Here is a 144,179-nt window from a genome sequence, read left to right as displayed (position 1 = left end):
CGCTGGCTCGGTATGTGGTGCGTGTATCCACTGATTGATGGGCTTGAGCTGCGCAGCCCAATAGTACAGTTTTAAATTCGGTAGCGCAATGCCTCCGCTATACCAGTCTCTATGTAACTTGGACTGCGCCACTCGCGCCGGGAGGTTTCCCCAAAGTAGGTTGGATACCAGAGCCGCTACTTTCTGGAAGAACCTGGGTGGCACAGGATAGGGGGAATTGTCAAGGACATACAAAAAGCGTGGTAACGCCATCATCTTGTAAAGCGCTGCCCTGCCGAGGAGCGTTAACGGCAGGCCGGACCAGAACTCCACATCCCGCTTGAGTCTATCTAAGGGCGGCTTCAGATTCTTATCTATGAATTCAGTCGGGTCCTTAGTAACGTGTATGCCTAGATATTTAAAAGAGGATCCCGCCAGTCGCAGCGGGCAAGTATCTCCGAGATCCGGAGCCGGGCCTCGTAAGACATATATCTCAGACTTGGACCAATTTAGCGTGTAGCCGGAGATCCTGCCGTACGTGTCACAAATACGTAACAAGGCCGGTATTCCCTCCTCGGGGTCTGTTAGATACAGCAGCATGTCGTCTGCGTACAAGGACAGACGGTCTTCCCAACCCCCGGTCCCCGGTATACCCTTGAGGAGGGGGGTGGCTCGTAGGAGAGTCGCAAGGGGCTCCAATGAGATGGCAAACAACAGGGGTGACAGAGGGCATCCCTGTCGCGTGCCCCGTCCCAGCGGGAAAGTGCGGGAAATGTGGCCGTTCGCCACCACATGGGCCACAGGGGCTGTGTACAGCAGTTTGACCCATGCTAAAAACCGAGGCCCGAACCCCATACGCGACATCGTTTCGAAAAGGTACTCCCACTCCACCAGGTCAAATGCCATTTTTGCATCAAGTGCCAGGATTACTGCCGGCGTGGTGATGGTGTCAGCTCTGGCCAGGATACCATGCAGTCGCCGCAAATTTAGCGCGGTGTTCCTGTGCGGCATAAACCCGGACTGATCCGGGTGTATAATTGCAGACAGATGGGGTAGGATTCTCTGTGCCAGAAGCTTGGCCAAGATCTTTACTTCTGCGTTTAATAAGGAAATGGGTCGATAGGAGGAGCAATCCTCTGGGGGTTTACCCGGCTTGGGGATCGGTATTATAGTAGCCGCACGCTGGTCCGGGGGAAGGGAACCCCTCTCCAAACAGTCCTTGAACATCCCCAGCAGATGCGTGCTGAGGGTGTCCGGCATCACTTGATACCATTCCACGGGTATCCCATTAGGTCCCAATGCCTTACCCGGGTTTAGTGCCTTAATGGCCAGCTGAATTTCCTCGGCAGTGATGTCAGCCTCCAGCTCGCTCGACGCCTCTGTTGTGAGGGTCCGAACTTCGATTGGTGCCAAGAGCGCCCTGGCACTCTCAGGTGTAATATCACGAGCTGGGGTGTATACTTGTTCAAAATGGGTCGCAAGCAGTTCAGTTATACGCCTCGGATCAGTGTGTTGCACTCCTTGCTCATCCTTTAGACGTTGGACCCCCCTGGAGCCACCCTCACGTTTATCGAGCCATGCTAGCATTTTCCCTGCTTTGTCCCCCACCTCGTAAATCCTGTTCTGCGTGTCGGTTATGAGACCCTTGACTACCAACCGTAGGTGATCATTGTACAGCTGTTGCTGGAGAGTGAGTGCGTGCAGGGCAGTGGGAGAAGGGTGAGACTCATGCGCCGCGGTCCGCTCCCTCAACGTAATCTCTAGATCGGCCAGTTCCTGTGATTGTTGTGTCTTATGTCCGGTTATGGTGTTAATGGCTTGGCCCCGCAGAACTGTTTTATAGGCCTCCCAGAGCATTGCTGGGGAACGCACTGAATGGGTATTTTCAAGAAAGTAGTGTTTCGTGGCAAGTTTGAGTTCTTTGCGAACCTGTGGAATTTTAAAATATGATGCGTGCATGGGGTAAATGCGCTTACGTGCTCTCGTCTGTAGTGAAAGCGTCAATGTGAGCGGTGAGTGGTCCGAAATACCACGAGGGTGAATCACCAGGGTATCCACCTGACAAAGGGCCCCCCCCAGCGACAGGAAATAATCGATGCGAGACAGGCTGCCATGCACCGTGGAGTGAAATGTGTACTGTTGCATGCCCGGGTGCAAGTGTCTCCAGATGTCTGTCATGCCCATGGCCGTGATAAACCGTCGAAAGTATGTTTCCCCCCTGTCTGGGTGGGGGAGGGGTATTTATCTAGTTGCGGGTCTATGACCGCGTTAAAGTCCCCCCCTAGAATGGTTTCACCTTCGGGGAGTGTCAAAAGGAAGTCCCCCAGTCTTGGGAGGTGGACCGAATGCAAAGCCGGTGGAATATACACTGATACCAAATTAAAGAGTTTCCCCTCCCATTGTCCCTGCACGGCCGCGAAGCAGCCCTGATCATCAGTTTTTATAGATAGGGGCATGAAACGTGCGTTCTTCTGTACTAGAACACCGGACCCCCTGGAGCCTGACGTGAAAGCAGAGTGGGCCCACATTTTGTAGCCTCGCCTATCCAAGGCCTTCGTAGCTCCCCCCACCAGGTGTGTCTCTTGCAACAGGGCTACCGTAGGCCGCAGGCGCTTAATAGCAGTTAGTACCAATCCCCGTTTAACCTTATCCCCCAAACCTCTCACATTCCAGGACAGCAAGGTCATAGGTGGGCATTGTGTGTCAGAGTGATTCACCCCCTCCGTCGGTACGGGACTGTTAGCCATCGGGGGGTAGTAGGTACATGATGCATTGCCTCAGTAACGCAACCGGTTCATCGGCCGCATCATCGTGCAGCAAAGCGTTCAGAGGCATCATGGGGGCATAATGTCACTGTCCGTACCCAGCAAGGTATCCTGATGCCCATAAGCACTGAAACATTGTCCTCGACCCTTCATGCACATTCCTAACATAAACAGTTCAAAACAAACCCCCCTCCCTGCACCCCTGCTTAACGGACCTCGAACTGCCCGCCACCCCAACTGAGCAGAGTGCTTTACCCATCCCAAAACCAGAGTACTTGCTTGTAGGGGGGGAGAGTGTGTCTCCAGGCAGGCGGCTTCCCAGAAGGCGTTTGGGGCAGCCATGCCATCATCTACGTGCAGCGGTGAAAACGATAAGTCAGTTCGGCGGTCGGCGAATGCATAGTGTGTAGAGTCCGCGGTCGGAATCACTCTTCCTCGCCTCCCCCGTCAAATCCGTGTGAGGGCGAGTGACCCGCGCCCTCCACCCGACCTGATGTTTGTGAGCCAGTTCTACTGCCTCCTCCACGGTCTCGATCCGGTCTGTGTGTTTTGCGCTGTCTCCCAACGGTTTGCCAACCCTCCAGCCAGTCCCGGGCTGCGCCAGGAGAGTCGAAGATCCACACTTTCTTGTCCGCTACCACCCGCAGTTTAGCCGGGAAGAGCATTGAGTACGGCAGTTCTTTTTCTCGCAAGGTCTTTTTTACTTCCAGGAACGTTCTTCTTCTCCTAGACACCTCCGCCGTATAGTCCGGGAAGAAAGCAATCCTCGAGTTCTGGACTTGGATGGCCGGTGCCACTCTAGCGGCCTGTAGAATGGCGTCCCGATCTCGGAAATTGAACATTCTAGCCAGTATTGGTCGCGGTGTGGCCCCCGACTTGGGTTTACCTCCAGGAACGCGGTGCGCCCTTTCGACGGAGAAGAAGTTTGAGAGTCCCTTGGGCTGGAGCCGCGTTTTGACCAAGTCCTCCACGTAGAGGTCCAACGCCCCCGTGTCTTCTGATTCCGGCACACCCAAAATTCGGATATTATTGCGTCGGGAGCGCCCTTCCTGGTCATCCAGTTTGTCCCTAAGCAGTTTGTTATCGGTTTGCAGACGTTCCACTTCCGTTTGCAATTCGGACACGTCCTCGACCAGTGATTTAGCGACCACCTCGACCTGCTTGACCCTCTCGTTCATTTTTTGGAGATCCGCCCTTATCAAGGTGACTTCCGTTGCCGTGGCGCCCACCGTCGTTTGTACTTGGGCCAGTGCTGCTAGGACATCATCAAGCGTGGCCTTCCTCGCCCCCTTTCCGGTGGCCTTGCGTTGGTCTTGGGGCGGCGAGTGCCTCTCATATGCAAATTTGTCCAACTTGGCCTGGGTTGTGTTGTGTCTGGGGCCCCTTTGGGACATGGTGCCGCCGTGAATTCGATTGCCAAATGGTCAGAACGGTCGTCTGTGGGTTGCGCAGGGCTGCCTCTCTGCGTACGTGGTCACTACAGTAGGGGGCGGCGTCTCCCCTTAGGCATGCAGTGGTGTAACACTCCCCTAGCGATAGCGTGCAGGCCAGGCGCCGAGTCGCCCCCCAGCAAGGGGCTCAAAGGGGAGTCCGGCGGTGCGTTGTAAGTTGCAACCCACACCGGGAGGGGCTGTCGTGGTTGTCCTCTTCAGTGTCCCCCTGCAATAGGCGCTGCCCAGGTGTCTGCCCTTCTGGCGGCTCCCCTTGCGCAAGGCTCCCGGTGCTCCAGGTGGGAAGCCCGCAATGCCTACTACCCGTCGACCGCAGAGGTCGCCGAGTGGCGCCGCCGGCCGCTGTGTGGCTTTGTTGGCCGCTGCTGGGGCCTGGCGTATTCCGTCGGTGTGGTCGGGTAATGGCGGCACGGGGATGCACTTGCTCAGCTCCCGTCGCGCTATTGGTGGATGCGTGCTGGACCGGGGAGCGCTGCCCGGCCGTGTCGTTGTTTGCCCGGGTGCTTGGGTTGAGGCGAGGGGAGTTTCGTGGCTTTTTCGGGGTGATGCTCTCGGAAGACCGACGCTTCCTGCCACTCACCCCCGCCTCTAGGCCACTTCCGGCCGGATTCAGTCGCACCGTCACTCCGCAGCGTCACGGCTGCAGTCGGGCCCAACTCCTCCTCCGTCTCACGACAGTGAGAACATGCCCGTTCCGGCCGCCGCCGCTCCCAGAAACTTCAGCGCTGCTCGCCGCCCGGACAACGGGTCCGGTCCGCCCCTTGCCGCCAGCAAAGAACAGGATTGTGTTGCGGATTATCGCGGAAAGCCGCCTCTGCCCAGGAGCCTCCCTAAGTTGCGGCCGCCATCGTTGGCTGCTAGCCACGCCCCCCTAAATTGTATTATTGATATGGACAGACTGCGCTCATTTCATCTAACTATAAAAATTGTTTAATCCATTATAATTTTTTACATAGAATCTATATTATATGACCCTTGAGAAACTATAGAGAATAAGATAGACAATCTCTGCCCTAGATGCAGGAGACCGCATGCTGGATTAATGTACTTTTGTATGAGAGTGTCCAGGGATTACGGCCTACTGGAAGTCCATGGTATGGAGATTACTAAATATGTTGTATTACAATTTGCCATAGAGCCATTGTCATGCTATTGGGTTATATTGGGGATGTGCCTAAATCCATTTACCAACTGGCAGCTTTGTTGCTATTTGTGCCAAAGAGACAGGTGGCAATTTGATGGTTCAAAGTGCCTCCACTGAAATTGACAAATTAGGTTTGTGATAAAGTTTTTTAAACTATAATGCAGAAGTATACATTACGTATTTACCGAGTGCTAACAGATCTGCAGATATATGGGGACCATTTCATGAATATTGCAGGCTCCACTTGGCTAGCCTAGTTCGTGGAGGCAAGCAAGGTTGAGGGGCGAATTGATTTATAGATTTATTTTGTAAAAGTAATGGAGGGGTCTATATGCTTTGTAGACCTGCAATATGTGTGGATGCAAATTGATATTAAAAATAACTATAACTACTATCTACTTTCTGCCCTGGAAATGGGGGAAATTTTTGTATGTCCGTTAAATTTCCATCCTACTACCCTCTAACTGTTATCTCTGAGCTCTGAGTTCAGGACATCCCCCTTGCCAGACTGGCACTAATGTCTCAATCAATCGTAGCGGGGCTTTGGTGTTTTTAAATGTGGTTTTGGAGTGCACTTGCAATTTTGGCGGCATCGAAGGAAGTCGTTACTTCTTGACTAAACCAAATAAAGAGCAACTTTCCTGGTTATCCGTGTGTGCTTGTACTTCTTCCTATACCAAAGGAGTGTGGTTTTATATATATATATATATCCACAACACCTCCTTCTTGCGAGAGAGAGCAGAGGCCACACGGGGGAAACCTTTGGAAGAACTTTATTGAAGTTGTTCTGGCGAATGTATTTCGCATGGAATATGCCTTCCTCAGCGTCCAAGTATCCAGGAGGTTTGCCGCAAAATGACTGTTAGTCCTGCCTCCTTCTTAACAATGTAAGTCTGCTCCGTCCCCAAGTGTTCGCTCACCTGTTCTAGTTCACAGTTCTCATGTGAACTACAGAACCCACAATCCAATATGGTAAAACCAAGTAGATGGAGAATGGAGGTGTACATTACGCCGAAAAGTTGTGCGGGGGGTGCAGGATGTCACGCATAGCTGTACAAAACCACATTTTCCTGCTTGCTCATACAAAGCGCCGCCTCTGGTCCCCTCACCGCTTCAGCCTTAGACATCAGGATTCCTTACGGCGGGGGCAGCAGTGGCAGTGCACACCCCCCAGTATGGAGGTAATAACCTCACAACCGCCCTGTCTAATCCCAAAGTCCAAGCAGGCCCAGGCCATCCAACAACTTGGAACATGGAAACGCTGCCACGGCAGAGCCAGTGAAGTCCGGGCCTGCTTGTGAAGCGGGGGCCTCTGAATCGCGTCTCTGGCTGATGCAAAAACCATATTAAAAATATATATATATTCACTGAAAAACATATTTAATTTTCAGAAAAACACACATTCACTGGATGATGTCATCAGTGATGTCATCAGTGATGTCATTGGAGATGTCATTGGAGATGTCATGAGTGATTTCACTGACCATGTCATGAGTGATGTAATATGTGAAGTCATCAGCAGTGCATTGCGGGCGCGCGATTTATAGTTAGCTAACTATAACGAGGGAATTTCAATGGATTTGTACGAGTGAAATGTCCAACTAACTATAACGCCCCTGAAACCTATGGTTTTTTCAGTAAATTTCTACGTTTTTTTAACAGCTAACTTCTAACTATAATGTTCCTGAAACCTATGTTTTTTTTTAATGAATTTCAAAGGTTTTTTAAATGCTAATTTGTAACTATAACGTGCCTGAAACCTATGGTTTTTTTCAGTTAATTTCAAAGTTTTTTTTAATGCTTGTTTCTAACTATGCCTACAGAGGTAGGACATGTGAAGAAAGAAGAAAAAACACAAAGAAAGAAGAACAAGAAATGCAGAGAGAAGCAACAGAAGTCCTCAAAGATGAAGAAAAGTGCAGGAAGAAGGAAGACGTGCAGAAAGAACAAAGGGGCATATTACCAACGATTAGCAATATTTATTGCTAACGATGCTTAGCAACAAATTTTTCAACGCTAACCATCGCCGGAAATTATCGCAGAGATAACTTGCTATTAGCAAGGTTTATCTCAGAAGTGATAAAAATCCTCACGCTGAGAGATTATCGCTGGAAAATCAACGATAATCTCTTGAAGTTTGGCGTTAGCTTGATGATAGGGGCTCACAAACTTAGCCATGATATCATGGCTAAGTCAGGAAAATACCAGGTGTAAAAAAAGCAGTGCTAACCGCGGTTTCGCTGCTTTTTTTATCACTAACAGGGTTAGCGAAATCCTTGATAATAGGAGAAATGTCGCTTAACAACATTTTTCCTATTATTTTCCCCTGGAACGCCCCCTTTGCATCTCATTAGAGATGCAAGGGGAAGCGTAGAGAAAAAGGGTGCTAACATGCGAATTTGCGTGTTAGCACCGGGTTGCTGATAGGGAGATAATTTTATCTCCGCTTTCTTGGCTTTTAAAGCCAAAAAAGCGGAGATAAATCCCTTGATAATATGCCCCAAACAGAGGAGCAGAAAGAGGCTTTGTTGCAAAATCACCCTGTACCTTCAACTTTTTCCGATGGGTATTGGTGGTAACTGCCTCTGACTAACCAGTCCTAGAGTTAGCGCTATGCTAAAATACACTTAGAATACAGTTAAAACACCTATATCCACTAAGGAACACTATGCATTGTGGTACCCCTGTGATTATCATGGCCTCCTCTGTAAGACCCTAGTACATAATAGGGCAGGGGGATTAAAACTACCTCTTAAAATGCGCCACAGGGCGTGTTTGCATAGTGGTGAAGGGAGGGGGGCTGAGCTGACGTGTGCAAACATGCCCTGTGGCCGTTTTAATTTTGGGGATAAAGTCCCCTTGAATCCTGAGTGTCCCTTGGGTCCAACTAACCCACCAGGTATCTCCAGTTAGCGCCACAGAGCTGCGTTGCAGAGAGGTGTAAAAAGGGGCAAGGCCTGGACCACCTCTCTGCAACGCAGCACAGTGGTGCTTACTGGAAGCACCTGGTGGACAAGTTGGCCTCCAGCCACCCTTAGGATTGAAGTGGAATTATTTCCCCAACTTAAAACGCGCCACGGGCATGTTTGCACATGTCACCTCAGGCCCCATCCCCTCTCTTCACCACTGTGGAAACGTGCCCTGTGGCCGTTTTAAGTTGTGAGATTAAGTCCCCTTGATTCTGAGGGTCCCTAGGGTGCAACTAGCCCACTAGGTACCTCCTGTAAGCGCCACAGAGCTGCGTTGTAGAGAGGTGTAAAAAGGGGGATGAACTGGACCACCTCTCTGCAATGGGGCGCAGTGGCACTTACTGGAAGCACCTGGTGGGCTAGTTAGCCCCCAGGGGCCCTAAGGTTTGAAGGGGAATTACTTCCCCAACTTAAAACACGCCACAGGGCATGTTTGCACACGTCACCTCAGGCCCTGCCCCCTCCTGTCCCCACTGTGTAAACATGCCCTGTGTCCGTTTTAAGTTGGGAGATTAAGTCCCTTTGTATCCTGAGGGTCCCTATGGTCCAACTAGCCCACTAGGTACCTCCATTAAGCACCACAGAGCTGCGTTGCAGAGAAGTGTAACAAGGGGCACGGTCTGCACCCCCTCTCTGCAACGCAGCGCAGTGGCACTTACTGTAAGCACCTGGTGGGCTAGTTAGCCCCCAGGGGCCCCAGGATTCAAGTGGAATTATTTCCCCAACTGAAAATGCACCACAGGGCGTATCTGCACACGTCACCTCAGGCCCTGTCCCCTCCCTTCACCACTGTGTAAACACGTCCTGTGGCCATATAACGTTGGGAGATTGAGTTCCCTTCAATCCTGAGGGTCCCTGGGGTCCAACTAGCCCACTAGGTACCTCCTGTAAGCGCCACAGAGCTGCGTTGCAGAGAGATGTAAAAAGGGGCATGACCTCTGAACACATCTCTGCAACGCAGCTCCCTGGCACATACTGGAGGTTCCTGGTGGGCTAGTTGACCCCCAGGGACCCTCAGTATTGAAGGGGAATTAATTCCCCAACTTCCAACTCACCAGGGGGTGCGCTTGCAAAAGGGTGAACGAAGGAACAGGGCCTGAGGTGACATGTGTGCAAACATGCCCTGTGGCGCATTTTAAGTTGGAGAATTAATTCCTCCTCAATCCTGAGGGTCCCTTGGGGCCTAATAGCCCACCAGGTACAAACACAACTGCTGAGGTCTTTTAGTGCTACAGAGTAATTTGGCGCACACCTGGGTGACCGCTAAGTAGTTAATGTAAACAAGGTAAACAGTGTAGGCAATGGGGCGAGTGGTAATACCTCACAACCACTCAAATAGACCAGAAAACTGGTCTGTATCGAATTAGAACTGCAGTGCCCCTGCACTAAACACAATATGTAATGATATAATGGTACACATAGAGTAGTTACATGCAATGGTAAAGCTTCGTACAGCAATCTAAACAAATACTGGAAATTCAAAAGTCAGTGATCAAGATCACAAGTGGAAGCTGTAATAAGATCTATAGTCCGTTCTTATAGTGTTCATTTTCTGTTTAATGTTTCAAATCATAAGCCAACACGTGTTTCATCGCAGGGAACAACTGCGAATCTTCAGGGCTAGACAAAAATACAAATAGGATTGTATAAGACCATGTTCCGTTTGTGCCAATATTACAGCGGGTGACTGTATGGTGTACACCGGAGTGACACGAAGCATGCCTATGGGGTGACTTAGTGTATTTGTGTTGGGAAAGAAAAACATTCATCTGGTGACATATGTGAATAAAAAACAATATACATCAAGTGCGAAAAGGATATATTTTCAGGAAATTATAGACACTGGCCGGTTAGAAAGGTGGGTGACGTGAAAAGTGTGTCCAGTAGGAAGGACGATATCCCATGTGACTCATAGGTGATCCATATGGAACTTAGGTAACAGATTATTTCTAAGTTGTACACGCTCGAAAATGCTGATGCCGGTTGATCTCAAGGGAGTTTAGTGTGTCTAGTTAGTGTCGGATACTATTAGTGGATTGTCACGCTATGAGTTTATAGGGCATTCATGAGTTTATAGGGCCTTAATCTAGCATATTCTATAAAACATCTATTTAGTCGTGTACAAGTGGACATATGAAATCGCTATCCTACCTGGAAAGGATGGCTTGGACGATAGGTGTTTCAAATTAAGAAACACCAAAAAAAGAGGCGAAAAAGAGCCGGTCAGTGTGTAGACTCTGGTTCTTGTCTACAGAGGAAATGTGGATAGTACACAATCAAAATACAAATATAACAAAAAACCAAAGAGAAACAAGAAGGAAACTCAATACTTGTAAAAGTATACATATATCCAAGGCTGGGTGTAGGTTGCTCATCCGTAAAGGTAAATGGAAGAAATAGTGACGGAGCAGAATAAAACATTTTTTTTCAGGAAAATATTGTACAAGGGGACGGGATTGAATACTACCAGTATGGTGGTGAACACGTCACACTCTGTAATAGTTGTGCTCACAAAATTTAGATATACTGATATGTATAGACACTCACCGGGAAAAAGACGTTTAGGTTCCTAGTTTGTACAATGGGGTGTAGCCCGGTCTGGGCGAGGTGTGGATTTCCAATTTTCAGAATTCCAAATTAAAGGCAGATTCTCTAGTTGAGATAGATCTGTATATGTAAACAAAAGTGTAACTGGTGATAGAGATCTCCCAGTATTCCATACATGTAATGTACACATTCTTGGTCAAGAGAAGGGGCAGAAGGGCTGCCTAATTATTGAAAAGCACCTACCTCGATTTTTCACATGTAGGGTGAAAACCGGGAGGAGAAAGGTCTTCGTGATTGGGCGGGTGTGCCTCTGTTCACGGAGTGCCTTGTCTTAGATACGAAAAAGGGAAAAATAAGAGGGTTAGCACACACGGACTTGGGAAACTCCAGTACGTGTTAGCAGGGCATTTTTAAGAGCGATAGGTGGTCACGAGTGCCTGACAAAGTCGGCCGCTTACCTTGTGGACGAAAATCTCCCTCTTTAATTTTCCCGGCGCCGTGTTCCTGGTACGGACACGTGACCGGAAGAAAAGTTCCCTTAAATACCGGTGAATGCGCCGGAAAATAAGCTAGAACGTTGCCCAAAATCTTATATGTAATGAGTTGGCAAGAAAAAGAAGAAATACTGGGCAGACATTTGCTCTTTGACAATGGCTTCCCTGGTGAGCATGCGCGTATTAAATTAAAAAAATAGCGAATGGGGCAAAAAACAGTAATTATGTGGAAATACCTCATTCCAAGTGTGTTTCGAGTCCACGAATTACCGTGATGTCAGGATTTCAATGGGGATTAATTCTTGGATTCAGAAGTCTAGTATGACGGTGGATGTGTACAACAAAAACCCAGCCTGGTCGAGCTTCGAAAAAAGACGCGAATGAAATTGTCTCGCTTATTTGGATATCTATGTTAAAGGATAGATGAATACACCTCGAATTAGTCTTAGCGAAACAAAATCTGACGGATAGTATTATAAGTGTTACCGGATATGGTAAACAACAAGGGTTTTTCTCTTGTGTAAGGTGTGACTATACTAGACTATGTTGTATTAATAGTCATAATGCAGGCTTAAGAAACGCCGACGAAAGCAACAGTTTGGTACTAGAAACAAAAGGTTTCTTATTTCTTATGCATGTTAGTAATCATGTTAATACAGGGGAAGGAAAGGAAGACAAAATGAGATAAGCAATTCAGAGGTAGGTGCATTATTAATCGCCCAAAAAGAACTGTAGTTCTGGGTCATAATTCAAACCGCACTCGATGCTTCGAAGACGCATGATCCAAGTTGCTTCTTTCCGTCTCAGAAGTAATTCTCGGTTGCCACCCCTCACATGAATTGGCACAGTCTCTATTTCAAAAAATGAGACTCGAAAGTCCTCTGTGTTCGGTTGGCATTTGGCTATGTGCAAAGCCACTGGGTATTTGGGATCCTGTTTCAGAATAGCTCTCATGTGCTCCGAAATTCTCTCTTTCAAAGATCTTATTGTGCTGCCCACGTATTTTTTACCACACTGGCATTCGATGATGTAGATTACGTATTTGGTGGTGCAGTTGATATTGGCTCTAATGTCATAGGTTTCTTCAGAAGGGCCTTTGAAATGTTTTGTTTTGTGTTTCGCCCACTTGCACATTGTGCAAAAACCACATTTGAAGAAACCATTGCTGCGTTGAGTTAGCCAGTTCGAGTTCATGTCTGAGCGTGGTACTGTGGGACTGAGCCTGTTTCTCAGGGTTCTCCCTTTGCGAAATGTGATCTGAGGGGTTGTAGGGATCATTTCCTTTAGTGTTGAGTCATCTTTTAGTAGACTCCAATGTTTGTTCATGCTGGTCCTGATTGAGTTGTGAAGAGCATTATATTCTGTGATCATTCTCACTGTTTTGTCTTGTGGCTTTGGATTGTCTTTCGTCTTCAGGGTTTCCAGTCTCCCAATTTTGTTTAGTTTGGTTTTCGCTCGGGACAGAATAGCTTGTGGGTAACCTCGTTTCACAAATCTCGTGTTCATGTCCTTTACCGCGTTGTCAAATTCTTTATCATCGCTACAATTTCGCCTTGCACGAAGAAATTCACCGAATGGTATTGACTTGATCTGATGGAACGGATGAAAACTATTCGCTCTCAGAACTGCATTACAGGATGTCGGTTTCCTGTATAGTTTGCTTTGTAGGGTGTTGTTCAGTACATAGAATTCTAGATCCAGAAATTCTATGTGGGTTTTGCTCTGTTTCATGGTGAAGCTCAGTTCCCATTCATTCTTGTTGAGGTAGTCAAAAAACCTTTGTAATAGATCATCTGTCCCAGTCCATAGTAGAATGCAATCGTCTATATAGCGACCCCAAAATAGGATGGAGTCAGTGTATTGGCTGCTATGTATACCCCACAGGTGGTCCGCTTCGAACGCACCCATGAAGAGGTTGGCAAAAGAGGGTGAGAATTTCGAACCCATGGCTACTCCTCGTTTCTGTTGGTACCATTGTCTGTTAAAGATGAAAAAATTGTTGTTTAAAATTATGTTCATCATGGAAATTAGCATTTCTGTGTGTGCCCAAAGAGAGGCCGGCCGTTTAGACAGTACTCGGGTGATTGCCTCAATGCCTAGTCTTGGATTGATGCTAGTGTAGAGAGCAACAACATCCATAGTGACTAGTGTGGTCCCTGGTTGCCATTCTAGATCACCTAGCAAGCTGAGAATGTGTTTTGAGTCCTGGATATATGAGGGTAAGTTTCTGACAAGTGGGCCCAAAAACAAGTCCACATATTCCGCTATTCTCTCCGTTGGGCCTCCGATTCCCGACACAATAGGTCTTCCTGGGGGAAAAGGGAGATCCTTGTGGATCTTTGGGAGGGTGTACAGCCATGGGTATGTTGGTTTCGATACTTTCAGATACATATGTTCATTTTCATTTAGAAGACCATCTTCTTTCCATTTAAGTAAATGGTCATTTATAGTCTTCGTGAGTACACCCATGGGGTTGGATGCAATGGGTTCATAGCAAGAGGGGTCTGCTAGTTGATTGGATATCTCATTGTTGTAGTCGTCTGCGTTCATTACTACAATGTTTCCTCCTTTGTCTGCCTCACGGATAGTGATGGAGGGATTCTGGGTAAGTGTGGTCAATGCAATGCGCTCTCCTTTGGTTAGATTATCTCTAAATACGAATGTTTCATGTGATTTTTTGATATTGATTTTGTTAAGGTCTTCCAATACGTGTCTGTGAAAATTGTCGATACTGTTCCCACCTGGTAACGTTGGTGTCCACGTGGACTTGGACTTGAGACCACTGGCAACCCCAAAGTCCATGTCTATGTTTAATTCATCTAGAAGTTGACCCATTTCCATGGTGCTGTCTTCTCGTTCAGTAATAGACAACAATAGATGTACTGCTTGTATGTCTTTTATTGTGTGAACAACAGTTTCATCCAATACAACAGGAATGTTTTTGACGTTTCTTTTGTCAGAGGGTTTACCTGCAAAGTACTTTTTAATTTTGAGGTTGCGGACAAATTTAAAGAGATCTATTTTTGTTTGACAAATGTCACCAGTAGAGTACGGGTTAAAACTTAAGCCCTTTGCGAGTAAGTTTGTCATGTCTGGGGTAAGGGGAAAAGAGGATAGGTTGATCACCTGAACTTCTTTGTTGGTGTTGTCTAGTTCTTTGTTCTGCCAGATCTTAGTTTTTTGCGATATTCGTCGTTGTCCCCCTCTACTCCCTCTGTGGGTTTTGGAGGACCTCTTCGTGGTTGTGCCCGATTCCCCTTGCGAATTCGTTCCATTTCTAATAAAAAAGGATTGCTGTTTGCATCAAGATTATCCTCTATTTCTGTTTCGGGTTCACTAGTTCCCACAGTGTTAAGAGATGTATTACTTGAGGAAACGGAGCCAGGGGCAGAATTATTTCCTTCTGGTTTTTTAGATTTAGTGGGGGGAATCATGGCATCATATTTACGATCAAAGGTGAATACTCTACCGTTGCGGTAGTCCCCATCGTCTCTCTTAATTTGTCTGGCTTTTCTAGTTTTAATCTCTTCCTGATGTTTAAGTAAGACCTCATCCAGAATAGTATAATTTTTTACAGTGGGTTCCGGCAGATTAAGGTCTTTTATTTCCTGTTCAAGGGTCAAAATTTCTCCCTGTAGTTTTAGGGTTTTTCGGTCTGCACTTTCTATTAAGATGTCCATGAGGACAAAAGAGTTGTTATTGACCGAATCTTCCCATTTCTTCATTAGATCTACATCTAGGTTGTCATAGGTTGGAAAGATTTGAGAGCGCAAGCCTCTGGGTATTTGTTTTAGGCGCATGTATTGCTTTAGAGTGGTGGCATCCCACCAACGTGAGTTCTCTTGCAATTTTAGTTTTTCAAGTTTTTTAAATTTCTCTTTTAAGCCCTCAACACGAGGGGGACCAGAGTTGGCTGCTGCTGTATGGGTTGGCATGCCTTTAGCTAAATTCTCAAATAGGTCCGCGGCTACTTTATCTCTGTTCATGGTTAGGAGAATGCGTTTAGATTGATAAGCTTTTCACAAAGTGGGTCTAATAGAAGAGTACTAGCGGGGGGCAGCCTACTCTGGAAGTCTGTAGTTACAAACACAACTGCTGAGGTCTTTTAGTGCTACAGAGTAATTCGGCGCACACCTGGGTGACCGCTAAGTAGTTAATGTAAACAAGGTAAACAGTGTAGGCAATGGGGCGAGTGGTAATACCTCACAACCACTCAAATAGACCAGAAAACTGGTCTGTATCGAATTAGAACTGCAGTGCCCCTGCACTAAACACAATATGTAATGATATAATGGTACACATAGAGTAGTTACATGCAATGGTAAAGCTTCGTACAGCAATCTAAACAAATAGTGGAAATTCAAAAGTCAGTGATCAAGATCACAAGTGGAAGCTGTAATAAGATCTATAGTCCGTTCTTATAGTGTTCATTTTCTGTTTAATGTTCCAAATCATAAGCCAACACGTGTTTCATCGCAGGGAACAACTGCGAATCTTCAGGGCTAGACAAAAATACAAATAGGATTGTATAAGACCATGTTCCGTTTGTGCCAATATTACAGCGGGTGACTGTATGGTGTACACCGGAGTGACACGAAGCATGCCTATGGGGTGACTTAGTGTATTTGTGTTGGGAAAGAAAAACATTCATTTGGTGACATATGTGAATAAAAAACGATATACATCAAGTGCGAAAAGGATATATTTTCAGGAAATTATAGACACTGGCCGGTTAGAAAGGTGGGTGACGTGAAAAGTGTGTCCAGTAGGAAGGACGATATCCCATGTGACTCATAGGTGATCCATATGGAACTTAGGTAACAGATTATTTCTAAGTTGTACACGCTCGAAAATGCTGATGCCGGTTGATCTCAAGGGAGTTTAATGTGTCTAGTTAGTGTCGGATACTATTAGTGGATTGTCACGCTATGAGTTTATAGGGCATTCATGAGTTTATAGGGCCTTAATCTAGCATATTCTATAAAACATCTATTTAGTCGTGTACAAGTGCACATATGAAATCGCTATCCTACCTGGAAAGGATGGCTTGGACGATAGGTGTTTCAAATTAAGAAACACCAAAAAAAGAGGCGAAAAAGAGCCGGTCAGTGTGTAGACTCTGGTTCTTGTCTACAGAGGAAATGTGGATAGTACACAATCAAAATACAAATATAACAAAAAACCAAAGAGAAACAAGAAGGAAACTCAATACTTGTAAAAGTATACATATATCCAAGGCTGGGTGTAGGTTGCTCATCCGTAAAGGTAAATGGAAGAAATAGTGACGGAGCAGAATAAAAAAAACAAATTCAGGAAAATATTGTACAAGGGGACGGGATTGAATACTACCAGTATGGTGGTGAACACGTCACACTCGGTAATAGTTGTGCTCACAAAATTTAGATATACTGATATGTATAGACACTCACCGGAAAAAAGACGTTTAGGTTCCTAGTTTGTACAATGGGGTGTAGCCCGGTCTGGGCGAGGTGTGTATTTCCAATTTTCAGAATTCCAAATTAAAGGCAGATTCTCTAGTTGAGATAGATCTGTATATGTAAACAAAAGTGTAACTGGTGATAGAGATCTCCCAGTATTCCATACATGTAATGTACACATTCTTGGTCAAGAGAAGGGGCAGAAGGGCTGCCTAATTATTGAAAAGCACCTACCTCGATTTTTCACATGTAGGGTGAAAACCGGGAGGAGAAAGGTCTTCGTGATTGGGCGGGTGTGCCTCTGTTCACGGAGTGCCTTGTCTTAGATACGAAAAAGGGAAAAATAAGAGGGTTAGCACACACGGACTTGGGAAACTCCAGTACGTGTTAGCAGGGCATTTTTAAGAGCGATAGGTGGTCACGAGTGCCAGACAAAGTCGGCCGCTTACCTTGTGGACGAAAATCTCCCTCTTTAATTTTCCCGGCGCCGTGTTCCTGGTACGGACACGTGACCGGAAGAAAAGTTCCCTTAAATACCGGTGAATGCGCCGGAAAATAAGCTAGAACGTTGCCCAAAATCTCATAATAGCCCACCAGGTACCTCCAGTATGCACCAGGGAGCTGTCTTGCAGTGAGGAGTTCAGATGCCATGCCCCTTTTTACAACACTCTGCAACACAGCTCTGTGGCGCTTATTGGAGGTACCTGTGGGCTAGTTGGCCCCCAAGGGACCTCAGGATTGAAGAGAAATTAATTCCCCAACTTAAAACGCTCCAAAGGGCGTGTTTGCACACAAGTCACCTCAGGCCCCGCCACCTCCCTTCACCACAGTGCAAACGCTCCCCGTGGCGGGTTTTAAGTTGGGGGATTAAGTCCCCTTGAATCCTGAGGTTCCCTGGGGTCCAACTAGCCCACCAGGTACCTCCATTAAGCGCCACAGAGCTGCGTTGCAGAGAGGTGTAAAAAGGGGCATGGCCACTGAACACCTCTCTTCAGCTCAGCTCCCTGGCGCATCCTGGGGGTTCCTGGTGGGCTAGTTGACCCCCAGGGACCCCCAGTATTCAAGGGGAATTAGTTTCCCATCTGCAAACGTGCCAGGGGGCGCATTTTCAGAGTGCTGAAGGGATGGGCCGGGGCATCCGGCACGATGCTGGTCTTTTTTTATATTTTTAAGAAGGGGGGCTGTGTAGTCTCCTCCTTTTCCTTTTTTTATCAGCCCTAGGGGCCCCATCCCCCAGGCCTGACCCCTTTTTTTAATACATAATTGGAAGGGGGCCACGTGCCCCCCTCCCTAGGCCGTAATCGGCCCTGGGGACCCCATCCCCGGGGGCCGGCTTTCCGTCTAAAAAAAAATAAAAATTATAATTTGGGAGGGAAGGCAACGTGGCCCCCTCTTGGGCCACTTATGGCCCCGGAGATCCCATCCCCCGGGGCCTGCCCTATCTGTTGGGGACTGTGGGGGGTCCCCAATGCCCCCACGTTCCACCAGCTCCCTGCATCCTGCGGAAGCCGGCACTGATTTTCCACACGGGGAGCTGCTAAGATGCAGCTCCACATGTGGAAAAGCAATCTGCTTTGGTATTTGGAAGAGAGAGCAGGACTCTCTCATCCAAATCCCAAAGCAGAGTTTGCTATGGCAGGGTGGGAGCAGCGAGGCTTCCTCCCTGCCATAGCAAACTGCAGTGTCCCGGGGTGGGCACCCCGGGACACTGCAGGAGCCGGCCCTGGGGAAGTGGCATTCCCCACGGCCATGACAGGGCTCCAGGAGGGGGGCAGCGTGGCCCCCCTCCCAATATTACCAAAGCCCCGGGGAGGTGGTGGTCCCCGGGATGGGGGGGGTCCATCACAGAACCTACAATTTTAATATTTAGAGCACCGGGGAGGTGGCAATCCCTGTGGCAAGTGGGGTGCTCGAGCCCCCCACACAGGTGAGCCCCCGCAAATAATTTCATAAAGCCCCGGGGTGGCGGTCCCTGAGGCTTGGGGGGCCTTTGAGCCCCTCACCCATGTATTTTAGAAACCCCGGGGGTGGCGGTCCCCAGGGCTGGGAGGGCTCTGAGCCCCCGCAAATATTTTCATAAAACCCCAGAGGTGGTGGTCCCCAAGGCTTTGGGGGCCTTTGAGGCCCCACCTATGTATTTTAGAAGCCCCGGGGGTTGGCGGTCCCTGGGGCTGGGGGGCTGTGAGCCCCCACAGATATTTTCATAAAGCCCCTGGGGGTTGCGGTCCCCAGGGCTTGGGGGGCCTTTGAGGCCCCACCCATATATTTTAGAAGCCCCAGGGGTTGGTGGTCCCCGGGTGCGGGGGCTATGAGCCCCCGCACATATTTTTGAAAAGTCCCGGGGGTGGTGGGCCCCTGGGCTGGGGGCCCCTCTGGGCCCCCCCATTACAATTAAAATATTGACCCCAGGACTTGGTCCACCTGGGGGCTAAATAGTAATAAAGCGTGGTAGCCAGAGCTTCATTTTTGTTTTTTTTTGTCCAGATCCGCGGATCCCCTGCGGATTTTGCTGATTTAAAAAAAAAAAAAAAATGGCCCTGGGAGTCCTTGTGGGACCCCCTAAGCAGGCCTAGGGGGTCAGGGTGTTTCTACCCTGCCCCCTTTTCTCTTTTTTTATGTTTGTTTCACTGATTTCTCGTGCCTCAGTTCTACCGAGGCACAAGATGGCTGCCAACACTTCCTGGTTTGTAGTGTTGACAGCTAATTAGCATACAGCTTGTGATCCGGAGGGTGCGCAGATCCTCCGCGGCCATAGATATCGAAACTTTTTTAATTTTGATTTCCTCAGCAACTACTGAACGAATGTACACCGTTTAACAAAAAGGGTTCTTTATGAACCAAGGGCTACCTTTTTGCCAAATTTGGTGTAATTCCGTTCAGCAGTTTGGGCTGTAGCCGTGTCTAAAGTTTCCTAGGGGAAATTGCATGGGGAAAACACGTTTTGGGACCCCCCTTTTTTCTTGACACCCCCATGATGAAGCACCCTGTAACTTTCAAGATAGGAGCGAACCGGAGCGGGCCACAAGTTTTGAAAATTTCGCGAATATTCATCAATTGGTGCCAAAGTTCTTGGGAATAGAATGTTGCAATTTTCCTATGTAAACTAGGTCCTAACTATAACTACCTACTTGCAACCGCCAGTAGGTAATACATATATAAGTGATCAATGTCACTTGGACGGCCAAAACGCGTCAAGGCAGCAAACTGAAAATTAAATAATGCTGGCACACTAGAAGGTCTACGCTTGTCATTCTGCGTGAAAGCAGGGGCAAAGTGTTGCAAGTTTGAGTAATATATATATATATATTCACTGAGTACAGCACGAACTGCCAAGCCATGTCTTCCCTGGACCGTAGTCAATCATCCTTGGACCGGTTTCTGACTATCAGCCGTCATCATCCAGGATAGCTTGACTCCAGTGGCCCGGAGAGCACATTATACATTACATTACAAAATACACTTTCTCAGAATGATAAATACTTTGCAAATAGGCAATAGACTTTTAAGTACAGTAGTTACAGTTGTTGCAATGGGCAACACAATGCAACATTGAGCTGAATGTGAATTTCTAGTTAAATTCAATTAGTTACTTTATGGATTACTTTTCTAACCACAGGACTGGATCCTAGATTCAGTCCTGGGACATCTCCTGTATACAGTTCAGTAAAAGCGTTTTGGTTACAGAAGTGATTTTTAAGGAATATTATTGTATTTTAAAAGTTGACACTTTTAAACTTTTTCCACATAGAATCACGAATGTTATCCTATGGGAGGAAATTCACTTAGCAGGTAAGTAGTGTTATCGTTACTTTTTCTTACTTAGTGGTCGATCCTGGATCAGTTTGAAAGAATGAGTCATACAGGCAACTTTTAAGGAATATTTGTAGTTTGTGAAAATCGACACTTAGAAACTTTTCTTGTGAAAACCAGTCAATGGATTCCTATGGAAGGAAATACAAGTTACTGGTAAGTACAGTTAGAATTACTTTTGAGGGTCAGTGCTGGGCTAAAAGATCCAGCAATGGGTTCTCTCCTGATAAAAGGTGAGTAAATCGGAATTCATTGTTCGGATGATTTTAGGTAAGTTCCAAAACTCCACACTTAGAAAGATTTTCAAGTGAAACCAGTCAATGTTAGCCTATGGAAGGAAATTAAGGTTACTGGTAAGTATGGTTAGAATTACTTTTCAGGCTCAGTACTGTGCTCAAAGATGCAGCACTGAGGTCTCTCCTGATAACAGGTGAGTAAGTCAAGATACGTAGTTCGACTAATTTTAGAGGAATATTTGTAAGATTCAAAAATCGACACAGAAACTTTTTCAGCAAACAGCAGGCAATGATATCCTATGGAAGGAAATTCAAGTTACTGGTAAGTACGGTTTGAATTACTTTTCAGGATCAGCACTGGGCTCAACGATGCAGCATTGAGGTCTCTCCTGATAACAGGTGATTAAATCGGAATTCGTAGTTCGGCTGATTTTACTTCGATCCAGTATATATAGAGCCACCTTCCTACACCATGCCCTCCCTTCACCACTGTGGAAACACGCCCTCTGGCACGTTTTAAGTTGGGGAAATAATTCCCCTTCAATCCCGAGTGTCCCTAGAGTCCAACTAGCCCACTAGGTACATCCAGTAAGCACCACAGATCTGCGTAGCAGAGAGATGTAAAAAGGGGCACGGCCTGCACCACCTCTCTGCAACGCAGCGCAGTGGCGCTTCCTGGAAGCACCTGGTGGGCTACTTGGCCCCCTGGTCCCTCAGGATAGAAGGGGAATTTTTTCCCCAACTTAAAACGCGCCACAGGGCTTGTTTGCACACATCACCTCAGGCCCCGTCCCCTCCCTTCACCACTGTGTAAACGCGCCCTGTGGCAGTTCTAAGTTGAGAGATTAAGCCCCTTTCAATCCTAAGGGTCCCTCGGTCTAACTAGTCCTATAGGTACCTCCAATAAGCGCCACAGAGCTGTGTTGCAAAGAGGTGTAAAAAGGGATGTGGCCTCTGAACACCTGTCTGGAACGCAGCTCCCTGGCTCATACTGGACATACCTGTTGGGCTATTTAGCCCTCAGGGACCCTCAGTATTGAGAGAGAATTAATTCTCCAACTTAAAACGCACCACGGGGCGCGTTTACACAGTGGTGAAGGAAGGAGGCGTGGCCTGAGGTGACATATCAGCAAACACGCCCTGTGGCATGTGTTAAGTTAGCAAATTAATTCCTCCTCAAACCTGTGGGTCCCTGGGGGCCAACTAGCCCACCAGGTACCTCCAGTATGCGCAAGGGGGCTGCGTTGCAGAGAAGTGTTCATAGGCCACGCCCCTTATTACAATGTTCTGCAACGCAACTCCCTGGCGCTTACTGGAGAATTTCTTTTTTTTTAATTTTTTAAGAAGGGGGACTGTGTAGCCCCCTTCTTTTTCTCATTTTTTGGCCCCTTGGAAACCATCCCCCAGGGCCTGCCCCCTAATCTATTTTTTAAAATCTCAAATTCGGTAAGACTGGCCGCGTGGCCCCTTTCCCAAGGCCATAATCGCCCGGATAACCCATCCCCCGGGGCACTGCCACTTTTTTTTTAATTTTCGAAGGGGGGCTTCGTGGCCCTCCTCCTCTGGCCATTTATGGCCCCGGGGACCCCATCCCCCGGGGCCGACCTTTCTCCTCTTTTAAAAAAAATGTTATTTATCATTTGTGAGGGGTCCGCGTGACCCCCCTCCCCAGGCATATTATGGCCCCAGGGACACCATCCCCCAGGGCCGGCCTGCCTCTTTTTTTATTAGTATTTGGGGAGGGGGGCCGCGTGGCACCCCTCCCGAGCCACTTGTAGCCCCAGTGACCCCATCCCCCAGGGCTGGCCCTCTTCGCTAGGGACCATGGGGGGGTCCCCAATTCCCACACGGTCCCAGCTGGCTCCCCACCTCCTGCGGAGCCGGCATTGCTTTTAGACATGGGGAGCAGCTAACTGGCTGCTCCCCATGTGGAAAAGCAATCTGCTTTGCTTCATTGAAGCGAGAGCAGGTTTCCCTGCTCTCGCTTCAATTAAGCAAAGCAGTTTGCCCACGTGGCTCCCCTGCAGCCTTGGGGACCACCACCTCCAAAGTAAAATTAAATGCGGTAGGCTGTGCAGCACCCATCAGCCACCTCCCTGGGGCAAATTACAAGATATGAGGGGGGCTGCGCAATCCCCCCTCCTGGACATATACATGGCCATGGGACATATCTTCTTGCAATCACTTGGCGGGAGCTTTACTGCTCCTGCCAAGCCATAGCAAACTCTGCCCTGCTTTGAGCAAGTGAGAGCATTTTGCTCTTGCTTGCTCAAAGTGGTGAGCAATTGCTTTGACAGAGAGGGAGCTGCATGTTCAGAAGTTTATGTCAAAGCAATGCCGGCTACTGTAGGAGGTGTGTAACTGAAAGGGACCGCAGACCGTGAGGCCCCACCCACACTCCCTAAGTTTGCTGAATGGGTGCCCTGGGTGGGACCAGGGCCCCCAAACTAAAGGCCAGGGAACAGGGTATGGAGTCACTGGGGTTAAAATGAACCAGGGAGGGAGGCAGTGCAGCTCGCTCCCATTATTTTATTTATTTAAAAAAAAAGAAAGGGCCAGGCCCCGGGAATGTGGTCCCTTGGCCCAAAATCAGCCTGGCATGCCCCTCCCCTATTCAAAAAAGACCTGGATCTGGGAAGTGGATCACTATGACTGAAATTTGCCCAAGGAAGAGCAGACCTCTCCCACAAAAAATAAAAAATATTTTATAAAAAGACCTGCAAGTTGCTGGTGGCCCTGCCTCCTTTCTTCTCCACTCAGCAAACGCACCTCCTGGTGCACTGCTGGCTGAAGGAGGAACTCCCCTTAGGTTCAGAGGATCCTTCCGACCAACAAGCCCTCCTGTTACCTCCAGTAAGTCCCTCATAGTGGGATTGTTGAGAGGTATTCGGAGGCCACGCGCCCTTTATCCACCCCTCTGCAAAGATATGTCCTGGTCCTCTGCTGGTTGGGGATAAAGTCCCTTGGTGGCCAAGTACCCCTCCTGTGGTCTCCAGTAAGTCCCACACAGCAGGATTGCTGAGAGGTCACCGGTGGCCATGCCCCCTCTCTCCACCACTCTGCAAACACGCCTCCTGGTGCACTGCTGATTGGAGGATGAAGCTGCCTTGGATCCAGAGGGTCCTTGGGGGGAAACAAGCCCTCCTGTTACGTTCAGTAAGTCCCACACAGCGAGATTGCTGAGAGGTCTTTGGAGGCCTTGTCCCCTTTATTCACCAATCTGCAAACGCACCTCCTGGTGTGGTGCTGGTAGGAGGATGAAGTCCCCTTGGCTACAAAGGGCCCTTGAAGGCTAACTAGCGCTTTTGTAACCCATAATAAGTCCACAGAGCGCTATTGTTGAGAAGACTTCAGACGACATGTCCCCTTTCTCCACCACTCTGCAAATATGCCTTCTGGCACACTGCTGGTTGGGAGATGAGGTCCACTTTGCTTTAGAGTGTCCTTGGGGGCAAACAAGCCCTCCTGTTACCTCCAGTAAGCGCCACACAGTGGAACTGCTGAGAGGTCTTCTGAGGCCATACCCCATTTCTCCACCACTCACACCTCTTGGTGCACTGCTGATTGGGGGTGCAGTACTCTTGGATGCTGAGGATTCTTGGGGGCCCAGAGGCCCTCCTGCTACATCCAGTCACATCGTCCAGAAAGATCTTTGGGGCATTGGTCACCGATATCCTGTCAGCAGCATTACTGCTAGCTGATCTCAACATTTCAAAAACAATATTACAAAGTTCTGACTGGGAAACACTAACAGAGATGAAACGTAACCACATCAGGACAATATTACCTGGGGTCATCCTAACCAAATACCTCAGGAATAATACAGCACCCAGAGGATTAATAGTCACCAACGTTCCAAGGATCTTTCCGGATGATGCTACGTTCAGAAGAGATTGGGCCAAGATCACCTGGCAATGTTCCAGAGATTGGATCATATTGATCATACAAACAGCAAAAAGACTGTTAGATGCAATACTAATAGAAACCCCGGTCACTGAAAATCAATTTCCGGACCACACTGACCACCTTCAAGAAGAGGCTGGACAAAATCAACAAAGATATTCAAGAATATAAAGAAAATCTGACCGAATCAATGATTCCACGAAATTCCAAAAGGATCTCAGAAAATTCTCTTATGCAAAACATATCCATACTCAGAGCCCGATTACCAACAACCAAGAAGATCAGATTTTTCAGGAGGCTCAGAAGATGATTCCTCAGTGAGTAGCGGATCTAGCACAGATAGGTAGCAATCTCCATGATTACAAAGATCAAGCAGAAACTCTCACACACAAGTTGAAAGAAAAAGGTTACCCTAAAAGGATCACTGAAAGAGCAAAGAAAAGGGCACGCAACCAGAACAGAGATGCACTTCTTTAACCAAAACCATCAGCCGAACAGTCCATCCCTCTGACCTGCGTGACCACTTTCAATGCTGTATCCAACAAAGTATTCAATATCTTCCAAAAACATTGGAAAATACTCAATTCAGGCAACCACCAATGGGAAAAACCCTTGTTTTTATACTGAAAGGGAAGGAGCCTCAAGGATAGCTTAGTCTCAACCAGGCCACCATAACAGATTAAACAAACGAACACCATACAAAATACATGGGGTCTTCCAAGAATTACAGGCCACTTCCGCGGCGGAGATTGCAGCGTGTGACACTTAACGAAACCCACACAATCTATGAATCTAGAACCTGGCAAAGGGTGGGAAATACGCAAACACACAAATTGCAACACTACCAATGCAATATACCTAATAAAGGGCCCATGCAATTTAAGGTACGTTGGTGTGATCAGTCGGAAAGTGAAGACATGAATCTGTGAACACAGAAGTAATATTCGGAGCAAGCGAAACACAACGTGGATGACAAACCATTTCCTAGAGAGGGACCACACCACAAATGACATGATGGTCCATCATGTAACACCTGGAAATCACTATCAACAATGCCCAACAACAACTGCTGGAGAAAGAACAGCGATGGATATATCGATTATCCATCCATCTTCATGGGCTAAATGATAACATTCCGTAGAACAGCTTAAATAAATGACCCTGCCTGTGCGCTGATTGAGATACCGTTGTAGGAGAGTAGGGTCTGCTTTCCTATGGTCACCCCACTTTTAGCTTTTTGCTTCACTGGTTTTTGACTTAATGTGGCTGTGGGCCTGCTAATAAGACCCACAGCCCTGCTGTTCTCTCTCTAAATTCAACACCATGTACTTTAGGTACATCACCAATTGGTATTTGGGTCACTCTTGTGAGTCCCTGTACAGTGTGCCATAGGCACCCAGGGCATAGAGGCACCCAAGGCCTACCAGGGGCTGCGGCATATCTTTTGCCACCCCTGGCTGGACTTCCAATTTGACACAACTGGCTGACCACTCAGCTGGGGCAAGGTGGTGTAATCACCCCTTGCTTTGATATAGTATTCCTATATCTACCTTTACATATAGACACATATGCACCTATAAGTCACTCCTATGGCAGGCCTTTACAATCCTGAAGGCAGAGTGCTTGGTTTTATGTGAGATGGTGCTCTAGCATGAGCTGAGCCTGTCTGCAGCTTTCAGAACCATGTCCTTATAGCTGTTCTATGATATTGCCTTACCATATACTCTTAAGTGCATTATAATCCTCGCAGTTATTGCTAACTTTGGTTTGGCTTTATCGAAACATGTTGTGTAAGGTGTCATACGCTTTGGAATACTACCCCCTCGCCAGTTCTGGTGACGGGGGTAGCATTCCACTCTTCTAGAGGGAGAAGACATGTTACTTTCCTTAAACGTGGTTAAAATCAACCAGAGCCCCAGCATCACAAAATGGATGCTGCTGCCACAGACACAAGTCTGACCTCCTGCTGCTGGGAGCCCTTCCAGCATGGGAGGCTTGGACAATAGGTTTCCTGTCACAGGGAGGTGCTAGCACCACCCCAGACAGGAGATAGTGGATTGAGGCAGGGAGGGATGAAAGAAACGAGACATGCCTGGGGCGCACAAGGTGCCCCATGCATTGGCCAGTTCAAACCGGTGCTGGGGCACACCAGCCCCAGCTCTGGCATGAAACTGGACAAATGGAAAGGGGTATAACCACCCCGTTCCCTGGTCCCACCCAAAGGAGGGACCTAGCAGGTAATCCAGCCCCTTGATTTGGAATAAAGGTAGGAGCTGTGTCCTAAGACATCAGATTATCCTGAGTGAAACTTTGATACATAACTCTGGACCTTCTACCATCTACTTTACAAGAAGATACTGAAGAATCTCCCTTGTGGCCAAGGAGTGGCCATCCTGCAAAAGCAGGCACCATCAAGCGCTCAACGACTTGCTATGTCCGACGCTCCCGCCGGAGCCCGACCACAGCACCTGACAAGACCTAGACTTCCAAACTTCCTTCAGCCCGATCCACAGCCACAGCAAAGCTGAGACCAGTGGAGGCGACGTGAGACGTGGGACCGGCCATCTTGAAAAGACTGCAAGATGCTTCCTGTGCAGCTCCCGAGGCACCCTCGAAGCTGTGCATTGGGGATTGAGAAGCCCCAGCCCTGAGCATCAACTGCCCTGAAGATCACCCCTCCACACTCACCGAGCGGTGCGTGGGGCCCTTTTGCATTTTCCTACTTGATGCATCTGTTCGGTCACTTGCCCGTTAGCTAGTGGCCTCTGTGACGACAAAACCCGAAATCTACACTGCTGGTCTGGTTGCTTCAGAATGGCCCTTGCTTCCCTGTGAAGGAGAAGCCCTCAGTCCGTGCTGGCCTGAGTAAGAAGCCCTCTTCAGTTCCTGCATGAGTTGCCTTTGCCAAGGCTTGTTGACTCCAATCCGGAAGCCGACACCGCCGACAGCGATAGCCTTTGTGGGACAGTCTGTGCCCAGCTCCTGGTCATCGTTGATACCTCCTGGTCTACGTGGCAGCAGAGACAAGCTTTACAACAACCACCTGATTGCGCCCGACATCGCCTGGTTTCTTCCTGATTCCACTCTGGTCACTGGCTAGTGACCCAGACTCTGTCCCCTCTGCTTTCAGGTACTCTACATCTTCGATCCGCCCTTGGATCCAACCGGTCTCTTCTCTCCTGATTGCCTGCAGCATCTTTTCTCCAAGGCTCCATAGAACTCCACGACGAAACCCGACACTCTTTGACACCTATGCACCCGCTTCTTGTGGGTGAGGTAACGCGAGTACTGCGGTGCTCCTGTTGAGATTTACATCCCTAGTGTCCTAGTTTTAAGTGGTTAAGTTCTAGTCCAGTCGGAAGACTTCCAAATCTGCAACTTTCTAACTTTACGCACCCATTGACTTCTATTGGTGCACGCGTGTGCATTTAGACACTGCACCCGCATCCTGTGGGCCTCCCAGGTCCTAACTGCTGTTAGTCCAGTGTAGCTCCTGTGATTTCCAAGGACCTAGGCCTTACCATTGTTTGTGACATGGTTCTTATACCACTATTTTAGTATATTGTTTTACGGGCCACCAGGGCCTATCCATAACTGTGCAGCTTATTGTATGATATTAAGTTCTTTGTTTAAACGCTTGTGCTTCTGCCCTCATAAAGAGTACAGAGGATTATTCTAGTAATAAATACATATATTTTATAATATATAACTTGTGTGGTGTCCTTTCATTTGGTATTAAAGGGATTGCATATGGTAAAACAGCTGGCTTCACATGCCCTCTCGAGTTTAACCTAAGACTGCCTTTGTCCATGCTACCACTAGGATAGCTTGTCTATAAGGTTGACTTACAACCAATCACCATAAGGGTTGTTTGGACTGGTGCAAGGTGCTCACTAGAATAGTGAACATCATATACCAGGCCAACTTCTCACATTGGTGTGCAGCGGTTGGGATTTGAGCTTGCTGTTGTTTTACCAATTGTAATCTTTGACAATATCATTTGAAAGATCACATCAAGTATCAATCAATCAATCACAGCATTTATATAGCGCACTACTCACCCGGAGGGTCTCAAGGCGTACATATAAACAAAGCTTAAATACTTAAGTTCTACTAAACTTAGTAGTTGTAGACCAAAGGGCTTAGCACACCCTGACTACAACTCCTAGAGAGGTTCTAGTAGGTAAACACTTAGTGTAGGTAGGTGCACACACCACACCTCACTAGCCATGTCTGGCACAGGTGAACAAACCAGTTCTCTACCTGTGGAAAGTGACCATCCCAGGGCACCCTCCAGCTATGAAAAACTCAGCTTCAGAGAATTGAGTGTCTTGTGTACCTCAAGGAAGGGTCATAACCCTACCATCCAACTCCTGATATAAGTCCTAGAGATAGCTGATCTTGAGAAGGTTTCTGGAGTAGGCCCCTCAGATAATACAGGAGAAGGAACAACCCCCACAGGTGAGGATCCCATCCACCCAGAAGTTGAAGAGGTAGATGAGGATGATTCAGATGATGGAGGGAATGGCCAGGTTCAGGTCAGAAGGCTTAGCCAGGCTAACCTAAGCTTACATGGGAATGGAGAAGAGTTTCACCTCTCCAGACCCAATAGTAGGCTTCTCCCATGCAATAGAAGGGAACGATCTCCTTCCAGGGAGTCTCTCCTCTCTAATGTCTGAAGGGGTTCTCAAAGGGGAATGACTTCCCCTCAGAGAAAAGAGCATGAGGCTAGGATGAGAGCTGTCCAACTTCAGATAGAGAAAGAGGAAACAGCCCTGGCCCAAGCTAAACTTGCTTTAGCAAGGGAACGAAAGTTAAGTGGATTAGATTCCACTGGTGGCAGTGAGAGAGCGCCATTTATAGAGAAATTGTAGGGGTGCATCATATGTACAAGTAGTCAGCACCCGCATATACATAAAGGATATAATCATGTTTAGATGCAACATGGGATAAAAGTACTAGAGAAATTGGTATTAGCAGAATGTGCAGAACCAATGTTACCAAGTGCAAATCCATATTTGCTGCACAAATGTAGAGATGCTTTTGAAATGAAATCATTCACTACGGAAAAGAGTGTTTAAACTGATTCACTAATGTGCCTTTAGATTGATTAATTGAACGTATAATCATGCTTTATGTACTCGATAATTAGCTTGAGTTAAGAAAATGCATTTGCTTAAAGGAAGAGGCCTAGAGAATTAAAGTGAAGTGTTCATGTAAACGTTAGGCCTAGAACCAAGCAGAGGCCGTTTTGGAAGTTGTGCAGGCCTGATCGAAATTGTTTGCTTAGCATTTAACTGTAGAAATGTTTGGTAAAAGATGCTTTTAGGAAATATTGCAACATTGGTAAAATGTGAGCCGAATGAAAATGTATTTCTTTGCAGGTGCATCGCCAAGTAGACTGTAGAGTAGAAGGACCCATTGTGTATGAAAGATAGAAATACTAGACCCAGACATGGAGGAGTAGCTCAGGAATCTGCAGAAACAACTTGAAAGGATGAAGAGTCTGGGACCCAAGGACGTTTGAACGGACGAGGATGGACAAGTGCCATGGTGGAAAGTTTCAGAAGTTAACACCTTCGAGAGGGGCGTACCTAAAGGCGTGTCGCTCACATTGTGGGGTTTCGTATTAGGGACAGTACCCTGAGGGTAGAGGCAGAGCAGATGAGCTGAGGAGTTAGAGAGTGTGGTCGTGTTGGGCAAGGAGCATAGCTTGGATGAGGAACTCTAGTTTAAGAGTGGAGTGGGCGAACTGCTTTGGAAGTCACCACAGCTGACACCTTTTGGTTAGGATGGGCGTTTGTTGAGTAGGGATGTCACATAGCTCCGTGTAGGGACAGATTAACTTGACTTTTCTTCCTAATGCATGCTAGAATTCAAGCTACAGCAATCTTTATTAGCCTGATGGTGCTGGAAATGATTCTTGTTTTATTCATAAGCCGCTTAAGACTTTTCCGTAGGATTATGTTTGTATTAGTGCCAGTCTATCTTTTGAACCTCGTGTTGAGGTGTCTGTATCTTCAGTTATTTTCCTTTCTGTAATAAATCCTTAAAATCGATTCTTGGTCAGTGGTCCTTTGGGGTAAATAATTGAGAATTGTGGTAAGCATTGATTATTGGTAAATAGGTTGCCTAATTCACTCTATGACAGGTAAAAAGGTTCAGTTGACCTGTGACGGGATTCTGGAGAATGGTAAGCAGACTCTGGAGGTAAAATCCCGCCTTACCAGTTGGTAGCAGAGTAGGATGTTTTACCTTCTGGAGTGAGGGTAACCTAGAAGTAGGTTGAGATTACCCCGAGGCCCATAGAACCAACGATTAGTGTCCAGAGAATCGCAGACGGCGGATGGAGTTTCACGAAAACTGACGAAGAGTGACAGTGTGGCAGAAAGCAGCAGGTCGGAGGAGAGTGAGTATGAAAAGGGTCATGCGTTGCTAGATTGCGGTGTTATGTTGTATTATGTGTTGTATTGTCTTGCGGAGTTGAATGCCTGTAGTGTGAAAGAGGAACAGGTTGTGAGCGCGAGCAACCGGTGAAAATCTTAAGCTCAAGAAGAGTTTAAGTGGTTCGGGTGTATCGAACACCCAAAGTAATTGTCGACCATTGTAAGGGGGTCATGAGGTACCATTGATCGCCCGCAGGACTGCGATAGGGGGAACTAATGTGTGAGTGCGTGGGTAACGGACGCTGGTCGGAAGTTGCCGTGAGTTTGGAACCTATCAGTTGAGGCGATTGTCTAGCCGTTAGCGGACAGACGTTTGCCGGTTGAGGTGACAATTACAGTCAGACTGTGGACGTACAGTCAAGGAAGTGGTTGCTTGGTCGGAAGTAATCAATTCCAGTGTATGATTGGGACGCATGCGAGACCGTGAGTCGAACGGAGAGAGGAAGGGAACTACTGCGAAACGGAGGCGAGTGACGTCAGAAAGAGCCGCGCTGGGATTGGTCGCTTAGCGTGGAGCCGCGCTGGGATAGGGCGGTTAGCGTGAAGCCGCGCTGAGATTGGTGGATTGTCATTAGGAAGTAAACAAGCGCTGCGGAACAAGGAAACGTTGTGGGTTTCATCATGAAATGGTTTAAAGTGTTGCGAAAATGTTTCAAAGGCGAAAACAAGATAGAACCTCGGGGCGGGGAGGAGGCTCCACCTGAGGATACTCCAGCTTATTACATGGCAACGAAAGTGGGGTTACATACCATATTGTGGCTTGATAACTGGTGTAAGATGACAGCCGGAAAGGAAGAATTGACATTCCCTAAATACGGAACGTTTAGACTAGAAGTGTTGTATCAGCTGAAAGCGATTATGGCTGCGTTGCGACCTTTGCCCAGACCAACACAGTTTGAAGCGCTAAATGCATGGATCAGGGCAGCCCATGAAAGGAGCAGAGATAGGCGACAAGAAAGAGTGAAACGATCAGTTAGGGCGGTCCAAGATGCGAGATGGGATGCCATGGAGAAGAGGTGGAGGGTACAGACCATTGAAGGGGATAGGTTGTACCCGTTGCTGGATGCACAGAGGAGAAGCACGGACGATGAGGACAGTGAGACAGATGATGGCCTGATAGAGAGGATGTTGTCAGAAAGACCACCCCCATACAATCCCGTGTTGGGGGCACACCAATGTCAGCCAAGAACGGGGTAGCTTCAGATGGGGATGGTGGGGTCAACATGGTGAGTGATTTAAGCGCCTCAGAGGACAGGTATTGCCCAGTGAAAGGAGAAAAGGCACCCCAACTTCACCAGTTACGAGAGTAGTGGGCCGATTTACAGTACAAAAGGTTCGGGTGGAAGAGGGTGTCCACTCACAGAAATTGCCAGATGTTCTTACGGTACCTGTTACCATAGGTCCCATAGTATCAGTGTACAACTCAGAACAGAAACAAGACGAGAGTCCGCTGCAAATGGGGAGTGAGATGTGCCAGTGAGGACAGGAGTAATGGGACAGAAGGGTGGCGGCAGTTGCCTAAACCTGTAGAAAGAAGCACTCCCTTGGTGGCATTGGCAGACTCCTCAGAAGAGAAGATGGGTTGGAGGGGACCAATGGATCTGAGGGGACCACACCGAGGTCGATGAGAGAATTAAGGCCAGATTTGAGAACTTGGGAAACAATTGTGGACACTCAGAGTGATAGATCCAGGAATGTCTTTGGGTCTGAGAACCAGGAAGATAGGATGGTGTCTCACTGCGTGCCTAGCAGGCAGGAATGGGAACGAGAAGGAGTGAGGAATAGGGGGGCGTCCCATCACACCTCGGCGACAGTAGACGGGAGTGGGTTCAAGAAGGCTGGGAGAACAGAAGGGTTCCCCCCAACACACCTGAGGAGAACAGACGAGAGAGTCAGGACAGTGGCGGGAGGGGCTCTAATGGAACCACTAGCCAAGGTACATTGAGGGCCGCGATAAAAGCAAGAAGGCTAGATGTGCTGAGACTAAAAACAGAAGTGGAGGAAATAGTGGAAGGTACATTGCCACTAGAAAGGATTGAACTCTACGAACCAGATGAACTATTGTTTGTGGCAAAGGATGTTACAAGGAGGGCTAGGACAGCTCATGAGAAACTCTCCGAATTAGCGAATAAGTATAATGTAGACTTAACAAAGACAAAAGCACTGCAGAGTGGCCACCGGTTACAGTATTCAGATCAAGATCTAGAAGAAAAGAGGGTGATCGGATTAAAAACTCACATTAGGGAGCTGATTGTGGGAATCCGAACGTGGTCCCTGCTGGAGAAATGGGAGGAAAGGTGGTCAAAGAGAAAGAGCGTTAGACGGAGTGTAATTGAGACATCCCCGGGAGGAGGGTTGATGCATACAGAAGCATACCCCTTGCGGGAGGTGGCTCATGGAGGATACGTGCATGTACCCTGGAGTAGGGGAGATCTGGCTGCCTTTACGAACACATTTCCAAAGTTGCGTGAGAGTCCAGTGGAATGGTACAAACAGGTAGAGAGGTTTGTTAAAATCTCAAAGGTGCTGTGGATTGATTTGAACACACTGTTTGACATTGTGGTTCCAGGTGATTTGTGGTTAGCATGCAAGGTTAGTGTTGAATGGCCCACAGCGGAACCAGAGCGAGATGCGGCCACAAATGGGCCGTCACCAAGGGTGATGGCAAAGTATGAGCAAGCGATCACGTGGCTAAAGACCAAAGTACCACCACAGGACATTGATTGGGTGAAAATAGATCGGACTAGGCAGGAACCTAAGGAGACAGTGCATGAGTATTACGAGAGGCTATTGCAGATTTTTAAGCAGTACAGTGGGTTAGATGTGATGGACCCGAAGGACATAGGACAGTTCGAATCCAAATTCGTTCTGGGACTGAGGCCTGATATTTGCCTTATGATACAGCAACATCTGATCTGTTGGCAAAACAAGCCTCTGGATGAAATCTTGAGGTATGCGAGGTACTGCAGTGACGAAATAGATTCGAAGACAAGGAAGCTTAAGGACAAACTGATGTTAGTACAGATGCAAGCAGGAGGACAGGGTCAGTCAGGCAATGGCACCATGGGAAGGAGATCAGGGGGGCAGAAGAGGGACGGAGAGGAAGGTCAGAGACCTAGGATAGACATAGAGGCCCTGAAAAAGACGACCAGGTACCATCAATGTCACGAAGTCGGGCATTGGAGACGCGAGTGTCCCCATAACCCTGACAATCAGGTACAGGAGGAGGAGGAGGAAGAAGCTCAAGCCCCTCGGTAAAGAAGGTGACAGTGACAAAATTCCAGACGACGAAAGGGGGGGCCTCAGCCCCTAGGGCTCCGGTTCCCCAGCCACCAAAGATGTCAGCAGGAAACAAGGTATACAAGCAGATGCCTTTTATAGTCGAAGGGGACGAGTGCCATTACTTTGATCCAGTAACGGGACGGTGCTTGGGGGGGGAGGAGGGTTGTACTCTTGGAGCGGTACTGGAGGTAGATCAGAGGGGACCTTTTGTGGAGGTAGATGTGGATGGGCATCCCACCACCTTTCTGGTTGACACTGGTGCTTCTCGCTCCACTGTGCGGTCTGCGGTAGTCCCCAACTTACCCCTCTCAGGACAGACTATACAAGTTGTAGGAGTAGCCAACAGAAAAATGACAAACCCCTTGACTGAGCCAGTCCCTGTGAAGATTGGAAGTTTCAGTGATAGACATCAGTTTGTAGTGTGTGATTCCAGTCCTGTATGTCTGCTAGGAAGAGATATTTTGTGTAAACTGAACTGCACCATCTATTGTACCCCAAAGGGAGTGGAATTGCAGACTAACGATGATGATGCTGATTTTAAGGTTGAAAATACGCATGTGTGCATTGAATTGTACCCTGCTAACTCTGTAGAGGAACTCCCGTGGGATTTGAGAGAGTCGGTCTCACCAGAGGTATGGGATTTTACCGGGGAAGAGATTGGATTGATCAAAGGAGTAGAACCTGTTAGAATTCAAGTAAGACCAAATGCCGAATTCCCGAGGACTCCCCAGTACAAGTTGACCCCCAAAACACTAGAAGGTATAAAGCCAGTGATTGAGTCTATGATTAGACAGGGAATCTTGAAGGAGGTTATGGGAAGCCCCTGTAACTCTCCAATCATGGGCTTGCAGAAGCCAAGTGGGAAGTACAGAATTGTGCAGGATTTACGAAAGATTAACAACATAGTTGTTCCATGCTGTCCAGTGGTACCGAATCCATCAGTGATACTGTTTCAGATACCGTTCCAAGCTGAATGGTTTTCTGTGATTGATTTGTGTCAGGCCTTCTTTTCCATCCCATTGCATGAGGAAAGCCAATTTCTTTTTGCGTTCAAAATAGAGAGTCGCGTTTTAACGTGGTGTCGTATCCCTCAAGGGTATACAGAGAGTCCATCGATCTTTAATCAGTTGCTGAAAAGAAATCTTGAAAGTCTGGTACTGCCGCAGAACTCGGTTCTCGTACAGTACATAGACGACCTCCTTGTTGCGTCAGACACCGAAGATGCTTGTAGGATTGACACCATCACTTTGCAGATTCATCTGGCAGAAAACGGACACAAGGTGTCCCCCAACAAGTTGCGGTACTGCCTGTCTGAAGTGCAGTATCTGGGTCACAGGATAGAGAAGGGAAAGAGAAAAGTGTCACCCGACAGGATTGAGACAATTATGAGAATGACTGTGCCCTCGACTCAAAGAGAGGTCAGGATGTTCCTGGGCATGGTTGGCTATTGCCGACAGTGGATTGCTAACTTCTCCCTGAAGGCGAAGCCATTTTAAAAACTGACGCACAAGGACGTGAGCGATCCGGTACAATGGGACACGGATTGTATGATGGCTTTCCTTGAGCTGCGAGAGGACTTGTGTCGCGCTCCGGCTTTGGGAATGCCCGATTACACCAAATCATTTGCATTGTTCTGTTGTGAGAGAGAGGGGTGTGCATTGGCAGTCTTAGTGCAAGATCATGGAGGTGTCCGTAGACCAGTTGCATACTTCTCGGCTACCTTAGATCCAGTAGCCGCAGCGTTGCCCGGATGTCTCAAATCCGTTGCTGCAACGGGTGTCAGCATTGAGAGATGTGAAAGTATCGTCATGGGATATCCACTGACCGTGCATGTACCTCATTCTGTGGAATTGTTGATGACCAGGACCAGGACACAGCACTTGACCAACAACAGGCTCACACGCTACGAGCAGGTTATACTTGCTGCGGAGAATGTGACCCTCAGGAGGTGCTCTGTCTTGAATCCTGCTACCTTGTTGCCATTACCAAATGACATAGAAGATGATTGGGAAGACCATGACTGCCTTGATGTGACTGAACTATGCACTAAACCCAGACCGGATATTGTTGATGTGTCATTGACGGACCCTGATGAAATTTACTTTGTGGATGGCTCATGTGTAAGAGACAATACTGGTCAGTTGAGAGCAGCGTTTGCTGTCTGTACTATTTCTGGAATAATTGAAGCAGCCTGCCTGGAAGGAGTACACTCCGCGCAGGTGGCTGAGATAATTGCGTTGACGCGCGCCTGTTTGGCAGCCAACGGGATTCGGATCACCATATTCACTGACAGCCAGTATGGATTTGGGGTGGTTCATGACTTCGGTCAGTTGTGGTCTCAGAGGGGCTACATGGCCTCATCGGGCTCCCCAATCAGGAATGGCGAATTTATCAGGTTATTGTTTGAGGCCTTGCAAGGACCTGCAGCGGTAGCCGTGGTAAAATGCACAGCCCATACCAAAGGAACAGATTTTGTGACAATGGGGAATCGTTATGCTGATGAAGTGGCACGGTACTGTGCAGAGCAGGGATACTCATTTACTGAACAAACAATTGAGGGACCAAGGGAAATAACCGAGCTAAGCATGATGCTTGAGGTGGCAGACACATGGGAAGAGTTGAGAGACATGCAGGGACAAGCGTCTGATTATGAAAAAAGAGTGTGGGAATCGGCTGGCTGTGTCAAGGGAGATTTGGACATGTGGGTTTCGGCAGATGGAAGAGCTGTGTTGCCGAATGAACTGGTGAGTGCAATGGCACGACAGATACATGGTCCTGTGCATCTGGGAAGGGATGCGATGATGCGTGTGTTCAAGCAAACGTGGTATAACCCGAAATTTAGGCAAGCTGCGGAAGCAGTTTGCCAGAGATGTGTAACCTGTCAACAGTTGAATGTTGGAAAGAGAACATCAGTTACATTGAGTCACAATGGGTGGTCCGGCGGACCCTTCTACAGAATGCAGATAGATTTCATTGAGATGCCGAGGTGCAATCGCCTCAGGTACGTCTTGGTGATTGTGTGTGTGTTCTCTAGATGGGTTGACGCATATCCCACTCGTAGGTGCGATACACTCACAGTAGCAAAACTGTTATTGAGGGAATTGGTGCCACGATTCGGGGTTCCGACCTCTTTGGAATCGGACAGAGGAAAACATTTTAATAGCGAAGTTGTGAAGATGCTCTGCTCTGCCTTGAACATTAATCAGAGACTGCATTGTAGCTACCGTCCAGAGGCTTCTGGCATAGTGGAGCAAATAAATGGAACCCTGAAAGCTCGAATGGCAAAGGTGTGCTCATCCACATCCCTGAAGTGGCCCGATGCACTGCCGTTGGTACTAATGAGTATGCGTAGTACCCCAGACAGGAGGACAGGGCTCTCACCTCACGAAGTATTGATGGGGAGGGCTATGAGACTGCCATCTATTCCTACAACTGCCTTGCTGAATATCACAGATGATGTGATTCTTGATTACTGCAGAGGACTTTCTGATGTCATTTGTTCTGTGTCTCTTCAGGTGCAGGCTGCTGAAATCCCGGCTTCTAGCGACCTTTGTCACGACCTGTGCCCTGGTGACTGGGTCCTGGTGCGGAAGCACGTGAGGAAGAGCTGTCTGGATGTGCGTTGGAGAGGACCTTTCCAAGTGATTCTGATCACAACTACTGCTGTGAAGGGTGGTGGTTTGCCAAACTGGATCCATGCCTCTCACACCCGTCGAGTCCCAGCACCCCCAGAAGGAACAGCTCCTCTCGTAGATGAAAATAATAACGAAGAAGAGGATTCAGCAGAGGGGACGAGTCAAGCTGTGGAGGTGCCGGTGGAAGTCGGGGACTCCCCAGATCAGACAGGAAATGACCACGACAACAGTGACACTGAATCTGCCTCAGAAGGAGGAAGTGGTGAAGAAGGTGATCTGAGTGCAGGAGAGGTTGACAGTGAAGACGAACAGGGTGTGCAAACGAGAGGCCGGAGAGCAAGAGGTGCAGAGGCTCACTGGCCCGAGAGACGGAGGCGAATGAATGTGAGATTGGCTTCCGAAAGAGATCTTGCCCCTGTGTCCGAAGAATCAGATCCGGAGGAGGGAGAACAAGGAGCAGAACAGAGGGGTCCGAGAAGGTCAAGGAGGGTGAGAGTACCTTGCCGAAGATACGCCACTCCAGAGTGGACCTACCCTTTCACAAATGTCAGGTGTACTGAGGTCCGGGAGGGTGAGGTCAGTGGCGGTGACCAGTACGATCCCAAATGTTAAGCTGGAAGTGATACTGTTGGTACCTGGACTTGAAGTCGAAGGCGTACTAACACTCACTATTCCCAATCCCCCTCTCCTGAGCAAGATACGTGATTTACTCCTGGATAGACTGATTTTTCCTACATTTGGTCCGGAAATACCATCTTATGATGCAGTTGTGCTCCGCATGGAACTTTTGGATTATGTGTTGCAGGCAATCGGAGCAAGTATAATCATAGACTATTAAGAAACTTTGAACTTTGAACTTTGAATTTGTTTTGAAAGAACTTTGAAAAGACTTTGAACTGGGTTTGTAAATAGCTGTGGAATTTAACCTAGAGCCGAGTGGGAGAAGAACAAATTTAGGGACTTTCCACAGAGGACAGAGAAGGGTTAAGGTTGTCTATTGTCGAACCAAAAGAAGAACTGAAACGGGGATTTCCGCTTTCCAAGGTGGTTCGAGAAACTCAAATAACAAATAGAGAGACTTTGGGTGCTTTCCGAAAACGAACTACTTTGTGCTGAGACCATGGCGTCTGGAAACCCGAATCGTAGAGCCAAGTGCATAGTAGGCACTCTGTTAGGAGGAGTAATACTCCTTATAGCTATAGTAGTTTTAGTTTCCTATTTTGCACCACACGAACAGGTAGAGAAGGCTGTGGGGACAACAACACCTACCTCCCCTAGCCAGAAAGAGGACAGAGAGCAAAGAGAGAAAGCCTTGCTGGCTGCAGAAAGTCGTAGGTTACATACTGATCTGTCTGAGCTAAATTTTGGACAGAATGCGTATGCAAAGTTGTTGTACGAATACATTGAGGCGATGGATGCGAAGGACTGTTATGTGTGTATGCAACTGCCAGCTTCAGTAGATGAGGGTATTAGATACCATCACCTTCCATTGATATATGGAATATCCTGTAGTTTGCTGATTAGTATACTATACGGGCGAAATCATTTTGAGTATTTCTTTTCGAATTATGATGCTATGTTACCAGAAGTCCCGAATTACAAGCATTTGAACAAGTGGGATTATTATAAGTCAGAAGACAGACTTGGATATTTTTTCATTCCCACCCAAGAGCTAGATACCCCGTATGCACACCGACACAACTTGACCTGCTTGCTATCAGAGATAGAGAAGAAGTTCATTGAGCAAGTGGAAGATAGGTACACAAAGCAAAAGCGGCTGAGAGATTCAGGTCAAGGCAAGGTAGATTGGACCGAAGAAGAGAAGCAGCATAAGTCAAGAGGGAGTTATGGTGCAATAGCTTTAGATGAAGTACAGAAAGGGAAGTTGTGTCTTCACCGACCACAGACGTACTATGAGAATGTGTATGTGGGTCATACTACATGTGAACACACCTTCACATTAGAGTACTACACAAAAGACTTTTTGAAGAGCGTGGTCCAGGTGATTCCTACTGTGTATTTTGTCTGCGGAAGGAATGCGTATGTGAGATTGCCAGAGAAGTGGTATGGAACTTGCTATCTAGCAATTATTTTTCCCAAGATTTATCACACAGAGGATTTCGAACTCTTAGAGGGAGGGTCTCAAAGGAGGGTAAAGCGAGGGGAAAGTGCTGGAGCAATTGTGGGAGATGTGTTTGGAGCAGCGATACCTATGTTGGGTGTCATCTTGAATGACATAAAGATACGGCGATTGGCAACTGTGGTGGATGAATTATCAATGAATACTGCCAAGTGATTGGTGCTGGTTGAGGGTGAGATGTTGTCGATCAGGACAATGGTTTTACAGAACCGTATTGCACTTGACGTCATCCTAGCGAAAGAGGGCGGAGTCTGTAAACGTTTGAAGGTCCAGGAATGTTGTACTTACATTCCAGACGAATCTAAGGATCTGGAGAAATATATAAGCAATATTACTGCAATCCATTATGAAATTGAGGATTTGACACAATAGAATGCATGGGAAACGGTTGGCAAGGGATTTGGTAAAGTTGGAAGCTGGTTTGCCAACTTAGGGAAGGGTTTCCTTGGGTTTGTACTGAAACCCCTTCTCATAGCAGTGGCTTGTGTGATTGGATTGTGGGGTTTAGTTAGATTGTGCAAGTGGTACAAATCAGATAGGTTGGCGATATCAATGAGTGCGCAAGAAATGCGAATGGAGAGACTGCAGGACAGTCAATACCGCAGCTTGAGAGCGTTGGAAATGCTCAAGCGAGGAAAATGGCCACAAGTACCGTTTAACTTGGTTCTTACCCTGAGGATGATATGAGGGTGGTGATGACACAGGTCATCAAAGGGGGGAACTGAGAGAGCGCCATTTATAGAGAAATTGTAGGGGTGCATCATATGTACAAGTAGTCAGCACCCGCATATACATAAAGGATATAATCATGTTTAGATGCAACATGGGATAAAAGTACTAGAGAAATTGGTATTAGCAGAATGTGCAGAACCAATGTTACCAAGTGCAAATCCATATATGCTGCACAAATGTAGAGATGCTTTTGAAATGAAATCATTCACTACGGAAAAGAGTGTTTAAACTGATTCACTACTGTGCCTTTAGATTGATTAATTGAACGTATAATCATGCTTTATGTACTCGATAATTAGCTTGAGTTAAGAAAATGCATTTGCTTAAAGGAAGAGGCCTAGAGAATTAAAGTGAAGTGTTCATGTAAACGTTAGGCCTAGAACCAAGCAGATGCCTAGTTTTGGAAGTTGTGCAGGCCTGATCGAAATTGTTTGCTTAGCATTTAACTGTAGAAATGTTTGGTAAAAAATGCTTTTAGGAAATATTGCAACATTTGTAAAATGTGAGCCGAATGAACATTTATTTCTTTGCAGGTGCATCGCCAAGTAGACTGTAGAGGAGAAGGGCCCATTGTGTATGAAAGATAGAAATGCTAGACCCAGACATGGAGGAGTAGCTCAGGAATCTGCAGACTCAACTTGAAAGGATGAAGAGTCTGGGACCCAAGGACGTTTGAACGGACGAGGATGGACAAGTGCCATGGTGGAAAGTTTCAGAAGTTAACACCTTCGAGAGGGGCGTACCTAAAGGCGTGTCGCTCACATTGTGGGGTTTCGTATTAGGGACAGTACCCTGAGGGTAGAGGCAGAGCAGATGAGCTGAGGAGTTAGAGAGTGTGATCGTGTTGGGCAAGGAGCATAGCTTGGTTGAGGAACTCTAGTTTAAGAGTGGAGTGGGCGAACTTCTTTGGAAGTCACCATGGCTGACACCTTTTGGTTAGGATGGGCGTTTGTTGAGTAGGGATGTCACATAGCTCAGTGTAGGGACAGATTAACTTGACTTTTCTTCCTAATGCATGCTAGAATTCAAGCTACAGCAATCTTTATTAGCCTGATGGTGCTGGAACTGATTCTTGTTTTATTCATAAGCCGCTTAAGACTTTTCCGTAGGATTATGTTTGTATTAGTGCCAGTCTATCTTTTGAACCTCGTGTTGAGGTGTCTGTATCTTCAGTTATTTTCCTTTCTGTAATAAATCCTTAAAATCGATTCTTGGTCAGTGGTCCTTTGGGGTAAATAATTGAGAATTGTGGTAAGCATTGATTATTGGTAAATAGGTTGCCTAATTCACTCTATGACAGGTAAAAAGGTTCAGTCGACCTGTGACGGGATTCTGGAGAATGGTAAGCAGACTCTGGAGGTAAAATCCCGCCTTACCAGTTGGTAGCAGAGTAGGATGTTTTACCTTCTGGAGTGAGGGTAACCTAGAAGTAGGTTGAGATTTCCCCGAGGCCCATAGAACCAACGATTAGTGTCCAGAGAATCGCAGACGGCGGATGGAGTTTCACGGAAACTGATGAAGAGTGAGAGTGCGACAGAAAGCAGCAGGTCGGAGGAGAGTGAGTATGAAAAGGGTCATGCGTTGCTAGATTGCGGTGTTATTTTGTATTATGTGTTGTATTGTCTTGCGGAGTTGAATGCCTGTAGTGTGAAAGAGGAACAGGTTGTGAGCGCGCGCAACCGGTGAAAATCTTAAGCTCAAGAAGAGTTTAAGTGGTTCGGGTGTATCGAACACCCAAAGTAATTGTCGACCATTGTAAGGGGGTCATGAGGTACCATTGATCGCCCGCAGGACTGCGATAGGGGGAACGAATGTGTGAGTGCGTGGGTAACGGACGCTGGTCGGAAGTTGCCGTGAGTTTGGAACCTATCAGTTGAGGCGATTGTCTAGCCGTTAGCGGACAGACGTTTGCCGGTTGAGGTGACAATTACAGTCAGACTGTGGACGTACAGTCAAGGAAGTGGTTGCTTGGTCGGAAGTAATCAATTCCAGTGTATGATTGGGACGCATGCGAGACCGTGAGTCGAACGGAGAGAGGAGGGGAACTGCTGCGAAACGGAGGCGAGTGACGTCACAAAGAGCCGCGCTGGGATTGGTCGATTAGCGTGGAGCCACGCTGGGATAGGGCGGTTAGCGTGAAGCCACGCTGAGATTGGTGGATTGTCATTAGGACGTAAACAAGCGCTGCGGAACAAGGAAACGTTGTGGGTTTCATCATGAAATGGTTTAAAGTGTTGCGAAAATGTTTCAAAGGCGAAAACAAGATAGAACCTCGGGGCGGGGAGGAGGCTCCACCTGAGGATACTCCAGCTTATTACATGGCAACGAAAGTGGGGTTACATACCATATTGTGGCTTGATAACTGGTGTAAGATGACAGACGGAAAGGAAGAATTGACATTCCCTAAATACGGAACGTTTAAACTAGAAGTGTTGTATCAGCTGAAAGCGATTATGGCTGCGTTGCGACCTTTGCCCAGACCAACACAGTTTGAAGCGGTAAATGCATGGATCAGGGCAGCCCATGAAAGGAGCAGAGATAGGCAACAAGAAAGAGTGAAACGATCAGTTAGGGTGGTCCAAGATGCGAGATGGGATGCCATGGAGAAGAGGTGGAGGGTACAGACCATTGAAGGGGATAGGTTGTACCCGTTGCTGGATGCACAGAGGAGAAGCACGGACGATGAGGACAGTGAGACAGAAGATGGCCTGATAGAGAGGATGTTGTCAGAAAGACCACCCCCATACAATCCCGTGTTGGGGGCACACCAATGTCAGCCAAGCACGGGGAAGCTTCAGATGGGGATGGTGGGGTCAACATGGTGAGTGATTTAAGCGCCTCAGAGGACAGGTTTTGCCCAGTGAAAGGAGAAAAGGCACCCCAACTTCACCAGTAACGAGAGTAGTGGGCCGATTTACAGTACAAAAGGTTCGGGTGGAAGAGGGTGTCCACTCACAGAAATTGCCAGATGCTCTTACGGTACCTGTTACCATAGGTCCCATAGTATCAGTGTACAACTCAGAACAGAAACAAGACGAGAGTCCGCTGCAAATGGGGAGTGAGAGATGTGCCAGTGAGGACAGGAGTAATGGGACAGAAGGGTGGCGGCAGTTGCCTAAACCTGTAGAAAGAAGCACTCCCTTGGTGGCATCGGCAGACTCCTCAGAAGAGAAGATGGGTTGGAGGGGACCAATGGATCTGAGGGGACCAAGACCGAGGTCGATGAGAGAATTAAGGCCAGATTTGAGAACTTGGGAAACAATTGTGGACACTCAGAGTGATAGATCCAGGAATGTCTTTGGGTCTGAGAACCAGGAAGATAGGATGGTGTCTCACTGTGTGCCTAGCAGGCAGGAATGGGAACGAGAAGGAGTGAGGAATAGGGGGGCGTCCCATCACACCTCGGCGACAGTAGACAGGAGTGGGTTCAAGAAGGCTGGGAGAACAGAAAAGTTCCCCCCAACACACCTGAGGAGAACAGACGAGAGAGTCAGGACAGTGGCGGGTGGGGCTCTAATGGAACCACTAGCCAAGGTTCATTGAGGGCTGCTATAAAAGCAAGAAGGATAGATGTGCTGAGACTAAAAACAGAAGTGGAGGAAATAGTGGAAGGTACATTGCCACTAGAAAGGATTGAACTCTACGAACCAGATGATCTATTGTTTGTGGCAAAGGATGTTACAAGGAGGGCTAGGACAGCTCATGAGAAACTCTCCGAATTAGCGAATAAGTATAATGTAGACTTAACAAAGACAAAAGCACTGTAGAGTGGCCACCGGTTACAGTATTCAGATCAAGATCTAGAAGAAAAGAGGGTGATCGGATTAAAAACTCACATTAGGGAGCTGATTGTGGGAATCCGAACGTGGTCCCCGCTGGAGAAATGGGAGGAAAGGTGGTCAAAGAGAAAGAGCGTTAGACGGAGTGTAATTGAGACATCCCCGGGAGGAGGGTTGATGCATACAGAAGCATACCCCTTGCGGGAGGTGGCTCATGGAGGATATGTGCATGTACCCTGGAGTAGGGGAGATCTGGCTGCCTTTACGAACACATTTCCAAAGTTGCGTGAGAGTCCAGTGGAATGGTACAAACAGGTAGAGAGGTTTGTTAAAATCTCAAAGGTGCTGTGGATTGATTTGAACACACTGTTTGACATTGTGGTTCCAGGTGATTTGTGGTTAGCATACAAGGTTAGTGTTGAATGGCCCACAGCGGAACCAGAGCGAGATGCGGCCACAAATGGGCCGTCACCAAGGGTGATGGCAAAGTATGAGCAAGCGATCACGTGGCTAAAGACCAAAGTACCACCACAGGACATTGATTGGGTGAAAATAGATCGGACTATTCAGGAACCAAAGGAGACAGTGCATGAGTATTACGAGAGGCTATTGCAGATTTTTAAGCAGTACAGTGGGTTAGATGTGATGGACCCGAAGGACATAGGACAGTTCGTATCCAAATTCGTTCTGGTGTGGAAAAGTAAATTTTGCCATGTTCTGTGTCCCTACGTGTCATCCATCATATGTTATGTGTGCATGATTAAATATGCATATGTACTCCCCATGTCCGATTAATGACGCAATTATAGTTGTGTCCACCTCTAGTATGCCAGTTTCCAGCCCTCGTGAATACTACGAATATCAGGCCTATGTAAAGCTACGTTGCCACGTTTCTCAGTGTGCACGTTATTCTATTATTAAGTCCCCGTTTCTAGGCCTCAAAAGGGCCTGGACACCAGATTCAGCTCCTGTCTCCAGAAACCTCGCTGAGGAGCGATACAGCCCCCACCTGTATCCTTGACCCTTCACTTACTTCCTGCCTCGCAGTGCCCGGTCCAGCCTGGCTCTGCCTCTGAGTCTGCCAAAAGTATGTTATGATTCCAGTTATCAGTTCAGTCCTCCTTCTCTGCATTCCTAAACTACTGAATCGCATCAATAGTTTCCGTCATTGTCTAGCCTTCACGTCTCCACGTTAGAGAAATACTGCATTTAATGGTCATTTAATATTCTTCATCACGCACTACATGTAGAATAATGCATGGTCCAGTCTTAGAATCAAGTCAGCCTTTCCTCTCCTGACTTCTAGTTTATATCAACATGTTCTCTAAACATCAGATACTAGATACTGTTTAGGTACATGTCGCCCTGACTCTCCAGACTTCAGTCTCTGCTCCTAGCACAGAGTTCATAGCCCCCTCCATGGTTTCCGCCCCATTCATGACATATTCTGTTACGTTTGCATCACATGTCTATGTATACGCCCTGTTACACCTCTTTTCGCCCTTATCTTTCGCGACTGCTACGCGTCACGCCTTCTGCTCCACCCACTGCTACGCCTACTGCAATGTAATGCTATGTGTTTGCGTTATGTATATATGCTCATGTATTGTTATTAAAAAGTCAGCGCGCTCATCCCAGATCCAGCCCCAGCAGCTGCTGGGCCCTGCCATCCTATTCCTATGCAGGTTGTCCTGTTCCTGTCCTTATGCTGTATTAAACCTGCAAAAACTCCTACTACCTCGAATCTTGACTCTTATTTATTGAGCTATCTGTTATGATATATGTCTAGTCAAAAAGAGAGGTATTATTTATTTATTTACCACATAATGGCGCCCGAACAGGGACTTGCCCTTTCCCCACGCGTCGGTGAAGCCACGCCGACCCCCTGACCCTCTGCAGTCGTGACGGAACTCTTCTGTGCACCGGCAGATATTTCTGCTTCAAGTATCCCTCAGGCCCACGGAGGAGACGGAGGAGGCGGTCCAGCATCCAAACGAGACGGTGGAGGAACGCGGCGAGTCCCGACCAGAGCCCAAGCCAAGAGTTCAAGGTCCGAGGTATCCGGAGGCCCACCCGTAACAGAAGTCCGAAGTTCGTCGTCCGTCGTCGTAGCAGTCCAGTCCAGTCCGAGGCTTTCCGTTCTTGCTGCCCGGTGAGTACCATTACTGGGGTAGTATCTAGACAGGGTCAATCTAAATTGACTCTGGTCCGTGGGTTGGTGGTACCCAGACTCACAAACGAAGTGTTCACCTAGGTGGATACGGGTCTTGATGCGTCCCTTTATGGGACCGGTATGTTCCGTACTGTTTCAGCAGTGCATCCAGTAACTCTAGTCTGTTCCGTTCTCGAGAAATTCTTGTGTTTCTGTTCTCAGTATTCCAGGTAATATTCTGTCCGAACTATTATGTTATGATGTAGTTCAATGTATTTCCAATGTCGTGGTATGCCTGAATTGTTCTCCAAATTGTTATTGTTTCTCGTGTATTGTATTGTGTTCCGATTCAAGTTTACAATGTCTCTCTTTTCGAGATTACGTCAGCTAAAAACTAGAAAGGGTTTGTTAGAAGAAGCAGTTCCTGTTCCGCCGAGGGACAGTCCAGGTCATTTTATGTATCAGAAGCATGGCATAAGCGCCATATTGTATCTAGATTTATGGGTAGAGTATACCAAACAGTTAGAAGAAAAGTATAGATGGCCCGTATCGGGTACATGGGATGCCGAGTGCATCATGCTAGTAGAAGAAGCATTATGGAAAAAGAAAGCCAGACAGTCACAGAAAGATGCCATCGAGTTATGGCGTAAAGAATCTCATAAAAGAACCGAAAAAGAAATCAGAAAGTCAGAATTAAGTAGAGAATCCTTAGAACGAGCACAAGAAAAAGAACTAATCGAGATAGGTGAACAAGTCAAAGCCGAACAGTCAGACAGACAGAGGCATGCCCTTATTAGGGGTATGTATCCTCTCCTTGCCGAGGGCTTGCCAAAAGCGACCCCAGAGGCATCCAGTAATTTCCCGCCACCATTAGTTCCGACCAAGCTACGTCACAAACAGACCGCAGCTGATATTTTTATTTCGTCCTATTTGGACGACACAGTCCCAGAATATGCAAATCCTGTTCGTGCTCCGCCAGTCCCTGTAAATCAGGCACTTCCCGCTTCTCCAGACACCGGAGTACCTGTTACGGTACCCCCGGTCCAGCCCGCCATACAAGTCCAGCCTGCATTTCCATTTCCCACTCTGCGAGGACGAAGAGCCTCAGTAGACGACTCCAGTTTAGGGGCCGCAGGGGGAGGTACTCCTCAAACCCCGCCGCCACACAAGCGTTTAACGACAGCCGAATTACATGCACAAGCGTCACAGCGTACGCCTAGACATCAGACTGTAGCAGAAATAAGAAAATCCCTTGCCGAATGCGGTTATGATCCAGTCCCAGGCGAGGATAATATGGTTTTATATTCATTCCGCGTAAGAAAGGTGGCCGAGTATCTAGTCACCTTACCGAATATGAAAGAAGATCTAGACAGAATATATCGTTTCATCCGTACAGGGGATGATCCAGAAAGCATTAGCGAGGCCATGTCTCAAAGGAAAGCCGAGATCCAGCTCATGATATTAAAGTTTCTGATCAATTGTCTAATAAGAGAACAAGATTATCCGTCTAAAGATCCGGCCGAAATGAAAATCCTGACAAGGTGGAGTGATAATATAGCCGAGGGTAAGCACAAGACCGTCGGTGCTGTGGAGAGTATGTACAAGAAAATCCGTAGAGAAATAATAAAGATACACGAACAACGTAAAGCAGCACAAGTAAGCGAGAAAGAAAGTAACTCTGATACTGAAGAGGTAGAGGACGAGAATCCCTCCAGAATAGCGTATGTAGGAAAATCTAGATTTCCAGATCGCCATTTACGCCTAGAACACAAGTCTACTTTCCATCATCCAGCACCAGAACAAGGTTCACTAGAACAAGTGTTTCAAGCTACCGATCACATTCTGAAATCACGAATCGGTTACAGTCAGTTAAGTACCATGCATGAACAAGAACTAGCCCGATCAGCAGTCCGATGGATTACTGATTCTACCACTTTTCCAGACGAAATAGTGGCACAAATGTTTCTGAAAATGCCCCCAGCCGAGCAACGACTGGCGGGTATGTATATGATTCAGCACCTCATTACATTGTATGAGGGTCAGCACTCTGATCCAGGTCCGTTACATGATATCCTGAACGAGTTACTCCAGTATAGATGGAAAGGTCTAGGTACCGATTTAATTAGTGTCATTCTAGAACAGCGTCACAAATATAGAACGTTTCTGAACCCGCATTTTGTTCATGTCTCACCCCCAGAAAGTAAACCCTTTTACATGGAGAGACAGAATCCGTTACGAGAAGTCCACCCAGTTAAAGGAACGGGTGGCGAAATGCAGCGAGTGTTTGTTTACACTCCGATTACAAAGATGGAACTCCTCGAGATGAAGAAATTAATTCCCTGTCATGACAAAGATCCAGCAGGGTTCCATAGAGAATTAAAAGACATGCTCCGTATGGGAGAATACACATATCCAGATATAATTAAAATGTTAAAGGTTCTGCTGCCCGCAGGGGTGTATGAAAAGCTCAAGGAAAAAGAATGGGAGGTGGGAGAGAAAAAGATCGATTGGGCAGTCCTAGAAGCTGAAGACAAGGCACGAGTACCAGGTACCGGTCTTGGAGATAAATGTAAAGAATTACCAGAATTATTAATACAAGTTTTACCCAGATTATTGACAACTAGAAAAGAAGACTGGGATGCAATCTCAGCCTGTAAACAGAAGCAAGATGAGGATATTAGTGATTTTTATTCTAGGTTTGAAAAATGTTTCAGTATCAACAGTGGCCTCAAGACAAGTAGTGAGTCATACCCTCACCTTTTTGTTACTAAATTAGTCGAGAATTCAAGTCCACAAATTAAAAATCGAGTTTTGAAAGTCGAAAGTACCTGGCAAGCTAATACCCCGTCCCAGATGTTGCAAATGCTTCAATACCACCAGAATAGAATCAGAGAAGAGCAAGAACACGAGAGAAAACGTATGAAAGACACGAAAATGAAAGTACTAGTTGCACAATCTGTTCCTCAAGACAGTCAGAAGAGGGGTCCAAATCAAGCCAGTCATCCTGCAGCTCCCGTTAAAGGGAATTGCAATTATTGTAAACAGCCAGGTCATTTCATAAATGAGTGTGCAGTTCTGAAACACAACATAGCTACCGGTAAGACTAAAGAAAGACCACGTCCGCCTAGACAAGAACAAGTTTCACAGATTCCTCAGCCACAGAATGCACCACAGACAGTTACAGCACCGCAGCCTATCGCTGCAACACAGCACGTTACATCGCAGATGTACCAGTATGCACAGTCTGAGTATCCAGAGTACCAGCAGTATTCATGAAACAGCCTAGAGAGGGAGGTAGGCTTGCCTCTCATCGAGATACCTGTAGATCAAGAAGGTCCCTATGTTCACAGTCAAGTATTAGGGAAAGACAGAAAGTTTTTGATTGATACAGGGGCAAGTAGGACCACAATTAGTCACGCCGAAGTTCCAGGGGCTCCGCTCTCAGGCTCAAGAAATGTTTCCCTTGGATTTTCAGGAAAACCTATCGTAAATGAGATTTCAAAGCCAGTTATTCTAGAAGTAGGTCCATTGTCCCGCACTACTGATCTGTTACTTACTAAGTCATGTCCAGAAAATCTATTAGGCATTAAAACACTGAAAGAGCTAGGTGCAGTTATATGTTGTTCCCCAGAGGGAATACGATTGTTCCTACGTGACTTCAAGGGTCACTATGTATTACGAGATTTTGATTCAAGACTGTCTAATGTCCCTCAGCATCTATGGGCGCAAGGTCCAACTGATGTAGGTTATATGCAAATCACACCCTATCGTGTGACTCTCAAGCCAGGAGTAGTGTTACCACGAATCAGACAGTACAGATTGCCACCTGAGGCTGTAGCAGCCTTATCCAAAATTATTGACGAGCTCATGGCTCAAGGAGTGGTTGTAGAAACTGACTCCAATGTATGTAATTCTCCGATCATTCCAGTCATGAAACGTACTGATCCAAATGCATCCCCAGTATATCGATTAGTGATTGACCTACGAGAGCTTAATAAATGTATTATTCCTCAGTACCCAGTTGTCCCAGACATCTCTTCCCTATTAACGGCCATTGATTCCGAAGCCACGTTCTTTACTGTCATAGACCTCAAGAACGCATTTTTCAGTGTCCCTATTCATCCAGACAGCCAGTTCCTTTTCGGATTTTGTTTAAATGGAAGGAGCTATATGTTTACACGAGCTCCTCAAGGTTTCACAGAAAGTCCTAGTATTTACAGTCAAGCACTCAAGAGACAACTAGACAACATTCACATGCCAACTGACACTGCCCTGCTCCAGTATGTCGATGATCTACTGATCACAGCCCGTTCTGAACGTGCTTGCGAGCAAGCATCCCTTACAGTCTTGTATTTCCTAGCCGAGATGGGGCACAAGGTGTCCCCTTCTAAGCTTCAATTCTGTGTCCAGCAAGTGGTCTACTTAGGACACTTGCTGTCCAAGAGGGGTAGGCAGTTGACACCAGACCGTATCCAGTTAATAGCGAGTCTTCCTCAGCCCAAGACCCAGAAGGAGGTACGTGCTTTTATTGGCCTTACTTCTTACTGCAGACAATGGATTCCTCAGTATGCATTTCTAGTCAAGCCATTGATACAGTTAACGACACAGGAGGCAGCCGTATCGACTGTTCTCCCTTGGACATCTGAACATACACTTAGTTTCAATGAGTTAAAGAAAGCCCTATGCCAAGCTCCAGTTCTAGCGACACCGAACTACAGTAAGCCTTTTACACTTTTCGTTACTGAACGCGAAGGTACAGCATTATCTGTTCTTACACAAGATCAAGCAGGACAATACAAGCCCTGTGCTTATTTTTCGAGCACATTAGATCCTGTAGCCCAGGCTCTGCCTGCGTGCCTCAAGTCAGTTGCAGCCACAGCCCTAGCTATCAGACAAAGTGATTCCATAGTCTTAGGACATACCTTGACAGTACAAGTTCCACATTCCGTGGAAGTTCTTTTAAACCGAACACAAACTCAGCACTTGACAATTGCACGTTTAACAGGTTATGAATTAACACTGTTCCAGCCACACATAGAAATCAGACGCTGCAACATCCTGAATCCTGCTACACTGTTACCATCAGTTAATTCAAATCCAGCCACACATGATTGCGTGGAAGTAGTTAACATTACGACAAAGCCAAGACAAGATCTGACAGATATTCCGTTACCAGATCCCGACCTGACACTTTATGTGGATGGTTCATGTATGAGAACTAGTACAGGAGAACTAGTCGCCGCGTATGCAGTGACTACTGACACTGAAGTTATTGAAACACACCGTATTGATACCCTGTCCGCTCAAGCAGCAGAGCTAGTTGCTCTGACACAAGCCTGCATACACGCCAAGAACTTGAAAGTCAATGTTTACACAGATTCACGTTACGCATTTGGAGTTGTACACGACTTCGGAGTGCTCTGGCAGGAGAGAGGTTTCATGACTTCTCATGGAACCAAGATTCAGCATGGTCTCCTTATTCAAGCTCTGTTAGATGCCATACACTTACCGACATCTATCGCTATCATGAAGTGCAAAGCACATACGAAAGTTACTGACATCATTTCCCAAGGTAACGATCTAGCAGATCGCACAGCCAAGCTTACAGCACAGACTCTAGACATTCCAGTTAATCAGACACATGCTCCAGATCCGATTACATGTATGACAGTTAAGGACCCTACTCAAGATGTCATAGATATACAGTTACATGCTACTCCCGATGAAATCAAGAAATGGTCCGAACAAGGAGGGGTCCAGACAGATCAAGGATGGTTAACGAAGGGTAGAGCCACATGGTTTCTCCCCGACTCTATGGTTCAAGTCATTATCAATACCGCACATAGTCCAGCACATTTAGGAGAAAAAGCTATGTTAGACAGTATCCAGAACATTTGGTTCAACAAGCATTTACGAGCTGCAGCCAAGCAGAAAGTCCGTACCTGTATGATATGTTGTCAGTTTAATCCAGGTAAAAGTGTCCCGGTGGAACAAGGTGGATTCCAGCCCCCTGACCACCCTTTTGAAGTCCTCCAGATGGATTATATTCAGATGGAGCGATGTCGAGGTTTCAAGTATGTCCTTGTAGTTGTATGCGCTTTGTCCAGGTGGACAGAAGCATATCCAGTTCCAGATTACACAGCCGCGACCACTGCCAAGCAGTTGGTTCGTGAGTTCTTCCCTCGTTATGGACTCCCTAGAGTCGTATATTCTGATAACGGCCAGCCATTCTCATCTGAACTCATGAAGCATGTTTCCCTGTTGTTAGGGTACCAGTGGAAGTTTCATTGTGTACGTCATCCTGAAGCAGCCGGTCTCGTAGAGAGACATAATCAGACTCTAAAAATCCGTATTGCAAAAGTGTGTAAAGAAAAAGGTGTGGACTGGCTAGTAGCTCTGCCAGTCGCTTTATTTTATATGCGCATGGTCGCACATTCCAGATCAGGTCTGTCCCCGTATGAGGTCGTTTTCGGCCGCCCCCCAAATATGTGGGGTACTCCTAGACCCCGAAGTATTACCGATGTTTCAAGTAATATGCTGACAGATTACCTAGCTTCCTTGATGTCTGCCCTCAACTCATGTCGTTCACAGGTTGCCGCCGCATTTCCAGACAATACCGAGGTGGCACCGCACGAAATCGTTCCAGGATCCATGGTGATGGTCCGCAACTTTGACAGATCAAGTCCGCTGGAGCCTCGATGGAAAGAGCCCCGACAGGTCCTCCTCACTACCCGTACAGCCGTGAAGTTGGAAGGACGCAAAGGCTGGGTACACCTTTCTCATGTCAAACTTTTTAATGGACTGAAACCCGTCTTAAAGAACATTTCCCAGGATTCAAAGGATTGCCAAAATATTGTTCTCAAGGACTGTCCCGCCAAAGACATTGCTACAACCCCTCCCCTGTTAGAGAAAACTCCGCAACAGGAGTACAAGCTAAAACTACGGTCTAGTAAATTAAGTCAGCCAGTTTGATTGTCTAAGTCCTCCCCTAGGTGAAACGGTTAGACTGTTTCTGACATGTATAAAATAGACCCCCATAGTGAGAGAGTTAGTCAAAACTCAATCCGATGTATCGTTTTTCTATGTTTCATATTATTTCTCAGCCTTATGATTTCCTGCACCAGTTATGCATTTTTCCTGTATTTCCCAGTTCTTCATGTAAATAAGTCTGCTAATGCTACAGTAGAGCACACGTTTAGTGATCTGCCTCCTCATGAACTCTCTTACCGCCTCGCCATGCGAAATAACTCATTTATCCGTATGTTACATTACTCACACCAGACCAGCAATGCCACTAATTGTTGGGTGTGTGGTCGACTCCCCCCTTTCCAGACCCCGAAGGGAGTTCTGCCACTTTTTCCTTATCCATTCTCACATAATGGTTCGTGTGGAGCATGGTCCACGTTAACGTCATCCTCAACAGATATGTCTTTTCTTAACAGCACATGTTTCCCAGACAAGCAAGGTCTCCCTCACCGAACAGGGTTAGATCTAGAAAATGAAGTGTATAATTTAGGTAATTATTCTTCGAATTTTATGGTCTTGAATGTTCAGTCTGATACTACTCCAGACTTACCTGCTATTTCAGTACTACCAGTCAAAGGCGAATTATGTGTCCGAAATTATGGTTCCATACACGTAGGACATAGTGAATGTACTACTATTGTCAAGTATAGTGACAGTGGGAAATCTATTTTTAAAACTTCACGTCATTCCTATTTTATTTGTGGTCAAACTGCATATGTTCGTCTGCCCCTCGATTGGGAGGGAACCTGTTACATTGCCTTCCTACTGCCACCAGTTTTTCTAGCCCCACCTGATTATCATAGAAATACACATCTAGTACACATTAGACATAGAAGGGAGTCCCCAATTGTCGATTATACTGAAACTGCTCTAGAACAGTATACAGATTTCAACAGAGGTTTCTTTTTCTTTATAGGACCTATCCAGAATAGTAAACTGATCCGTAGGTTAACCAGAACCCTCGAAGCTGTAGTAAATGAGACTGCCTCTGCTCTAGGTAACTTAACCGAAGAGCAATCTGCTATGAGATTTGTCGTTTTACAGAATCGTCTCGTCCTTGACGTCATACTGGCCGATAGGGGCGGGGCTTGTAGAGTCATCGGATCTAGTTGCTGCATTTTCATTCCAAATAACGCGCCGTCTGTTTATTCAGCTATAACCAGACTCCATAAAATTGCCCATCTGATACACCAAGATCCAGGCACCTGGACATGGTCCGGTTGGTTCTGGAATATAATTTCCGCATGGGGATGGAAAATATTGTCCTTTCTAGGTATTGCAGTAGCGATCATATTCAGCTGCTGTCTCTGTATACAATGTGGCCCTGCGATTTGCGGCATTTGTGCTACCTCTTGTATTCCTAGTCCCAAGCCCCGTTCTAAATCCCGTTCCAAGAGGATTCGAGATGAGCAAATGATACTGTATGAGATGATAGATGGTATCATGAATATTGATGTTTCCTGATGGAAACGTAGTGACAAGGAGGGAATGTGGAAAAGTAAATTTTGCCATGTTCTGTGTCCCTACGTGTCATCCATCATATGTTATGTGTGCATGATTAAATATGCATATGTACTCCCCATGTCCGATTAATGACGCAATTATAGTTGTGTCCACCTCTAGTATGCCAGTTTCCAGCCCTCGTGAATACTACGAATATCAGGCCTATGTAAAGCTACGTTGCCACGTTTCTCAGTGTGCACGTTATTCTATTATTAAGTCCCCGTTTCTAGGCCTCAAAAGGGCCTGGACACCAGATTCAGCTCCTGTCTCCAGAAACCTCGCTGAGGAGCGATACAGCCCCCACCTGTATCCTCGACCCTTCACTTACTTCCTGCCTCGCAGTGCCCGGTCCAGCCTGGCTCTGCCTCTGGGTCTGCCAAAAGTATGTTATGATTCCAGTTATCAGTTCAGTCCTCCTTCTCTGCATTCCTAAACTACTGAATCGCATCAATAGTTTCCGTCATTGTCTAGCCTTCACGTCTCCACGTTAGAGAAATACTGCATTTAATGGTCATTTAATATTCTTCATCACGCACTACATGTAGAATAATGCATGGTCCAGTCTTAGAATCAAGTCAGCCTTTCCTCTCCTGACTTCTAGTTTATATCAACATGTTCTCTAAACATCAGATACTAGATACTGTTTAGGTACATGTCGCCCTGACTCTCCAGACTTCAGTCTCTGCTCCTAGCACAGAGTTCATAGCCCCCTCCATGGTTTCCGCCCCATTCATGACATATTCTGTTACGTTTGCATCACATGTCTATGTATACGCCCTGTTACACCTCTTTTCGCCCTTATCTTTCGCGACTGCTACGCGTCACGCCTTCTGCTCCACCCACTGCTACGCCTACTGCAATGTAATGCTATGTGTTTGCGTTATGTATATATGCTCATGTATTGTTATTAAAAAGTCAGCGCGCTCATCCCAGATCCAGCCCCAGCAGCTGCTGGGCCCTGCCATCCTATTCCTATGCAGGTTGTCCTGTTCCTGTCCTTATGCTGTATTAAACCTGCAAAAACTCCTACTACCTCGAATCTTGACTCTTATTTATTGAGCTATCTGTTATGATATATGTCTAGTCAAAAAGAGAGGTATTATTTATTTATTTACCACACTGGGACTGAGGCCTGATATTTGCCTTATGATACAGCAACATCTGATCTGTTGGCAAAACAAGCCTCTGGATGAAATCTTGAGGTATGCGAGGTACTGCAGTGACGAAATAGATTCAAAGACAAGGAAGCTTAAGGACAAACTGATGTTAGTACAGATGCAAGCAGGAGGACAGGGTCAGTCAGGCAATGGCACCATGGGAAGGAGATCAGGGGGGGCAGAAGAGGGACGGAGAGGAAGGTCTAAGACCTAGGATAGACATAGATGCCCTGAAAAAGACGACCAGGTACCATCAATGTCACGAAGTCGGGCATTGGAGACGCGAGTGTCCCCATAACCCTGACAATCAGGTACAGGAGGAGGAGGAGGAAGAAGCTCAAGCCCCTACGGTAAAGAAGGTGACAGTGACAAAATTCCAGACGACGAAAGGGGGGGCCTCAGCCCCTAGGGCTCCGGTTCCCCAGCCACCAAAGATGTCAGCAGGAAACAAGGTATACAAGCAGATGCCTTTTATAGTCGAAGGGGACGAGTGCCATTACTTTGATCCAGTAACGGGACGGTGCTTGGGGGGGGAGGAGGGTTGTACTCTTGGAGCGGTACTGGAGGTAGATCAGAGGGGACCTTTTGTGGAGGCAGATGTGGATGGACATCCCACCACCTTTCTGGTTGACACTGGTGCTTCTCGCTCCACTGTGCGGTCTGCGGTAGTCCCCAACTTACCCCTCTCAGGACAGACTATACAAGTTGTAGGAGTAGCCAACAGAAAAATGACAAACCCCTTGACTGAGCCAGTCCCTGTGAAGATTGGAAGTTTCAGTGATAGACATCAGTTTGTAGTGTGTGATTCCAGTCCCGTATGTCTGCTAGGAAGAGATCTTTTGTGTAAACTGAATTGCACCATCTATTGTACCCCAAAGGGAGTGGAATTGCAGACTAACGATGATGATGCTGATTTTAAGGTTGCAAATACGCATGTGTGCATTGAATTGTACCCTGCTATAACTGTAGAGGAACTCCCGTGGGATTTGAGAGAGTCGGTCTCACCAGAGGTATGGGATTTTACCGGGGAAGAGATTGGATTGATCAAAGGAATAGAACCTGTTAGAATTCAAGTAAGACCAAATGCCGAATTCCCGAGGACTCCCCAGTACAAGTTGACCCCCGAAACACTAGAAGGTATAAAGCCAGTGATTGAGTCTATGATTAGACAGGGAATCTTGAAGGAGGTTATGGGAAGCCCCTGTAACTCTCCAATCATGGGCTTGCAGAAGCCAAGTGGGAAGTACAGAATTGTGCAGGATTTACGAAAGATTAACAACATAGTTGTTCCATGCTGTCCAGTGGTACCGAATCCATCAGTGATACTGTTTCGGATACCGTTCCAAGCTGAATGGTTTTCTGTGATTGATTTGTGTCAGGCCTTCTTTTCCATCCCATTGCATGAGGAAAGCCAATTTCTTTTTGCGTTCAAAATAGAGAGTCGCGTTTTAACGTGGTGTCGTATCCCTCAAGGGTATACAGAGAGTCCATCGATCTTTAATCAGTTGCTGAAAAGAAATCTTGAAAGTCTGGTACTGCCGCAGAACTCGGTTCTCGTACAGTACATAGACGACCTCCTTGTTGTGTCAGACACCGAAGATGCTTGTAGGATTGACACCATCACTTTGCAGATTCATCTGGCAGAAAACGGACACAAGGTGTCCCCCAACAAGTTGCGGTACTGCCTGTCTGAAGTGCAGTATCTGGGTCACAGGATAGAGAAGGGAAAGAGAAAAGTGTCACCCGACAGGATTGAGACAATTATGAGAATGACTGTGCCCTCGACTCAAAGAGAGGTCAGGATGTTCCTGGGCATGGTTGGCTATTGCCGACAGTGGATTGCTAACTTCTCCCTGAAGGCGAAGCCATTTTAAAAACTGACGCACAAGGACGTGAGCGATCCGGTACAATGGGACACGGATTGTATGATGGCTTTCCTTGAGCTGCGAGAGGACTTGTGTCGCGCTCCGGCTTTGGGAATGCCCGATTACACCAAATCATTTGCATTGTTCTGTTGTGAGAGAGAGGGGTGTGCATTGGCAGTCTTAGTGCAAGATCATGGAGGTGTCTGTAGACCAGTTGCATACTTCTCGGCTACCTTAGATCCAGTAGCCGCAGCGTTGCCCGGATGTCTCAAATCCGTTGCTGCAACGGGTGTCAGCATTGAGAGATGTGAAAGTATCGTCATGCGATATCCACTGACCGTGCATGTACCTCATTCTGTGGAATTGTTGATGACCAGGACCAGGACACAGCACTTGACCAACAACAGGCTCACACGCTACGAGCAGGTTATACTTGCTGCGGAGAATGTGACCCTCAGGAGGTGCTCTGTCTTGAATCCTGCTACCTTGTTGCCATTACCAAATGACATAGAAGATGATTGGGAAGACCATGACTGCCTTGATGTGACTGAACTATGCACTAAACCCAGACCGGATATTGTTGATGTGCCATTGACGGACCCTGATGAAATTTACTTTGTGGATGGCTCATGTGTAAGAGACAATACTGGTCACTTGAGAGCAGCGTTTGCTGTCTGTACTATTTCTGGAATAATTGAAGCAGCCTGCCTGGAAGGAGTACACTCCGCGCAGGTGGCTGAGATAATTGCGTTGACGCGCGCCTGTTTGGCAGCCAACGGGATTCGGATCACCATATTCACTGACAGCCAGTATGGATTTGGGGTGGTTCATGACTTCGGTCAGTTGTGGTCTCAGAGGGGCTACATGGCCTCATCGGGCTCCCCAATCAGGAATGGCGAATTTATCAGGTTATTGTTGGAGGCCTTGCAAGGACCTGCAGCGATAGCCGTGGTAAAATGCACAGCCCATACCAAAGGAACAGATTTTGTGACAATGGGGAATCGTTATGCTGATGAAGTGGCACGGTACTGTGCAGAGCAGGGATACTCATTTACTGAACAAACAATTGAGGGACCAAGGGAAAGAACCGAGCTAAGCATGATGCTTGAGGTGGCAGACACATGGGAAGAGTTGAGAGACATGCAGGGACAAGCTTCTGATTATGAAAAAAGAGTGTGGGAATCGGCTGGCTGTGTCAAGGGAGATTTGGACATGTGGGTTTCGGCAGATGGAAGAGCTGTGTTGCCGAATGAACTGGTGAGTGCAATGGCACGACAGATACATGGTCCTGTGCATCTGGGAAGGGATGCGATGATGCGTGTGTTCAAGCAAACGTGGTATAACCCGAAATTTAGGTAAGCTGCGGAAGCAGTTTGCCAGAGATGTGTAACCTGTCAACAGTTGAATGTTGGGAAGAGAACATCAGTTACATTGAGTCACAATGGGAGGTCCGGCGGACCCTTCTACAGAATGCAGATAGATTTCATTGAGATGCTGAGGTGCAATCGCCTCAGGTACGTCTTGGTCATTGTGTGTGTGTTCTCTAGATGGGTTGAGTCATATCCCACTCGTAGGTGCGATACACTCACAGTAGCAAAACTGTTGTTGAGGGAATTGGTGCCACGATTCGGGGTTCCGACCTCTTTGGAATCGGACAGAGGAAAACATTTTAATAGCGCAGTTGTGAAGATGCTCTGCTCTGCCTTGAACATTGATAAGAGACTGCATTGTAGCTACCGTCCAGAGGCTTCTGGCATAGTGGAGCAAATAAATGGAACCCTGAAAGCTCGAATGGCAAAGGTGTGCTCATCCACATCCCTGAAGTGGCCCGATGCACTGCCATTGGTACTAATGTGTATGCGTAGTACCCCAGACAGGAGGACAGGGCTCTCACCTCACGAAGTATTGATGGGGAGGGCTATGAGACTGCCATCTATTCCTACAACTGCCTTGCTGAATATCACAGATGATGTGATTCTTGATTACTGCAGAGGACTTTCTGATGTCATTTGTTCTGTGTCTCTTCAGGTGCAGGCTGCTGAAATCCCGGCTTCTAGCGACCTTTGTCATGACCTGTGCCCTGGTGACTGGGTCCTGGTGCGGAAGCACGTGAGGAAGAGCTGCCTGGATGTGCGTTGGAGAGGACCTTTCCAAGTGATTTTGATCACAACTACTGCTGTGAAGTGTGGTGGTTTGCCAAACTGGATCCATGCCTCTCACACCCGTCGAGTCCCAGCACCCCCAGAAGGAACAGCTCCTCTCGTGAATGAAAATAATAACGAAGAAGAGGATTCAGCAGAGGGGACGAGTCAAGCTGTGGAGGTGCCGGTGGAAGTCGGGGACTCCCCAGATCAGCCAGGAAATAACCACGACAACAGTGACACTGAATCTGCCTCAGAAGTAGGAAGTGGTGAAGAAGGTGATCTGAGTGCAGGAGAGGTTGACAGTGAAGACGAACAGGGTGTGCAAACGAGAGGCCGGAGAGCAAGAGGTGCAGAGGCTCACTGGCCCGAGAGACGGAGGCGAATGAATGTGAGATTGGCTTCCGAAAGAGATCTTGCCCCTGTGTCCGAAGAATCAGATCCGGAGGAGGGAGAACAAGGAGCAGAACAGAGGGGTCCGAGAAGGTCAAGGAGGGTGAGAGTACCTTGCCGAAGATACCCCACTCCAGAGTGGACCTACCCTTTCACAAATGTCAGGTGTACTGAGGTCCGGGAGGGTGAGGTCAGTGGCGGTGACCAGTACGATCCCAAATGTTAAGCTGGAAGTGATACTGTTGGTACCTGGACTTGAAGTCGAAGGCGTACTAACACTCACTATTCCCAATCCCCCTCTCCTGAGCAAGATACGTGATTTACTCCTGGATAGACTGATTTTTCCTACATTTGGTCCGGAACTACCATCTTATGATGCAGTTGTGCTCCGCATGGAACTTTTGGATTATGTGTTGCAGGCAATCAGAGCAAGTATAATCATAGACTATTAAGAAACTTTGAACTTTGAACTTTGAACTTTGAATTTGTTTTGAAAGAACTTTGAAAAGACTTTGAACTGGGTTTGTAAATAGCTGTGGAATTTAACCTAGAGCCGAGTGGAAGAAGAACAAATTTAGGGACTTTCCACAGAGGACAGAGAAGGGTTAAGGTTGTCTATTGTCGAACCAAAAGAAGAACTGAAACGGGGATTTCCGCTTTCCAAGGTGGTTCGAGAAACTCAAATAACAAAGAGAGAGACTTTGGGTGCTTTCCGAAAACGAACTACTTTGTGCTGAGACCATGGCGTCTGGAAACCCGAATCGTAGAGCCAAGTGCATAGTAGGCACTCTGTTAGGAGGAGTAATACTCCTTATAGCTATAGTAGTTTTAGTTTCTTATTTTGCACCACACGAACAGGTAGAGAAGGCTGTGGGGACACCGACACCTACCTCCCCTAGCCAGAAAGAGGACAGAGAGCGAAGAGAGAAAGCCTTGCTGGCTGCAGAAAGTCGTAGGTTACATACTGATCTGTCTAAGGGGAATTTTGGACAGAATGCGTATGCAAAGTTGTTGTACGAATACATTGAGGCGATGGATGCGAAGGACTGTTATGTGTGTATGCAACTGCCAGCTTCAGTAGATGAGGGTATTAGATACCATCACCTTCCATTGACATATGGAATATCCTGTAGTTTGCTGATTAGTATACTATACGGGCAAAATCATTTTGAGTATTTCTTTTCGAATTATGATGCTATGTTACCAGAAGTCCCGAATTACAAGCATTTGAACAAGTGGGATTATTATAAGTCAGAAGACAGACTTGGATATTTTTTCATTCCCACCCAAGAGCTAGATACCCCGTATGCACACCGACACAACTTGACCTGCTTGCTATCAGAGATAGAGAAGAAGTTCATTGAGCAAGTGGAAGATAGGTACACAAAGCAAAAGCGGCTGAGAGATTCAGGTCAAGGCAAGGTAGATTGGACCGAAGAAGAGAAGCAGCATAAGTCAAGAGGGAGTTATGGTCCAATAGCTTTAGATGAAGTACAGAAAGGGAAGTTGTGTCTTCACCGACCACAGACGTACTATGAGAATGTGTATGTGGGTCATACTACATGTGAACACACCTTCACATTAGAGTACTACACAAAAGACTTTTTGAAGAGCGTGGTCCAGGTGATTCCTACTGTGTATTTTGTCTGCGGAAGGAATGCGTATGTGAGATTGCCAGAGAAGTGGTATGGAACTTGCTATCTAGCAATTATTTTTCCCAAGATTTATCACACAGAGGATTTCGAACTCTTAGAGGGAGGGTCTCAAAGGAGGGTAAAGCAAGGGGAAAGTGCTGGAGCAATTGTGGGAGATGTGTTTGGAGCAGCGATACCTATGTTGGGTGTCATCTTGAATGACAAAGATACGGCGATTGGCAACTGTGGTGGATGAATTATCAATGAATACTGCCAAGTCATTGGTGCAGGTTGAGGGTGAGATGTTGTCGATCAGGACAATGGTTTTACAGAACCGTCTTGCACTTGACGTCATCCTAGCGAAAGAGGGCGGAGTCTGTAAACGTTTGAAGGTCCAGGAATGTTGTACTTACATTCCAGACGAATCTGAGGATCTGGAGAAATATATAAGCAATATTACTGCAATCCATTATGAAATTGAGGATTTGACACAAGAGAATGCATGGGAAACGGTTGGCAAGGGATTTGGTAAAGTTGGAAGCTGGTTTGCCAACTTAGGGAAGGGTTTCCTTGGGTTTGTACTGAAACCCCTTCCCATAGCAGTGGCTTGTGTGATTGGATTGTGGGGTTTAGTTAGATTGTGCAAGTGGTACAAATCAAATAGATTGGCGAGATCAATGAGTGCGCAAGAAATGCGAATGGAGAGACTGCAGGACAGTCAATACCGCAGCTTGAGAGCGTTGGAAATGCTCAAGCGAGGAAAATGGCCACAAGTACCGTTTAACTTGGTTCTTACCCTGAGGATGATATGAGGGTGGTGATGACACAGGTCATCAAAGGGGGGAACTGAGAGAGCGCCATTTATAGAGAAATTGTAGGGGTGCATCATATGTACAAGTAGTCAGCACCCGCATATACATAAAGGATATAATCATGTTTAGATGCAACATGGGATAAAAGTACTAGAGAAATTGGTATTAGCAGAATGTGCAGAACCAATGTTACCAAGTGCAAATCCATATTTGCTGCACAAATGTAGAGTTGCTTTTGAAATGAAATCATTCACTACGGAAAAGAGTGTTTAAACTGATTCACTAATGTGCCTTTAGATTGATTATTTGAACATATAATCATGCTTTATGTACTCGATAATTAGCTTGAGTTAAGAAAATGCATTTGCTTAAAGGAAGAGGCCTAGAGAATTAAAGTGAAGTGTTCATGTAAACGTTAGGCCTAGAACCAAGCAGATTATTTACAACAAGGGGTGGTGATGGACAGAGTCTCTGAATTAAGCGGAGTACTCTCACCCAGTCAAGAGATCAGGGCTAGATCCAACACCGTTTTTTAGCCCATTGCACCATCCCAGTTTCAGAACCTGGCTATATGCAAATTAGTCTGTCCCTGGCCCAGTGCATCATGGGAACAGGGCAGACCAGACTACAAAAGCCAATTCTTACACTGGGAAGGAAACAAGCTTCCGGGGACCGGTTTCTGGCATTACAGCCGTCTTCGGCCCGGCTTGCTTGAATCCTGATTGTGCAATGAGCAAGGGACTCACATCTGAGTATACCCTTCCACGCTTAGGGTGGACAAAATTATTTACAACAAGGGGTGGTGATGGACAGAGTCTCTGAATTAAGCAGAGTACTCTCACCCAGTCAAGAGATCAGGGCTAGATCCAACACCGTTTTTTAGCTCATTGCACCATCCCAGTTTCAGAACCTGGCTGTATGCAAATTAGTCTGTCCCTGGCCCAGTGCATCATGGGAACAGGGCAGACCAGACTACAAAAGCCAATTCTTACACTGGGAAGGAAACAAGCTTCCGGGGACCGGTTTCTGTCATTACAGCCGTCTTTGGCCCGGCTTGCTTGAATCCTGATGGTGCAATGAGCAAGGGACTCACATCTGAGTATACCCTTCCACGCTTAGGGTGGACAAAATTATTTACAACAAGGGGTGGTGATGGACAGAGTCTCTGAACGGTGATGGATCAAGCCCTGATCTGTTGACTGGGTAGGAGTGTTCTGATTAACTCAGATACTCTGTCCATCACCACCCCCTTTTTGTAATTATTTTGGCCACCATGAGTGTGGAAGGGTATGCTCAGACATGAGTCCCTTGCTCATTGCACCCTCAGGATTCAAGCAAGCCGGGCCGAAGACGGCTGTAATGCCAGAAACCGGTCCCCGGAAGCTTGTTTCCTTTCCAGTGAAGAATTGGCTTGGTAGTTTGGTCTGCCCTGTTCCCATGATGCACTGGGCCAGGGACAGACTAATTTGCATATAGCCAGGTTCTGAACTGGGATGGTGCAGTGAGCTAAAAAACGGTGATGGATCAAGCCCTGATCTGTTGACTGGGTAGGAGTGTTCTGATTAACTCAGATACTCTGTCCATCACCACCCCCTTTTTGTAATTATTTTGGCCACCATGAGTGTGGAAGGGTATGCTCAGACATGAGTCCCTTGCTCATTGCACCCTCAGGATTCAAGCAAGCCGGGCCGAAGACGGCTGTATTGCCAGAAACCGGTCCCCGGAAGCTTGTTTCCTTTCCAGTGAAGAATTGGCTTGGTAGTTTGGTCTGCCCTGTTCCCATGATGCACTGGGCCAGGGACAGGCTAATTTGCATATAGCCAGGTTCTGAACTGGGATGGTGCAGTGAGCTAAAAAACGGTGATGGATCAAGCCCTGATCTGTTGACTGGGTAGGAGTGTTCTGATTAACTCAGATACTCTGTCCATCACCACCCCCTTTTTGTAATTATTTTGGCCACCATGAGTGTGGAAGGGTATGCTCAGACATGAGTCCCTTGCTCATTGCACCCTCAGGATTCAAGCAAGCCGGGCCGAAGACGGCTGTAATGCCAGAAACCGGTCCCCGGAAGCTTGTTTCCTTTCCAGTGAAGAATTGGCTTGGTAGTTTGGTCTGCCCTGTTCCCATGATGCACTGGGCCAGGGACAGACTAATTTGCATATAGCCAGGTTCTGAACTGGGATGGTGCAGTGAGCTAAAAAACGGTGATGGATCAAGCCCTGATCTGTTGACTGGGTAGGAGTGTTCTGATTAACTCAGATACTCTGTCCATCACCACCCCCTTTTTGTAATTATTTTGGCCACCATGAGTGTGGAAGGGTATGCTCAGACATGAGTCCCTTGCTCATTGCACCCTCAGGATTCAAGCAAGCCGGGCCGAAGACGGCTGTAATGCCAGAAACCGGTCCCCGGAAGCTTGTTTCCTTTCCAGTGAAGAATTGGCTTGGTAGTTTGGTCTGCCCTGTTCCCATGATGCACTGGGCCAGGGACAGACTAATTTGCATATAGCCAGGTTCTGAACTGGGATGGTGCAGTGAGCTAAAAAACGGTGATGGATCAAGCCCTGATCTGTTGACTGGGTAGGAGTGTTCTGATTAACTCAGATACTCTGTCCATCACCACCCCCTTTTTGTAATTATTTCGGCCACCATGAGTGTGGAAGGGTATGCTCAGACATGAGTCCCTTGCTCATTGCACCCTCAGGATTCAAGCAAGCCGGGCCGAAGACGGCTGTAATGCCAGAAACCGGTCCCCGGAAGCTTGTTTCCTTTCCAGTGAAGAATTGGCTTGGTAGTTTGGTCTGCCCTGTTCCCATGATGCACTGGGCCAGGGACAGACTAATTTGCATATAGCCAGGTTCTGAACTGGGATGGTGCAGTGAGCTAAAAAACGGTGATGGATCAAGCCCTGATCTGTTGACTGGGTAGGAGTGTTCTGATTAACTCAGATACTCTGTCCATCACCACCCCCTTTTTGTAATTATTTTGGCCACCATGAGTGTGGAAGGGTATGCTCAGACATGAGTCCCTTGCTCATTGCACCCTCAGGATTCAAGCAAGCCGGGCCGAAGACGGCTGTAATGCCAGAAACCGGTCCCCGGAAGCTTGTTTCCTTTCCAGTGAAGAATTGGCTTGGTAGTTTGGTCTGCCCTGTTCCCATGATGCACTGGGCCAGGGACAGACTAATTTGCATATAGCCAGGTTCTGAACTGGGATGGTGCAGTGAGCTAAAAAACGGTGATGGATCAAGCCCTGATCTGTTGACTGGGTAGGAGTGTTCTGATTAACTCAGATACTCTGTCCATCACCACCCCCTTTTTGTAATTATTTTGGCCACCATGAGTGTGGAAGGGTATGCTCAGACATGAGTCCCTTGCTCATTGCACCCTCAGGATTCAAGCAAGCCGGGCCGAAGACGGCTGTAATGCCAGAAACCGGTCCCCGGAAGCTTGTTTCCTTTCCAGTGAAGAATTGGCTTGGTAGTTTGGTCTGCCCTGTTCCCATGATGCACTGGGCCAGGGACAGACTAATTTGCATATAGCCAGGTTCTGAACTGGGATGGTGCAGTGAGCTAAAAAACGGTGATGGATCAAGCCCTGATCTGTTGACTGGGTAGGAGTGTTCTGATTAACTCAGATACTCTGTCCATCACCACCCCCTTTTTGTAATTATTTTGGCCACCATGAGTGTGGAAGGGTATGCTCAGACATGAGTCCCTTGCTCATTGCACCCTCAGGATTCAAGCAAGCCGGGCCGAAGACGGCTGTAATGCCAGAAACCGGTCCCCGGAAGCTTGTTTCCTTTCCAGTGAAGAATTGGCTTGGTAGTTTGGTCTGCCCTGTTCCCATGATGCACTGGGCCAGGGACAGACTAATTTGCATATAGCCAGGTTCTGAACTGGGATGGTGCAGTGAGCTAAAAAAACGGTGATGGATCAAGCCCTGATCTGTTGACTGGGTAGGAGTGTTCTGATTAACTCAGATACTCTGTCCATCACCACCCCCTTTTTGTAATTATTTTGGCCACCATGAGTGTGGAAGGGTATGCTCAGACATGAGTCCCTTGCTCATTGCACCCTCAGGATTCAAGCAAGCCGGGCCGAAGACGGCTGTAATGCCAGAAACCGGTCCCCGGAAGCTTGTTTCCTTTCCAGTGAAGAATTGGCTTGGTAGTTTGGTCTGCCCTGTTCCCATGATGCACTGGGCCAGGGACAGACTAATTTGCATATAGCCAGGTTCTGAACTGGGATGGTGCAGTGAGCTAAAAAACGGTGATGGATCAAGCCCTGACCTGTTGACTGGGTAGGAGTGTTCTGATTAACTCAGATACTCTGTCCATCACCACCCCCTTTTTGTAATTATTTTGGCCACCATGAGTGTGGAAGGGTATGCTCAGACATGAGTCCCTTGCTCATTGCACCCTCAGGATTCAAGCAAGCCGGGCCGAAGACAGCTGTAATGCCAGAAACCGGTCCCCGGAAGCTTGTTTCCTTTCCAGTGAAGAATTGGCTTGGTAGTTTGGTCTGCCCTGTTCCCATGATGCACTGGGCCAGGGACAGACTAATTTGCATATAGCCAGGTTCTGAACTGGGATGGTGCAGTGAGCTAAAAAACGGTGATGGATCAAGCCCTGATCTGTTGACTGGGTAGGAGTGTTCTGATTAACTCAGATACTCTGTCCATCACCACCCCCTTTTTGTAATTAGAACCAAGCAGAGGCCTAGTTTTGGAAGTTGTGCAGGCCTGATCGAAATTGTTTGCTTAGCATTTAACTGTAGAAATGTTTGGTAAAAGATGCTTTTAGGAAATATTGCAACATTGGTAAAATGTGAGCCGAATGAAAATGTATTTCTTTGCAGGTGCATCGCCAAGTAGACTGTAGAGTAGTAAGGCCCATTGTGTATGAAAGATAGAAATGCTAGACCCAGACATGGAGGAGTAGCTCAGGAATCTGCAGAAACAACTTGAAAGGATAAAGAGTCTGGGACCCAAGGACGTTTGAACGGACGAGGATGGACAAGTGCCATGGTGGAAAGTTTCAGAAGTTAACACCTTCGAGAGGGGCGTACCTAAAGGCGTGTCGCTCACATTGTGGGGTTTCGTATTAGGGACAGTACCCTGAGGGTAGAGGCAGAGCAGATGAGCTGAGGAGTTAGAGAATGTGGTCGTGTTGGGCAAGGAGCATAGCTTGGATGAGGAACTCTAGTTTAAGAGTGGAGTGGGCGAACTTCTTTGGAAGTCACCACGGCTGACACCTTTTGGTTAGGATGGGCGTTTGTTTAGTAGGGATGTCACATAGCTCAGTGTAGGCACAGATTAACTTGACTTTTCTTCCTAATGCATGCTAGAATTGAAGCTACAGCAATCTTTATTAGCCTGATGGTGCTGGAACTGATTCTTGTTTTATTCATAAGCCGCTTAAGACTTTTCCGTAGGATTATGTTTGTATTAGTGCCAGTCTATCTTTTGAACCTCGTGTTGAGGTGTCTGTATCTTCAGTTATTTTCCTTTCTGTAATAAATCCTTCAAATCGATTTTTGGTCAGTGGTCCTTTGGGGTAAACAATTGAGAATTGTGGTAAGCATTGATTATTGGTAAATAGGTTGCCTAATTTACTCTATGACAGGTAAAAAGGTTCAGTCGACCTGTGACGGGATTCTAGAGAATGGTAAGCAGACTCTGGAGGTAAAATCCCGCCTTACCAGCAGCAATATCCCTAAGGATAAAGACAGGTTCTATGATCATAGAAACCTGAGTAAGATTGTGCCCCCCTACAAAGATGGGGATTACATCCACAAATGGATGACTGCTCTGGAGAGAGCCTGCATGGTACAGCAGGTTCCCCAAGATCAGTGTGCAGCAATCTTGTGGCTCTCCTTTTCAGAAAAAGGAAGAGACAAGCTCCTCACTGTTATCTCTGAGGATGCTAAGAACTACACTGTCCTGAAGAGTGCTCTTATTGATGGGTTTGGCCTAACAACTGAGCAATACAGGTTGTTGTTCAGAGATACCCAAAAAGCTCAGACTCAGGACAGGACTGATTTTGTTGATTGTGCCACTAAGGCTCTGGAAGGTTGGTTGCTAGGTATTAAAGTTAAGAACTTTACAGGATTGTATAATTTGATCATGAGAGAGCAAATCCTTAATACCTGTCAGAACCAGTTGTTGCACCAGCACCTGATTGACTCAGATCTGACCTCTCCCCAAGAATTGGAAAAGAAGGCAGACAAATGGGTCAGAACCAGGGTTAAGCAGAAACCCCAGAACCATGGACGTGATCAGAAAAAGGCATATCAGAAGGGTGGAGATCAAAAACAAAAAGACCAGAAGTGTTCTTCAGGCCCCCAAAATACTTCTAATGAGGGGGGGGGGGTCCCAAACTGGAAAGAAAAAGAAGAAGAATGATGGCCCAAAGAAACCTTGGTGTAATTACTGTCTGTCAGACTCTCACTGGTTTAGTGAGTGCACCAAGAAAGGTACAGCCCCTGCCACTGCAGCCCTCAAGGCAACTGCACCCCCTAGTACAGTCAGCAGTGGCAGCCCCCAAACTAAAGCTATAGTGGGGTTAACCATAGGTACTGAGATGGAGTCTGGCTTAGTCAGAATTCCAACTCAAGCAGTCTTGATCTGTGATGTGGACATGGTTATGTCCACTACTGTGAGTCCCAATACGTTGGGCAAGTACAGGCAGATGCCTTTGATTAATGATAAAGTGGCTCAGGCCTACAGGGACACATGTGCCAGCGTCACTATGGTGACACCTAACTTTGTGGACCCTGGACAGATTGTACTGGGTGATACTTAGCTAGTGACCAATGCTAGCAATGTCACTACTCATCATACTGTGGCAGTTGTTAATTTCTCCTGGGGAGGCGTAACTGGCCTCAAAAGAGTTGTGGTAAGTGCAGACCTCCCAGTTGAATGTCTTTTGGGCAATGATCTTGAGGATTCAGTATGGTCAGAAGTGGAGTACAGGACTCATGCAGAGATGCTGGGTATTTCAGCACATGTCCTTGCTGTGACCAGGTCACAGGCCAAAAAGTGCAACATTCAACAGGTCTTGGATCCTGAAACTATGGACCAAGTACCATCCAAGAGGAGGAGCAGTATGGTTAAGGCAGTGCCTTCTCCCCTGGTCTCAAGTGAGGATCAGCCTTCCCAGGAAGCTGATTGTGAGACCCCTGAAGGAACTGTCCCAGAGGAGCTTGAGCCTGATCAGGTTGAGTTCTTAGGGGCAGGGGGACCTTCAAGGGCAGACTTGAGGCAGGCATAATTGGAGTGTCCTACTCTTGAACCCCTCAGACAGCAAGCTGCTGCTGAGGCTGCAGGGAATGCCACAGGTACCCATAAGGTTTATTGGGATGAAGGACTTCTTTATTCTGAGGGTAGAGACCCCAAGCCTGGTGCTACCAGGAGGTTGGTTATACCTCAGACCTTTAGAGGTTTCCTTTTTACCTTGGCCCATGATATTCCCTTTGCAGGACACCTTGGCCAGAATAAGACTTGGAACAGGTTTGCCCCTCACTTTCACTGGACTCACATATCAGAAGATGCCAGGGAGTGTTGTCGCTCCTGTGAAAGCTGCCAAGCCAGTGGCAAGTCAGGTGGCACCACAAAGGCCCCCTTATACCATTACCTGTGGTGGGGGTACCCGTTGAAAGAGTTGGGATAGACATTGTTGGACCAATGGATCCCCAAACAGCATCTGGACACAGGTTTATACTGGTGGTAGTGGATCATGCCACCAGGTATCCAGAGGCTATTCCCCTACGGACCACAACAACCCCTGTTGTGGCAAGAGCCCTCCTGGGAGTTTTCTCAAGAGTGGGCTTTAAAAATTAGGTACTTTCAGACAGAGGTACCAACTTCATGTCTGGATATCTAAAAGCAATGTGGAAAGAGTGTGGTGTTAACTATAAGTTCACTACACCCTACCATCCACAGTGCAATGGGCTTGTTGAAAGATTCAACAAGACCCTAAAGGGTATGATCAAGGGTTTACCTGAAACGCTTAGGCGAAGATGGGACATCCTTCTGCCCTGCCTTCTGTTTGCTTACAGAGAGGTCCCACAAAAGGGGGTTGGCTACAGCCCTTTTGAGCTTTTGTTTGGACATCCAGTAAGGGGACCCCTGTGTTTGGTGAAGGAAGGATGGGAGTTACCTCTCAAAAAGCCTAACCTAGACATTGTGGACTATGTACTTGGTCTCCGCTCCCGGATGGCTGAGTACATGAAGAAGGCGTCCAAAAACCTTGAGACCAGCCAGGAACTTCAAAAAGCTTGGCATGACCAAAAGGCTGTGCTGACTGAGTACCATCCAGGACAGAAGGTGTGGGTGTTGGAGCCAGTGGCCCCAGCAGCTCTCCAAGACAAATGGTCTGGACCCCACACCATTGTTGAGAAAAAAAAGGAGAGGTCACCTACTTGGTGGACCTTGGCACCCCTAGGAGCCCCAACAGGGTGCTTCATGTCAACAGACTCAAAGCATATGTTGACAGGGCAGACATGGGCTTGCTCATGGCTACAGATGAGGGACAGGAGGAAGAGAGTGATCCTCTCCCAGACCTGCTAACTCAGAACCCTGATGATGGTTCAGTTGACGGAGTGACCTTAGCTGGCACCCTCACTGACCAGCAGCAACAGGACTGTAGACAAGGACTCCAGTCTTACAGACATATGTTTTCACTCACACCTAGTCAAACTAACTGGTGCACTCATGAGGTGGATACTGGTGACATTCTGCCTGTGAAGAATAAAATCTACAGGCAACCTGACCATGTCAGGGATTGTATAAAGACTGAGGTGCAGAAAATGTTGGAGTTGGGAGTGATTGAGCCATCAGAGAGTCCCTGGGCCAGCCCAGTAGTCCTTGTACCAAAACCTCACACACAAGATGGAAAGAGAAGGATGAGGTTCTGTGTGGACTATAGAGGTCTCAATGCTGTCACTAGGACAAATGCTCACCCCATTCCAAGAGCAGATGAGCTCATTGATAGATTGGCTTCTGCCAAGTTTCTGAGCACATTTGATTTGACAGCTGGCTACTGGCAGATAAGGTTAGCTGAGGATGCCAAAGCCAAAACAGCTTTCTCAACCCCTGGAGGTCATTACCAATTTGTGGTGATGCCCTTTGGTTTGAATAATGCACCTGCCACTTTCCAAGGGTTGGTGAACCAAGTCCTCACTGGGTTGGATGACTTTTGTGCAGCCTATCTGGATGATTTTGCTGTCTTTATCTCCATCTGGGAGGATCACCTGATCCACCTGAAGAAAGTTTTGGAGGTCCTGCAAAAGGCAGGCCTAACTATCAAGGCCACTAAGTGCCAGATAGGGCAGAGTACGGTTCTGTACCTGGACCACCTTGTAGGTGGGGGTCAGGTTCAACCACTGGAGAGAAAGATCAAGACCATAAAGGACTGGACTCCTCCAACTACCCAGACTCAAGTCAGAGCTTTCTTGGGCCTGTCTGGGTACTACAGAAAATTTGTCAAGAATTATGGGTCCATTGTGACACCACTCAATGACTTGACTTCAAAGAAGATGCCAAAAAAGGTTCAGTGGACAGTAAGCTGTCAAAGGGCATTTGATGACCTGAAGAAGGCCATGTGCTCTGCACCTATCTTAAAGAGTCCTGACTACTCCAAAGAGTTCATTGTCCAAACAGATGCTTCTGAGTTGGTGGTGGGAGCTGTCCTTTCACAACTTAATGTAGATGGTCAAGACCAGCCCATTGCTTTTATAAGCAGAAGGCTGACCCCTAGAGAGAAACGTTGGTCAGTTATAGAGAGGGAGGCCTTTGCTGTGGTTTGGGCCCTGAAGAAGCTGAGGCCATACTTGTTTGGCACTCACTTCAAGATTCGAACAGAGCTTAAGCCCCTCTTGTGGCTAAATCAGATGAAGGGTGAAAATCCAAAACTACTCAGGTGGTCCATTTCCCTACAGGGGATGGACTTTACAGTGGAACATAGGCCTGGGACTGACCATGGTAATGCAGATGGTCTCTCCAGATATTTCCACTTAGAACATGAAGACTTATCTGGTCAAGGTTAAGTTTAATGTCCCTGCGTTGGAGGGGGGAGGGGGTATGTAGGAGAGTAGGGTCTGCTTTCCTATGGTCACCTAACTTTTTGCTTTTTGCTTCACTGGTTTTCAACTTAATGTGGCTGTGGGCCTGCTAATCAGACCCACAGCCCTGCTGTTCTCTCTCTAAATTCAACACCATGCACTTTAGGTACATCACCAATTGGTATTTGGGTCACTCTTGTGAGTCCCTGTACAGTGTGCCATAGGCACCCAGGGCATAGAGGCACCAAAGGCCTACCAGGGGCTGCAGCCTATCTTTTGCCACCCCTGGCTGGCCTCTCAATTTGACACAAATGGCTTATCACTCAGCTGGGGCAAGGTGGTGTAATCACCCTTTGCTTAGATATAGTCTTCCTATATCTACCTTTACATATAGACCCATATGCACCTATAAGTCACTCCTATGGCAGGCCTTAACAATCCTGAAAGCAGAGTACTTGGTTTTATGTGAGATGGTGCTCTAGCATGAGCTGAGCCTGTCTGCAGCTTTCGGAACCATGTCCTTATAGCTGTTCTATGATATTGCCATACCATATACTCTTAAGTGCATTATAATCCTCGCGGTTATTGCTAACTTTGGTTTGGCTCTATCGAACCATGTTGTGTAAGGTGTCATACGCTTTGGAATACTACCCCCTCGCCAGTTCTGGCGACGGGGGTAGCATTCCACCCTTCTAAAGAGAGAAGACATGTTACTTTCCTTAAGCGTGGTTAAAATCAACCAGAGCCCAGCATCACAAAATGGATGCTGCTGCCACAGACACAAGTCTGACCTCCTGCTGCTGGGAGCCCTTCTAGCACAGGAGGCTTGGACAATAGGTTTCCTGTCACAGTGAGGTGCTAGCGCCACCCCAGACAGGAGATAGTGGATTGAGGCAGGGAGGGATGAAAGAAACGAGACATGCCTGGGGCGCACAAGGTGCCCCATGCATAGACCAGTTCAAACCGGTGCTGGGGCACACCAGCCCCAGCTCTGGCACAAAACTGGACAAAGGGAAAGGGGTGTAACTACCCCCTTCCCTGGTCCCACCCATAGGAGGGACCTTAGCAGGTAATCCAGCCCCTTGATTTGGAATAAAGGTAGGAGCTGCGTCCTAAGACATCAGATTATCCTGACTGAAACTTTGATACATAACTCTGGACCTTCTACCATCTACTTTACAAGAAGATACTGAAGAATCTCCCTTGTGGCCAAGGAGTGGCCATCCTGCGCAAGCAGGCACCATCAAGTGCTCAATGACTTGCTTTGTCTGATGCTCCCGCCGGAGTCCGACCACAGAGCCTGACAAGACCCAGACTTCAAGAATTCCTTCAGCACGATCCACAGCCACAGCTAACCTCAGACCACTGGAGGCGACCTGAGACGTGGGACCGGCCATCTTGAAAAGACTGTGAGACGCTTCCTGTGCAGCTCCCAAGGCACCCTCCAAGCTGTGCATTGGGGATTGAGAAGCCCCAGCCCCGAGCATCAACTGCACTGAAGATCACCCCTCCACACTCACCGAGCGCTACATGGGGACCTTTGGCATTTCCCTGCTTGATGCATCTGTCTGGTCACTTGGCCATTGACTAGTGGCCTCTGTGACGATGAAACCCGAAATCTACACTGCTGGTCTGATTGCTCTAGACTGCCCCTTGCTTCCCTGCGAAGGAGAAGTCCCCCAGTCCTTGCCGGCCTGAGTAAGAAGCCCTCTTCAGTTCCTGCATGGGTTGCCTTTGCCAAGGCTTGTTGACTCCAATCCGGAAGCCGACACCGCCGACAGCGAGAGCCTTTGTGGGACAGTCCGTGCCCAGCTCCTGGTCATTGTCGATACCTCCAGGTCCACGTGTCAGCAGAGACAAGCTTCGCAACGACCACCTGATTGCGCCCGACATCGCCTGGTTCCTTCCTGGTTCCACTCTGGTCACTGGCTAGTGACCCAGACTCTGTCCCCTCTGCTTTCAGGTACTCTACATCTTTGATACACCCTTGGATCCAACCGGACTCTTCTCTCCTGGTCGCCTGCAGCATCTTTTCTCCAAGGCTCCATAGAACACCATGATGAAACCCGACACACTTTGACACCTATGCACCTGCTTCCTGTGGGTGAGGTAACGCGAGTACTGCGGTGCTCCTGTAGATATTTACATCCTTAGTGTCCTAGTTTTAAGTGGTTAAGTTCTAGTCCAGTCGGAAGACTTCCAAATCTGCAACTTTCTAACTTTACGCACCCATTGACTTCTATTGGTGCACGCGTGCGCATTTAGACACTGCACCCGCATCCTGTGGGCCTCCCACGTCCTAACTGCTGTTAGTCCAGTGTAGCCCCAGCGATTTCCAAGGCCCTAGGCCTTACCATTGTTCGTGACGTGGTTCTTATACCACTATTTTAGTATATGGTTTTACGGGCCACCAGGGCCTATCCAGAATTGTGCAGCTTATTGTATGATATTAAGTTCTTTGTTTAAACGCTTGTGCTTCTCGCCTCATAAAGAGTACAGAGGATTATTCTAGTAAATAAATACATATATTTTATAATATATAACTTGTGTGGTGTCCTTTCATTTGGTATTAAAGGGATTGCATATGGTAAAACAGCTGGCTTCACATGCCCTCTCGAGTTTAGCCTTAGACTGCTTTTGTCCATGCTACCACTAGGATAGCTTGTCTATAAGGTTGACTTACAACCAATCACCATAAGGGTTGTTTGGACTGGTGCAAGGTGCTCACTAGATAGTGAACATCATATACCAGGCCAACTTCTCACAACCGTAAAAACACTACTATTCAATAACAGCTTAAATCTACAATGGGTATTACCTGCCCTATAATTTGATACAATTCCCACAAGTTAGAGAGAACCACCTTAATCCCTCCTCCTGATCCGTAAACAAAACCTCCACTGATGTCTGTAACATTTCTTCTAATTCACACACTAAAAATATTCTCATCCTAGTCTTAGGGTGGTAAACACATAACCTATGATAGTCATACTGCTCTGTTAAACATTTACACATTATTAGTCATAATGTGCTGCACTGGACCCTCTTAAAAAGGGATCACCAGTATTCATGCTCATCACTTACTTCATGAGAACAGCTCAGTATTTTATTGAGCAATGAAAACGAAAAGCATAATTTCAGTCTGGTTGGTTCACATGCTTCATGCGGGTGAAATAACCATGACTCAAGCGCCGTGTATGGTTCTATCACAAGCATGTTTTTTCCTCACTTACAATAGCGTATGGCATGCATGACTTGTGTATTATTGGCGCTACTCGTCTGAATAACACTGATGAAATGAGCATATATTCCATTTGCCTAAATTATACTTGTTACATGTTGTATTTTCTTGTCTTGTAAATTTCTTTTACAGGTACTTTTACAAAGGTAGACACGATTTACGGTTAATCCACTAAGCATAATTTAGCACACCTTAGCGTGTGTGCTATAAAATGCATACACACGTGGCGTAAACTCCTTTTGTCAGTCACTTTTCACTTTTTCACTTACACCACTATTTTCAATTCACTGTTAGAAAGGTCCTGATGAAAGCCCTACCACATGTCGACCTAGCTGATATCTAAGACGCAACTAATAGTCTTTTTTTGTTATCCACTCGTTTTTAATATACCCTCAACATCTGGGAATAAAGTAATTATCAGGTAGAGACCCAGAGGTATTTTTACACTTCATCACAAAAATCCCAACTCCACTGTAATCAGGCGTCCGCTACTCAGCTGGGAACCCAATGATGAAGCATGACACAAACTACGTTGATGTGTGAGTGTTCTTCTATAAAACCCTTGCGGTGTCAGGCACTGCAGTGGCGTACAAACTGCTAGACAGGTCCGTCCCAGTTGTTTATAAATATATACCGAGGGACAAGCACAGCCCACAGAAAGTCCTAGCTCTCCCATTTGTTTATACTAGGGTGCTATCATAGACATTCCACCAGGGGATTTGGAACTTTGGTTGTCTTCGGTGCCTTCACCTATGTAGACTTCCTACTCAGGTGTCTTCAAAGTAGTCAAGCAACGGTGTTAGTTTTGCTTTGTTGGCTTGGTAGAAAGGACTTCCAATAAGTATATTATAGTGGTTGGCTACTTCTGTTGTTGGTACATAGGCCAGGGCTATTCGTTTTTTGATTCGGTAGTCAAGGTTGCTGTTTGTGTAGCATAATCTATACTTGGGGTACGCTTTTGCAGATGTATCCAGATACTTTGGTAGAAATGATAACAACCTTGTATTGCAGTATGTGGACTTATTTTTTAAAATTGACTTAATCATTGCTTGTTTAAAATCTATTATTATTTTTTGTGGGAAGTAGTGTTCTGTTTGTTTTTTTATTACTGTAAGGAATACTATGTAGGTAGCATTTTGTTTGTTAGTGCGTATATGACGGCGCTGTTGGTTTCTTCATATCCTCCATGGATGGTATTGAGTTGGTAAAAGGGCTTAGGGTAAACTTTAAATGTCCCTTCCATCAAACATGTTTTACAGTGCTTTGACTTATGAATGTTGGTGTTGGTGGCAAAGATGATAATTCTTTTTTCATGACTATTATTGTCATAAAAAAGGACGTATTCATCTTTGTGTGTGACTGTGTTTTCTTGTAAAATTTCAATTTCTGCAAAAGTTTGGGTGGTGGGTGGTGTTGGAGCAGTAGATCTTTGAGTTCTGGCTATTAGGCATTTTAAAGTGGGGATGGATGGTAATTGTCTTGTTACATGTTTAGAATCTCTAGTTAGTATGTTGTTTAATATTTGGGTACTGGTTTGTTGGGAGCTGGTGCTTGCTTCTTTGATGGTCTCTAAAGCAACTCTCACCTCAATCAATTTCTGTGATATTAGAGTGATGGTGGTGTTCCCTGACATTAATAACATTTGTTTCTACTGTTGTTGCTCTCCCATAGCAAGAGTTGGAGTTGTATTTAATACATTTCCAATGGGTTTTATTTCCTGTTATTTTCTTTGTTATTGAAGTATAGCCCATGTAGCACATAACTAGTTTTTCCTTTTGTGAGGAGATGAACTTTGCTCCTTCAATAATTTTCTTTGTATATCTGTGAATATATATATATATATATATATATATATTTATTAAAATTATTAAGTATTGAAGAGTAAACATGTTTATATAATTATTAACCCCTTACATGCGCCGTGAATTTTCATGCTGTACAGGCGATTTTAAAAGTGGGCGGGATTCGGATGGCCCCCAGCAATCATCAGCACACACCCACCGTGACGCATGACGGCACGGGCCGTCATGAGCATGCAAGAGGTTAAATTTCAAAATATACTTATATATATATTCTGTTTTGCTTTTCATGTTGGATATTTTTTCGATGTTTGTAGTTTATTTACTGGTTTCTTTTTTCTGTTGGTTTAAAAGGAAACTGTAATTTTTATTGAAGTGTTACATTTATTTTGTTTATTAAATGTATTTAGTCTCTGTTTTCATTTAGTTGTTAAAAAATAAATACTTACTATTTTTAGTTGATGTAGTTTATTTTGTTGATGTTGTTTTGTTGAAGTTTGTACAAGCTATTAAAATAAAAGAATTTGTTAGTGACATTTAGATTTTTAATATATTTTGTAGTTTTCACCAGTTAATTCTATTTGTTGATTTAAATATATACTTACGTTATTTTATAGTTTTTGTTAATGTTGATTTTGTAGTTGTTTTGGAAGTAAATCAGTGTTTTGAACTTTCTAGGTGGAATTTTAGTGACGTTTCGTCTGTGAAATCTAAAAGAAAACATATTATAGTTTTAGTTAATATGTTTATAATTTTTTTTCTTTTAAGCTAATTTTATTTATAGATTAAAAAAGTTTTGTTCTTACCTTTAATAAGAGTGTTTCTGATTAGCTGTTTGTGTAGATTTTTTTCAGTCTGTTTTCTGTCTCACAAATTATTATGCTTCTTGAGTGTTTGGCCATATCACAGTACATTTTGTGTTAATTAATTGATTGCTTTTATAGTGTTTATTTAATTAGTTAGAGTTTCTATTGGTTTGTGTTGTGTAGTTTAAATTTATTGGTCGATAGCTTTTTAAAAATATTTAGGCTGTTATATTTGAATTTGTTTAATGTTAATTATGTTTATTTGTTTTTATTTTGTTTAGTAACATAATTAAAATGTATGTGTAAATAATCGGTATATATTTTTATGTATGTAATATATATGTTTGTTTATTTTTGATAGTTGTTTTTTTATGCTCTAGTGTTTGTTTATTTATTTGTTTTTGATTTTTAAGTGTATTTGTGTTTTAGTTTTATACATTTTGTAATTTTTTATTGTTTGTTTTTAATGTTTGATATATGTTAATTCTTTATATCATTGAAACTAGTTTATGTTCATATTTAAATGTTGTTTTTTGATATAGTTTGAATGTATTTTATTGATCTTTGTGTAGTTGTTATGCATATTGATGTTTTTGTTGTGATATATATTTTATTTTAATTTTATCTATATTTTTGTGGGTTTTTTGTTGTCGATATTTTTGTCATCAACATTTTTGTAATGCTTTTTTTATTGATGTTTGATCTACTTAAGTTTTGTGTATTGGGTGACGATATTTTTGTATATGATATTAGTGAGTCGATAATTTTGTAGCTCGATATTATAGGAGTCGATGTTGTGTCAGTGATCCGACAGAGCAATGCACCAAACTGTAAACAGCATTGACAGGAAACTCCATGAAGGGGGTCCTGCCAATTCTTTAGAAATTACTGCCAGCTTGGCAAGACGTTTTGGAGAACATTGTGAAGCAATCAGATTATATGTCTTTTGACATTCACAGGTTCAATTATTAAAAATTAATTATTTTAATTTGGTAGTATGTTAGTAGTACTGTTGTAGTACTACTAACATACTTCAAAATGTAGCTCGTGAATAGGTCCTAATTCTTTTTCTGCAAAGTGTTCCACTTTTGTAACAAAGCATTAATCAGCAATTTTAACATTCACACAAGCCCTAAGTAAATAGATGTAGATAAAAGTTTTTTCTTTCTTTTCTAAACACAGTGTAATAGCTGCAGCTTTATCTATAAGTCTCTTAACACTGTCACACCACCAATGTTTCTCAGAAAGGAGCTTCACCACTGTTTCTCAAAGAATGGCAGAAAGGAGAACTTTGACAATACCCTTCTTGGGACAATCGCAACATCTGGGAAGAGGTGTGGCGCCGCGGCCAGGGCGACTGACTCCGGAATCTGTGGATCACGGTTCGATCCCCGGCACCGGCGGCAGATTAGCCCAGCACCATGTGACTCTGGGCAATAGCTTGCTTAATCTTCCCGAAGGCCCCCAGCACCTAGAGACCCTAACGGGTGATTGTGCGCTTTACAAATGTGGATATTATTATTATATTATTATTATCTCCACCCACTTCATCATGTTGATGATGTCTTATAGTGATAGAAGCGTTCAGATTACCAGGTTCTAGAGGATGCATTTTTAAAAGGTTATACACCATTTCAAGCATGGAAAACCTGGAGTAGAACCTAGGTTTCCTGTACCCACAGTCATTTTAAGCACTTGATCATTGAAGAACGTTAGACAGTAACTTTGCACTGCATTCGTATTTTCAGATTTCTCTTTTCTTAGATCTATTTATTTGTCAGTGAATGTGAGGTCAAATGCTTTGCTTCTCCTACAGATGTATGTGAGTGTCACTCTTCAGCGCTTGGGATGCTTATTGGGATAGCGGGGCTAATGGTGAGTGCTGCAGCAGTTGTGTGGTCTCCTCCCCTCCTGCAGCAGTTCTAGTTCTGCCTTGATGGGAATGATGTGGATTGCCCTTGGCCAGGCACCTTTTCCCATGATCTCCCAACAACCCACACAGAATATATAATTTTGCACCTTGCGAATCAATTGATGAACACCATCAGTAATTGGCACAGAAAATCCTTTAAAATCACCTCTCCCCTAGGCACAGAACTCCCTTTAGCTCCCCAGCAACCTGCACCCAAATGGCAAACACAAGCAAGCACACACAAAAAAATGGCACATGCACAGCTTTGAGCTCATACTGTAAAAACTGGATGTGTTGTGTGTATTCCTGGTATGATGACAAGCTCCATAAGAGTATTATGATTAGAGCTTTACAAAAACAACCATTGACAAAGCTAACAGGTCTGGTATTCTTCTATTGCACACATAGACTAACAATATTACAGATATATATATGTGTGCACAGACAACATATAAAAAGGCAACCTGTAGCCGCACATGTATCCACAACACAAACTAGCCCAAAAACACTAAGACTCAATCATGCATCCTCCTCACAGGCAGCCCCTACATGTGAACTTGCATGGTTCTATGTTCTCTGTGGATACATATCTCACTGTAGTGTTGTCGGTCTGTGAATGCACAATAGGATTGCAAGACATGTTAGCTTTGCAAAATGCTTTTTTAATTATTGCAACCTTTCCTTCTAAGCCAATTTGGAAGTCTCCTACTAAATAGCTTAATTAGAAAAATGAACTTGTGTTAAAATTGACATACATTTGAAGGCTCACCAGATCTTTGTAACTGCAATCTTGTACTGATCAGATTAAAATATGAAGTCAACAGCATCTATATAAGGGTCTGATGTGAAGATTTGGCATTAGGTGAAGCTTACACCAGAAGTGTAATCTATTGACCTGAAGTGGTCAACCCTAGGGATTCTGGATGTGGAGTAAAATGCAGGCACGGCTGCTGCCTTGGGGCAGTGCTGGGGCCGCAAGGAGAAAAATAAATAAAAAATAAATAAAAATAAACTTACTTTTTGCTCCCGTGCCACACCTCTCTGCTTCTCAGCTCCCAGCACTGCAGTTCCCATGAGCATAGGCTCTCATCTCATACCGCAATCCCAGCAGTTCTCTCATGCAATTACTCTCAGCATGAGAGAAGTAACCTGGGCGTAGCACTACGCTACGCTACGCTTGTGGAGCGTGCATAGTTTGCACTTCTATGCACTACAGGAATTGCACGTAATACAGTGCAAAAACGCGTAGTGGGTATTTTTGCTTGCTCGCGGTCCTCAACGTCAAGTTGACAATCGCGAGCGAGCAAAATCAACATCCCAGCAAGACTTTTTCCCCGTTCGCGATCAGCAACATCAAGCTGCCAATCGCAAGCGTGGAAATTAGACCTCCCAGCAAGATTTTCAATGCAGGGAGGTCAGGTTTCTCATTGCGAGTGGTCGCGTATGCTCGCGACCGCTCACAATGAGAAACTACCAGTCTGCGTTGAGAAAGTTGTTGCTTGAGTACAAATCAACTCGAGCTGCAGAAAATGACCGCTTGCACTGTGCAAGATGCCGTTTGCAATGACTGCACAGTGCGGAAAAGCATCACGCACTGTGCAAACAGTGCGAACAGCATTTCCATACCGCACTACCCAGTTCGCGTAGCTTCGTGTAGTGCGAAGTGCACTTCGCGTAGTTACGTGTAGCGCTACTGCGCAAACTACACCCAGGGTTAGAGAGAAGCTCTGGAATTGGGCAGAGCGGGCTGTTTTCACGCTCCTGCAGGGACTGGGATTCTGTGCTCCTGAGCTCTGCAGATATCCCTAAGGAATTGCCTGGAGATATCCAAGTGCGCAGGTCACGCGCACTTTAAGTACCCACTACTCCTCTTCCCCCTACTGGTGATGCTGAGACCTGACCCAATTCCGCTACAAACACAGCTGAGTCAATGAAAACTAAAATGAAAATTAAAGTGTTTTATTATAATTTTATTTTTCATTTTCTGCCTTTAAGAAGTGGGACGATGCTTCTCCGTCATATCAGAGGAGCCCCCCTGTCAAAATGGAAGAATCTTGTTGGCAGCCTTGGGAAATGATATATTGCCTACAGAAGCTGGGTACCTTCTTTTTAAGATAGTGAAACACAAGGGTTGATTTTGATAGCATAGATTTTAGTAGTTTTACTTACTAAATAACGAATTAAAAACTTTGGTTTATTGTAACAGAATATCTTATGGGATACACTTTAGATTATCATTACAATTGTAGGTACCATACTGGTAGAGAAAGATAACAGCTTTACGGGCAGTTTGTTGTTCAAATAAGTCACAATATTTTTCCAGAAGCGAGTTAACACCATACTGGGGATAAACACAGAGGCATAAATACTGCTGGGAACAAATCAATTGTATTAAATAGCCCTTACAACAAAATGATGAGTTTCAGTACTGACAGTGGGAGTTGGTGATTAGAAATTCGACTGGAAAACAACAGCCACAAAAAATGCAAGTGCATACAAGGACAAATAATGGATCAAGAACGTACTCAGAAGAAAGAAGCAGCCCCATGCAGTGCCGTGCTTTGGCTGGAGATTAAGGACAGTCATTTTATGCGTGTCTGTGCTTACAGAGAGAACACTGGGATACCTTCACGGGTTTATTAAGCAGCGCACGAACACCCTCTTTCCCAATCATTAAATAATATCACCATTTAATAATCGAAAATATGTCTTCAATATTGTGATTTTTGCCAAATAATGAGCTAGGTACATACAACGTTGTGCATGAATTTGAAACAGCCGTCATAATCAGAATGTTCGTGAATGCCATTTGACAGTTGTATAGTTCTGCCCATTTTTCTGTTTTGGACGGCTGACTTTTGCACAGAAACTTCACCTATACGTAAACTCCATTCGCAGTTTCGCTGCATTTTGAGGATAAGGATATTTTTTTCTCCTTAAAGTAACACGTGAGAATTGCTACATGTTGATTAATTCTGCGGATACAAACACACGTTTGCTCTGGTGCTTTGAACGAACATGCAGATATGCAAGCACACATACTCATCTGGCATGGAGCGTGAATCTGACCAATCTCGGCAGTTTATGAAGGTCAAATGTCACCTCAGTTTCAAGCTGGGCAGCAAATAAGCGAAGAGGGAAATTCTGATCATGAAATTGTTCTTGATATATATTTTCTGATTTGTCGATACATTAAACACGTCCATCTTGCAAGAAAATACCCCCGAAGGGCACAAGTCATGCCACAAAAATCTAAAACTGGAGGCGTTTCATGAAAAGGGTCCTCTCGTCAAATCTTCGTAACCCAATTTCTTTTCACATTTGCTTAAATTTTCAAAGTACAGTTGTCTGTCCATATTCCATTCATTTTCACTTGACATGTCCTGCAACCCAAAAGTAACAGCTTATGGTTAATAGTTGTGAAAAGCCAGCGTTAAAAGAATGACCTTTTGCGGCCTCTCTTGTACATGGGTTTGAATCTGTCAATTGAATTATGCTACTCACATAAGGTTCGCATTGTTCAATCCTATGCCATTAGTGTTACTTCAGAAGGCACTTTGACATAGCACAGCGGTATGCTTCACGACTCAGACACTGTCCTAGAAATATTTTACCTTAGATTTTTAACTATTTTATGTTTTGAAATATGCATAGGGCCTCATTTCTGAGAATTGACGCATCGCTGTGTGAAAGCAGCAATGCGTCACTTCTCAGTGCGCACTCCTTGCGACGTGATTGATGCGTCATATTTATATGACACATCATGTCGCAAGGAGTTACAGATACGTATCTGTAGGCGCAAAAGTGACGCATTGCTGGAGTGTGTCACAAAAGTGACGCAACTCCAGCAATGTGTACTTTCACATGGGCAAGTCCCATGTTGTTAGTGCCTGCGGCAGTATTACACCGGCCATGAAACAAGGCGTAAGATTTTGACGCATTAGCGGCCTAGAAATGGCGCAGTGAAATCTTATAGATTTCATTGCGTCACTTCCATGACCCTTGCTTGCATCAAAACCCCCCCCTTGCATACATTATGCCTGGCGCAGGTATAATGTGGCGCAGGGGGTTAACTAGATGCGTCACTTTGTAAATATGGTGCAACATGGCGCATTTTTTATGCCACTGGTGCGTCACAAAAAGTGACACACCAGCAGCACAAAAGTGACGCACAGCCTCATAAATGAGGCCCGTAATTTTTTTTTCAATTCCAAAAATTTGTGGGGCATATTATCAAGAACGTCGATATAGTTATCGCCGATTTATCGGCAGGAAACTGCTGCTAAAACTGCGATAATGGGCTTGATAATATGTCCTTGCGAGTTCCCATAGCAGCCCAGGTTAACATCAGAACCTGGGCTGCTATGGGAATTCACAAGGACATATTATCAAGCCCATTATCGTCGTTTTAGCGGCGGTTTCCTGCCGCTAAATCGGCGATAATTTTATCACCGTTCTTGATAATATGCCTCTTTAATCGGCCAGTCCTGGTCATAAAAGAGAGAAGCAAGTACAGTGCAGTAAAAAATAGAAGTATTAAACCAAAAATTAAAAGCATATAGACAGGTAACATCGAGTGCGAATAAGTCAAACAGTAATCAGTATAAAGTGTAACGTACATAATGAAACTATATGACAGAATCAACCACAATATTATATCTAAAAAGGATAAAACAATATCTTAAGATAAACCGTGAGTGTATCCATCCATAATCTTCTTCGCTCTAACTACTGCTTTAAGATCGAAGCTCACCCTGCAACAAATAATTCGTGTAATTAGTAATTGTAAGAGATGCAAGGCCTCTATAGATCTTCGGTGACCCAATGATATTAATAAAGGTTGGATCACTGACTTAATATCGACGGCTAAAATATAGACTACCAAAAATATCATCGAGAAATTATCGACACCCATAATATCGATTCCTAATACCTACTTAACAAACCACCAAAATATCGAGTACAAAATATAGTCAGTTATTAATATCGAAAGACAAAATATCGAATGACAAAATATAGAAATACATAATATCGACACTCACAAAAATATACTGCACTCAGCTAAAATATCGACAACTAAAATATAGTTGGTAGAAACATCGATAAATTAAAAATATCGACTATATAAAAATGTTCCTAAATATATATTGTTTATATATATATATATATATATATAAATATACACTACATGATAATTATCTCACTTATAAAACAAATTACATTACTAACAAACAATTAAAAGTACACTGTGAAACAAAATAATCCCAAATACACGTACAATAAATAAATAACACCTAATATTATTACAACAAACAATTGTAACATAAATATAATATATATCTTAAATTATAAATACACTCTAAGTATATGTTAACAATATTTAGTAACTTACTAGCACTTACTCGACAGAGAATATCCCAATTAACGAAAAAAAAATTCAAACCTGCCAATGAAAAGCTCCCATTCTTCATTAAACCAATCAAACACTACAACTAATCAAGAACACAATATAAAAGGAAACAACTTCAACCTTTACTTCCTACTTCTAATGTTTCAGAAGAAGGTGAAACGCTGGCCAACTTTGTCCCAAAAAAACTACTCTTCCTAAGAAAAAAATTACAGACATACACGAAGTAAGTTTACCTATTTTTTACTTTTACCAAGCTACAAAGCTAAAAAAAGATTTTATTTAATCAAACACTGTATTCTTCATTTGTTTCACATGACTTATATCTCCTATACAGACAGCTCCAATATACAGCACTAAAGCTATCATATCTGATTACAAAAAATAAAACATTTTGTTGAATTTGCAAAGGAAAAAACAACTATTATTTAAAAGCAAATTTATAATGCTACTGTTATTTGTATTCTACCTCCTTGACAGAATATTTACACACCCAAAATCGAGAGTTTCCAAATAAAGAACAACACAACTTAATAATGTAAGTATATATTTGACTGATTAGTAAAACATGCCAAGTACCTTTTTTAAATGCTAAATTGTAATGCATATTTTATGTCTTTTCTATCTCGCAACAGAAAAATATTACAAACCAAAAACATTATACTTTAGCTTACAAAACTCTACAAATTGCTAAAATAAGTATAACTGTTGAATATTAGCAAACACACCAAATGCATTTTATTTACTAAATTATAATGCACATTTTATTTTTGTTCTATCTCCTTAACAGAAAATCTATACACAGCCAAAACCTACTCATTAAAAGTAAACAAATTACCCACGTAAGTATATATTTAAAATTATACTAAACAACACAAACTCCTTTTTGAATGTTAAATTGTAATAAATATATTTTATTTCTCTACTTTTTCCTTAACAGAAATTTTTTAAAGACCATATAACTACTGCCTTATAATATTTGACTCAATTATTTTCCTAAGTAAGTATAAATTTAGATTAATAAACAAGAAACCAACTAATTTTTAAAAAACAAATTGTAAATCACAATTTATAGGTCGATTCCGATCCGGTAAAATGCGCTCCGAATCGTCGTACGGAGAGTTTTTTCCCCATACGAATCGTACCCGTAGACGTCCCGTACGTACGACAGAAGTACGATCCGTACCAGGTGCCAAACTCCGTACGAGTCGTACAGGACTCCGTACGACTCAAATCTCCGTACGAGTCTCACTCGGAACCGGCTGTACGCGACATCACTACTGGTTTTTACGACCCAGCAAGTACGATTCGTGTCGGGTAGGCGCCGTACGACCCTTTTCCTACGGGAGCCGAAAACCGTCGTAAACGCAGAGTTCGTGCCGAAACAGGTACGGAACGCCCCCCCCCGGGTACGGCGCGTACCCCCATGATCGCAGGGGTACGCGCTGTACCCCTGTGATCATGCGGGGTACGTGCCGTACACCCAGCGTACATGGGGTACGCACCGTACCCCATGTACGGTGGGTGTACGGCACGTACCCCATGTACGCTGGGTGTACGGCACGTACCCCGCATGATCACAGGGGTACGGCGCGTACCCCTGCGATCATGGGGGGTACGTGCTGTACAGTGTGTAGGTGATCGTGCGCTTTTCCGTACGAATCGACGTGTACCGTAGGAATCGCGTCCAGGTCGGACGATCGGAATCGTCCGGTCGTACGGCGTCCGTACGAGTCGTATGGAAACGGCTCCGGATACGATTCGTACGGACGGGGATTTTACCGGATCGGAATCGACCCCTTATTGTTCTTCTATGTCCTAAACAGAAATTGGACACACACCCAAAAACCTACTCCTTCGAATTAAAAACCTCTACAAAACATCTAAGCAAGTATATATTTAATTTAATATAAAAACAAGAACTAATGTATTTTTTATAACAAATGTTAATGCTTATTTTTTTTTTACTATCTCCTTAACAGATAATTTATACATAGTCATAACAGGCTCCTTAAAAATAAAGATTCTGCAAATTGTCAAAGTAAGTATATATTTTCAACAATATAACTAATTTAAATGTTAACTGCAAAAGATGTTGTCTTCTAAAACGATCTCAAAATGACATAAAATAATACTAAAATTTAAAATCTTTTTTCTCAAACCAACAGAAAATACATCATCAAAATACAAGTCAAAGCTGTTGAAAATATACAGAACGTTTCACATAGCACCAAAGATAAATAGTAAGTATAATAATTGAAAAGTAATAACTTTAACACATTTATTATCATCATTTATACTTAAAATCTGTTATTTTCTACTCTCTTATAGCACAACCAAGAAAAACATGACTGAAGGTGCAGAGTTTGTCATGTCTCAAAAAAACAAACTTTTACTATGTTATATGGGGTATGTCTATAATCAAGAAAGACAATCAGGATTAAAAGTATTTTGGAAATGCACTAAATTCTATTCTAATAAATGCTATGGCAGAGCTATAACAGAAGAAGCCAGAGTACTAAGTACAAGAGAACATAATCACCCCCCCCCATATAACAGAAATCGAAATAAGAGATGCCCTAGAAAGCATAAAAGAGGCAAGTACAAGCACTGATAAACCTACAACACACATATTAAAAGAGGAACTCCTAAAAGTTCCTCAGCACGCCCCAAGCCAACTACCCTCTATTGACTCCCTTAAAAAAGTAATTCAAAGACAAAAAAGAGTAACTCGTACAACTATACATAATCCTAAAACCCTACAAGAAGTTGTCATACCCCCTGAATTGAGTATAACTCACAATAAAGACCAATTCTTGCTTTATGACAACAAAGACCCTATAAACAGAATTATTATTTTTTTATTTTTTTTTTTTTTTTTTTTTTTATTGACAGATTTTTCCCATATTTTTACATACATACAGGGCACGACAATAGCATTTACCTTACAAATATCTAGGCATATTGACAAAAAAGAAAAAGAAAAGAAAAAGGAAAAGATACAGAGAAAAGATACAATATTTTGTATTCTCAATGCATATCAAACAATATTCACATTTCATATCCGAATCCTCCTAAACCAATAAATACTTTAATCACATATTTCAATCCAACCTCTCTTCCTTCCACCGGATAATAGGTCCCCAGATCTGCCTACCAGTTTTCCTACCCTTTTTCCCCTTTCTTGCGTAAATCTCTATCTCCAAATTATAAATTGAAAGCAATTTAGCCAGCCATTGGTAATATGATGGTGCTTTAGGGTCCAACCATGCCGATGCAATAGTGAGTCTTAGTACTGCCATAGCCATAAACAAAAAATATTCCCATCGCTCACCTGCCCTGAAGTTACTCTGTTGCTGTTCATTTCCTTCTTCTTTTACCCCCAAGAGAATAATTGACGCTGTGAGAGTCACATCTATTGCTATGCTTTGAAAAAAACCCTCAATATTTTTTATCAATGGCTGCAAATGAGGGCATGTTGCCAAAATATGTGCTAAGTCTGCTTCAGAGTCCCCACATCTGAAGCAACTAGTTCCAGTTATGCCACCCCATTGAGCTATTTTGGCAGGCGTATGGTATAAGTGATATAATGTTTTGTAATGTTGTGCCTGTAAGGACGCCGAGCATAACAATGTATATCCCATTTCTAAGGAGATGTCAAATGTTTCCTCACTAATATTCAAGCTATGTTTCCACTTACTTGCCCATTTCTCTATGTCATTCTCCCTTGAGGCCAGCAATTCTGCATAAAATCTCTTAATGGTGCAATCCTCCCCAGCTTGTATCACTTCCATGATTACATTTTTGTTGAACCCTAATGGACCACCCTTCTTATTATATAAAAAACTCCTAATTTGTAAATACTTAAAAAATTGTCTTTTATCTAGTGCAAATTTAGTTTGTAATTCAGAGAACTGGTAAACTCCCTGCTGCCCCAAGATGTCTCCAACCTTTCTGAGCCCTTTTCTTTCCCATTCTCCCAATATAGTCCCCGAAGTGATTTCCTCAGATAGATTCGGATTTCCTTTCAATCTTGTATATACATTATATCGCCCTAACCCAAACTTTTTCGTAAAAGCTTTCCATACAGTATATGCGGCAATGAGTGTCTTAAACCGTGTCCTTTTGTAATAACTGGGTTCAGTGAACTTCAAAAAAACATTTTCTGCTTCTGGCCCTAATAACAAACCAAATATTGCCAATGAGCCTAACTCATTCCCTCCTTCATCTTCTCCCCCACCCACCAGACCCACCATACTCTGTAGAACTGCTGCCCAATAATAAAACCTTATATCTGGCAGTGCCCACCCACCCCTTTCCCTCGGTAACACCATGAACCTAAATGCTCTCCTAGTTTTTCCCTTTGCCCATATAAACCTATTAATCATATTTTCTATCTTCTTAAATAAATTATTCTCAAATAATAAAGGGATCGCTCTAAACAAATATAAAAACTTTGGCAAGACCAGCATTTTTATCACATTAGTCCGCCCCAAAATTGTTAAATGCAAATTGTCTATTCTATCTAAATCCTTTTGAACTTTCTTTATTAAAGGAGTTATGTTTATTTCCACTAAGTTATCTAACTCAGCCGATATGCTCACCCCCAAATATGTTCCAGATTTAATTACTCGGCCATCTATACAGGGGGTGTGGTGGTTCTTAATAATCTGCGTCTTAGCAGTATTAAGTTTGTAACCCGAGATTATTCCAAACTTCAGGGCTTCAGCTTCTACTTGAGGAATAGCCTCCGTTGGGTCTGGTGTAATAACTGCAACATCGTCGGCATATGCCAATATTTTACAGTGTCCCATCCGGATAAATAATGGTTTTATTAAAGGACTCGCTTCTATTCCTCTAATTAATGGGTCCATATACATTGCGAATAGCAATGGGGAGCAAGGACAACCCTGCCTTGTACCTCTCCTTATCGCCAATTGAGTAGTAACCCCCGCATTCACCCTAACCGAGGCCATGGGATTTAGATATAGCGCTTGAACTGCCTTAATAAAGCCCTTTTTGACTCCTGCCCTTTCCAATGTATACCACAGATAGCCCCAGGAGACCCGATCAAATGCTTTTTCTGCATCTAATAACATAATTGCTATCGGATCCCCTGAGACTGCTGCGGCATCGAGCAATGTAATCACTTTACGCGTATGATGGGTAGTACCCCTCCCTGGTATGAAGCCGTGTTGATTTTTGCTCACCACCCTATCTATTATCCTAGCGTATCTTATCGCCAATACCTTAGAAAAGATTTTTGTGTCCGTATTCATTAGCGTGATAGGCCTGTATGAGCCAGGTTCTTCTGGTGGTTTCCCTTTTTTTAAAATTATAACTATCTCGGCACCTCCCCAGGTCTTTGGTATTGAATCCCCTTTTTGTGCCTTTATCATTGTCCTAAGCATATCTATTTTTAAAACCTCCCAGAATATCTTATAGAACTCTATTGGGATCGTGTCCGGGCCAGCTGCTTTTCCAGATGGTAGATTTAATATAGCATTTTTTATTTCTTCCTCCACAAAAATCTCCTCTAACCCATCCGCTTCCTCATCCGAGAATCTTACCACCGGGATATCTTGTAAATAATCCCTGATTTTCCCCAAATCAGTCCTTATAGGCTCCTCGTATAGCTCTTCATAAAAGGATCTAAAAACTTCCCTGATTTTCTCAGTCTCTGTATGTATTGTGCCAGAGGAGTTCTTGATCTCCCTTACATTACATAGTGCTTCTTGCTGTCTTGTGCGGACTGCTAAAGTTCTTCCTACTGTCTCACTAAACTCGTGACATTTTTCTCTTTTACTAATATAAAGTTTTGCAGCTTTTCTAGCGATGTCACCTTCAGCTTCACCTTTCACTTTTAACAATTTCACATATGCATTTTCTACAGGGGTTCCACTCAAAATACATTCCTCTAAACCCTCCTCAGCCTTTAGTACTGCCTCGGCTATTTCCACATTTTTCATTTGTTCCTGCTTTCTCCTATACGAACTAAAACTTAAAGTCTCTCCCCGTACCCCCGACTTAAATGCGTCCCATATTATCCCCACAGAAGTACTATCCCTATTGTTCTCAAAGAATTCTTTAATCCATAACTTCATGTGCTCCACGTATGTATCTTCCGATAACAATGCTCTTTCAAAGGTCCATTGCCTTATCTGTTTGGTAGTTCTTAATTTTCTCACCGTAAGAGTTAGCGGATTATGATCGCTTAAAATTTGCGGTAGCCTATCTATCCTGGATTCTATTAGAACTTCATTTGAAACAAAAAAATAATCCAATCTCACGCATATTTTATGTGGGGCAGAGTAGTATGTATAGCCCTTATTCCCTGGCATTTTTTTCCCCCATACATCATATAAAACATTATTTATTACTAATTCTTGTAAAGCACGGCACATTCGTTTTTTTCTGCCACAATAATTGCCAAATGAGTCTAAACCCAAACCATCAGCACCATTAATATTCAAATCTCCTGCCATTATAATTCTCGGAGCCCAAGTAGCCAATTCCACATCCAGATATTGAAAAACCTCTGGGTCATCCTCAGTCGATCCATATACACTTATTAACGTTGTCCAGTCCCCATCAATCCTACATTCCACCATTGCCCATCTTCCCCATTGATCATGTGCCTTTTTCCTCACACAGATATTTTTATCTCTGGATAATATAGCAACCCCCCTTTTTTTTACATTTTGCTGTGAAGCTACCAAAACCTGAAAACCCAATTGCTTCAAAAGAAACTCTTGTGAACTCATGACATGCGTTTCCTGAATAAAAATAAAGTCTACATTTATTTGTCTCAATAACAGTGATACCTTAAGTCTTTTTTGGGCCTCATTTAGCCCACATACATTCCATGTTACGTATTTCGTTCCCATAAATGATTCTTTGTGTATCTAGTATGTACCCAGCTATACTTATATTCATACTCAAATTTTATCACTCTATATCTTTTTATCTTTCCACTTATGCTTCTCCTTCTTTGCAACCTACTGACTCTCATCTTATATCTTTTTTTATCTCCTTTTCCTCTCACTCCTGCCTCTACTTTCATTAACAATTTTGTCTTTTTCTGCCTTTTCTGCCTTTTTTGCCTTGTCGTGCCCTGTCCCTCCCCACCCTCCCCCTCCCCTAGACTGCACCCCTCCCCCCCTCCCCCCCTACTGGCAAAGAGGTCAATAGTGACCTCTGTCTGACAGCCGATTCCCCCCAGAGGACCTCTCCGCTCCCACCCTCCCGAAGTATCATTTTATACATTTTATACAGTCTATACCATTAATAGTATTTACTCATACTGCTCCACCCTTATTGTTTTATTTTCCTCTTCTTGCATTTCATTGTTTCTTTTTTTGTGTAGCATATTCTGTTTGTCTTATGGCTAATGCTCTCTCATTTTGTGTCTTTCCATCTCTTTGTGCTTTCATTTCTTTTAAGTGATTCAAATACTCCTGTGCTACTATTTCTGAAAAAAAAAACCTGAATTGGCCATTATGGCCAACTTTAAGGCGGCAAGGAAACATTAAATACACTTCACAACCCATACTCTGAAAAGGCGTTATTAGCTGCCTCATTCGCCACCTTCTCTCCACAGTCGTATGACAAAAATCTGGGCGGGTAAAAAATGTTATGTCCTTATATGAGCGCTTAGTCATAGGTTTTGCTTTTCTGATTATTTCCTCTCTTAATAGAAAATTCCCAATATATACTAAGATAGCCCTTGCTTTCGGGCTTGTAGTTTTCTTCTGCGTTAAGGGAAACCTATGTGCGCGCTGCACCTCTTTATCCCAATCCCACTTATCAAGCTCTGGAAAAGCTCCCTTCAACAGTTCTACAACGAAAGCCCGTATGTCCGATCCTTCCTTTTCTTCATCAACGCCCAAAATTCTTATATTATTCCGTCTCTGTCTGTTCTCGAAATCTTCGAGTTTCCAGAGGACATCAGCTGATGTTTTTTCCTGGTCATCCCTGAACTCCTGTAGCTTTACCAATTCTTCCTCAACTTTGCCTGTCCTCTCCTCGACTTCCGCAAGCCGCTCAGCCATTTCTGTATACAATTTGTCCACCTTACGTAGAGACCCCTGTATTTTTTTATTCGCCTGCTCAGCTCTTTGACTCTCCTGGCGAGCCTCTCCCTGGATCTGCTTTAAAGTTGAAAACAGGAGCTCAAAGTTTGCCGCATTACTATTTTCATGAATCTGTGGGCATAACTGCATCTGGGATTGTGATCTATTTGGTTGCTCGGAACCTCCATGTACACCTTCTTGATACATCTGTGAAGTGGGTGCATAGTCCAGTTTTTTCGCCACCCCGGACTGTATTACACTCCCTCTTTTCTTTGTTCTTCTATAGGTCCTTCCCTTAGCTCCCTTTTTTTCTCTACTCAGCTTAGACCCCAAATTTCTTTTTAGTATAGTATTATGCTCTTGAGTTGGCTCAGACTCTAAATCTGATGTATCTATCTGTGAGGTCTCTGAATCACCTTCCGTAGTGGTTGTTAGTGTATCTGCCTTATCAGAGGATAGATTATGGCTAGAAGTCATCTCCTCCGGCCCCTCAGAATCAGCCTCTTCCTTATCATCATCGTTCCCAGTAAAGAAACAGTCATCGCTAGGTGAGCCAGTAACTGCAGGGAGGGAGTCAGCATTTCCATCAATATGTTGTTTATCTATCCCCCCATTAGGACCTTGGGAGCTATCCCGTATATCCTCCGCAAGCATGTTAATAATATTGTCCTTACTAATCCCATCATTCCTCTTATACGCAAGTGAAGAGTTTTCATTTGCAGAGACAGAGTCAATCACAGAGTCAATCATAGGATCAATCATAGGTGTTGCTCCTTTATTCCTGCCAGGCTGCAGAGGGGTCCCTGATAGCTCATTTAAACTGGATCCCCCCTCTTGCTCCTTACCTCCCACCTCTGCCACAGCCGCTGATGGGGGTGCAGGCTCTACCTCTTGCCCATTAGCTGTCTCAAAGTGTGCATTAGTTTTACCCGTTTTGCTCATTTCACCCGTTCTTCCGCTAACAAAAATCGGGTGCTCTGTAGCCGTATCTGAGGGTGTATCTGGCAGTGTAATTGCGTCCCCCAAGCCTGTGCGGGTTTTTCCCATATACCCTTCCTTCAGGGTTGCTGGCATTGGTGACAACTCACTCTGCTCCGCACTCTCCGCACTCAGCTCCGCATTCTTAACCAAGCCATCCTCTTTCACCTCTCGTACACTTTCAAAATGGCCCAGCGCCTCATTCCGTTCGTTTCGCTCTTCCGCCAGACTCTGAGCAGCGATCCATTCAGAGGACTCCGTGCTCCCTCCTCCAATGATGTCTTCCGCTGACTTCATCCCGGGCTCTGAGTGGTCAGGCTCTGCTACAAACCTCCCCCCAGGCTGTTGTTCTGTAATCTCAATCAGTCCGTCGCCTCCGCCGCTCAAGCTGCTCACACCAGGTATGTCAGGGGCGCCCTCAGCTCTTAGTCCCGGAAAAGTTTGAAATAGTGTCTGCTGTCGAAGGGGGGCTTCCTTTGATGGTGCAGAGCCTGCTTCAAGATTCCTATTGGCGTCTCTTTTTTTTATTGCTTCTTTCTTTTTCTTCTTCTCTGTAGCTTTATCTTGCTTTCTTCTGTCTGCTACTGATATTCTCAGCTCCTCACGTTCTTTAAGAGCTTCCCTTCTTAACTGTGCTCTATGTCTTGTCCTTACTTTCAGCTTCACTGAAGGGTTCTCAGTCTCGCTAGTCAGAGAATCCTCTTCCTCTGCCATAGTCATATACTTATCCAGTCTTGTCGGTCTTGTCGGTCTTGAGGCCATATACTGCCTCCTTTCACGCCACGTATCCTGAACTCGCTGTATAGCCTCTTCTATCGGCGCCCCAATTATCTGACGCAAACTCCAATGTTCTTTCCAGTGTTCTTTCTCAAGATAAACAAGCGCTTGCAGTGCGGACCACTTGACCCCCTTGACCCAGACCGAAAGATTCTTGAGCATACTCTATTATCGTCTCTCTATTTTCTTTTTCTTCCTGCTGATAATGGGTCGCTTCCTTTTCTTTCTTTCTTTCCTTCACAAGACTTTCCACAAAACCGGGTGTTGCAGGGTGTTGCAGTTTATTAACACTTCATTTCATTCTGAAGTGCCAGCGTTCACCTCAGGAGAGTGGATAGGAGCTGCTGCCTCCTACGGTCCGTCGGCGGCCATCTTGCCTCTGTAAAATAAACAGAATTATAATGTTTGCTACTAGTAACAATATTCGAAAATTACAAGACTGCCACCACTGGATGATGGATGGGACATTTAAAACATGCCCAAAACCATGTTACCAACTATACACCATACATGGATTATACCATCATTCCAATATACCTTTCATATATTGCCTTTTACCAAGCAAACAACAGAATACCTACATAGAGGTACTAAACACAATTAAACAGGAAACTAATAATTATTTTCCCCAGAAAGTAATTATTGATTTCGAATCAGCCATGATTAATTCCATTCTAAAAACTTATCCACACACAGCAATACAAGGTTGTTACTATAATTTCAACCAAAGTATTTGGAGACACCTCCAAAAATCTAAATTAAGCATCCAATATGCTACAGATAGCACATTTGCTTACCAAGTGAAAAAATGAATTGCTCTCGCATATGTCCCTGTCACCGATGTAGCGGAACATTATAATACATTGATAGACAGCCCATACTACAAACAAAAGGAGGAAAAACTATCACCTATCCTCGACTACTTTGAAGATACATGGGTGGGAAGGTTACACCCAAATTTCACATTGCTTGGTGGAATGTATATCTAAGCACACCTAACCAAGAAGAAAGAACTAACAACAGCGTAGAAGGATGGCACAATGCCTTCCAGGCAACCAGTAGCAGAGGAAAACCTACTGTCCAAAAACTACTAGAAGCTTTACAAAAAGAACAGAGCTACCAAGAACTACGCATACACCAAACAATAACTCAATTAGGACCTAAAGTAACAAAACAAAGTAACCAAATGTATAGACAACTTCAAAGTCAGGTTACCTTATATCCTTCAACAAAAGGTCTAGACTATCTATCTCTCATAGGTAAAAGCCTCATTTTGTCATCTACACACATACAAATACTCAATATGATACAATAAAATAATTAAAACAACATAAATATATTTTAAAAATATTATATAATTGTCATACATATTTATTTATATCCAGTAAATATCTAGACAATTAAATGATATTTTTAAATTGACAGAAAAAATACAATACAATTAATGAAACATTTCCCACCCAAACAAAATCTTAAAAAAAAACACTTACAAATCATGTAGCAGTCAAAGATGTAATCCATGAAGTGGTAATCCACGAACTCCAGTGTTGATAAAATACCAATCCAAAGCATAGAAACCCTCAAAATCCCGAAAAAGGGTCAAAATTGTAAAAAACGCTCCAGGAAATGCTGAAAACAAAATGGGGTAACTTTATTAACTATAGAATAAAACACACATTTAAAAAAAAAACGCTCTTCTCCAACATCAAAAAGAAACCCTTCAAAACCCGAAAAATCTTTAAAAAAATTAAAAATCGCTCCAGGAAAACACGAGAAAACAAAGTGTGTACACCAAAAATAATAATTAACATATACACACTTTTAGTTTAAAAAAAAACGCATGTCCATCTGCACCATCAATCGGAAACGCTTAAAACCCGATTTTTAATTTAAAAAATAAAGAAATTATCCAGGAAACCCTGATAAAAGGAAACAGAGTGTAAAAATATGAGTTTAATAAACTACTACACTCTTCACTCTAAAAAAAACACGCATCCTTCCCCGAAACGGAACAGCAAAAACCATGAACCTGTAAACAAATATCGGAAACAAAACCACCCCCACAAAACACCCAAAACATTTCAAAACACATATTAACATTAATATATCATCTACAAAAGAACATAGCTTTAATAAAACAAAAGCTAAACACTAGGCCTAAAACACTCCGTCACGACACTTCCGTTAAAATCAAGTAACACCTACAACAAACGAAACCCCAACTAAATCATTAAACTAATACTAAACACCTAACAAATACAATCAAACATTAGTAATATCACACAAATAGTACTTAAAAATAATCGTACCTTTCCTAACAGGACGCAGCATCCAACCGTGCGCTTCTCCACTCCAGAATAAAGCACAGTAACATTACGCGGTTAGAAAGTAGTCCCTCCAAAACAAAAACATTAACTTAAATATATTAAACACAATATTATACTAAATATAAAACATAATACTATAGTCTAAAAATGATAAATATTTTTGTGACCCTTTATAAATTACTCTAAATTTAATTATCCTTTGATTATTATTAATAAGAAATAATAATGTGTTATAATTTATTATTAATAATTTGTTTAATCTGTAAAAATACCCATTAAATGATACAAATTTACATATCAGTATATATATAATGTAAAATTTTATTTAACACTAAAAATCACTATATAATTTTTGAATGTTCATAAATTAATAATACTTATTAATAAAAACATTAATAAATATTATTAATAATATATTTGATATGTACAACTTAGAAAACAATACATATAAAAATGAAACTTCAATATGTATATAATTAGATTTTTTGTTACTTTAAAAAATACTATACTATTAATGTACCTTTCATTATTAATAATAATAATTAATACAAAATATTAATTATGATTATTAATAATTTATATCATGTATATTAAAATTTGAAAAATACATATCAAGCATTATACCTGACTGTATGCATACATTTGTTTTTTTAAATAACTGTGAATTTGGTTTAAAATTAAGTAACATTTGTAAATTAATAGTAATAATTAAAAATGTATTATTATTATTATTATTAATCAGTTCTATATATGTTAATGTTTATAATATATGAAAACAGAAAAATATTATAAATGTACTTCTTTTTATTGTTCTTAATATAATAATATAAATATATATAATTAATAAAATTAATATATAATCTATATTAATAGTATTAATTACATATTTAAATAAAAATATCAAGAAATATATGTAGCACTGTTAATTATTTTTTTGCTACATTGAAAATGTTATAAAATCTGTAAATGCAAACTAAACTGTATGTAATAATACAAAATGCAATTTATTTAAAAGTAAATTTATTTGAAATGTCAAACATTTATGATTAAAAATAAATGTAATGTAAAAACTTGGTTTTATCAAAAACTTTAACATAAATACTTTTTTGCGTATCCTATTTACTTTCACGATTATAAAAAGATGTAAATAAAAAATAAAATAAATTTTTTTTATATCAAAAAATAAAATAAATTGTGATATCTCTTTTCATACTAATATATTTAAATGTTACATTGTATTTACTAACTTTGATAAACCATTTTTTCTTAATGAATACATAAAATACATATATCTTACAATTCCCACCAAAAAGAACTGACAATATGCTGGACAGTGACCCAATTTATTTTACTATTCCAACATCAGTCAGGTGAAAATCAGGGAAGGTGCTGGACAATGACACAATATAATTTACTATTCCAACTCCAGTCAGGTGAAAATCAGGAAAGGTGCTGGACAGTGACACAATATAATTTACTATTACAACTCCAACCAGGTGAAAGTCAGGGAAGGCACTGGACACTGACCACATACAATTTACTATTCCAACTCCAGTCAAGTGAAAATCACAAAAGGTGCTGGACACTGACCCAATACAATTTACTATTCCAACTCCAGTCAGGTGAAAGTCAGGGAAGGTGCTGGACACTGACCAAATACAATTTACTATTCCAACTCCAGTCAGGTGAAAGTCAGGGAAGGTGCTTGACACTGACCAAATACAATTTACTATTCCAACTCCAGTCAACTGAAAATCAGGGAAGGTGCTGGACAATGACACAATATAATTTACTATTACAACTCCAGTCAGGTGAAAGTCAGGGAAGGTGCTGGACACTGACAAATACAATTTACTATTCCAACTCCAGTCATGTGAAAGTCAAGGAAGATGCTGGACACTGACCAAATACAATTTATTATTCCAACTCCAGTCAACTGAAAATAAGGGAAGTTGCTGGTCAGTGACACAATATAATTTACTATTTCAACTCCAGTCAGGTGAAAGTCAGGGAAAATGCTGGACACTGACACAATATAATTTACTATTTCAACTCCAGTCAGGTGAAAGTCAGGGAAGGTGCTGGACACTGACCAAATACAATTTACTATTCCAACTCCAGTCAGGTGAAAGTCAGGGAAGGTGCTGGACACTGACCAAATACAATTGACTATTCCAACTACATTCAATTAAAAATCAGGGAAGGTGCTGGACAGTGACACAATATAATTTACTACTCCAACTCCAGTCAGGTGAAAATAAAGGAAGGTGCTGGACAGTGACCCAATATAATTTACTAATACAACTCCATCCAGGAGAAAGTCAGGGAAGGCACTGGACACTGACCACATAACATTTACTATTCCAAATACAGTAAAGTGAAAATCACAAAAGGTGCTGGACACTGACCCAATATAAATTACTATTACAACTCCACTCAGGTGAAAGTCAGGGAAGGTGCTGGACACTGACCAAATACAATTTACTATTCCAACCCCAGTCAACTGAAAATCAGGGAAGGTGCTGGACACTGACCAAATACAATTTACTATTCCAACTCCAGTCAGGTGAAAGTCAGGGAAGGTGCTGGACACTGACCAAATAAAATGTACTATTCCAACTCCAGTCAGGTGAAAGTCAGGGAAGGTGCTGGACACTGACCAAATATAATTTACTATTCCAACTCCAGTCAACTGAAAATAAGGGAAGTTGCTGGTCAGCGACACCATATAATTTACTATTCCAACTCCAGTCAGGTGAGAGTCAGGGAAGGTGCTGGACACTGACACAATATAATTTACAATTCCAACTCCAGTCAGGTGAAAGTCAGGGAAGGTGCTGGACACTGACCAAATACAATTTACTATTCCAACTCCAGTCAACTAAAAATCAGGGAAGGTGCTGGACAGTGACACAATATAATTTACTATTCCAACTCCAGTCAGGTGAAAGTCAGGGAAGGGGCTGGACACTGACCAAATATAATTTACTATTCCAACTCCAGTCGGGTGAAAGTCAGAGAAGGTGCTGGACACTGACCAAATACAATTTACTATTCCAACTCCAGTCAACTAAAAATCAGGGAAGGGGCTGGAAAGTGACACAATATAATTTACTATTCCAACTCCAGCCAGGAGAAAGTCATGGAAGGCACTGGACACTGACCACATACAATTTACTATTCCAAATACAGTCAAGTGAAAATCACAAAAGGTGCTGGACACTGACCCAATATAATTTACTATTCCAACTCCAGTCAGGTGAAAATAAGGGAAGGTGCTGGACAGTGACCCAATATAATTGACTATTACAACTCCAGCCAGGAGAAAGTCATGGAAGGCACTGGATACTGACCACATACAATTTACTATTCCAAATACAGTCAAGTGAAAATCACAAAAGGTGCTGGACACTGACCAAATACAATTTACTATTTAACTCCACTCAGGTGAAAGTCAGGGAAGGTGCTGGACACTGACAAAATACAATTTACTATTCCAACTCAAGTCAACTGAAAATCAGGGAAGGTGCTGGTCAGTGACAAAATATAATTTCCTATTCCAACTCCAGCCAGGTGAAAGTCAGGTAAAGTGCTGGTCAGTCACCCAATATAATTTAGTATTAAAACTCAACTCAAGTCATAATAAAGGAAGGTGGTGGACACTGAGTACATAATATATAATCTTACATATCCAATCTAATGAAATCATGAAAGGTGCTACACTGTAAGTCAATAAAAATAACTCTTTCTACACATTGTCAAAAATACATCCTATTTACAATTTTATTTGTAACATTCAATAACTATGATTTATAAATTATGACTCATTATTGTAAAACAATGCCCAGCTTTATCCCCTATTAACACAACATACAACTTCTAAGCCATATTTAAATAATTATTTAAAAATTAAAATCTATGTATTAAACATATTTTTATTAAATCTTTAATTTAATATTTTATATTTTTTATTTCAAATTAATTATTTTAACACACTCCCCACCCTTATCCCCTATTAAACCAACATCCAGCTCCTAAACTAAATGTAATAAAAGTCGAAATTTTAATTTCAATTAGGAAAATTACAATTATTTTTTTTATAATTAAAGTTTCCTATTTTTCCAATTTTTAAAATTTTAAAAAATTATTTCAATAGACTCCACACCTTTATCCCCTATTAACCCACCATGCCACTCCTAAACAAAATGTTTATAAATTTTAAATTTTAATTTCGAAATTTTAATTTATTTCATTTTTATTTTTTTTTCTTCATATTTTTTTTACAAGATTTACATTATTTTAATGCACTCCACACCAGTATACACTTGTAACCCAATATCCCACTCCTAAACACATTTTTTTTAAAAGGTAAATTTTAAAATCAATTTTGAATTTTTATAATTTTTCTTTTATATATTTAAAATTTCACCACTGAATAAAATTCCAAAATGTATTTTAATACACTCCCCACCCTTATCCCCTATGAACACCACATTCTGCTCCTAAACTAAATGTACTAAAAATCATAAATTTAATTTCAATTTCGAATTTTCAAATATTTTAATTTAATAAATTAAAATTTCAAATTTAAAAAATATTTAAATATTTACTTTAATACACTCCCCACCCTTATCCCCTATTAACCTAACATCCCGCACCTAAACTAAATTTAATGAAAATCGAAATTTTAAATTAAATTTAGAAATTTTAATTTATTTGTTTTAATAAAAATCACACATTTTATTTCAAAATCGATTTTTTAAATATTTTCAATTATCAAAATAAAATTTCATATTTAAATTTTTTTAAAATATTTACTTTAATACACTCCCCACCCTTATCCCCTCATAACCCAACATCCCGCTCCTAAACTAAATGTAATAACTATCAAAATTGAATTTCAATTTAGATTTTTCAAATAATTTCATTTATTAAATTAAAATTAAAACTTAAAAAATATTTAAATATTTACTTTAATACACTCCCCACCCATATCCCCTATTAACCCAACATCCCGCTTGTAAACTAAATTTAATGAAATTCGAAATTATAATTTCAATTTCGAAATCTAAATTTATTTGTTTGTTAATAAAAATCAAAAATTTTATTTCAAAATCGATTTTTCAAATATTTTCATTCATAAAAATAAAATTTCATATTTAAAATTTTGTCAAATATTTACTTTAATACACTACCCACCCTTATCCCCTATTAACCCAACATCCCGCTCCTAAACTAAATTTAGTAAAACTCGAAATTTTAATTTCAATTTCGAAATTAAAATTTATTTATTTTTTATAATGACAATTTCGTATTTGAAAATTTAAAAAACAATTATTTTAATACACTTCCCACCCTTATCCCCTATTAAACCAACATCCCGCTCCTAAAATACAGTATAAATTAGTAAAAATAAAACATTGAAATTAATATTTTTATTTTTAATAACTATACCAATATTTGTAATATTTAAAAATATTACATATTAATAAGAATATATATACGATATTTTATACTTTCAATATTATGTCTTTCGATATTTTTAACAGTCTATATATTACAATTCGATATTTTTTAACACAGTAACAAAACGATATTTTGGTACAACGATATTCTATACTCGATATTATGTCCAACGATATTTTTTACTTGATCTCACAAACGATATTTCTATCGTCGATATGCTCATAGTCGATATTGTGGAAGTCTCGATATTCTGTCTTCGATATTATGTCCAGTCGATATTCCAGATTCGATATTTGGTACATTTACCATAAAGGTTTAAGTAGAATTCTTTGTGGGCAACTAAAATGGTTGCAAAAAACATATAATGTAAAAGCCATTGGGGTAAAAACCGAGTACAGGAACAGGCCTGAATAGTGCCTCCCAAAACATAAGTGAACAGTCCAGTACGCATAAGTACGTATGTTAAATATTATTTAATCAGAGGGTAATACATCTATATTGGTTTGAGGCACTGCGTCGTGAATTTATTGTATTCTCTATTTGCTTTAAAAGATTAGATCCTTCCTCTATTAAGATTGCGAATGTCTGTTCTTTTGAACTGTTTGTCCTTTAAAAAAACATGATCGATTCTTTCCCAACATTCATCTATTAGCAAATATTTATTTTCGTACCCCCACTGCAATGTCTCAAATGTGAAGTTTCTCGTTAGTCATTTTTTTTCATGGAACAGTGAATTTATCTTTAGCTGCCAGCATCAAGAATTGCATCAAAAAATGCATGAGACCTTTCGCAGTTTGGATGGTTCCATGAAGACAGATCAGTGAGACATTGTCATGGATTCCACTGAGATATGAACAAAGGTAAGTAAGTGCCCGCTCTCTGCAGGGACAAAGAATTTCATGGGGAAGAGTTTAACATACACAAGAGAGTGCCTGAAAGCTAGAAATGAGAGTAGAACAGAAGATGCGTACTGGAACAGGTTGGACTGGAATGAGGAAACTGAACATAAACTGAAAAAAGCCAGCAAAAAGAGGAACTGGGTGGCCTTGCAAAGACAAACAACAGGAAGGAACAATCAAGAAAACAATCGATGAACTACCATACATAATCGTGTGTATGCTTCTAAAGGTATTCCTTTAATAGGTAAAAGAACTTACAATAAGGCACAAATTAGTTAATTTCAGAGAGTCTGGGTGGATACCCTGGACCTATTATACAAGAAGATCAATGGGTGAGCCTCTGGGCCAGAGGCACCAAGATTCAGAAACTCGCTGGCACCATTGGTAACAATGATCAAGGTGTCAGCACACACATAGTAAAAGGCCTAAAGGGACTAGAGCAGGAAACACCGGATACAAAACTGAGCTCAGGCAAAGCAAGACTAGAGTCACAATAACAGGAACAGGACTGGACTAGAAGAAACCACACAAAAGTATAAATGCTGGAATCAAGACTTGGAATTCTTTACACTAACAGCAGGATGGAAGTATACAGATAGAACAACACCATGAGTGTATACTTTGCAGAAACTATTGCTAATGCAAAAAACTCCACTAAAGCCCTCTTTAACATTGTTAAAGAGTTTACTAATCCTACTGCTCTATCCGTTCCCGTCATCCCCTCACAAGCACTTAGTGAAGATCTATCAGACTTTTTTGCAGAAAAAATTACCAACATTACGGCAACAATCCTTCAGAATCGTACAGAAATCACCTTAGATCCTGATACCACCTGCACTAAAACATTCACAAGTTTTAAACCACTCACCAAGGAGTATGCCCTGAATCTTTTTTTTAAATGTAAATCAGGCTCACCACTGGATCCAGCTCCGGCTTTGATCCTGAATGAGATTTCCCCGCTAGTCATTAACCCCCCGCTTGAAATCTGGAACTCTTCCCTATTTTCAGGTGTTGTCCCTTCTGTTTGGAAACACGCAATGCTAATCCCCATCCAAAAAAAAGCTGGCGTCGATCCATCATGTCTGAGCAACTACCGCCCGATCTCACTCTTACCTAAGCCAGCTAAAGTGCTCGAGAAGGCGGTACAAGAACAGCTGTCCAATTATTTGGAGTCAAATTCCCTGTTCCATGATTCTCAGTCAGGGTTCAGACCGGACTTCAGTACCGAGTCAGCCCTACTTGAAGTGTCGGAGTCCATTCGTGAGTACACGGATAGGGGAGAAGAGGCCATGCTGGTCCTCCTCGACCTATCCGCAGCATTCGATACCATCTCCCACGACACGCTACTCACACGCTTGCAAGAGGTGGGAGTTGGCGGGACCTCTCTCGCCTGGGTCAAATCATTCCTCACGGACAGATTCCAACAAGTGATGTAAATGTAAATGTAAATGTAGGGGACACTTATATAGCGCATCTATCCCTCCATGGAGTATCTTGGCGCTCAACCAGATGGAAAACGGTTTAGGGAGAGATGGATCGATGGGGGCGCTTAAACCAGTGCTATGCAGGCTGCATCTGTGAGGGAAAACACCCAGGTCTTTAGCGCCTTCCTGAACTGTGTTTCATGACATAGTAACCTAAGGTGAGGAGGAAGCTTGTTCCAGGCTCTGGAACCCAGGACAAAAAGAGACTTTCCTCCCTTGGTGGCCAATCTAAATCTGGGGATGGTTAATAGATTCTGGTTAGCAGACCTCAGGCAGCGAGTGGGATAATATCGCTTAAAGCCAGTGCACAGATATTTAGGCCCATGCTGATGGAAGGCTCTAAATGTGATCAACAGGATTTTGAAAAGGATCCTTTTACCAACTGACAACCAGTGTAGCGCTTTTAGTGCAGCTGACGCAGATGATTTTCGGGGCCAGCGTAGCACCAGTCTGGCAGCGGCATGTTGGATCATCTGCAGCCTATGGAGTACGGACTTATTAACTCCAGCATACAGGCTGTTACAATAATCTAGCCTTGAGTTTATTAAGGCTACTGCAACTGCTTTCCTGGCTGACAGAGGAAGGAGGTCAAAAAACTTCCTCAAGGATTTAATGGTGTGAAAACACATACCAGCTACGGCCACCGCTTGCTGTTTAAAGCACAACTGGTCGTCAAATTTGATGCCCAGATTCCGAGCAGATGTTATGGTCTCAGGGGGCGATTCAACATCGTCTGGCCACCATTGTTTTGGAGAAAACAGGTTTCGATTTCCAAACGGCAAGATCTCCGTTTTGCCGGAATTGCATTTAAGGTGGTTTTCAGTCATCCATTTGAATGTGGCTGTTAAGCAATTCTTCAAGTATTCATCCACTCCCAGCAGTTCTCCATCCAGTACCAGAATTAGCTGAGTGTCATCTGCATATGATATTGTGCTGATGTTAAACGATGCAATTAGCTCAAGCAGGGGTACCATATATAGGTTAAACAGGATCGGGCTTAACCTCGATCCCTGAGGAACCCCGGAGCTGATGACCTTAGCTTCTGACTGGAATTTGCCCAAGACAGTAATTTGTCGTCTGTTGTTCAGAAAATTTCTCAACCAACCCAAAACTGTCCCTCCTATTCCTGCAGCCACCATCCGGTCTACTAAGATGGTATGAGAGACCGTGTCGAAGGCTGCCGACAAGTCTAATAGTATTAGGACAGCCTTCTTGCCTTGGTCGACAGCCATTCGTAAGGTTTCCGCCGTGAACAGGAGGGCAGACTCGGTGGAATGTTTCGACCGAAACCCAGCTTGGTTGGGATGTAGAATGTTATTCACCTCCAAGTAGTCCGTAAGTTGATTGTTAACGAACTTTTCAACCAATTTGAAAACCACGGGAAGCAGGGATATCGGTCGCATGTTGGAGAGAGTCGACGGATCAGCGATGGTCTTTTTGTGAAGGGGCTTAACTGCTGCGAGTTTCCACTCAGGTGGAATTACCGCTGTGGCTAGCGATGAGTTTATGAGGTCGTTGATGATGGGGTTAACAACCTCCACCGCCGCCTGAAGGACCAAGGGTGGGCAAGGATCAAAAGGCGATCCAGATTTACTGGCCAAGATGGCTTTAGCTGTGTCCTCCAACGAGACAGGTGTGAAGGACTCAAAGCGTGAAGTCCCCCTCGCCGTTTCAACTCCCTCAGCCCGCTCTAAGCTGCAAGGAGAGGAAAACGGTAGAGGAAAAGTCTTCACAATATCAGCAATCTTGTTGTCAAAATAATCGGCAATTGAATTGCAGAGGTCCTGTGAGGGGGGAATCTCTTGTGACAAAGCTAATGGTTTAGTGAAGTCCCTTACTATTTTAAAAATTTCCTTTTGTCTAGAGCCCACAGTGGATATGGCCTGTAGGTAGTGGGCTTTCTTCGCTAGTTTGATCCCGGCATGGTAATGCCTTCTGGCTGTTTTATAGATATTGCGGGCCGTTCTCTCATAATCTCTACGCCATCTCCGCTCGAGAGCTCTTACTTCTCCCAGCTCTAGCTTCAGAGCTGGCGAGAACCACGGGGCGCTCCCTTTGCTCTTTTTGGCAGATGATTTTTTCACACCGACTGGTCCTAATAGATCGCCAGCTGAGCCTAACCAGTCACAGAATTTCTGATTATCTGTTATGGTGTCTCCTATTAATTCCGGTGACGTTTCTGATAGTATGTCTATTAAGTCAGGTCTACTGGGAAATTTCTTCCAGTTAGGTTTAAAAGTATTGTTACGTGTTTCATCATTCGACATAATAGCGGCAGAAGGTTTATTGTTTAACACTATGTCAAATGGAATAAGGGAATGGTCGGACCAGATTTGAGGGCGCGGCTGCCCGACTATGAGCCTAGCAGAATTGGAACAAATACAGTCCAGCAAATGGCCGGCTACATGGGTCGGCTCTCGATTTCGAAGGGTAAGGCCAAGGATATCAATGATATCCATAAAACTGTCTACTCCTTGTTCCTTGGGAGAGTCTAAGTGCAGATTTAGGTCTCCTAGCAACATAAAGTGTGAGTATCTGAGCACTAGATCACTCAATGTGTCCCCCATGGTTTCAAGAAACTCAGAGGGGGAGCCAGGGGGGCGGTAACTAAGGGCGCCAGAAAAGGTAAAGGAATCATAAATTCCTAGGCAAAAAGCTAATGCTTCCGCTCCCTTAATGGTTGTCAATGCATGGATGGAACATTTGAGTGAGTTGTGGTGGATTATCGCCAACCCTCCTCCTCGTTGTTCATTCCTATCCAAATGCTGTATTCGGTAGTCGTGGGGGAGGGCAATAGCCAGGTCCGGATTAGACCACGGTCTCAGCCATGTCTCAGTGACCAGGAGCCAGTCCAAGTCAGACTCAACGATCAGATCATTTATGTTCTGAGCGTTCTTGCAGAGTGAGCGAGCATTTATAAGTCCTCCTCGCAGCACGATATCGTGAGAGGGAACTTCTGGGGCGGGCAAAGGGGTCAACATGATTTTACATTGACCGCAACAAATGGGTCCGGACCAATTGTCGGGGTCTAACGTCCCATAACAGTGTATGCTAGTGGAATTATAGGAGTGTAACAAATCCCTAGACATACCTGTTGGAGCTTTACCAGGAACCAGGTGTGGCAAGATGTCCTCTGCCTCCAGCGCCGCCTTAGCGCGGACGGGCGCAGACGGGCTGGACTCTGGCTCGACTCCGGCGCGAGTCAGGCGCGCCCGCTGCGCGTCACCGCTGCGCGTGCGCATGGTAGGTTTTAGTAGGGCTCACCTGACCTGGGCGTCGGAGCACTGAAGCGCTCAGCGCGAATGCACAGGCAGAACTCCCCAGCTCCTACCAATATGGCGGCTAAGCAAATATTTCCTGTCTACTCGATCCGCTAAAAGAGCGGTGAGGGCACAATTATAGTGCTAGTATGTGGGCAATGGTCCTACAACAGTGAAGAGTCAATTAAAATAATTTAGAACAATTTAATGAAAAAAACGAGCGCAAATAAAAAGCGCGTTTAAAATTAGCGCTACCGCTGTCAGAGAGCTCGCTAATGCAGAGGGTGAATATTGAGCGCGCTACACAGATTAAAACGATCTTTCTCCAAGGCTGAGCTCACACAAGTGCTCGCCTTTAGTAGGGCTCACCTGACCTGGGCGTCGGAGCACTGAAGCGCTCAGCGCGAATGCACAGGCAGACCTCCCCAGCTCCTACCAATATGGCGGCTAAGCAAATATTTCCTGTCTACTCGATCCGCTAAAAGAGCGGTGAGGGCACAATTATAGTGCTAGTATGTGGGCAATGGACCTACAACAGTGAAGAGTCAATTAAAATAATTTAGAACAATTTAATGAAAAAAACGAGCGCAAATAAAAAGCGCGTTTAAAATTAGCGCTACCGCTGTCAGAGAGCTCGCTAATGCAGAGGGTGAATATTGAGCGCGCTACACAGATTAAAACGATCTTTCTCCAATGATGCTGGGCTCCTTCCTTTCCACTAAGAAACCAGTGACCTGGGGGGTGCCTCAAGGTTCTGCCCTTAGCCCGCTCCTGTTCAATGTTTACCTGAAGCCTCTGGCAAAATTGGTGGAAGCATGGGGCGTCAGAGTGATCTTTTACGCTGACGACACTCAGCTGGAGTTTTCCTTCAAAGATCACTTTGAAAGCTCCTTACACAACTTTCGCCACTGCATGGTGAATATTGCCACCTGGATGACCTCGAATAATTTAAAACAACACAGACAAGACGGAAGTCCTATTTTTTAACCAGAAATCCCCTATCTCTTCCAGCCTCTGGTGGCCAGACGAATTAGATCCTCCCCCGGTACCAGTCCAAGCTGCCTGCAATCTGGGCTTTCAATTTGATACTGCCCTTTCCTGCAAGACCCAAAGTAACAAAGTCACAGCGTCTTGTTTTGGAAAGCTCCGTATGATAAAAAAAAATCATCCCTTTCCTGCCATTAGACTCACGCAAGACTGTAGTCCACGCCCTCATAACTGCTCATTTGGACTATGCAAATAGTCTATACGTTGGAGCCCCGGCGTATCTCATAAATCAACTACAGACAGTACAGAACTCAGTGGCCAGGCTGATCTGAAATATCCCCTACCATCATTCCATCTCACCCCATCTGATCAAACTCCACTGGCTCCCAGTGAGACTACGTATTCAGTTTAAATCTCTGACCCTTGCTTTTAGAGCTTTTAATGGTCGAGGCCCCGCCTACCTGAGACACAGACTGAAGATTTCACATGCACCCCGAAATCTCAGATCTAACCATCTCCGCCTTATGTTCTGCCCCCGTTTTCATCTTGCACGAACGGGAGGAAGGGCCTTTGCTGTAGCCCCTTCCAGACTGTGGAATCACCTCCCAACAGAACTGAGATTCCTGACTTCTGAGCCTGTGTTTCGGAGAAAACTTAAGACCTGGCTCTTTTCCATGATCTAACCCACTCTCTTTCTCCTGAAACACCTCCGAACCTCATGAGATATTGTCTTCAGCGCCGGGACACCTCCGCTGGAGGTAGCTGCGCGCTTTATAAACCCCTAAATAAAAAATAAATAAAAACAAGGAATGTCAAAATGCAAGGCAAAGAGTTTGTATACAGCAAGGACAGGTCAGGACATGTATGGGCAAAACAAGAATAAGTGGCAACCAAAGGTACATGGAGACAATTGGGAGGGCAATTTCCTCTCTGCCTCCCAAGAAGTGCAATGTGGGGTACCACAGAGCTCTTCATTGAGCCCTTTGTTATTTAATATCTACGTTATCCCACTTGCTAAGGTGGTGAGATCCTTCGGTCTTGAAGTATTATCGTACGCCGATGATACACAGATCCTGGTCTCTATCACCCAGTCGGCAAGCGACTCAGCCCTCAAGTTTAGAGCATGTATGGAGGCAGTCTCTAACTGGATGGTACAAATTTTTTTTTAATTAAATGGGGACAAAACAGAGATCATGGTCTTTGGTGGTAGTCGGGACCTTTGGTCAAAGGACTGGTGGCCTTCTTCCCTGGGGGAATGCCCTCTTCCCTCCCTCTCCGCCAGGAACCTTGGAGTTCTAATTGATCCCGCTCTATCATTTGACGCTCAGGTAAACAGAACGGTGTCCACCTGCTGTGCCATCATAAGAACGTTGAGGAAGATTGCTCCCTATCTATCCCATGCAGCCCGGAAACAAGCAACAGTTGCTTTGGTCTCATCGAAGCTAGATTATTGTAATGCCCTTTATAGTGGCATTAACAAGAGCTCCATCCACCGTCTGCAGATGGTGCAGAATGCTGCGGCCAGGATGGTCTTGAACCTTCCTAGGCTAGCCTCGGCAACTCTGGCCAGAAGGGATCTTCACTGGCTTCCGATTCCCTCTAGGATTTCGTTTAAACTCCTGTGTCTGGCTCATGGTGCTGTTCATGGCTCAGGCTCAGAGGAAATCAGGTCCCTTCTGTGTGTCTATACTCCTGTAAGAACTCTTCGCTCTGCATCTAAGAACTTACTCTCGGTCCCCAGAGTTATGAAAGCAAAATGGGGTGGTAGAGCTTTTTCCACCTTAGCTCCTAAACTTTGGAACTCTCTCCCTCCTGAACTCTCCAGCCAGGCCTCCCTGTTGATCTTCAGGAAATCCATAAAGACCTGGCTTTTCTCTCAGGCTTACTAGAGGCCTTGCTTTCGGTGGTCATAATGATCTTCACTTGGTAGCTTGAACTCTCTGTTTGTTTGTTATCGCGCCTTCATGCCCTTAGGGGCTAAGTTTGCGCGTTATAAAACACCTTTCATTCATTCATTCATTCACATAAATAACAAGGAACAGAAACAGCAATGACTAAATGGCCAAAACAGGAAAACGGGAAAAAGTAATAAGGAACAACAAATCACATAGAATCAAAGAGCAAGGCTTGAAGCAAAACATCAGGACAGTATTGGATCTCAATGAGCCTATGCAGTAAGAACTGTTATAAGCCACTTCACACTGAGTTCAAAGGGATGAAAAGACAGGAATTTAAGGGTAGGAGCAGAGACGGAGGGAGGTAGTCAGGTGTGAGGAAATTACCCAGGTGCTAGGAGTTAGGGAACCATAAATTACGGGAAGGTTCGTCTGGGGCTTGGAAAGAGAAGGACCAGGAAAACCAAAAAGCACAGGAAAGGCAACAGGAAAGCCTGAAGTTGTGTGAAGATAGGAGCTGTGAATGAGAAAAGTCCAGATTGCAACTATGAAAGGGTCACAATAACAATTGGATCCAGGAACTAAGAAAGCGAAAACGTGTTTGCCACCCGGACATGACCTTGGCTGGGTTTGGAGGGAACTAAAATGACCATGATGCATCAGGATGGTGGAAATTAAACCTGGAATGGAGTGGTATGTAGAGCTAGCGAAGCAACTGTTTTGTTAAATTCTGGTGTAAACACAGGATCTTATAGAGGCCTCTGATGTGCCACCTGGTGGAGGATCAAAATACCAACAGATTTGCCAACACTGATATCTTTTCTAATAAACATTCTTACGGGCACAAGTAGTTCATTCAATGAGACCCGACTATATTTTTTTCAAAAATACTTTTTAATTTAATTAGATTTTTGGGGAAAATATTCACATCTCCTATTACTTAAAATGCAATTACACTATTTCCACATAACACAATTACCCCACATAAATCTACATAACAAATACATTCAATGACTTTGAATCAACACTACAAATTGTGTGTTTTACAGACATAAACCAAAATGAATAATGACAATTAACTCAGACAAGACATTTAACAAATAACAAACAAAGAATTTACTCAAAAATGGGTTAAACTTAATTTCATCCTTTCTTAAACCTCACAATACAGTAAGAACAGTGTATAGTTTTCCAAATACCAATCTCTGCACTGTGGTCACAAAAAATTACACTAAATTAACACATTTGATGTAACAGGCAAGAATCAAATTCTTTATATCACACATGTTTGAAGAAACAAAGGTTGACCCGTTTCCAACCCCACGTTAATTGATTTGGGGTTCTCCTCAGGACTAAACACTATTTCCTATTTGAGGAGATCAGTCGATCTCACATAGGAATCAATCCAATTGTCTCTTTGTGACTATGATGTCTGGTGGTGGTTATGTCTGTGTGAAGAGACTGGTGTTTAAAATAACAACTCTTACGAATTCTTCTTGAGTCCCAATTGACGCTCTTTTTGTTTTTTCAAGATTTAAGAATCATTTTCGAAGTTTTCTTCAGGTGCTGCACCATCCATCATATCATTTACCGGTATCCATGGCGATTACAACGCTTTGGGACTCAAGAAGAGTTCGTATGAGTTGCTATTTTAAACTATCGGACTCAGCCTTACTGATTAGACTCAAACTCTTGATTGTTAGCTACCTAGTGGAGGATTACAGAATCCTGACAAATATGATGATTTCAGGAATATATTGTGGACAGGAGTATAACTTATAAAATTACAAGAGGTAGTGGTGGCATGCAAGGTAGCACATCAATTCCAAGCAACATAAATAGTTAAATTTGTATTTGTCTGTAGGAACTCAACAATAATGGTGCCCCTCAAGGTAACAAACAGACGACACCCCACTACCATGAATGTCACTACAAGGAGGTTCAGCCGAACTCCCCTGTTAATTAATACAAAACAATTGGACCTCGGCACTCTCAAATTTCAAATTTCTATTCATGAGTAGTAAAGCATGTTTCTTTAACCAAAATTGATTTAACAACTCCCAGGAAAACCAGTTTAGAGAGTCAATTATGCAAAAACTCCTATTTATTTCTTATTTATAATGTACACGCTATAGTATGGTACACCCTCAATGAGCATTCTTTTGAGTGTTCTAAAACAGGTACAGAACAAACATGGGGCAGGTCCTGCCCAAGATTTGGGCATGAAGCTAATGGGTATTTTTCCTGTTGTCTCCAAATTGATTCTTTCTAATGTTAATGGTGAAACTGCGTCCTTGATGGTACGTCAATGCCTTTCAGCTGTGACTGACATTGACCATGAACCTGAGTTGCCGGTTATTATTGCTGATGTCAAACCATCTACTCAGTTTCACCTGTGCCTGCTTTAGAGGCGGTCACGAAAGCTAGTATTCCTAATTCTACAGCTCTGCATTCTCATTGGATTCAATGGGCTTTGTCTTTAACATCTGTTGCTGTCAGCTTTGCTTTTTACCCTTCCTTGCAGATGCAAGATTTTCTTTAGTATGAACACGTTTACCCTCTACGTTCTTCAGTTCTTCCTCTTGATCAGTATACATGTATCGTTTACACTGATGGTTTGGGTCAACCGTTCATGGTTTATAAGCAGGCTTACTCCACAGCTTGTGCTCATTGCCGTTAGTTTGATGGAAGAAGGACTTTTTCACTCTACCTTGGTTCATACCAAGGTAGTCCCATGGCAACAGTATGGCCCATCTGGCTGAGTTGAGGGCCCTGCATTTAGCTCTCAAATGTGCTGATCTTGAATTACCCACCCTTGTTGTGTGTGGTTCTTTCTATTGTGTACGGTCCTTTAATGACAGTTTATTGTTTGGGCAAAAAAATGATTTTTGGGATTCTAAAGGTAGCATGATAAAGCATAATGGCTTTGGATTTGAGTGGCCGCTCTTAAAAAACACCTGCCACTTACACATGTTGTACATACATTGGGCCATCTGCATGACAAAGCGCATGCTTTTTAAAATTTGATGGTGATGAAGCAGCCAAATCTGCAGTAGCCACAGTTAAAGTAGCTGAAGGTACACGTTCTATGATAATAACATTTTGTCTGCAATAGCCGCAACTTTAGGCTGAGACTCCCTTTCCTCAGGGGGTTCCTTCTAGATATACTTATCAGTTACCTACTGACTAAGTTCCTTCTGTGTCCATTCTTGTGGTTGGTGATCATCTGCTTCCCAACCTTGATCGTAGGCAATCTTTGGTAGTGGCCGCTCATGAAAGCAGTGTGTGGTATCCTGTACCTTTATCTGCATGCTCCTATTATTCCTTTGTAGAATGTACTTAACTTAGAATGTCTAACTTGGAGAATGGTCAGTTACCTACTGGACTCTGGAGGATGAGGTCTCAAGTTTATGATGTACAATAAACTATCTCCTGGTTAAATCCCTGCCTTCCTGTACTTCATTCTATAAGGACAATACTACAATTTGGCGACAAGGATGGGATGGTGTGATAGAAGAGGTTGAAGGTACAGAATGGGTTTCTCCGGTGGTGATGGTTCGGAAGCACAATGGCGAGGCAAGATTATGTATTGATATGAGAGAGTTGAATAAGGTGGTGATAGTTGATCACTATCCCCTACCAAATATTACTGAAATGTTGTCTTCATTAGGTGGTGCCACTCATTTTTCTACTTTGGATCTTTCCTCCGCCTACCATCAGGTTAGATTACATCCATCTTGTCAAGAGTACACGACCTTTATCACTCCCTTTGGGACCTTTAAATTTCTTAGGATACCTTTCGGCTTAATATCATCTGCCTCGGTCTTTCAGAGAGTGATGGAGGGTATTTTAGATGGCTTAGGTGGAGTTAAGGTTTACCAAGACGACATTTTGGTTCATGGCATTAATCGCAAAGAACACGATGACAGAGTGTGTGCAGTTTTAGACAGGTTGCAAGATGCAGGGCTCACCCTTAGATTGGATAAGTGCAAACTGGGTGTGGAAAATATTGAATATCTTGGGCATCTAGTTTCAGGCTCAGGTATCAAACCAAAACCCTCACTGGTGGATGCCCTTTCCAACCTTAAATACCCTAGCAGTAAAGATGAACTAGTCAAATTTCTTGGAATGGCAGAATTTTATAATAAGTTTGTTCCAGCGTTTGCCCAGAAAACAGAAAAGATGAGAGGTTTATTAAAAAAGGGACAGGAATTTGTCTGGGATAAGAGTTGTTGTGAGGAGTACGATCATATTAAAAGTTGTCTCAATCATGCTCAAGATCTTGCTAGTTTTGATCCCACTAAAGACTCTTATATCATGACAGACGCAAGCTGCAAAGGTATTGGAGCTGTTCTTTTACAAAAAGGGGAGAAGAGTGACAATACTATTCTTTTCATTTCGAGACCATTAAGGGGCGCTGAGAGCAGTTATTCTGTAGTGGAAAAAGAAGCCCTAGCTGTTTACTGGGCTGTTCACAAGTTAAAAAAATGTGCGTGGGGAAAAAGATTTTCTATCATTTCAGATCCCAAACCCCTTAAGGAAGTTTTTGAGAAAAAAGGGATTGATTGCATCTCACACAGGATAAGAAAGTGGGTTGTCGCCTTGCAAGATTTTGAATTTAGTGTGACTTATTTACCTGGTTCAAACAACATTTTAGCTGACTGCTTATCTAGACTTACAGGTGATACTATTTCTGAACAACATGACGATTTTTCCTTTTGTAGTTAGGACCTGTCAGAAGATCTAAAAGCTTGTGCAGTCACGGAGGGTGTCATTACAGAGGATGAATGGATCAGTGAATTGAGCTCTGATGCTGACCTTCAGCACGTCATGGGATACGTACGTAATGGTTGGTGTCAAAAGAAGAACTGTAATGAAAGGATCAAGAGTTTCTGGTGTTTCAAAGATCAATTGTCTGAGCTAGATGGTCTCTTAGTGAGGTGTAGCAGACTTGTTCCTCCTGTTAAGTTAAGACATACAATTGTGGAAAATGCTCATGCCAGTCATATGGGTATTGCCAAAACCAAGACAAGAGTCAGGGAAGTTTATTGGTGGCCAGCCATGGACACTGAAATTGAAAGGATGGTGCGGCATTGTCCACAGTGTTCTATGAGTGATAAGATACTGAAATGTAGAACACATCCCATGGTAATCAGGGAACAGTCTACAGGCCCATGGGTTGACATTTCTTTAGATATTCTAGGTCCTGTCAAAGTAAGTAGCCAGGACAAGTATGTGATTGTTTGTGAAGACATGTTTTCTAGGTGGCCGTTTATCAAGATTGTGAATAAGGTGGATTCTTCTTCTGTAGTTACTTTCTTGGATGAACTGTTTGCAAGTGAGAGTTTACCAAAATCAATTTTCACTGATAATGGTGTGCAGTTCACCTCTGGTCTGTTTGAAAGTTTTCTAAATGAGAGAAGCATTATTCACAAGCGTGCCTCTGTGTATCATCCAGCAAGTCCTGATTGGGTAAACTGAGTGGTAGAGGCGGAACTGATCAAGAGCCCGTCCTCTACAAAACTAGTCACTCTCTATGACGCGCAGCAAATACGCGCAGCAAACGCGCCAAGAACCGCGCCAAAGACTAGCCTAAGACATGCCCGTCTGGGCCCGTCCGGGACAGGACGGGGCATGGGGCAAGAAACCTTGCACGACCAATCCAGGTATGAGCTCCATACACCTGAAAGCGTTGCGTCCCCCATTACATCGTGATTGCATGGTACTCTCGCCATTGGATAGTTCCCGTTGCAATAACTGTAAATTACAACTGTCTAATATACAGCCTTACCCTGATGCAATAATCAATACTCAAACGCCTCTTCACCGCCCTAAACGCACCAGCTTCAATTATTACTTCCTCAGCGTCAATTGCAGATCCCTGCCACAGCATAAACTTGACATATTCAACCTTCTATTAGAAGAGGCACCTAGCGCTCTCTTCCTTACGGAAACCTGGCTACACGATAGCTCAGGGCCGGATGTTGCAACTGCTCTCCTGGCCAACTATGCCATCGCAAGGAAAGATAGACAAGGCCAAGTGGGTGGAGGCATTGCTGTGATATTCAGAAAAGAGTTTATTTGTAATTTGGTTCCGGTGAATATTCCGGATTGTGAAGCCGCCTCGTTTCAAATTACTTTAAATCCCAATTTTACGCTCTCTGGTCTCCTAATATACAGACCCCCGGGGAATCCCAGAAATTGGACATCTAATCTTGCAAACTATATCACTCCTTTTTTGTTAGAATACAAAAATTTTACCTTAGTAGGGGATTTAAATCTACACCTCGAGGACTTAACTAACGCACCCTGCTGCAATCTAATAGATGACCTGACAGCTTTAAACCTTTCACTCCTTAACTCCGGTCCTACGCATAAGGCCGGACATCTACTGGACCCCATTTTTACAAATATCCCAGATTTAAAATGGACCAAGACCAGTCCTCTGTGCTGGTCGGACCACTATCTTCTTGAATTCAATCTTAATAGTACTGTACCCCCAAGAATTGATAAAAGGTCGGTAAATCACATGAGAAATTGGAAACTACTTGACATAAATAATTTGAACCAAATACTAATAAGCAGCACACCCGCCTATGACCAAAATATGGAAAACCGAGCGGTAGCCACCAACCTGTGGTTAGAAAGTGCTGCAAATCAATGCCTCCCTTTAAAGGTGATAAAAAGTAATTTCCATCATCCCCCCGCCCCCTGGTTCACCGAACTCCTTAAAGCGGAAAAGTCTAAATGTAAAGCGTTGGAAAGGGCATGGCGCAAAGAATATAATCATGAACAAAAGACAATATATAAAAAGGCCAGAAACGCTTATCACTCCTCATGTATAAAAGCCCGGGCCCTTTACGTCGCTAGCTCCATAAATAATGCGGCAAACAAAGCTAAGTCTAGTAAAAGATCTGGCAGGCGCACAAACAATTGCCACTGCCCGCCCCTTAACGAAACAACAATGTCATGACCTGGCAACATTTTTCAACGATAAAATAGTAAATATCATCTCCAACATTGCTGCCAGACCTCATGACAACTGCCCACAGCCCACTATCCCTATGCTACCAGACAATGCAAACGTCCTCGAGAAATGGCCCCCAATAACCACGGATTCCTTAAAAATCTCTCTGAAATCCATTACTTCAGGCTCCCCCTATGACCCTCTCCCTGTGGGTATTTTAAAACAACTTGATAATATCCCTCTAACCACTATAGCAGACACATTAAATGCTTCCCTTCAATCCGCTACAGTGCCGTCAAGTTGGAAGCACGCAATGGTGACCCCCTTACTGAAGAAGCCATCAGCTGACCCCGCAGTTCTGTCTAACTACAGACCCATTTCACTGCTCCCTGCCTTTTCCAAACTCTTGGAAAGGCACATCCACTCTGCCCTCAGTACTTTTACAGAGGAGAACAATCTCCTTCACCCCTCACAATCAGGCTTCAGAGCAGGATTCTCTACAGAAACTGCCCTCCTGGGCGTAACCGAAAAAATCCGAAAACTCTTGGACGAGGGTCAAACAGTCGCACTCATCCTTTTAGACTTGAGTGCGGCATTTGATACCATTTCACATAGTACCCTCCTTACTACCCTTGAGAGAAATGGCATCCGTAGCAATGCTCTACAATGGATAAAGTCCTTTCTCACAGGAAGAACCTTCCAGATCAAATCCAGTATAGCTTGCTCCGACATTGTTGCCGCTCCACAAGGGGTGCCACAAGGCTCCATCCTAAGTCCGTTGTTTTTTAACCTGTATCTAAGACCACTGGCCGATCTAGCTGATAGCACAGGTCTGACATTAATGACCTACGCTGACGACTCCCAAATCATTTTTTCTTTATCTGAGTCGAATCCAGCAACACCCTCTCTACTTAAAACTGGACTCCATGAAATTTTCAACTGGATGTCCGACAACCAGCTGAAATTAAATGGGGACAAAACAGTGGTTCTTGTACTGGGGAAAAACAAGGAGCTCTGGAATCCCTCCCATTGGCCACCTGAGCTGGGTAATCTTCCCCCTCTAGCGTCTCAGGCAAGAAACCTGGGGGTCATTCTTGACAATACTTTGTCAATGAAACAGCAAGTAAACAAAGTCGCGGGCCTATGCTTCACCATTATAAAATGGTTAAAAAAGATCATCTGGATGTTGCCCCCTGTCACACAAAAAACCGTAGTCAACGCATTAATAACGTCGCGTATTGACTACGGAAACATCCTATACCTAAGTTCCAACCTAGCAGTGATCAAGCGACTCCAAATGATACAAAACTCCGCCGCAAGACTCCTGTGCAGGATACCTAAGTTTGAAAGAGTATCACGGCACCTAAATGACTTGCACTGGCTCAGAGTTGAACATCGGATTAGTTTTAAAACACTCAGTTTTATGTTTAAAATAAAATCCAAAACGGCACCCTCCTATCTACAAGCCTTAGCTTCCCCCTACCTGCCAACCAGAAACCTGCATTCCCAAACCGCAGCGAAGTTTTCTGTCCCCAGACACAAACTCCAAAGGATTGGCGGAAGATCTTTTTCGGTTCAAGGGCCGGTTCTGTGGAACTCTCTCCCCCAGTTCATCCGAAAAGAAGAAAGCTACACTAAATTCAGGAAATTTGTTAAAACGTGGCTTTTCCAGAAACAACTGTGCTAAAATTCCACACAGCACCTCCCTTCGTTCAATCTAAAGTCACAGGCGCCGGGAAACCCTTGTTGGGTAGCTGAGCGCCATACAAATGCAAAAAATAAATAAATAAATAAGTAACGGAGTAGTGGAGAGGTTTATCAAGGACCTGAAAGAGACCATGCAGTTAGCCCTTGTTTTGAGTTACAATTGGGAGGAAGCTATTAAAAAGAAGGTATGTGAATATAGATTCACTACACATTCCTCCACAGGTGTCTCACCTTTTAGTTTATTCAAGGGAAGTTCAGCCTGTACTCCGTTAAAACCGTCATGGATTTCTATGAAGCTCGGTGGTCATGAAAGTCACAGGTTAGATTGGAAGGAGAAAGAGATGGAAAGAGTAGTCAAGAGGAAGTGCGAGTATGATATAAGGAAAGCTGTGAAGAAAACTGTGGTGAGACTGGGAGACATGGTGAGAATTAGACTGCCTGAGAGAAAGTTTGGTATCTCTAAATTCAGTCAACCAATAAAAGTTATAAAGCTGTTAGATAATGCAGTAAGGACACAAGGTGTGGAATCTCAGTAGAGTGGTAGTGTGTCGCACAAACAATGGAGAAGAAGAAGTTACTGGTGCTTCCTCCATTCCTTCAATGTCTTGTGCTTATTCCAATCCCTCACCTTCTGGTATGGTGAGAAGATCTACAAGGGAAAGATTTGTTCCTTCTCGCTGTATTGATTATAGCTCTACTTGAAGTATTATGTTGTATACTTCTTTTTAATGTTATTGATAAGAGGGAGGTGCTGTGGTATCCTGTACCTTTATCCGCATGCTCCTATTATTCCTTTGTAGAATGTACTTAACTTAGAATGTCTAACTTGGAGAATGGTCAGTTACCTGCTGGACTCTGGAGGATGAGGTCTCAAGTTTATGATGTACAATAAACTATCTCCTGGTTACATCCCTGCCTTCCTGTACTTCATTCTATAAGGACAATACTACACAGTGGTTCTGCACATACAGGAGGAATGCCACTGTTTCTCTTTTACAGAAATGCTATTGATGATGTTGTTTATATGACACACATTTTGCCGATATGTCCTTTGTTGTGATGTTTGCCAACAAATTAAGAGTTCTACTGTGTCATGACCACCTAATACATACCTTATTATTTCTAATCCCACATTTGGCTGCATTTATCTTGACAGTTGTGGTTCTTGTATACCCAATAATGCTTTCAAATATATTTGGTTGCAGGAGATTCTTGCACTAGGTTTCTCTTGGTCTGGCCACAGTGCTCGGCAGACTCTTGCACCATTATAAAAGATTTGCATGTCTTTGTCAGAACTTATGTCAGTGGCACTTTCCATTCAGATCAGGGTCTGGCTTTCGCCTCTAAAGCATACAATGATTTAATGACATCACAAGGACTGCTGATTCATTTTTCATCTCCAAGGCTTGAGGGCAATTCTGTAGTGAAGCGGATGAACCGTGACTTAAAGCAATCTTTAACACCAAGGGTATTAGGTACGGGGCCTGGATGGTTAACTCATCTTTATGGGGTTCAACTTGCTCATAATAACCTCCCAAGACGAACTCTGGGTGGGTGCACCCTATATGAAAAAACCCTTTGGCATCAAAATATACGTTTCAGACCTTGATGGTCTAGACGTTGTGTTGGCTGCTGCAACCTTTGATGTAGTTAACTGCTGTGTTGTCTTACAGGATCCTCAAAAGTATTGTGATGCTCTGGCTAACACCCATTTGCCTTCCACTCAGCTGTCGGAGGCAGCAGTTCTGTTTCTGGCAGGCTTCCTAAAGTTCAAGATCTGGTTCATGAAAAGGTGGTGATCAGGAAAGAATTTGGTCCCTCCTACTGTACTCCTGTCCCAGTACTTGGCCTGTAGAGAACCCAAACTGTCATTGTATCTCCACTCCCAGGATATAAAGACAATTACTTAGTTTCCATTGAACATGTCAATTTACCCTACTTGGCCAATCCTCAATAGTATGCCTCGGTGTGTCCCAACATGAAATGTTCCTTTAAAGCTTGAGATCTCCATTATTTCTGAGTCCCTCTGGCTGCCAGAGAGGTATGTTGAGTCTTCAGTTGACTTGGTACCTGTTTTACCTTCTACACAATCCACAATGGAAACTGTTCTTCTGAACCACCCCTTGAGGTCCCTTCGAGAGTGCAAGCCTCAGGTATACATCCAGAATCCTAGTCTGCATTCTTCTAGCTGTGTTCTTCTGGCTATTATATCGATGAAGATAACTTTTCTACAGACAGTTCTTCAGTGTCTTCTGTTTTAACCCCACACCAGCGTGGATTTATATTTTCATTTCCAGGTTAAACCACACTTACCTGGTTCCACCTTGGATATGTGTCTGTACCATGCTTTACGTGTTTTTGTTGTTGTTGTGGGTTGGATTCTTTACTGTTTTGTTTTCCTTTTGATTAATGGCCTATACCTTCCAGAACGTTCTGCTGCAGAACTTGTCAACGGGGTATTGGGCCCACATTCCTCCTCGCATAAAATTAAAATAGACCAGTGTCTTGTTAATATTTCAGAGGTCCCAGTCACTGACAGAATTGTATGGGATAAAGTACCATTTGATGTATTCGGTCCTGTGGAGACCCTGCAGATACCATATGTATTCCGTGTTTCCATGGGTGATGCGATAGTGCCCAGGTTTCAATCCGATAATTAGTATTTCAATGCTGTAAATTCTATGTTTTCTGAATTGCAATATTAAACTTTGACACTGAGGATTTATATTTAAATTCTGCTAATGCTAACTATCCCAATTTGTTATGTTATGAACATTATGGTCCTCATTTTTGGCATACAACATCCCCAATAAAATTATACTTGGTGGTAGCATTGCCCAACTCCATCTCAGGGTAGCTCCAATGCACAAAAGATTAAGTAGACTTACTTCACTGGTTATAACCTTTTGGACCCGGCATCATGCTATTTTAAATTGGTTTACACTCGCTCAAAATAAACAAACCAAGTTAATAAAGGCTTCCCCTTTTATTGATAACCAAGCCTAAAAGGATATGATTACTGGAAGGACAATATTGGCTTGAAATCAATATGGGATTCTGAGTCCTGGCAATCTAAGGTACACAATCTCTTTTCCATGCATGTCTGATACCTACGCAAATTATTATTCTTAATGACACAGCCCAACTGACTACTTGTCCGGAGTTGGCTAAAATTAAAGGATTGAATACTCCCACTATTCCATCCTTGGCCCTGTTAGATAATTGTCAATCTTATACAAATTATACTGTATACCAACCAAATAGTATGATACGAGCCAGTACATTTAATTCTTCAATGATAGCTCTGACTGGGTGATCATTATGGCCTTTGAACACAAATGTTTGTCATTCTTGTTTCATGAACACCACTTCTGGGTTCAAATTAAATAGACTTGATCCACGTTATCCACAAATTCTGCATTCCAACACTGTTACTACTTATTCCGTACATAAATAATGTTAACAATGGTCAAAACATTGGCAATTTTTGTAAATAAAGGATTATTCAAGACATTATTATCATAAGACTCATTGAATAATTGACTACCACTTGTCTCAACACCGAGTGTTGCACCGCTCCAAAAGTTTGACTTCTTCATTTGTCTGCACAGCAGTTGGCACTCAACGACGGCAAGTGCTGGAGTAGCCTTGTGCACACTCAAATCAGATTGACTATTTGCAATACATAACAAGGGAACACCACAGGAAAGTGCGGTCACTGTGTCCGCCGTTGTTTGGAACTATAATCTACATGGTCAAAACATTCCACATTGTCTGCTGTGAAACAACATCTTTCCCTCTTGTCTGAAGATATACACCTATCTGATTTCCTTTGAGGTCCAAAGTATCCACATTCCAAATGATTTGTTTATGCTGCTTATAATGAACTTTGAAAACTGGCGCAACTGGAAGCTGCTGTACATTCATGCCAAATTGATCAAGATAATTTAGTTAAAGTGCTTGCCATTGTCAGCAATGGTATTAATACATTGTCATTTCATTTTTACACTTTGGATAATGTTGTGCCATCTGTAATTGATATTGTACAAACTGAAGTGTCTACCTTGTATCATGGTCAGAATCAACTTAGATAAGTTATGCAAGTTAGCTGGATAGAGAATTTTGTTGATATTGATAAGTCTACCACATGCATATTATGTTGGCAAGAGGAGTCCCTTGAATATGTTGGGGCCACAGCCAACCATGCTCATTACTATTGCATTAATCTGTAATGTAGACAATATGGTGGAGAGGTGTAGACCAATGTTACCGATATTTAATGGCAGTGGTGGTTGATGGGATGAATGATTCTAACCAGCTTATTTAATTGGTAAACATCGTTTACCACTCATGCGAGACAAAGCATGCCATTACAATGCGGTCAATACAATGACCACATTGTTGCATCGCATATCATTACAACGCAAGTCGGAACAACGACTTGCTGTAGGGAGCAGAAGGTGTTGGATTTAAAATCCAACACCTCCCTACTGTTGCACAGACTGAAGTTGGAATAGTAAATTATACTATTCTAACAACCAGCTCCCTCCCTACAGCAAGTCATTGTTATGACTTGTGTTGTAAAGGTATGCGATGTACCAACACGGTCATTGTAACGACCACGTTGTATGCATGCAAACTAACGTGTCAAATTCAGTTTAATTACATTCTAGTCCTTGCTTCTTGACTCTGGCAAAGTTAAGTGTTGAGAGGGAAGGAGATTGAACAGGCAGTAGAGTAAAGACGTGCAGAGGCATGAAATCATGGAGTTCCATCTTAGTGAAGTTCACTTTTAGTTATGGGAGAGCTATCAATCGTTCTATTGCTGTTAGCCAAATGTTTTAGGGAAGATGCCTAAAAGAAAACTAGCAGTAAAGGGTTTGAGTGCTGTCAGTAAATACGTATTGTACAAAAAAGGCAAATGGAGATAATATTGGCAAAAAATGATAAGGTAGGATTTAAACTCTGCAAGTAAACACCAATAACCATAATGGCAATGTTCTGAAACACCCATGGAAATAACACAAAGGTCATTGTTCAAAAACATTAAACAACCACTAATATTGAAAAACATAAATAGAGCTGTCAAAATATCAGGGAAATTGTAAGCCAAATGTAAAATCAAACTATAGGCATTCAGCATATTGATCACAATTAGGGCTCCTGGTTTTATGGTATTTCTTTTTTAGATTTCCGTCTGTATTTATCCATATTATTTTTTGCTAATTTTGTCTGTATTTATCCATATTTATTTTGGACTTTGTGAAGAAACGGAGTGGAAATTAGTACATTTCCACATTTATTTACCCAATAAATATGCGCTTATGCTTGAATTCCTGCCAGGTTTCCATGCTGTGAACGCCTGCAGAAGATAAATTAATGCACTTATCTGAAAATATGCAAATTTCTATCGGCTGGTGCATATCTACTGCTGTTAAAGCCTCTTTACTAAAATTCCTTTCTTTTGTAACCACCTTACTTATCAATTCGCACAGCTATTGGCCTGACAGTCATGGCAGATAGTATTTAGAATTACTCAAAAAGCAACCCAATGTGCATTTTTATCCACAATTAAAAATAAATACAGACAAGAAAATAAAAGTTTTCTGTTTGTATTTATCTGTAAAACTCAATTAGCCTCAATCATAATGATAACATGATAAAATCCAACAAAATATAGAAAAACACAACAATATGCTTCAATCCAAAATAAAAAAGTAAATTATGCAAAAACATATTTCAAAAGCAGCAACAAACAAAGATGATTATATATGGTAATGGCTCATCTGGTAATCACTAACCAAAACATTATCCATACTTTAACTAATGAAACTTAAAAACCAAGATGGTTAATAAAGAGTAAAACAGAACTAATTAAAAAATGTTATCAATATTAAAAAATGCCAAACACACAAATTGCTTCACAGCTAGTCCACCATGAAAGACAGCAAACTTCTGCCTTTGTGCGAACTCTCTTTGAATCTCATTCAGCACAAGCATAGTAACTGCTTCCTTAAAAAAGTAATCACAATAAAACATATTAAATGCATTTTCTATCTTTAGTATATTTTAAATAGAGAGCAAAGCTTGAGAATGTCAACAAACAAATATAACATGTGGCAAACAACTATGAAGTACCAAGAGCACACTAGACAACAAGAAGAATGTAAGTATTATATAGAAAATGTCCTGTATTACACACAAATTCCTCAACCGGCGTCAAAGTTATTACCAATAGAATGTTGCGGATTTCCTATGGTAGCCAAATACTAACTATATATACCTACTGGCTATCGCCAGTAGGTAATAAATATAGAAATATATATATATATATATATATATATATATATATATATATATATATATATATATATATATATATATATATATATATATATATATATATATATATATATATATATATTTATATCAAAACAAAACCCTTTCAGGCATAGAGTGACGCATAAATTATGCAAAAAAGAAGGAGAGAACTCTGGGTAGGTCTCAGTTTAGGTGGAAAGCAGCTCCTGTTAGAGCACTCTCAACACCAGCGACACTCTAGATCTGCTCACCTCAAATGTCTGCTTTTTTATCAAAGTTTTTAAGCATAGGATTAGACAGTGCTATCCATGCCGAGATAGAAAATGACAAAGTCTTTCGCCATTTAAACAGCAAAGTCTTTAAGCATAGGACTAGTACAGTGCAGTCCTTGCCGAGCTGTCAAATAACAAAAGCCATTTATCACTCCAGGCACAATATTACAGCTTTGAATTGGTAAAATACCAACTCAAGCCAACCTGAAATGAATAAAAGCAACCCCTGACACCGAAGGTATTCGGTTGCCGTCAGTCAAAAAGTTGGGTGTAGGGTTTCACAGCGTAAATAATCAAATATCTGTATATTAGGGCTGGAATTAAAAGAAAAGATTGTGTTGCACGAGTGGGTTTCGTAAATTATCTAGGCGTGTAATAGGGGGCAGTGATTTACGCGGAGATCGTTTACAATCTTACCCGTTTGTTGCCCCTTGTTCAAGCTTGGTGCAGCTTCGGTTTCCAAGTGCGGGAACAAACAAACAGCGGATCCCGCCCATTTACAAAGGGCAGTTTACAAAAAGACTAGACTGCTAGTTTGTGGAGTTGCTGGCAGGAAATGGAAGAGTTACTACCATTACCACCATAGCCCTGCTCTTAAGCAGATTCACTGTGAGAGCCCAGAAAAAGTGAAAAGAGGAAATATAAGTTATAATACATCTAGGGTCAGCACAATGATAAGTTGATCCAAAGAGTCTCAACTCCACACTTAGAAGAATTTCCAAGTAAAACATGTCAATGTTAGCCTATGGAAGGAAATCCAAGTTACTGTAACTACAATTAGAATTACTTTTCAGGGTCAGTAGTAGGCTGAAAGATGCAGTACTGAAGTCTCTTCTGATAACAGGTGAGTAAATCGGAATTCGTAGTTCGGCTGATTTTAGAGGAATTTTTTAAAGTTCCAAAACTCCAAACTTAGAAAACTTTCCAAGTGAAACCAGTCAATGTTAGCCTATGGAAGGAAATTCAAGTTACTGTAAGTATGGTTAGAAATACTTTTCAGGATCAGTAGTGGGCTGAAAGATGCAGCACTAAGGTCTCTCCTGATAACAGGTGAGTAAATTGGAATTCGTAGTTCGGCTGATTTTAGAGGAATTCTTGAAAAGTTCCAAAACTCCACACTTAGAAAAATTTCCAAGTGAAACCAGTCAATGTTAGCCTATGGAAAGAAATTCAACTTACTGTAAGTATGGTTAGAATTACTTTTCAGGATCAGTAGTGCCCTCAAAGATGCAGCACTGACGTCTCTTGTGATAACAGGTGAGTAAATCGGAATTCGTAGTTCGGCTGATTTTACAGGAATATTTTGCACAATAGTGAAGGAAGGGGGCGGAGCCTGAGGTAACATGTGTGCAAACACACCCTGTGGCGCGTTTTAGGTTGGTAATGTGTAATGAGGCCATACCCCTTTTTACACCTCTTTGCAACGCAGCCCCCTGGCGCATACTGGAGGTTCCTGGTGGGCTAGTTGGCCCCCAGGGACCCCCAGTATGCAAGGGGACGAAATCCCCCAACTTAGAACACGCTACAGGGCGCGTTTGCAGAGTGGTGAAGGTAGGGGGGGGGGTTTGAGGTGATGTGAGTGCAAACATGCCCTGTGGTGCGTTTTAGGTTGGTGAATTAATTCCTCTTCAATCCTGAGGTCCCCTGTGAGCCAACTAGCCCACCAGGTACCTCAAGTATGCACCAGGGAGCTGTGTTGCGGAGAGGTGTTCAGAGGGCACGCTCCCTTTTTACAACATTCTGCAACACAGCTCAGTAACACAGCTCCGTGGCGCTTACTGGAGATACCTGTTGGACTAGTTGCCCCCTGTTGGACTTAGTGATAAAGCCCCCGGAGGGTGGCGGTCCCCAGGGCTTGGGGGGCCTTAGAGGCCCCCCATCATTAATATCAAAGCCCCTGGGGGTGGCGGTCCCCGGGGCTGCGGGAGGGCCATGTGCCCCCGCTATAATAATTACTTTGCCCCAGGGGGGTGGCGGTCCCCGGGGCAGTGTGGGGGAATTGGGGCCCCCCCTCACCCGGGGGCTAATTTAAAAAAAGCAGACCATGTTTTTTTTCCACGGGGTACGCGTGCCTACGCATAACCCGCAATTTAAAAAAAATATATATTTTTGGGGGGCCTTGGGGATCCTTGTGGGACCCCCTGAGCAGACCTAGGGGGTCAGGGTGTTTCTACCCTGCCCTCTTTGCATGTTTTTCGCGTTTCTTTTGCTGCTTTCTTGTGCCTCGGTTCTACCGAGGCACAAGATGGCTGCCAAACTCTCTGGTTTGGAGTGTTGACAGACAGTTGACAGCCAATGAGCATGCAGCTTGTGCTCGGGAAGGTACACTTCACCGTACACTTACAGTACGCGTACGGTAAGCGCCTATAGATATATCTATGATTTTACTTGTGATTTTCTCAGGAACTACTGAACGGATTTACACCATTTAACAAAAAGGGTAATCTACGAACCGAACTCTACCTTTTTGCCAAATTTGATGTAATTCCGTTCGGCCGTTCGGGCTGTAGCCCTGGCTAAAGGTCCTATGGAAAAATGCATGGGGAAAACACGTTTTGGGACCCCCCTTTTTTCTCGGCCCCCGCTTGACGGATCAACCCCAAACTTTCAGGGAAGGAGCGGAGTGGAGCAGGCCATCTTCTTTCGTGAAGATTCGTCCACAAGCGCCAAATTTATTCCAAATAGAATGCTGCTGATTTTCTATGGAAATTAGGTCCTAACTATAACTACCTACTGGCCCAGCAATCACAAGCCACCTTACGCTTGGGGCACCTAAGTTAGACTAAAGGGGTGACTTAAATATAAAAAAACAGTTGTTCAAGACTTTGGAAGTACCTTTATTCCGAAGAAGAATTTGGACATAATTTTATTTTACAAGCAGCCTGCAAGACAGGGCTGGCTTTTAAAATGACAGCAGGCAACACAGCAGTGTACACCTAAGTGCATTAAATCTAATTGGCATTTAAACCTACATCCCTTATCATATATGAGGGGCTTACAGGTAGGTTTTCATACAAATTGCAATTACACCTAATTACCCCCTTTTAAAGAGAGCACTAGCCCTGAGATTGGTTAGCAGGGCTCAGGGCACAATCAGTGTCCATAAACAGCAGTATCTTGGGGGCGATCAGGGCATAAAGGATGACTTTTCTCACACAGCCCCCCCGATGAAAGGTGAGGTGTAACTAATCTGCACCGTGGTAGTCCTCATCAGCTAACCTGGAACGTCAATCTGCATTGGGATAGGGAGTCCCAGGTCTGTGTTCCATGTAAAATCAATCTCCTGTAGGGAAATGGACCACCTCAACATGTTAGTATTCTCCCCCCATCTGAGAGGTCTGTGGTCAGTTTGACCATGGAAGTAAGTGCCAAACAGGTATGGTCTCAGCTTCTTCATGGACCACTTCACAGTAAAAGCTTCTCTCTCAATGGCACTCCATTTGTGTACCTGGGTAGTAGTCATCTGCTAATGAAGGCAACAGGATGATCTGGACCCTCCTCATTTTCTTATGCCAACACTGCCCCAGTCCCTTGTTCTGAAGCATCTGTTTATACCACAAATTAATTTGTGTAGTCAGGGGCCAGTAACACTGTGGTGCTGAACACATGGCCTCCTTCAGAGTATCAAAGGCCTTCTAGCACTTTGGAGTCCGGATTTCCTTTTTGTGCTGCTTTTTAGAGGTGAGTTCTTTTGGGGGGGGGCATAATTTTATCATAGTGCTGAACAAACCTTCTGTAATGCCCGGTCAGGTCTAGAAAGGCCTTTGTCTGGTTTTTAGGAGTCTCTTTATCCGAAATAGTCAGAATCTTGGTTTGGAGGGATTGTACATGACCTCTACCTACAACGTGGTCAAGGTGCACCATTGAACCATGGCCTATTTAGCAATTGCTGGCCTTTATAGTCACAGCAACCTGTTGCAAGGCCTGAAGCACTCCCTTCAAGTGGACTTCGTGATCCTCCCAGGTTGATCTGTATACAACTATATTATCCAGATAAGCTACACTGCATACTTCCAACCTGGACAGGACTTTAGAAGTGGCAAGTGCATCCTTTAAACCAAAGGGCATTACTTTGAACTGAAAGTGACCCTCAGATGTCGAGAATGCTGACCTCTCCTTTGCTAGAGAGGAGGTCTGGCAGTGGCTCAGTTTCCTCCTCTCCTCCTTTATCAGTGACTATCAGCATCGTCACGTCTGTCCTGTTTAGGTTGGGTTTCAATCAGTTCACATGTAGGATTCCTGGGGGTGTTTGGATCTACCAAGTGGATAGCCTCACCCTTATTTTTTCTAAGATTGGATAGGGTCCAGTCCTAGAGGGCCCTGGGAGCTATAGGCTCCAATACCCCAACCAACTGTTCTGGTTTTTACTCAGACATAGTAGCCTTCAGGTCACACCAAAGCTTCCTGAGCTCTTGGCTAATGGTTGCTTTGTGCATGTAGCCTACATGTGAGATCTCAGGCCTAGTACATAGTCAATCAGATTGTTCTTGGCTTCATCGAGAGGCTTTTCCAAACACTCTTCACCGGAAGCAATGGCCCCCTCACTGGGTGCCCAAACAGTAACTCAAATGTGCTAAACCCAATCCCTTTCTATTGGACCTCACTGTATGCAAACAGCAGGCAGGGGAGGAGATCATCCAATCGCCTCCTGAGTTTGTCAGACAAACCCATGATCATGCGGTGGTGAACATTCATCCCACATCGCCTCCTTAAAGGCAGACATAAAATGTGTTCCTCTGTCTAAAACCACCTCCTTTGGGAAGCCCGCTCTGGTGAACACACTAAGTATGGCCCTAGCGACTAGGGGAAAAAGTGACATTCTCAAGGGGTATTGCCTCTGGATATCTTTTGGCATTTTCTACTACCACCAACATGTATTTGTTGTCTGAGGCAGTTTTTGGGCTAGGGGAGTGACAATGTCTACCCTCCCCTTTCAAAGGGAGTCCCAACCACTGGCAGTTTTATCAAGGGAGCCTCTGGCTTTGCCTCTGTCTTGCCACTGGCCGGACAGGTTGGACAGGAGCTACAGAACTCTTTTACTTTAGCAGATATGTTGGGTCAATAGAAATATTTAACCAACTTATTCCATATCTTACTCTGACCCAAATGTCCTGCCCAAGGAGATGTAGGGGATTGCATAACTCAAAGTGAGGAGGAATGCTCTATAGGACCTGGGGATTACAGCTTTGTGGATGCCCCTTTCTTGAGGTCTCTGGCCTCAGTATAGAGAACTTCATCCTCCCAGTAGACCATGTGGAATCCACTAGCAAAACCCTTCTCCTGCCTGGAGGCAGTCTGCCTTGCAATTTTGCCAAGTTGAACAGATCTTGTAGAGGTGGAACCCCTGTCCGAGACGCCAGATACTTTCCCTCAAAGTCAGATTTCTCCTGTACCTCTGGAGCTCTTTGGGGTATTTCACCACAAACTGTGCTTTTTCTCTTGTCATTGGAGGTTTTACCCATTTTTCCAGGGCTCAAAGATCCAGCCTTTCCCGTCTATTCAGTCTCTGACACAGTCGTAGCACATACCTACTATGCGAGGTCCATCATTCTTTCATGAACCATCCTCTCCACCTCTGCCCAGTCAGAAGCTTTAGGATCATTTCCCAGTAGATACTATAATGGGAGGGCAGGAGACCCAACTACCTTCTTAAGGCCTGTCACACCTCCCCATTCCAAACTCACCATTGTTATGGGATGGAGTTTGCCTCTGCTGTCGGTATATGTTAGCTGGTGATACACACCAGGTGTGAACTGCATCAGAGAAACAAGTTTCTCTGTGACCATAGTCACACAGGCTCTTGTATCTCGCAGAGCTTCCACCTGAGTTCCATTGATTTTAGGCAGCTACCTATACCTCTTCATGCTGAGAGGTGAGGCTGTCAGGGGTGCAATTTCCACCCCATTAGCGAAACCAATGTTGCCTCTGTAAATCACCATTTCTGGGGCAACTTCTATCCCCATGCCAACACTGACCATCCCCTAGGACTGCCTACCAGTGGGTGGCTTCTTGGTGTAGACAGCATGTCCTCTTTTGTGTCCTGACTGGTACAGTCATAACATTTCCCCACCATTGAAGGGTTAAAGAACCTGCCAACCTTCGCAGGGTCAAAGTACTTCTCCTGATATCCCCTCCCCTTGAATGTGGATTGGCTCAGGGGAATAGCAGGTGTTCGTGGATCTTTTGAGGACTCTTTTGCTTTTAAAGCTTGCTTACTCAGGGATTTCCCTGAGGAGAGGACCTGTTTTGACTTCCTTTGACTGCACTTCCGGGGTTTCTTGAAATCCCTAGTTCTTACCTACTCATCAGTTGCATCCCCCAGTTCCCTTGGACCAGACAGCTTAAAGTCAACTAGATACTGTCGTAACTTTTCTCAGGGACAGTTAGTTAATATGTGTACTATGTGGAACTCTGCACAGTGGGTGAAAAACATCTCCGCACTATGCTGAGTTCCGCAGGTGAAGTTTGCCAGCGCACGCTTTCGCATTGTGATGTGCAACTCAGAGTGGGCCCTTGCATTCCAAATCATGTGTGATCGGCACCATGAGGTTCAAATGGGTGCCGCCATCTTGTTTTTCAAATCTGTCACTATGCTGAACCTAATTGTATAGCCCTCTTCAATATCTTTAATCCTCCCCCATCAAACATATCTACCCTCATTTGTATTTACTATATTAATGTGTATATTTGTGTTGGTGTATTTTGCAGTTTTTTTGTGTGTTTTAGTTTTTTTTATATTATGTTTATTTTTCCCCTATCTTCCTTATTTCTTCTTCCCTTTCCTTCCTTTTCCTGATCCTTTCTTTTCTAACCTTTCCTTACCTCACCCAATGTGATGGCAGAGAGTTGCCTAACTTGCTGGCGGTGCTGCTCCCCAGGTGTGCAGCAGGCGGCGATCTTCAGCAAAGAGGAGGTGGTAGCACTAGTTTTTTTTGTGCAGCGCCACCTCCCTCCAAGCTCATAGCAGGCAGACGGCCCAGAATAGAATACCCCTGTAGGAGAATCAGCTATACTGGGGGAGGATGCGCCAGTGCGTGTGGCACACCAGCCTGGTTCGGCACACTTTCCAGAAGCTGATGCACTGCTGGGCTGATATTCGTGACCGGGAGTAGGACCTGCTCGACCTGCTCAGTATTGAGATTCCAGGACTCAGTGATTACAAATTTAGTAGTGTTTCTACACTGCTAAAAAAAATCTAAATAGCAGCTCACACTTAGATGTAAGTTATGTTTAGTTTACATTAAGAATATTATTATGTGATCCAGTTTCTAGTTTCTGCTAGGATCGTGCCCAGCGCTACCTAATCGTACTTATCAACTGGTGCTCGCTTTGGCTGATTAATTAAGAAGCCATTGCAGACTGTCCTCCTGTCACTATAGTAAATCAGTGATAGCAGGAAGTTAGTGTTCTCTCTGTAACTTTGTTTATGTAGCTCGTAAAGTTACAAGCTAACAGCAATGTGTAGAATGCTTCTGTGCATAGAAAAAAGGGGGACTGAGTTGGTTCAACAAGTGGGTTGAGAGATGAGAATAGAATCAATGATCATTAACTGTAAAGCATTAATTCAAAATATAGTTTTTGTTAAGGAAATTTGGAATTGGGATTTAAAGATTGGTAGGGGTAACTCAACAATAGTCAATAGACTCAATACTAGTACTGTACGTCATCTGCTTTAGATAACTACAATCATGTGACTGCATTTGCCTGTCACAATAAGTTTGTCGAGATTATTTGAATCACTAATCTATTTTTTGTATCTTCATTTCTACATCAGGTCACAAGAGTAAGAAGAGGGACGTTGCAGTGGGTCTGGAGTAGCTGGTCAGTGGGACGAGCTGGCCACCGAGGGCTCTGCTAAAACCAGTAAGTACTATTATTGATTTTTAATATTTCCCTAATGTTGGGTTTTATGATTGTTGTAGGCTTGGGGTAGAATCTTGGGGTATTGGAATCTTGGTGCTGGGTTCCAAGATGAGAGTTGCTGCCTGGTGGCTGCTGTTGCTGGCAAGAAATAAAGTTGCTCTGCCACTCTTACCTGCCGTCTTCCTTGCCCAAGCTGACGAGGACAGAATACAAACCTACACATGCAAAGCACAATGGATTCAATTTTTCTTTCATTCCTGTTATTCCTGACTTATGTTTTTTTCCTTACATATCAGGGTTTTCTTTTTTGGCAGCTGACTTTGTTCCGGTTTCTAGTCTCTAGTTCACTTATTTTCTGCTTTGTTGGTAATCTTTTCCTTTCTCCTATATATTTTGTGGTACTGTAAAAGTAAGACCAAGAAAAATATATACTGTCTACCATGAAGATTGCAGGGTAGCATTATCAATAATATTTACCATGTATGTTTGTTTAGAAGGATTTATTTTTCCTGCTCATGCTCTAGCAGTCGAGTTCACCAGACAGTGACCATGGTCATGGACCCCGCTCCTCAATGTTATGCGCTGTGTCATTCATTTATACTGTATACCAGCAGTTTCAATGACAGTGCAGCATGGCTGGAAAATAAACTATGAGGTCCCATTGCATTTACCAACCAACACCATATGTCTTTCATTGACCATTATTCCACCCCTTTATTGTGCTTCAATGACTGAGTCATCATGCATCATGATCATCATAGGTTATAGCTCTGCCTTTCTTTTACAACAAGTTTTTGGCTTGCCTGGACCACCTTGCTTGTCTAACATTGGCAACAAACGAAATGCCCAGAGTAATATTTTTGTTAGAAGATACTGCCGTTCTAACCGAACTGTAGTGATGTATTGCAGTTGTATTTTTTGGATTGAATAAATTAAGGGGTTGCAAATCGGACATCTAGAATAATATGTATAATGTTTTATTCTAGCCACACAGATCAGTAGTTATGCTGACTCAAGTAGTATCGCTGGGATGAATGGTCCAAAGAATGGTTGGGAGAAAGGGTGGATATTGAATTGATTGGCCATTTTGGTGAAAGACCGGATGGGAGAAAGTAAAGCTTATTCATGGTGGCTATGGGTGAATTAGAATAAATGGATGAATGAATATTTGGATTGGTTGTATGAATAAGCAATACAGATCTCATGGAGATGGGCATGCTTCTCACCTACTTTGCTTACTTTGTTTATGTAGGGTTATCAAAGCAATGCTTCCAAAGTGGCAGGGTTTTTAAATGTTTGTTCTGCTCTCTTGACTCAATGTATTTGTTAAGTGTGGCAGATGTATTCCATGCATCATTTATCACCCCTCTCCATACCCAAGGGATTTTACCACCTCTGTAGGAAGTGAAGTATGGCTCAATTTGGGACTGCAATATTGGCTGTGAAATGTGCGTCTACTTCAATTAATGCATCACTGGATTGCAAACTGAATAAACAAGGTGTCACCTCTTAGTACTCCTTTATTTTTTCCTAAGTTCTTCTGTCCCAGCCTACCAAAAAAAATGAAAAATCCTTTCTAGGCATGTGCAGCATTTGATTTCATAGCCATGTGAAGTGATTCCAAAATATATTTCATGGTTTCCTATCACGCCTGTTCAGATTTTTCCCTTTGCCTTGCGACTTCAGTTGACTAGTACAGTGACTGGATAAACCAAAGATGATCAATCAATGATCAGTATAGTGACCCCCCCTATTCTATATCAAAATCCCTACCCTGCCCTTCTAATGCCTTTATCCAACAATGCAGTAGCGTAAACCTTACTACCCCGCAAATGAATTAGTTGGAAATAATATGTGGTAGTAGGTGAGGCCTTAGAGTAAAGTGGGAGTAAGTGCATGTCTTTTTTTATTTCAATATTCTTTTATTTGTTGTTTTAAGACAAATCAAAACAATCATTAAGTACTGTTTTCTTTATTCTTTTTTTGGTCGCGCTTTTGTCCCTGCATATGTACTTATTGATTGTAAGTGCATGTAAGCTATATATTCCCTTCTTTCCCAGTAGTGCTGTGCATCAGTTTCCTCAAAGTCGACTTACAGTAGACAGGATAATATCCACATTTTATCCATAAGTGTGTGATGCAGTATCTTATTTATTATTCATCTACTTCTGTGGAGTCAGGGTAGAAAGAGAAAGGCATTTGGAGAAGAGCAGGGCCATTGGAATTAACAATAACACTGGGCGGAGCTAGCATAGTGCCTCTACGTGGAGTTCCACGGAGTTGGGAAAAACTTCGTGAAACTCCGCTCCACTCCCCTCCTCCATGCCCCAATACAAAATATAATTAATTTTAAAGAAACACTTACCTCTGCTGTAGTGTCTCCAGGTTGCCCTCCTCCTCTTTGTTGTGGTTTCTCTCCTGCAAACCCCTACATCAGATGTGCGTCTTGCAATCAAGCTTCCGAGGACCGGTTTCTGGCATTTCAGCCGTCTTCAGCCCGGCATGCTTGAATCCAGTGGCAAAGTAAGCTAAAGAATGGTGATGGATTAAACCCAGATCAGTTGACTGGGGGTGAGTGTTTGATTTGCTCAAACGCTCCGTCCATCATCCCCTTTTGTATCGCTTTGTTCGCCCTAAGTTGGCAGGGTATGCTCAGACATGAATCCCTTGCTCACTTGGCCACTGGATTCAAGATAGCCTGGCTGATGAGGATTATGAATCCGAAACCGGTCCCAGGATGCTTGTTTCCGGTCCAGGGAAGACATGGCTTGGCAGTTCGGGCTGGACTGTTACCATGAGGCACAGGGTCAGACTGATTTGCATATGGCCATGTCTGAACTGCGGTGGTTGAGAGAGCTAAAGAATGGTGATGGATTAAACCCAGATCAGTTGACTGGGGGTGAGTGTTTGATTTGCTCAAGCGCTCCGTCCATCATCCCCTTTTGTATCGCTTTGTTTGAACTATGTTGGCAGGGTATACTCAGTCGTGAGTCCCTTGCTCACTTGGCCACTGGATTCAAGATAGCCTGGCTGATGAGGATTATGAATCCGAAACCGGTCCCAGGATGCTTGTTTCTGGTCCAGGGAAGACATGGCTTGGCAGTTCGGGCTGGACTGTTCCCATGAGGCACAGGGTCAGCCTGATTTGCATATGGCCATGTCTGAACTGGGGTGGCTGAGTGAGCTAAAAAATGGTGATGGATTGAACCCAGATCAGTTGACTGGGGGTGAGTGTTTGATTCGCTCAAATGCTCCGTCCATCATCCCCTTTTGTATTGCTTTGTTCGCCCTAAGTTGGCAGGGTATGCTCAGACATGAGTCCCTTGCTCACTTGGCCACTGGATTCAAGATAGCCTGGCTTATGAGGATTATGAATCTGAAACCGGTCCCAGGGTGCTTGTTTCCGGTCCAGGGAAGACATGGCTTGGCAGTTCGGGCTGGACTGTTCCCATGAGGCACAGGGTCAGACTGATTTGCATATGGACATGTCTGAACTGGGGTTGTTGAGTGAGCTAAAGAATGGTGATGGATTAAACCCAGATCAGTTGACTGGGGGTGAGTGTTTGATTTGCTCAAGCGCTCCGTCCATCATCCCCTTTTGTATCGCTTTGTTTGAACTATGTTGGCAGGGTATACTCAGACGTGAGTCCCTTGCTCACTTGGCCACTGGATTCAAGATAGCCTGGCTGATGAGGATTATGAATCCGAAACCGGTCCCAGGATGCTTGTTTCCGGTCCAGGGAAGACATGGCTGGCAGTTCGGGCTGGACTTTTCCCATGAGGCACAGGGTCAGCCTGATTTGCATATGGCCATGTCTGAACTGGGGTGGCTGAGTGAGCTAAAGAATGGTGATGGATTGAACCCAGATCAGTTGACTGGGGGTGAGTGTTTGATTTGCTCAAACGCTCCGTCCATCATCCCCTTTTGTATCGCTTTGTTCGCCCTAAGTTGGCAGGGTATGCTCAGACATGAGTCCCTTGCTCACTTGGCCACTGGATTCAAGATAGCCTGGCTGATGAGGATTATGAATCTTAAACCGGTCCCAGGATGCTTGTTTCCGGTCCAGGGAAGACATGGCTTGGCAGTTCGGGCTGGACTGTTCCCATGAGGCACAGGGTCAGACTGATTTGCATATGGCCATGTCTGAACTGGGGTGGCTGAGTGAGCTAAAGAATGGTGATGGATTAATCCCAGATCAGTTGACTGGGGGTGAGTGTTTGATTTGCTCAAACGCTCCGTCCATCATCCCCTTTTGTGTCACCTCGAGGACAACAACATCCTAGACCCGTTGCAATCCGGTTTCAGATGGAACCACAGCACCGAGACAGCCCTCAGTGCAGCCACAGACGACATCTGATGCCAACTAGACAGCGGCGAAACCTCAGCTCTCATCCTCCTGGACCTTTCAGCCGCCTTCAACATGGTCTGCCACCACACACTAAGAACACGCCTCCAAGAAGCTGGTATTCGGGAGAAAGCCCTGGACTAGACCACTTCCTTCCTCTCCGACAGAACCCAGAGTGTCCGCCTCCCACCCTACCGATCCAAAGGTACCAACCTCATCTGCGGCGTACCCTAGGGCTCATCCCTCAGCCCGATACTGTTCAACATCTACATGGCCCCCCTCGCACAAGTGGCCCGCCAACACGACCTGAACATCATCTCCTACGCCGACGACACCCAGCTCATCCTCTCCCTTACCAAGGACCCGCATTCCACCAAAACCAACCTCCACGAGGGTATGAAGGCAGTCGCCGAGTGGATGAGGAACAGCCGCCTGAAGCTGAACTCGGACAAGACGGAAGTCCTCATCCTCGGCCCTACCCCATCTGCCTGAGATGACTCCTGGTGGCCGACAACACTAGAAACAGCACTGACGCCCACGGACCACGCACGCAATTTGGGATTCATCTTCGACTCCTCCCTCTCCATGTCCAAGCAGGTCAGCGCCGTCTCCTCCTCCTGCTACAAAACCCTCCTCCTGCTTCACAGGAAGTACAAGTGGATCCCGATCGAAACCAGAAGAACGGTGACCCAAGCCCTCGTTAGCAGCCGGCTGGACTACGGCAACGCACTCTACGCAGGAATCCCGATCAAACACCTAGAGCGACTACAACGCATCCAGAACGCCTCGGCCCGCCTGATCCTCAACCTCCCCCGACGCAGCCACATCACCCCCCACCTCAGAGACCTTCACTGGCTCCCCATCAACAAGAGGATCACCTTCAAGCTCCTCACCCACGCTCACAAAGCACTCCACAACTCTGGACCAGCCTACCTGAACAACAGACTCAACTTCTACACCCCGCACCCGCCAGCTTCGCTCCGCCAGCCTCGCCCTCGCTGAAGTCCCACGAATCCAGTGTACCACCTCCGGAGGCAGATCCTTCTCGTTCCTCACTGCCAAGACCTGGAACGCCCTCCCTACCCACCTGCGGCAGACCCAGGACCTGCTCACCTTCAGGAAGCTCCTCAAGACCTGGCTCTTCGAGCAGTAGCAGCAGCCACATCCCCCCCACCCCCAGGGCCTTGAGAACCTCACGGGTGAGTAGTGCGCCTTACAAGTTCAGTGATTGATTGATTGATTGAATTAAAAATAGATAATTGTCTACTACAGCTGCCCCAGCTGGAGACAGTAGCAAAATACCAGACGTGCTGACTAACAATGAGGATGGCTCCATTAGTTTAGAACAACTTGTACTCCATAGTACATAATTCCTTAGTCATTGATGAGAGGTAATTTATTTTTCCACTCAAAGTGTCTGTTTAGTTACTAGTGTGTTATAAAAATAAAGGGGAAGCTTATAATATTTTTTTGAACTTTATGCCTGAAGTAGTTTATTTTACGTTTACTTTGCACTGCTGCCTTCAATTTTTATGCAGCCAGTTTATGTGCTCGTAACAGTGTATCACTTGTTATAGAGTTATACCTCTCTAACAATCTTGACCATTAGGGGGGATGCTGCTCTCACTTATACTGTCTACAATAACCTAGATAAATGATAAGTTGCAGTAGCAGATAATTACTTATTTACTATCTTAACTAGTTCACTTCACACCATAGTAGTCTTACCTGAATTTAGATGAAGTAATAACATGGAAGGCCTCACAACTTCACAAGAGAGGTCCCACTTCCCCCCAGGTGAGCTCCAACTGTAGAATAAAACAGAAGGATTATCCATCACAGGCAACTAAATGTAAATGAAAACACTGAGTTAGTTGATTATGTGATATCAAAGCTTTTCAAAGAATTGAGACCAGACTACTACATGCTGACACAACAAAAACTCCTGATAGGGATAACATAACAAAAAATAGCAATAGTAGTATCTTCAGCAATGGGGTGCTACTAGTAATTTATGAAATCCTTGAGTCATAAGATATGGACTCAAAGTCTGGAGTGGGTAAGCTTAGATTAGGAATTTACGGTTACGCAACACAAGGCCTGAATGATGATGCTAGTGAATGATGCTCGTTGTTCTATATCTAAAATATGGATCACTTTTATACAAAGTTGGGTAAATGGGGCCAATGTTGGCTATTGTTTAGAAGATCCTGCAGTGAGTTGGTGTTGCTTTCACCACATCCGCCCCACCAAGTGTGTGATCCATTGATGGTGTAAATTAAGCCACACCTCAATAAATCACACAGCCTGGGGGAATAGGGTTTGGGGTTTGAGGAATCGATAGGAAAGGGTATTTGGGTGAAGCTTTGACAAAGACAAACAATACACAAGGACAACATTCATCTGGGCAATAAGCAGCGCATCATTCATCAGCAATCTGTTGTGGAAGGAAACAAAGGAATGAGTATGACACAGTACAATTAAATGCATTGCAAACAATCCTTCGGCCCTCGAGACCCAAGTTATCAGGTATCTAAATATTTGTCTCCTAGGTTGGGAGGGAACCCCTCATCCAGTTCTCTAAATACGGTTACTAAAAGAAAAGTGATACTGTATTGCAAAATTAGGTGGTGCATCTGCATTCTTGTCGGGAATGTTAATCACTCTTGGGCGCTTTTTTGGACTGGTCCGGTAGGTAAGCAGGAGTGTTGAGCTGAGGTTTCACCTTCCGTTCATGCAGGAGACTAGAAGACCTGTGGATTGTAAAACAGAAACTGTGTTTTACAGTCAAGGAGAAGGACAGACAAAGTTAAGATTCATGAGGCAAAGCAAGAAAAAAAAACAAGCATTTGCAAAGCAATAGGTCTCGTCTTTGGGGCCTTATACGTTTTTAGCTATGAAGCATAAAATCCCGAGTAAAGCAGTTTTCAACCACATGTCTTCACTCCTCTCCGACGAAAATGACATGACCACAACCAGCAAGAGTAAATGCAAAAAGAAACTACAGGAAATGTTTAAGGCAACCTCCAACTTCCCCGAAACATTGATTATATGATTTCCATAAGACTTATGAAAACGGCTCACAAAAGGACATTAATCAAAACAAATGTGATGAGCAAGACAAAAGGTGGATCAAGCTATAAATGCTAATGCAAAAATATGAAAAAATTCTGTAAATTGAGCAGCAAAAGAACATCAGCGTACAGATAAGCAACTGATGTCTTCATTCCATTCACCACCTAGGATACACATCCAAAACACTTTGAGCACACTAGCTAAGGTCTTACTATCTCTGAAGAGAAACTTATAATTTTAATTAATCAGTGTTGAAATTCCAGTTCTCCAGTGCACAACAGCATCCCAATTGTGGTAATCAAACAGAATCCACCTCTGTGGACCCATTTATTGAAACATTTCTTCAATCATGGGCTCTCCTTCGGACAAGTACCTTTACTATGGAAAGGGTCCATAATTCACCTGATACATGAGAAAAAGGTCACAAGGACAAGCCTGTAAATCTTTAGCTTATAGCTCCACTGGATGTTGAAGGGAAACTTTGTGCAAACTTGCTGAATATTTGGACCACCTGGATAACAGACAAAAACCTCCTATCAATCTTGTGAGCAGGTTTCTGCTTGGGGGTGTGCAATCATCGAGAATATAACTGCCCTAATTCAATGCACCACAAAGGCCCAACAAAAAACATGAAGACTTTAGATATTTGTTTTGTCAGCTACTTAGTCGCTTTTAACAAAGTGAACCAAAACCACCGATAAATAAACTTCTTCCGTTAGGAGTAGATAAAGGCCTGTCACATCTTTTAATAGCACTGCACTCAAATACCTACAATGAAGGTGTAACTGACAACTCCGGAATATCACCTAAGGTATCAGTATCA

Source organism: Lissotriton helveticus, chromosome 8 (assembly GCF_964261635.1).
Source record: "Lissotriton helveticus chromosome 8, aLisHel1.1, whole genome shotgun sequence".
NCBI lineage: Eukaryota > Metazoa > Chordata > Amphibia > Caudata > Salamandridae > Lissotriton > Lissotriton helveticus.
Note: the sequence above shows the minus strand (reverse complement) of the source record.